General features: G+C 54.0%; 1 protein-coding gene across 1 annotated transcript; it reads left to right on the plus strand.

Annotated features, from left to right (window-relative positions):
• The first annotated feature begins 44,557 nt into the window (after nucleotides 1-44,557).
• On the plus strand, nucleotides 44,558-121,661 carry JAKMIP3 (Janus kinase and microtubule interacting protein 3). The gene is given in 26 exon segments (XM_065521625.2): nucleotides 44,558-44,796; nucleotides 61,972-62,469; nucleotides 78,832-79,047; nucleotides 80,555-80,674; nucleotides 81,354-81,500; nucleotides 82,436-82,567; nucleotides 82,671-82,706; nucleotides 83,534-83,593; nucleotides 86,549-86,677; nucleotides 87,988-88,116; nucleotides 91,140-91,223; nucleotides 91,571-91,633; nucleotides 94,504-94,602; nucleotides 95,793-95,891; nucleotides 96,183-96,242; nucleotides 99,156-99,221; nucleotides 99,966-100,034; nucleotides 100,120-100,197; nucleotides 110,865-111,068; nucleotides 112,367-112,432; nucleotides 120,174-120,215; nucleotides 121,084-121,231; nucleotides 121,234-121,284; nucleotides 121,287-121,328; nucleotides 121,331-121,417; nucleotides 121,420-121,661. Coding segments are annotated over 26 exon segments (2,964 nt in total). The 5' UTR covers nucleotides 44,558-44,661; the 3' UTR covers nucleotides 121,524-121,661.
• The last annotated feature ends 235 nt before the right edge of the window (nucleotides 121,662-121,896 follow it).

The following is a 121,896-nucleotide window of genomic DNA, read 5'->3' on the forward strand; positions in this document are numbered from 1 at the left end:
TGCTCGCTGTTGTCCACATTCAATTGGTTTAATCGCAGGCTGTGAGCATGTACTCTGCCTTTATTTTCCATGCACAGAAATCCCTGGAAACCCAAATACCCACTAACCCCATCCAGGTCTCAGGGTCCCATCTTTTCCTACAGGGCCCTGACTTTGGTGCTGGAGACCAATTGAGGCCGTGTGTTCTGTCCCCTTTGTGACTGTGCTGCCCTTAGAGTTCCTGCGCCTGGTGTTCAGAGGCCACAGGACGCTAGGGCCTCCTTATCTGCCACCACAAGGGCCTTCGGACTTGGGCAGCGTGCCCTGGGTTGAAAGCGAGCCAGACCATGCCTGTCATTTTCTTTATGCGAGGCTACTGAAGCTGCCAGCAGAAGCCCTCTGAAGTCCTCACAGCTGCACTGACCCACGGGAGCCAAGTGGTCCCCACCTCCCTTCTGTACTTTGTCCCAGTGTAGCACCAGTGAGGCTGCTGAGTGCCAGGGCATTGCCACCCACACCTACTGCAGGGGGGCTCTCACCTGGCCTGATGGTGACTGATCCGTTTCCAGAATACCAGGCACCCGGGGGTCCAGCTCCCGCCCTGGGTTCCAGGTCCTGCCCTGGGGTTCAGATTCTACCCTGCTTCTAGGTCCTACCCAGGGGTCCAGAATCCCACCCTGGGGGTGGCTCTCAGCCTATATCCCACCAGTGCTCACCCCAAGCGGAGCTGAGACAAGGACTTGCGTGTAGCGTGTGGTGTAGGACCTGCGTGTAGCGTGTGGTACAGGACCTGTGTGTAGCGTGTGGTATAGGACCTGTGTGTAGCATGTGGTGTAGGACCTGTGTGTAGCGTGTGGTATAGGACCTGTGTGTAGTGTGTGGTATTTTAGGAAAGACTCCGGGGACAGGAATGGGGGCTGGGAAGAGTGAACCAGGGAGGGAGGAAGGCCAGCCCCAGAGCATGTGCTGGCCGCTGGTGTGGCAGCATCTGGGCGCAACCCCTGGGACCCGCAAAGGAGCCGGAGAGTGAGCCTCACTGTTGTCCAGGAGGGAAGAGGCGTGCGCTCAATCCCTGGCTGTAGACCTGCTGGCCGACATGCACTGGGTGTGAGCTCCTTGCACGCCAGGCTTTGCGTGCATGAAAGAGGCCTCATGTCCTGTGGTGCCAGCAAGCCCAGAGCCCAGCATGGGCAGGAGCACACCACTGACTGCCTTGCCACTGTATGGCCCTCAGAGGTCGGTTGCACGGCCGTGCTAAAGGAAGGATAAACGTGGGATGCTCACAGGACACACATTGCCCCGCCGGTTAGTGTCAGGACTGCATGAGACGCAGCAGAGAGTGCGTTTAGAAGGGCCCTGGCATGTGGCACAGGCCCCACGAGGCTGGCGATTCCTGTCATCACCTGAGCAGCCCTGCGCGTGTGTGTTCTCCACTCGGCCTTCTCGTCCCTATGCAGGTATCGCTGCTCTTTCCAGTGCAGCAGGGGTGTCAACCCACTGGTGCTGGGCTCTCAGGGCTGAAACGAAGGCAGCTGGGTCCTGTGTCAACCCCAGTGAGAGGGACGCTGTCTCCAGTGCTGTCCTGGACGGTGCCTCCCTCCCTCAACCCAGCATGAATGCAGTGTGTTTGCGGTAGTTTTGGATCAGATACACTAATAATGCATATAATGGCATTGTGTCCACACTGCACACTGGTGTGTACGAAGTCGGGAGAGGGTTCAGGTGATGCTCAAACATGAGAGTCTGCAGTCAGGGCCATATCCTGGGGCTGGGCAGGGCCAGATCCTCAGCCCCAGACAACTGAAGTCCAAGCGCTGCCCGCCACGTCCTTCTTGCAATTAAGGACTGGCTTGGTGTCTGGTGTTTAGTGCTGCTTGGTGGTGGGAGTGAGTCTCAGATCCTGTGAGAGCCACCGACCTATGAGAATAAGGCCGAGGTCAAGGCCTTGGGGCCCAATTTATTCCCATGGATTCAGCAGCGACTTTGGAACGAGGCTGCTTTCATCTGGTGATGGATTCGTTTAGCACCCATGGGTGGAAATACAAAGTGAGGGCCACAGAGCTGATCTCTGATGTGGTTTGTGGTTCACAGGGCTCTGGAAGTAGCCCCTGCTGCAGCCTGAGTCAGCCCTGTAGACCAGGCACAGGTGTATCCAGGCCCCAGGGGTGCAAGGTGACTGCCTCCATTGGGAAGAGGTGGTGAGGCTTTTGCTCGACTTACCTGCAGGTGAGAGGAGGAGCCTGTCCTCCCCACAACGTTTCTCCGGATGGTCCTGTGTGCTGACCCCCCCTGCTGCTGAGCAGAGAACCCCCCTCCCCAGAGGCGGCTCCCCTGGGCACACAGGTGGTGAACTTCAGCAGTGACTCATTTGCCACGTGCACCTGGTAAAGATGCTTCTTAGTATTTTTATGTCTCATTCGGGCTGCACGTGTGTGAGGATCGATAGTCAGTTACCCAGAGCAGTGGGGAGGGGACACACCAGCTGGCGGAAATCACAGGTTGTCTTGATGGGCGCCGCATCCGGATGCTTCTTGACAGACGAGGGGGTCATGTCCTGACAAATCCACCGTACGTTCAAATGATCAAAACTGCATGAAGTACCCCAGTAAACCCATCATAAGGTCGAAGCCTTGTAAGTTGGCACCGTCTGCGCTTCTGGTTCAGGATTCTGGACGGAGCTTCCTGTGCGGCTCCTTGGTTACCCTTCGTGTCGCGCCCAGGTGTGCCCGGCTGCCTGGCTCTGGCTTCTTGCCACCGAGGACTGTCCCAGGGCCACAAGCCCCAGCTGCAGTGGTTGGAGCTGTCAGATACCCGGCTTGTGTCTGTCTCTGAACGGCTGTTCACGTATGTGACAAAAGGGACCCAGGATGTTGTCTTCTGTGCATTTTCAGCTGCCGCGTCCCTAAACGAATGTTCTGTGGCTTTTGCTAAACTTCCTGCAGATGGAAAGGAGGAGCCTTTCCTCCCGCTGAGCTTCCTTCGGACAGCCTCTGGGTGCCGTCCCCACCTGCTGCTGGTGCCACGTGTGCCATGGGGCATCGTGATGAAGCAGCTTTGGGAGCCTGGGCCCTGTGCCTGCCAGGAGACGCTGTGCACTGGCCACAGGATTGTGCATTTGAAGTCTTTGATATGAGCCAATAGTTTCCATTTTATTGGAGATGAAGATGCAAGAGATTGACTTGTTCAAGTCAGAGGGAAAATGCCCACGTTTGTTTATTTCTAACTTAACAGAGCCTGGTGTGGTGACCACAGCAAGGATGACCCAGCTGCCCCGTGCAGGAGGAAGCCAGGCCCAGCCCTGAGGCTCTGTCCCTTTCTGGGGCTCTTGGGCCCCCACCATCCTGATGTCTGGGGGTGCTGAGGCCAACCCCTCAGGGCATGCAGCCTCCAGCAGTCTTCAGAGATGCCAGAGCGGCCTCAGAGGATCGCAGCAGCTGCTTAGTTGGGTGGTGGTGGCGAGGGCCCCACCCACCTACAAGAATGAGGCAGGCGAGAAATTGTCCCCAGGGAGGGGGGCCAGTGCCAGGGCATCCCAGCTCCACCCTGCCTGTCCCTTGTCACTGGCCTTGCCAATTCACAGGTGTTCAAATTCCCAGATATAAGCTGACTTTACCTTGGAGAACCAGAGGGACTGAGAGAGAAGGGGGAGGAGGGAGAGGGAGGGAGGATGGGCAGCGTTTGATCTGGGTTGCTGAAAAGGACAGAGGAGAGTGGAGCCGTGAGCCCTGGAGCCACAGCCACAGCCACAGCTGCTGGGGTGGGCAGGCCACGCTGTCCCTGGGAGCCAGAGGCTGCATCTTCATGCTCTCTTGGGAACAGGAAGAGGAGATAAAACGTTGCTGAAGGAAGCTGCTGCGAAGACCTTGGCATAGAGCTTGGACCCTCGATGCACTGTGCCCTGTGATACTGGACATAATAAAGCCACCTCAGCATCAAGAGAGGGCAGACTGTCTGTTTCCACTGACTCTGGGTAGGGGAACATTTCAGGGGACTTTGAAGAGCCAGGTCTTTGCCTCCCCAAGTTTGAGGCTGGAAATAATGCAATCGTGTGACTGCAAACCACCCGCTGGGGGCTGATAATGAGATGGGGGTCAGGCAGGTTCTGTGAGTTGGGGGTGGGGGCTGGGCAGTCACAGGGGCAGGCACAGGCAGGCTCTGAAGAGACAGGGAGAGAACAATAGGCTATTCTAGTAGATGCAGAGAAAGTGCTTGATGAATTGTAACACCCATTCAGAATTTAAAAAAAATGAACACTTAGCGAATTCGGAATACAGCCTTTAACCTGAGGTAGTGAACCTACCAAAATCCTGCAATGACCCTGGTGCATGTTTCTGTAAGACAGGAATGAGAGAGGGGTGCTGGTTGTCTCTCGTGAATGAGTTTGCCTCTCCTGAATGACTAATGATGTTTCGTGTCATGGAAACCCTACCTAGCACAAAAAGGTAGGAAAATAATGTAAAAGTATAAAGATTGGAAGGAAAAAAACAAAAATATTCACAAATGATTTTCTACATAGAAAATACAAGAGAATGGCCAGGCGCAGTGGCTCATGCCTGTAATCCCAGCACTTTGGGAGGCTGAGGTGGATGGATCACTTGAGGTCAGGAGTTTGAGACCAGCTTGGCCAACATGGTGAAACCCCGTCTCCACTAAAAACAGAAAAATTAGCTGGGCATGGTGGCAGGTACCTGTAATCCCAGCTACTTGGGAGGCAGAGGCAAGAGAATCGCCTGAACCTGGGGGGTGGGGGGAGGTTGCAATGGGCCAAGATCTCACCACTGCACTCCAGCCTATGCAACAGAGTGAGATTCCATCTCAAGGAAAAAAATACAAGAGAATATAGAAACAAACTCTTAGGACTAATAGATTTCAGCAAGTTGCTAGTATAAGGTAAACGTGAAGTCAGTAGGACTCCTGAACACCACCTTCTTGCTAGTTATGGTGAGGAAAGGTATCAATAGCACAAACACCTGCTGTGATGGCAGCACAAATATTAGGCACCAAGGAGTTAGATGTATCACAAGTTGTGCAAAACCTTTTGGGGAAAAGCTATGTAACTTCATTGAAGACATAAAAGAAGTCCTAAATAAATGGAGAACTATCCTATGTTCACAGGCAAGGTTCAATGTCAAAGAGATGTCATTTCTCTCCCGGTTAATCTATAAACTCATAATTCCCATCAAAATCGAAACCAGTTTTTGAGCTTGGTAAGTTGGCATAGGCCAAATTTGAAAATTACATCACTAAATAGAGGCACATTGGGGCAGAGCTTGACAGAGACCATCACAGTAGAGAACTTAGGGTCCCCGAAAACGGAGCAGAGCTGCCACCCAAGCTGGCATTGTCAGGTCAGGGGTAGCACTGGGCTCTCAGTGGGGAAGGGTGCACGCTTGGCCTTCCACACGGAGAAGACCCAAGGGTGAAAACCTTTAGGAGGAAGCCTGGGAAGATGTTTTCACGTATGAGACACACATTTCCTAAACAAAAACATAAAACAGAGGAAAACATGGGTAAAATGGTTCACTTGAAAGTTTCTGGAGAATGGAAGGCAACATAAAAATTGCAAAGACTAGCAGAGGCTTCACCAACACAGGACTCCTATCCAGATCGCAGAACAGCCTCCTTTAAAGCCACGGATGATGAGCCACAGAGAGAGAGGGGAAGAGGGGCTGGGCGAGCCCAGATGCAGAAACCTGGGCAGCCAGTGAGTGGCTGATCATTAGTACTCAGGAAATACACGTTAAATTCAACAGGGAGAAATCTTCTCCACCCCTCACACTGTCCATCAGGCTTGGGAGGTGTCGGGAGACGGGCGCTCATCCTGGTCGTTGCTTTGGGTAGCAGCCTGCGGTGCTGAGACAGTCAAAGATGGCTGTCCCTCAGCCCCACCACCTCCCATTCAAGCGCCTGCTCTGAAGGCTCCTGAGCAGATGGGCCTGAGACACAGGCAGGGGCGCTCATGGCAACACCATGTACAAAGATGAGAAAAGAGAAGCCGCCTGACTCCCCATCAGCCAGGAGGAGGTGGGAAACCAACACAACACACGGTTACTTCATACGTGGGGATACAGCGAAGACGGATGAAGATCTACACGCACCAGTGTGGATGGCCCTCAAGGACATGATTTTGAGTGAAAAAAGAAAATTGCGAAAGGATATGTATGGTATGATGCCAATTATGCTGTTTTTCCAAAACACAAAAAGCAGTGGTGATGAATTCATAGTTACGTAGTAAAAATACAGAGCCATGCATGGGAATAAAAACAGGTCTGTCATGAGAGGGAGGGACCGAGGATGGGGCTCCCGGGGGCAGTCCTGGCGGGACTCCAGGAGGAGGTAGCTTTGCATGACAGGAGCTGGGTTGGTGGTGGGTCCAACAGCTGTGTGCAGGGCCTGGAGGCGCAGGCCTGTCTGGGAGGAGAGGAGAAAGGGAAGGCAGCCATGTTTTGCTTGGATAATAACTGGTGAATGGCTGTGTCAGGACCTGCAATATAATAGGAAGAGTGAAGTTTGGGGTGGGGCAGGTTATTTTTGGACCCGCCGGGTCTGAGAGGCCCCCGAGGAATAGTATGGAGATACGAGCCGGCAGGAGGACGGGTGGGTCTGGGAATCAGCAGTGGAGCAGCAGAGCCTGGATTTGGGAGTGATTGTGGGGAGTGACCAAGCTCCCCCAGAAAGGACAAGTGGCAACTGCCTGTGGGTGGGAAAGGGAAGCCAGGGATGGGCTGTGGGATTGGACCTGGGCCTCATGGTGCCTGGCGAGGCAGCCATGGGAGACGTAGAGACCCTCTGGAGGTCGCGGTTATCCCAGACCCTGTCTGTGACACAAGTGAGCCCTGCTGTTTAAGCCTCCTTTCCTCGGAACACGTCCTGGGGGTGCCGGCTCTGTCCCGGGTGCTGAGGCTCAGTTTCCGGGATCTGGAAGAATTAGGGTGGAGCTGGCAATGTGGCTGGGAGGCCCTGCTCAAGCTCATCTTCTCACAGACTAGCAAGGATAGTTTTCTTATTCATCTATTCCTTTATTTTCCAAATCCTCTACAATGAGCACATTTCACTTTTACAACTAGAAAAATTGATGCCATTTAAAGAACAGGCTACTCCCTGAGCTTGAACGTCAGGCCCCAGCACCTGCCCGCTCCCCGCCTCGGCCAACGTGGGGATTCGGGAGAGGCAGTGTCTCCCTCTGGGCTTGGTGTAAGGACTGAGCATCTGCAAAGGCCATGCTTACTGCAGGAATCAAAAGCACATACATGCATGTGCATCAGTTCGAAAATGAAAACAGATTTTTTTTTCTGATTCTAAAAATATTGTTTCCGATTCTAAAAAAAAAAAAAAAAAAACCCATACAATTCAGAAAGATACAAAACAAAAATATGAAGTCACCTGAGATCCTATCATCTAGAGATACAGCCACTTTAGAGCTCAGTATCGACACTTTCGGGCTTTATTTTTTTCGAGTGCAACACACAGAGGCACGCATTTTTAAAAACAAATGTGATCATACTATACACGCTTTTTTATAGCTGGCTTTAAAAAACTTAACACGTTGTTTACATCTTTCTGTTAAGCTTGGACTGGGGACATTTTTTTTTTTTTTTTTTTTTTTTTTTTTTTTTTTTTTTTGAGACGGAGTCTCACGCTGTTGCCCAGGCTGGAGTGCAGTGGCGCGATCTCGGCTCACTGTAAGCTCCGCCTCCTGGGTTCACGCCATTCTCCTGCCTCAGCCTCCTGAGTAGCTGGGACTACAGGCGCCCGCCACCGCGCCCGGCTAATTTTTTGTATTTTTAGTAGAGACGGGGTTTCACTGTGGTCTCGATCTCCTGACCTTGTGATCCGCCCGCCTCGGCCTCCCAAAGTGCTGGGATTACAGGCTTGAGCCACCGCGCCCGGCCTAAACTGGGGACATTTTTAAATGGCCCCATTGTATTTGGATGTATGTGCGTTTCCCATCGCTTGTTAAATCGCTTCTCTGTTGTTGGACGTCTAGGACGTTTCCAATTATTCACTGTTATATTATGGACAACACTGCCATAATCATCCCTGAGTTATATTTAAAGTCTTACAACAGTGCCTGGCACGGGGTAGGTGCTATAAAGTATTTGGACTAAAGTCAAATCTGTGCACACACCATCCTTGTGTTGTTTCTGCAGGATCGACTCCAGCAGGAGGACAGCTGGGCTGAGTGGGCACTGCCCGTGTCGGGAAGGTTGTCCCCGTGGCCTGCCTGGGCTGAGTGGGCACTGCCCGTGTCCGGAAGGTTGTCCCTGTGGCCTGCCTGGGCTGAGGAGGAAACACCCACAGGGATGGGCGTGGACCCCGAGCCACCGGTGTGGGAACCCTCTTTGCTTCGGGGCGATATGGGAGGGGTTTGGATCTCGGACCCACCGTCCTGGGTCTGAATCCAGCTCCAGGACCTGACAGGGATGTGATTGTGAGGCAGCTGCATGGCCTCCCGGCTCCAGCCTCCTCCCCTATGACAGAGGCAGCGATGGTTGGTAACCAGGGACAGTGGGCAGCTCTGTCACACGAGTCAGGACGCGTGACCCTCGGAGGGTTGTTGCACCCTGTATGTTTGGCCAGACGTGTGGCCATGGTTGTAATCAGGACAATTTTATTGCTTGTTCTAACTTACGAGGGTAGCCAGATCTAGACAGACAGCAGATACAACCGGAAGTCCTGGCCTGCCCCGTGTCATCCTCTGACATGCTGTCATCGGCGTTCACTCTGGGCTCCTCTCGGGGTGGTGCCGGCCGGTCTCAGCTTTGGGGTGAAGTGACATTTGGCCTTGACTAGAAGAGGTTGAGAGGGCAGGCAGGGTGCAGGAGAGGGAACTGAGGCAGAGTGGGCTGGGAACAAAGGGGATGTAGGGTCCTCCCGCGCTGACCACCAGAACCTGGGCCTGCAGGCCTGCTCTGGGGTCCAGGCTCCGATGCAGCCTCAGCGCAGGCCCTGGTGGCTGGAGACAGGGCAGGGCAGGAGCTTCAGGCCACCCGCACCAGCAGCCCTCAAGGCTCCTTTGATGGAATCGGACCCAGATGGACTCCAAAAGCCCTCCTGCTTGGAAACCCTGTCGGACCCTGCGTTTTCTACGGAGCAGCTTCAGTTACACGGCTTTTCCAGAGGGTGGTTATGGACTGCATCTGGGACTGATGGGCCAGGAGAGCTCATGTGCTTGTCCTTCACACAGGAATGCTGCTGGTCTCGTGTGTCTGGTTCCCGTCTGCATTTTCATTCCTCCCAGTTGAGTGGGTGCGAATCCCTCCTATCACCTGACATTTAAAATAGATACCCTCAGAGTGGAAATTCGTTCCCATTGTTGACCCGCTCGCTCTGCAATCCTGAAGGGGGTTCTCCAAGCAGGAGGGAAAGCCGGCCAGAACCGGGTCCTGGAGCAACCAGGAAGCCAAGGGAGCAGCGCGGGCAGGGATGGCCCAGCCGTGGCCTCTGCCACTCGCTGATTTTCACGTGAGACTGCCGCCGGGCCAACCCGGAGCCCAGGCCACCTCTGCATCTGAATAGAACCAAGCTGCTGCCAGGATCTCACCTGTGTGCCTGTGCCTTTGGCCAGCCATGCAGAGCTGCAGGCCCCTTCCCCACCGAGAAGCCTGAAGCGTCTGTTTGCACCCTGCAGGGAGCTGGGCTGGGGGCTCAGAGGGTGCCTCTGTGCTTGGCCTTCACTGTGCACAGGGAGCGCTTGGGCGATCTGGCTCACGGGCTCTGCTCGGAAACAGCTCGGGGAAATGGTTCCTCCCCCTGGATGTAGTCACAGCGTGGTAAATTCCATCTGAAAAATAAAAGCCGAGCTCTTTGCTGAGTCATAGAAGCTTGGAGCTGATTTGCGCAAAAGCCGGACTGAGTCTTGGACGAGCTGGGAAAGATTCTCACAGTCGAGCGATGGGAGAGAGGAGCCGACAGGGAGCTTTGGAATGTGAGTGTTTATTTTCTGAATGCTGCAGAGGCTTTGTGGGTTTCGTTTCGGGCTGTCTTCTGTGCAGGCTCTTTCCACCTGGGTGCTCTTCTGTATTTAACGCGCACACGTATGTGGCTGGGAAGTTGACAGGTTGGGGTCTGTCCTCTGAGGGTGCAGGGACGATCATAGAGGAAGACGCTTCATTTGTCCGTTTTCACGTTCGTGCTCATGCACACATTTGGAGGAGGCTTGGGCCTGCGTTCCGAGTAGTAGGTTTCTCCTTTAAAGCATGGGTGTGTGTTTCATCCCATATGTAAAGCGGATGCTTGTTCACACGGCAGCCGTGGTGGGGTGCGGTGGGGAGGCCAGGCTGAGTCTGTGTATTGCCGGCTGTGGCGAGAATCCCACGGACACAGCACAGAGAGCTGTCTGCACAGCCTGGGAGGCCTGCAGCGGCCGGGTGCTTCCTGGCTACGTGGGGTAACCGGCTGGAGTTTTTTGCTCCTTGTTTTCCTTTTAAAGAATAGGTCATCTTTATGGCTTGAGGCCTCACCACCTACCTGTGCGTTGATTGGATGGTGTCTTCTCTTTAAAACTTAATCAAGAATCACACATCGCTCATTGATATAACTTCTTATGCAAGGAACTCCGGGTTCTTGGGAAACGACAGCTTATTAAGTTGCTAATTCACTCTTCTTTGAAGTTATTGCATCATGCCTCAGTTTCTACAGTTGTTCAAAGAAAATCCACTGCTGACGGGGGCTGGCAGGGCTGTGGTGGAAAGGGTATCACAGGTAATTTGGCGATACATTGTCGTACTGATGTTTGCGGAGATGTAGATGAGACTGGCCGGGAAACTATGCAAGCACCTGGGGATGTAAATGCTTGCTGCTGCCATTGATTTTGTTTTTCACAGTGTGGGAGAGCCAGTCACAAAACGGTTTTCTCGTTCTAAACCAAGCCTGGAGTTGTAGATTTGAGAGTTCTCTCAGCGGATCCAGGCCTTTGAGCAGGTCTGTGGTAAAACGCCACCTCAGTTCCCGAGAAGAGAGCAGAAGAGGAAAGTGAGCTGGGCCAAGGCAGGACCCTCAGTTTACCTTCACAGCATTACCGGCAAAAGGCCGGCGTTTGGGTGAGGTTCCCTAAGAATCCCACAAAGTGGGTCATTCTGTGCTTGTAGAAGACAAGACTCCTGCCACATGCACGTTCCTTCTTAAGGCTGAGGGTTGGGTGGAGCACACTGGCAAGCCTGTTATTCCCGAGGTTTCCCTGCCTGTCCTGTGAGTTGAGGGCACCCCTGTCAAACCCAAGGGCATGCTGTGGCAGAGAACACGCACGGAGCTCCTGTTTATCTCCCGACAGCCCTAGGAAGACCTTACTGCTTTAGGTCCTAACTGATGATATCCAAATGACCAGGTGGTGGTCGCACAGCAAGGGAGCTACCAGAGTCAGCTGTGCCTCAGTCCCCGTATTTTGGATCCAGCTGCTCTAAGAGAAGTAAATGTCCTATACACGCTCTTGGAAGGTTGATCTTAACTGTGGGCTTCTGTGTGGACTGTGGACTTCCATGTGGACTGTGGGCTTCTGCGTGGACTGTGGGTTTCCGTGTGGACTGTGGGCTTCCGTGTGGACTGTGGGCTTCCGTGTGGACTCTGAGCTTCCATGTGGACTGTGGACTTCTGTGTGGACTCTGGGCTTCCATGTGGACTGTGGGCTTCTGTGTGGACTGTGGACTTCCATGTGGACTGTGGACTTCTGTGTGGACTCTGGGCTTCCATGTGGACTGTGGGCTTCTGTGTGGACTGTGGATTTCCATGTGGACTGTGGGCTTCTCTGTGGACTCTGGGCTTCCATGTGGACTGTGGGCTTCCGTGTGGACTGTGTTTCTGTGTGGACTGTGGGTTTCCATGTGGACTGTGGGCTTCCGTGTGGACTGTGGGCTTCCGTGTGGACTGTGGGCTTCCATGAACTGAATTCCATTCAGGACCAATGCCATATCTTTTTATTTTTCCTTGACTCCTCAGTTTCCAGACAGGCAAGCTAGGATGTGGGCTGGATGGTGGTGTTAATTTTCCACTTGGACCCTGAAACAGCCCTCTTTAATACAGGGATTGAATAAGTTCAGGACACCAGCCACCGAGATGACTCTTTTTGAAAGAGCCTATATTGGCCTCCTAGGCTTCTTCCATGAACCTCTTGGGCAGGTGTTTCTTTTTTTTTTAATTTTTTTTTTGAGACGGAGTCTCGCTCTGTCGCCCAGGCTGGAGTGCAGTGGCCGGATCTCAGCTCACTGCAAGCTCCGCCTCCCGGGTTTACGCCATTCTCCTGCCTCAGCCTCCTGAGTAGCTGGGACTACAGGCGCCCGCCACCTCGCCCGGCTAGTTTTTTGTATTTTTTAGTAGAGACGGGGTTTCACCGTGTTAGCCAGGATGGTCTCGATCTCCTGACCTTGCGATCCACCCGTCTCGGCCTCCCAAAGTGCTGGGATTACAGGCTTGAGCCACCGTGCCCGGCCGGGCAGGTGTTTCTTATTTCAACATGGCCCTGTTGGTCTGGCACCCCAAGCTGAGCTCTGAGTGATGTGAGCTAGACGTGCTTTGGGAGTCGGAGACCGGAGGTGTCTCCTGTCCTGTCCTACACCTCAGCCCCAGGAGCTGCCGGGGCTGCTTTCTTTGCAGACGACTTGTATTTATCAGACACCGGTCTGCTGCAGGCAGGGGCCATGCTTGCTTTCCTTTGGGGTCCCTCTGGAAGGCTCTCAGGAGCTGAGTTCTTGATTGCCTGGGGTTGATGGCCCCAGGACGTGGCATCAGGAATGTCCTGTGGTCGCCAGTTTCCAAGCAAGCACAGCGGGCAGGGGCATCATGGAAAACCCCCTCCTTGGCACAGAGAATTGGTCTCCAGAAAAACAGGGCCTCAAAGTGAAGCTGAATTCAAACCTAGGGAAAGTGACTCGGGCCAGCTGAGGATGAAGGATGTGACTGGAGGGGAAGGTCGCGAATGTGCTGGATCAGGAGGCTTGGCAGACCTTGCTGGCCTGAGTGCTCGGCCTGTGGCTGAGTTTGAGGTTGAGCGTCTTTAGCTGGACTGATCCAATGTGTTTAATTGGGTAAGGAGGAATCCTGCTCCGGCGCCATTCTTCCTGGGCAGGAAGCTGATTAAAATTATTAAAACTTGCCCCAGCTGTTGCTCTTCCCAGGATCCATCCTGCCTGGTGGGTGGTTGACCCAGGACCACTTTGACTTTGAAGGACCCCAGGTCTTCCTGCCTGGGGAGGACTCTGAGCACCCATCCAGGGGTGGGAGGCCAGAGGAGGGATCTGGAGGCCTCGGGTTTTCATCCGAAGGGACGCTGGGTCTGTGTTATGCCCCTGAGGACACCTTTTCCCAGGTCCACACTGACCTATTTTGCGTTGAGCTGAGATCCAGTACCATCCTGATGATGGTGGGGTGGGTCTGAGCAGGAAGGGGCTTGGAATCCATCCCATCTTCACCAGGGTCCCCCAGACGACCTTCTCAAGGTGGCTGTGGGTGTTTTGGTAATGAGCTCCGATGGGGAGGAGTTAGGACTTGGGCTGAAGCTCTGCTGTTTGCAGTGGTCTGACGTGTAGGTCTGGCATCCCCCTCTGCGTGCAGGTCTCTGGTCAGTCTCCTGTTGTGGCCAGTGGCCATGCCCATTTCAGAGTTTTATTAAAGAGCACAATTGGCAGGTGCGTAGCACCTGGTAGCCTGCACCACGGCTCTGGTCTCAGAGTGGGAAGAACAGGTAACTATGGACAGAAGGACCTGCCAGTGACACTTAGCAAAAAGAAGCAAAGTGTGGTGGTTATGTTGGGTTGGAAATGCGGGGGCTTCCTGAGCCCACCCTTGCTGCTTATCCATTCCACCAACATTCAGTGGCACCAGCACCCTGTGTGTGGGCACTGATGGCATAGGGCACAATGGGAGCACAGATGGGGCTCCGTCCCCAGTAGAGTGTGACCCACATGGGGAGTTCTGCAGCCTACCCCATACCTTAGAGAGTGACACGGGGCTGGCAGGTAGCCGGTGGCATCAGGAGCGGTGAGAGGTGTGGCTGCTGGTATACCGCCCTGCGGGGGCTTCAGGCACCAACTCCCAGTGAGTGTCTCCACCTGATCCACCTCTGTCTAAACAGTACTGTCTTCCCCCCTTTTTTTTTAATTGCGTTTTTATTTTTTGAGATGGAGTTTGGCTCTTGTTGCCCAGGCTGGAGTGCAGTGGCGTGATCTTGGCTCACTGCAACCTCCGCCTCCTTGGGTTCAAGCAATTCTCCCCCCTCAGCCTCCCAAGTAGTTGGAATTACAGGTGTCTGCCACCACACCCGGCTAAATTTTGTATTTTTAGTAGAGATGGGGTTTCGCCATGTTGGTCTGGCTGGTCTTGAACTCCTGATATCAGGTGATCCGCCTGCCTCTGCCTCCCAAAGTGCAGGGATTACAGGGATGAACCACCACGCCTCACCTGTCCTCCCTTTAACAGCGCTTCTTACACTCTGCTGCTTTTTGATGTCTTCAGATCATTAATCCCCACGCATGATCTTTGCTCTGTGAAGCAGCGGTGCTCCCAGAAGGCCTTTTGACCCTCTTCCTTTTATGTAGATGCTTTTGTCTACTTACTCCTGAAGTCCAAAGGGGAGCGGGGTCCAGCTTCTGAAACAGACCTTGGTACCTCCCCTTTCAGTTTTCACAGATGCTTGTGTACTTTAAGAAGAGCTTGGTCTTTATGGCTTTTAAAAGAGCCCCCAAAGGCCCTATGATCTGGGCATGGTGGCACATGTCATAGTTTTGGGGCAGCTGCAGCGCTGGCTGGAGCCAACTCAGGAAGAGAGGAGATGGTTTCTTCTCCAGCTGATGGCCACACTCAGAAGCACAAGCGCTAGGCTCGCAGCTCCCATCCATGCATAAGGATCTCGATTATTTCTATTTTGCTTACTTTGCATTATTTTTCTTTTTTCTGTGTTCTTAAGATGAAAGCATAAACTAGGATTAGATTATGATTGAAGACCTTTCCTCTGTTTCAATATAAGCCTTTATTGCCGTAAGTTTTTCTCTTTATACCACTTTAGCTGTGTCCTGCAACTTCTGATATGTTGTGCTTGTATTTTCATTCAGTTCAAAATATTTTTATAACTTCATTATGATTTCTTCTTTCACCTATGGGTCATTTAAAAGTGTGTGTGTGTGTGTGTTTTAATCCAGATGTTTCATTTTTTTCTTGATATCTTTCTATTACATATTTCTCGTTCAATTTGTTTTTGGTCAAAGAACATACTTTGATAATTTCAATTATTTTAACTTTGTTGAGATTTGTTTTATTACCCAGCAAATAGTCTATTTTGATGAATGTTTTATGTGCACATCAAAATACTACATATTGTTACTGTTGGGTGGTATATCCTACAGATGTCAATTTGATCAACTTGGTTGATGGTAGTGGTGAAATCTTCTATGTCCTTACAAATATTTTCTTGCTTCTTTTTCAATCCTAGGAAGTGAATATCCTTACCAATTTTCTCTGCACTGCTTTTATCTCTTACTGAGAGATGAGTGTTGGAGTCTCCAATATGACTGTGAATATCCCTGTTTCTACTTCTGTTTCTATTAGTTTTTGTTTTATGTATTTTGGGTACATATAGATTTAAGATTGGCATGTCTTCTCAATGTATTGGCTGCTGTATCATTATGTATATCCTTTGTTATCCCTATATAACTTTTTGCATTTCGTTTTATATCTTTAAATTAATTTATTTTTTTTGAGATGGAGTCTTGCTCTGTCACCCAGGCTGGAGTGCAGTGGCGCAATCTCGGCTCACTGCAAGCTCTGCCTCCCGGGTTCACGCCGTTCTCCTGCCTCAGCCTCCCAAGCAGCTGGGACTACAGGCGCCTGCCACCACGCCCAGCTAATTTTTTTGGTATTTGTTAGTAGAGACGAGGTTTCACCGTGTTAGCCAGGATGGTCTCGATCTCCTGACCTCGTGATCCGCCTGCCTCGGCCTCCCAAAGTGCTGGGATTACAGGCGTGAGCCACCGCGCCCAGCCTGCATTTTATTTTTAACCTGTCTATGCCTTTATATTTAAAGTGGGTTTCTCTCTTTTTTTTTTTTTTTTTTTTTTTTGAGACCGAGTTTTACTTCTGTCGCCCAGGCTGGAGTGCAATGGCACGATCTCGGCTCACTGCAAACTCCACCTCCCAGTTCAAGTGATTCTCCTGCCTCAGCCTCTCGAGTAGCTGAAATTACAGGCATGCACCACTATCCCTGGCTAATTTTTATATTTTAAGTAGAAACAGGGTTCCGCCTGCCTCAGCCTCCCAAAGTGCTGGGATTACAGGCATGAACCACCACACCTGGCCTAAAATGGGTTTCTTGCAGAGAGCACAAAGTAGATTCTGGCCTTTTTAAGTTTAGGCTGGGTGCTGTGGCTCATACCTGTAATCCCAGCACTTTGGGAGGCTGCAGTGGGAGGATCACTTGAGCTCAGGAATTTGAGACCAGCCTGGGTGACATAGTGAAACCCTGTATCTGCAAAAAATTAAAAAATTAACTGTAGTGTGGTATATTCCCAGCTACTTCAGAGGCTGAGGCTGGAGGATCACTTGATCCCAGGAGTTCAAGGCTGCAGTGAGCCGTGATCGCACCACAGCACTCCAGCCTGGTTGATAGATCAACAGCCTGTCTCAAATAAATAAATAAATAAATAAATAAAACTTTAATCTGAAAATATCTGCCTTTCAACTATGCTGTTTAGTCCATTTACATTTAATATTTAGTGATGTGGTTGGATTTAGATGTAGCTTTCTGCTCTTTATTTTCTATTGGTATTATCTCTTCTTTTCTTGCCTTCTTTGGATTAAGTATTTCTTATGATCCTATTTTATCTCCATTACTGGCCTCTATTCATTATACCTCTCTTTTTAAAATTTTTATTTTTATATATTTAGGGTACACATGTAGATTTCTTATGTATGTATGTTGTGCAGTGGTGATAGCTGGGCTTTCAGTGTCCCCATTACCTGAACAGTGAACACTGTATCCAATAGCTAATTTTTCAACCCTCACCCCTCCCACCCTTCCACCTTTTATAGTCTCCAGTGTATGTTCCACTCTGTGTGTCCATGTGTTCCCATCGTTTAGTTCCCACTTGTGAGAACATGTATTTATTTGACTTTCCGTTTCTGAGTTATTTCATTCAGGATAATAGCCTCTAGTTCTATTCATGTTTCTACAAAAGACATGATTTCATTCTTTTTTGTGGTTGAGTAGTAGTCCGTGTGTGTGTGTGTGTATGTGTATGTGTATGTGTATGTAGGGCACAATTTCTTTAATCTTCCACTGAAGGACACTTTGATTTTCTATCTTTACTAATTTTTTTTTTTTTTTGAGACAGGGTCTTGCTCTGTTGCCCAGGCAGGAGTGCAGTGACACAGTCTCAGCTCACTTCAGCCTTGACCTCCTGGGCTCAGTGATTCTCCCACCTTAGCCTTCTAAGTAGCTTGGACTATAGGTGTGCACCACCACAATTGGCTATTCTTTTTTTTGTCTCTTTTGTAGAGACTGGGTTTTACCATATTGCCGAGGCTGGTCTCAAACTCCTGGGCTCAAGCAATCCACTTGCCTTGGCCTTCCAAAGTGCGAGGATTACAGGTGTGAGCCACCACCCCTGGCCTATCTTTACTATTGTGAATAGTGCTGCAAGAAGCATATGAGAGCTGATATCTTTTTTTATAATGATTTCTTTCCCATTGGGTAGATACCCAATGTTGAGATTACTGGATCAAATGGCAGTTCTATTTTTAGTCCTTTGAGAAATCTCCATACGGTTTTCCATAGAGGTTGTACTAATTTACATTCCCACCAGCAGTGTATAAGAGTTCCCTTTTGTCTGCATCTTCACCAACATCTATTTTTTGACTTTTTGTTTGTTTGTTTGTTTTTGAGACAGTCTGGCTCTGCTACTCAGGCTGGAGTGCGGTGGCGCGATCTCAGCTCATTGCAACCTCTGCCTCCCGGGTTCAAGCAATTCTCCTGCCTCAGCCTCCTGAATAGCTAGGATTACAGGCATGTGCCACCATGCCCAGCTAATTTTTATATTTTTAGTGGAGATGGGGTTTTACTATGTTGGTCAGGCTGGTTCGAGACCTGGCCTCAAGTGATCCATCCACCTCGGCCTCCCAAAGTGCTGGGATTACAGGCACAAGCCATGGCACCTGGCCCCATTTTTTGACTTTTTAATAATAGCCATTCCGACTGGTGTGAGATGGTATCTCGTGGTTTTGATTTGCATTTCTCTGATGATTACTGATGTTGAACATTTTTTCATATGTTTATTGGCCGTTTGTCTTTTGAATAATGTGTTTATATCTATCCTTTGCCCACTTTTTAATGGGGTTTTCTTCTGGTTGAGTTCTTGGGGTTCCTTGTAGATTCTGGATATTAGCCTTTGTTGCATACATAGTTTGCAGATATTTTCTCCAATCCTTTAGATTGTCTGTCTACTCTGTTGTTTCTTTTGCTGTGCAGAAACATTTTAGTTTAAGTCCCATTTTTCTATTTTTGTTTTCATTAAGTTTGCTTTTGCAGACTTAGTTGTGAATTCTTTGCCTAGGCCAATGTCCAGAAGAGTTTTTCCTAGGTTTTCTTCTAGGATTTTTATAGTTTTAGGTCTTTCTTTTAGGTCTTTAATCTATCTTGAGTTAATTTTTGCATATGGTGAGAGGTATGGGTCCAGTTTCATTCTTCCAAATTATGGCTATCCATTTTTCCCAGCACCATTTATTGAAAAGGGTGTAATTTCCCCAGTGCATATTTTTGTTGACTTTGTTGAAGATCAGCTGGTTGTAGGTGTGTGGCTTTATTTCTAGATTCTCCATTCTGTTCCATTGATCTATGTGTCTATTTTATACTAGTACCATGCTGTTTTGGTTAGTATAGCTTTGCAGTATAATTTGAAATCAGGTAGTATGATACCTCCAGCTTTGTTCTTTTTGCTTAGGATTCCCTTGGCCATTTGAGCTCCATATTAATTTTAGGGTTGTTTTTTCTAATTTTGTGAAAAATGATGTTGGTAATTTGATAGAGGGGATTGAATCTGTAGATTGCTTTGGGTAGTATGGATTACACCTCTCTTTTAACTGAATTTTTAGTGTTTGCTTTAGGGTTTTCAAATGAATTTACAGCTTTTCACAGTCCTTCATTTTTTTTTTTTTTTTGAGACGGAGTCTCGCTCTGTTGCCCAGGCTGGAGTGCAGTGGCACAATCTCGGCTCACTGCAAGCTCCGCCTCCCGGGTTCACGCCATTCTCCTGCCTCAGCCTCCCGAGTAGCTGGGACTACAGGCGCCCGCCCCTGCGCCCGGCTAATTTTTTCTATTTTTAGTAGAGACGGGGTTTCACCATGGTCTCCATCTCCTGACCTTGTGATCCGCCCACCTCGGCCTCCCAAAGTGCTGGGATTACAGGCGTGAGCACCACGCCCGGCCATTCACAGTCCTTCTTAAAGAAATAATGCTCCCTTTAAGTTTTTCTTTTTCTTTTTCTTTTTTTTTTTTTTTTGGCTATTGTTTTCTTTTTTTTTTTTTTTTTTTGAGACGGAGTCTCGCTCTGTTGCCCAGGCTGGAGTGCAGTGGCGCGATCTCGGCTCACTGCAAGCTCCGCCTCCCGGGTTCACGCCATTCTCCTGCCTCAGCCTCCCGAGTAGCTGGGACTACAGGCGCCCACAACCGCGCCCGGCTAATTTTTTGTATTTTTAATAGAGACGGGGTTTCACCGTGGTCTCGATCTCCTGACCTGGTGATCCGCCCGCCTCGGCCTCCCAAAGTGCTGGGATTACAGGCGTGAGCCACCGCGCCCGGCCCTGGCTATTGTTTTCATATACTTCACTATTTTTTTTTTTTTTTTAAAGGCAGCCTCACTCTGTCACCCAGGCTGGAGTGCAGTGGTGTGATCTTGGCTCACTGCAAACTCTGCCTCCTGGGTTCAGGTGATCCTTCTATCTCAGCCTCCAGAGTAGCTGGGATTACAGGCATGCACCACCACACCGGGCTAATTTATGTATTTTTAGTAGAGACAGGGTTTTGCCACATTGGCCAGGCTGGTCTTGAACTCCTGACCTCAGGTGATCTGCCCACCTTGGCCTGCCAAAGTGCTCGTACCTGTAATCTACTGCGCCCTGCCTCAAATACTTCTATATATGTTAGGAACCCTCCAATGCCTTGTTGCTAGTTTTTCTGTGCATAATCTCTTATCCTTCCAAATGAATAAAAATAAAAAAGTCTTTTTATATACCCTCAATTTTACTGTTTTGAGAATGCTTCATTTCTTTATGTAAATTCAGTTTCCATTTGACAACATCTCATCCCCTGAAGAACTTCCTTAACAGTTTTTGTAATGTAGGTCTGTGGGCCACAACTCCTTTCAACTTGTGTCTGTCTGGAAATGTTTACTTCTCCTTTTTTGTTTTTTTTTGGTAACAGTTTTAATAAAATATAACTCACATACCACAGAGTTTGTCCACTCAAGTGTGCATTCATAGGATTTTAGTGCATTTACAGAGTTGCACAACCATCACCACAAACGCAGAACATTTCCATCGCCCCCAGAAGGAACTCCGGACCCTTGAGCAGTCACTCCCCACCCTCCCTGCCCCCAGTCCCTGGCAGCCACGCATCTCCCTTCTTCCTCTGTAAATTTGCCTCTTCTGGGCACGTCACATAAATGGAATAATACACTCTGTGGCCTTTTGTGTCCGGCTGCCTTCACTTAGCGTGGGGTTTTCTGAGTTCATCCATGTTGTCGTGTGCGTCAGGGTTTCATTCCTTTTCATGGCTGGAATAATATCCTATCGCGTGGATAGACCGCATTTTGTTTACCCGTTCACGAGTTGACTAATGTTTGGGTCATTTCCACTTTTTGGCCAGTTGTGAATCACGTTGCCGTGAATGTACCTGTGTGTGTTTTTGTGTGGCCTTGTGTTTCCGTTCTCTTTGGTTTACACCTGTGGTGGATGGTTGGACCACGGTGGCCCCAGGTCCAATGGCGTGAGGGCTGGCCTGTGGGGCCCCAGGTCTGATGGCATGGCGACAGGCCTGCGCAACCCTGGGTCTGACCGCATGAGGACTGGCCTGCGGTGTCCCCGGGTCTGACAGCAGTGTGAGAGCTGGCCTGCGGTGACCCTGGGTCTGACAGCGTGAGGGCTGGCCTGCGGTGTCCCCGGGTCTGACAGATTGAGTGCTGGCCTGTGGTGGCCCCGGATCTGACAGCAGTGTGAGAGCTGGCCTGCAGTGTCCCCGGGTCTGACGGATTGAGTGCTGGCCTGCGGTGTCCTCGGGTCTGACAGCAGTGTGAGTGCTGGCCTGCGGTGACCCCGGGTCTGACAGCGTGAGGGCTGGCCTGTGGTGTCCCCGGGTCTGACAGCAGTGTGAGAGCTGGCCTGTTGTGGCCCCGGGTCTGACGGCGTGAGGGCTGGCCTGTGGTGGCCCCCGGTCTGTGGTGGCCACGTCGTCTTCAGACAGCTGCTCCACCTTCCGCCTCCACCCCAGCACGTGAGAGTTTTCTGCTCTTCCCCAAGCGGCGACCAACTTCTGCCCACGTGGCTTCCTCTCCGTGCTCAGGAGGAAAAGGTTTTGCTTCCATGCTTAGCCTAGAGGAGGCAGATCCAGGAAGAAGGGCGCCTCTGCTTCCTCCCCTCCTGGTGACCTGGGGAGAGAGCTTGCTGTGCTTCCCCCATTGGCTTTGTCCGAAAGAGGGTTCTGGGCAGCGGGTGTCCGGTACCTGCACCTGGGGCCGCTTCCTGTCTTCTGTCCTCTCTCAGCCTTTCTTGTGGGTGCCTGGTGCCATCCCCTCTCTGGGAACTTGGTCGCAGCTCTTCTGAAGGGCACACCGGGCCACAGGGGGCCCGAAGAGTCCTCGCCCACTGTCTCCTGTGCCCGGCCGACGTGGGGATCCTGGGCCATTTGAGGGTTTGTCACCATTTGGAATTCAGCCCCTCGGGGGGCCCGGAGCTCATCAATGACTCCAGGAAGACATGATTCTGTAGATGGGGTGGTTTTGTTTGTTTCCAGGATGGGAGCAACATTCTCTTGTGATTTTCTACATCTTAAGCGAAGGTGGTTTTCTCGTTTTTATTTATTTATTTTTTGAGACGGAGTTTCACCCTTGTTGCCCCGGCTGGAGTGCAATAGCACAATCTCAGCTCACTGCAACCTCCACCTCCTGGGTTCAAGCGATTCTCCTGCTTCAGCCTCCAGAGTAGCTGGGATTACAGGTGCCCGCAACAATGCCCAGCTAATATTTTTTTTTTTTTTTTTGAGGTGGAGTCTCACTCTGTCACCCAGGCTGAAGTACAATGGCATGGTCTCGGCTCACTGCAACCTCCACCTCCCAGGTTCAAGAGATTCTCCTGCCTCAGCCTCCTGAGTAGCTGAGACTACAGTCGTGTGCCACCACACTTGGCTGATTTTTATATTTTTAGTAGAGACGGGGTTTCGCTATGTTGGCCAGGCTGGTCTCAAACTCCTGGCCTCAGGTGATCTGCCTGTCTTGGCCTCCCAAAGTGCTAGGATTACAGGTGTGAGCCACCTCACCCAGCCTCTTGTGTTTTTATAAAAACACTTTTGTTACCTTGTTTGTAAATTACCTCTTTTGATAGTTACCAGTTTATCTAGGGAGATCTTATTGGTTTTGTTATCAAATTTCACAACCTCCTGATATAGTAAAGATACTTTTTGTTGTATTTACTGCAAAGGTTATTTGGACTGGTTTCTAGTCTCTCAGTTGCATCACACGTTTATAATAAAGATGTGGAAGTATTTCATTTGGTGGAATTGATGTGTTTTTCCTTTTGTATATTCCTTTTATCTTTTTTAAGCCTAGAAAGGCCTCTCCTCTCCAGAGATTTGAAAAATGCTCACTTTTGCTTTTTCCCAGTGGTTTTAATGCTTTGACTTTTTTCACCTTTAATTCCCTTTAATCCATTTAGAATTTTAAGGTAGAAAGGCGGTGATCCATAGATTCATTTTTCCTCACAGTCAGCAGCCCAGCAGCCCATTCCCTGCATGTAACACGCCCCCTCTCCCGCCGAGCACAAGGGCTTTCTCCGCGTGGGGTGTCCTGTCTCTGGCCATGTGCCCCTCCTGCTCAATCATCTGGTCACTCATGAGGTTTTGGGATTTCTTTTTTTTTTTTTTTTTTTTGAGACGGAGTCTTGCTCTGTCGCCCAGGCTGGGGTGCAGTGGCCGGATCTCAGCTCACTGCAAGCTCCGCCTCCCAGGTTTACGCCATTCTCCTACCTCAGCCTCCCGAGTAGCTGGGACTACAGGCGCCCGCCAACCCGCCCGGCTAGTTTTTTTGCATTTTTTAGTAGAGACGGGGTTTCACCGTGTTAGCGAGGATGGTCTCGATCTCCTGACCTTGTGATCCGCCCGTCTCGGCCTCCCAAAGTGCTGGGATTACAGGCTTGAGCCACCGCGCCCGGCCGGGATTTCTTTTCCAGTTGGGTAAAAACCACATTATTTGGACTAGAGAATTGTTTTTCTGTTTGAAACAGAGTTTGTCGCTTTCTCCCCAGGCCCATTTGAAGCTGCTGCCTTGGCCTGGCAGCCAGAGCCTCCCGGAGTGTGCTCCTCTTCTGTCGTGCTGCCACTGTGCCGGCTGCCAGGCCTAGGAGGGGCTGGAAGATTGGCCGTGGCTGCCTTGCGTCCTGAGCTGCCCGTCACGAGCCGGTGTTGTCTGACTGCACAGGCCATGGCGTTCAGCAGGCACAGGGCTGGGTGGCCCTGAAGGGTCAGCAGCACGTGGGAGTGACCTGAATGTCCACTCCTGCGCTGACACCCTCCTGGCACCTGCGGCTTTCAGGAGACCCCACAGCCAGCTGCTGAGGCAGAGGAGGCCTGGGCCTGGCTCATGGTGGCCCCCACAACGTGGACGCCTGGCCTGGAAGTGGACAGCCCAGCCCCACAGTGCAGGGGTCTGTGGACCCCGGTAGCCCCGCTTCTGGTAGTGGGATCTGCATTTGTTTTCTCTTGCTGCCATGACAAATTTGCATAGAGTTCCCCTCATTAGACGGGTCCCTTTGCTGCCTCTTGCTGTTCTCTCTGAAGTCTGGGATGGGGCTCATTCCAGGCGCTGGCCCCACTGCCTTTCCTGGGTCTCAGCTCTTGCACTTTGGGTTGTTAGCAGAATTCAGCTGTAGCACTGGAGTGCATGCATTTTCGTTTTTGTTTTTTTTCTTTTGAGGATTAAAAGTTGTTTGTTTACACACACATGCCAGCAGTTGGCTGCAGGGATACCAAAATGGAAATGAGCCAGGAGCGTTGACACTGTTTACATATAAAAGAATCAAGATTGGGACATGAAACATGATTATGCCACCAGTTTTTAAATTTTAACTGTGGTAAAAGAGACATGACATAATTTTTACCATCTTAGCCATTTTTAAGCGTACACTTCAGTAGTGTTACGTATATTCACATTATTGTGAAACCAATGTCCAGAACTTTTTCATCTTGTAAAACTGAAACTCTGTCCCCATTAAACAGCTCCTCACGGCCGGGCGCGGTGGCTCAAGCCTGTAATCCCAGCACTTTGGGAGGCCGAGGTTGGGTGGATCACGAGGTCAGGAGGTCGAGACCATCCTGGCTAACACGGTGAAACCCCGTCTCTACTAAAAATACAAAAAAACTAGCCGGGCGAGGCGGCGGGCGCCTGTAGTCCCAGCTACTCGGGAGGCTGAGGCAGGAGAATGGCGTGAACCCGGGAGGTGGAGCTTGCCGTGAGCTGAGATCCGGCCACTGCACTCCAGCCTAGGCGACAGAGCGAGACTCCGTCTAAAAAAAAAAAAAAAAAAAACAGCTCCTCACTTCCCCTCCTCCAGCCCTGGCGGCCACCTTCCGTCTTCCGTTTCTATGAGTTTGTTCCAAAGACCTCGTGCCTCCGTGTTGTGGCACATATCAGAATTTTCTTCCTTCTTCAGGCTGAATCATGCTCCATCTTGTGTGTAGACCACATCTTGCTTATCCATTCATCTGTCAAAGGACATTTGGGTGGGTGGTGTCTGCCTCTAGGCCATGGTGAATACTGCTGTTGTGAACACGGGTGGACAACTGTCTCTTCCACACCCTGTTTTCAATTCCGTTTTTAATATTTTGAGGGCATGGTGGCTCACACCTGTAATCCCAGCTACTCAGGAGGCTGATGCAGGAGAAGTGCTTGAGCCCAGGAGTTGGAGGCTGCAGTGAGCTATGATCACCACTGCACTCCAGCCTGTGCAACAGTGTGAGACCCCACTCAAAAAGATTGTTTTTGAGGATCCATCATACTGTTTTCCACAGTGGCTGCACCATTTGACATTTGTGCCAACAGTGAACCAGGGTTCCAGTTTCTGTACACCCTTACTAATACTTACTGTTTTTTGGTTTTTGATCATAGCCAGCCTAATGGGTGTGAGGTGGTATGCATAGTGGTTTTGATTTGCGCTTTCCTGACAATTTGTGATGTTGAACACCTTTTTATGTGCTTATTGGCCATTTGTATATCTTCTTTGGAGAAATGTGTATTCAAATCCTTTCCTAATTTTAAGATCAGATTATTTATTTTCTTGCTATCAAGTTATAGGATTTTTTTTTTATTTTTATTTTTTTAAAGATAGAGGCTCTCTCTGTCGCCCCAGGCTGGAGTGCAGTGATACAATCTGGCTCACTGCAACCGCTGCCTCCCGAGTTCAAGCAATTCTCCTGTCTCAGCCTTCTGAGTAGCGGGGACTACAGGCATATGCCACCATGCCCAACTCATTTTTTTTTTCCTAGTAGTGACAAGTTTCACCATGTTGGCCAGGCTGGTCTCAAACTCCCAACCTCAAGCAGTCTGCCCACCTCAGCCTCCCAAAGTGCTGGGATTACAGGCAAGAGCCACTGTGCCTGGCCAAGTTATAGAAATTCTTTATCCTGGCCACGAACCCCTTATGAGATATGATTTGCAAATATTTTCTCCCATCCCACAGGTTGTCCTTTCAGCCTGTTGATTATGCCCTATGATGCACAAAAGTTTTAAATTTTGCCATAGTCCAATTTATCTATTTTTACTCTTATTGCCTCTGCACTGATGTCATACTCAAGTGATCATCCTTAAAATGTCGTGAAGCTTTTGCCTTAATTGTTTTTTCTCGAGTTTTGTACTTTAAGGTCTTACGTTTAGGTCTTTGATCCATTTTAAGTTAACTTTTGCATAGGGTGTAAGGTAAGAGTCCAACTTCATTCTTTTGCATGTGGGCATCCAGTTTTCCCATTGAGTAGTCTTAGTACCCTTGTCAAAAATCATTTTATATGTGAACTCACACTTATTTGTAAACCCAGGATTTATTTCTCCTATGTTTGCTTCTATAAGATTATTGTTTTACCTTTCACATTGTTATCTGCAATCCATTGGAAAATGATTTTTTTTTTTTTTGAGACAGAGTCTCGCTCTGTCGCCCAGGCTGGAGTGCAGTGGCCGGATCTCAGCTCACTGCAAGCTCTGCCTCCCAGGTTCACACCATTCTGCCTCAGCCTCCCGAGTAGCTGGGATTACAGGCGCCCGCCACCTCGCCCGGCTAATTTTTTTTGTATTTTTAGTAGAGACGGGGTTTCACCATGTTAGCCAGGATGGTCTCGATCTCCTGACCTCGTGATCTGCCCGTCTCGGCCTCCCAAAGTGCTGGGATTATAGGCTTGAGCCACCGCACCCGGCCGGAAAATGATTTTTTGTCTATGGTAGGAGCAAGCTATATTTTTCCGTGTGAATGTCCAGTTAACTCAGCACCATTGAGAAAAAAGACTGCCTTTGCCCGGTGCCTCACAGTATTACCTGCATCACAGACCAGCGACTGCTCACGTGTCGGTCGGCTCCTGAGCTCTGGAGTGAATCCTCTGAGTCTTGTCTGTTCTTGTCCCAGTGCCTGCATCTTTACTAAAGTGCCGTTGAAGAGGTCCGGGTATGGGTAGTGTGAGGCCCCTGGTTCTGCCTTCGTCGTCACAGTTGCCTCGGTTATTCTTGGCCTCCTGTTCTTTTATGTGCAGCACAGGTCTAGCTGCAGCGATGAGCAAGCCCCACTGCTTGGGTTTGTGGTTCTGCTGAGCCAACCAGCCTTTCTGAGGAGTCTCGGGGAAACACGACCCTTTCCTGAGGTACAGGAGCAGCAGTACACAGAGAACCACACGTCGCTTCCCTACAGAGCAGTCCTCATCGGCCTGCTTGATTTGGGTCTTTTAAAATCTTTGCATGTCTCTTCTTAATTGGCCACTGTCTTCCTCTGCTTTCCTGCACACAGGGATTTTACTTATCTGGCTGTTTTCCTGTCTCTGCCTACGAATTCTGTCATCTGTATCACGTCTGCGTTTGTCTCTGTGGGTCAGGTTTACCCTCCTCATCGTGAGTCCCAGGTCTCTGCTCATTGCATGCTTGGCAATGTTTTAAATTTAATTTTTATTATTTTGCTTCCCATTGACCAAACCCAACCTGGCCATTCTTGATTAGATGCCAGACATTGGGCATTGTTTGTTGTGTGTGTGTGGGGGGGGGGGGGGCACTGAATTTTATTTTTTTGCTTCTCTTTAAATAATTTTTAAATTATTATGTTTTAAATTTTTTATTTCCAAAGGTTATTGGGGAACAGGTGGTGTTTGATTACATGGGTAAGTTCTTTAGTGGTGATTTGTGAGACTTTTGGTACACCCATCACTCGAACAGTATACACTGCACCTAATTTGTAGTCTTTTATCCCTCACCCACTTCCCACCCTTTCCCCCTGAGTCCCCAAAGTCCATTGTGTCATTCTTATGCCTCCTTGTAGCTTAGCTCCACCTACGAGTGAGAACATACAGTGTTTGGTTTTCCATTCCTAAGTTACTTCATTTGGAATAATAGTCTCCAATCTCCTCCAGGTTGCTGCGAATGCCATTAATTCATTCCTTTTTATGGCTGAGTAGTATTCCATCATATATATATATACACCACAGTTTCTTTATTCACTTGTTGATTGATGGGCATTTGGGCTGGTTCCACATTTTTGCAATTGCGAATTGTGCTGCTATAAACCTACATGTACACGTATCTTTTTTGTATACTGACTTCTTTTCCTCTGGGTCGATGCCCAGTAGTGGGATTGCTGGATCAAATGGTAGATCTAGTTCTTTAAGGCATCTCCACACTGTTTTCCATAGTGGTTGTACTGGTTTACATTCCCACCAGCAGCGCAGAAGTGTTCCCTGTTCACTGTATCCACGCCAACATCTACTCTTTTCTGATTTTTTTATGATGGCTGTTCTTGCAGGAGTAAGGGGGTATCGCATTGTGGTTTTGATTTGCATTTCCCTGATCATTAGTGATGCTGAGCATTTTTCATATGTTTGTTGACCATTTTGTATATCTTCAAGAATTGTCTATTCATGTTCTTAGCCCACTCTTTGGTGGGATTGTGTTTTTTTTCTTGCTAATTTGTTTGAGTTCATTGTAGATTCTGGATATTAGTCCTTTGTCAGATGTATAAATTGTGAAGATTTTTCTCCCATTCTCTGAGTTGTCTCTTCAGTCTACTGACTATTCCTTTTGCTGTGCAAAAACTCTTTAGTTTAATTAAGTCCCCACTATTTATCTTTGTTTTTATTGCATTTGCTTTTGGGTTCTTGGTCATGAAATTCTTGCCTAAGCCAATGTCGAGAAGAGTTTTTCTGATGTTATCTTCTAGAATTCTTATAGTTTCAGGTCTTAGATTTAAGTCCTTAATCCATCTTGAGTTGATCTTTATATAGGGTAAGAGAATGAGGATCCAATTTCATTCTCTTACATGTGGTTACCCAGGTATCCCAGCACCATTTGTTAAAAGGGTGTCCTTTCCCCACTTTGTTTTTGCTTGCTTTGTCAAAGATCAGTTGGCTGTAAGTATTTGGGTTTATTTGAACCCAAAGTTCTCTATTCTGTTCTCTATTCTGTTCCACTGGTCTACATGCCTATTTTTATACCAGTACCATGCTGTTTTGGTGACTATGGCCTTATAGTATAGCTTGAAATCAGATAATGTGATTCTTCCAGATTTGTTCTTTTTGCTTAGTTTTGCTTGGCTGTGCGGGCTCTTTTTTGATTTCATGTGAATTTTAGGATTGTTTTCTCTAGTTCTGTGAAGAATGATGGTAGTATTTTGATGGGAGTTCCATTGAATTTGTAGATTGCTTTTGGCAGTATGGGCATTTTCACAATATTGATTCTACCCATCCACCAGCATGGGATGTGTTTCCGCTCATTTGTGTTATCTATGGTTTCTTTCAGCAGTGTTTTATGGTCTTCCTTGTAGAGGTCTTTCACCTCCTTGGTTAGGTGTATTCCTAAGTATTTTATTTATTTTGCAGCTATTGTAAAAGGGGTTTGGTTCTTGATTTGATTCTCAGCTTGGTTGCTATTGGTGTATAAGGAGCACTACTGATTTGTGTGCTTTAATTTTGTATCCGGGAATTTTGCTGAATTCTTTTATCAGTTCTAGCAGCTTTTTGGAGGAGTCTTTAGGGTTCTCTAGGTATACAATCAGATCATCAGCAAACAGCGACAATTTGACTTCCTCTTTACTGATTTTGGTGCCCTTTATTTCCTTCTCTTGTCTGATTGCTCTGGCTGGGACTTCCAGTACTATGTTGAAGAGAAGTGGTGAGAGTAGGTATCCTTGTCTTGTTCCAGTTCTCAGAGGGAATGCTTTCAGCTTTTCCCCATTCAGTATGATGTTGGCTGTGGGTTTGTTATAGATGGCTTTTATTACATTGAGTTATGTCCCTTGTATGCCAGTCTTGCTGAGAGTTTTAATTATAAAGGGATGCTGGATTTTGTCGAATACTTTTTCTGCATCTATTAAAATGATCACGTGATTTTTGTTTTTAATTCTGTTTATGTGGTGTATCACATTTATTGACCTGCATATGTTAAACCATCCCTGCATTCCTGGTATGAAACCCACTTGATCATGGTGGACTATCTTTTTGATATGTTGTTGAATTCAGTTAGCTATTATTTTTGTTTTTGTTTTTTGTTTTGTTTTTGTTTTGAGATGGAGTCTCACTCTGTCACCTGAGCTGGAGTGCAGTGGCCGGATCTCAGCTCACTGCAAGCTCCACCTCCCGGGTTTATGCCATTCCCCTGCCTCAGCCTCCTGAGTAGCTGGGGCTACAGGCACCCACCACCTCGCCTGGCTAGTTTTTTGTATTTTTTAGTAGAGACGGGGTTTCACTGTGTTAGCCAGGATGGTCTCGATCTCCTGACCTCGTGATCCGCCCATCTCAGCCTCCCAAAGTGCTGGGATTACAGGCTTGAGCCACCGCGCCCAGCCAGCTAGTATTTTGTTAAGGTTTTTAGCATCTATGTTCATCAAGGATATTGGTCTAGTTTTCTTTTTTGGTTATGTCTTTTCCTTGTTTTGGTGTTAGGGTGATATTGGCTTCATGGAATGATTTAGAGAGGATTCCCTCTTTCTCTATCTTGTGGAATAGTGTCAATAGGATTGGTACCAATTTTTCTTTGAATGTCTGGTAGAATTCAGCTGTGAATCCATCTGGTCCTGGATTTTTTGGTTGTTAATTATTTTATTACCATTTCAGTCTCGCTGCTTGTTATTGGTCTGTTCAGAGTATCTAGTTCTTCCTGATTTAAGCAGGAGGGTTGTGTCTTTCCAGGAATTTATCTGTCTCTGCTAGGTTTTCTAGTTTGTGCACGTAAGGGTGTTTTTAGTAGCACGTAAGGATTACAGGTGTGAGCCACCGTGCCCAGCCTTATTTCTCTTTTCAAACAACCAGCTTTTCATTTCATTTATCCTTTGTATTTATTTTTTGTTTCAATTTCATTTAGTTCTGCTCTGATCTTGGTTATTTCCTTTCTTCTGCTGGGTTTGGGTTTGGTTTGTTCTTGTTTCACTAGCTTCTTGAGGTGTGACCTTAGATTGTTTGTGCTCTTGCAGATTTTTTGATGTAAGTGTTTAGGGCTATGAACTTTCCTTTTAGCACTGCCTTTGCTGTATCCCAGAGGTTTTTATAGATCACTATTGTTGTTCAGTTTGAAGAATTTTTTAATTTTCATTTTGGTTTCATTGTTGATGCAGTGATCATTCAGGAGCAGGTTATTTAATTTCCATGTATTTGCATGGTTTTGAAGGTTCCTTTTGGAGTTGATTTCCAGTTTTATTCCACTGTGGTCTGAAAGAATGCTTAATATAATTTTAGTTTTCTTAAATTTATTGAGACTTGTTTTGTGGCCAATCATATGGTCCATCTTGGAGAAAGTTCCACGTGCTGTTGAATGGAATGTGTATCCTGCAGTTGTGGGTAGAATGTTCTGTAAATATCCATTAAGTCCATTTGTTCCAGGGTATAGTTTAAATCCATTGTTTCTTTGTTGACTTTCTGTCTTGATTACCTGTCTAGTGCCATCGGTGGAGTATTGAAGTTCCCCACTATTATTGTGTTGCTGTCTATTTCTTTTTTTAGGTCTAGTAGTAATTGTTTTATAAATTTGGGAGCTCCAGTGTTAGGTGCATATATAATTAGGATTGTGACATTTTCCTGTTGGACAAGGCCTTTTATCATTATATAATGTCCCGTTTTGCCTTTTTAAATTGCTGTTGCTTTAAAGTTTGTTTTGTCTGATATAATAATAACCACTCCTTCTCCCTTTTGGGGTCCATTTCCATGGAATGCCTTTTTCCACCCCTTTACCTTAAGTTTATGTGAGTCCTTGTGTGTTAGGTGGGTCTCTTGAAAGCAGCAGATACTTGGTGAATTCTTATCCATTCTGCAATTCCATATCTTTTAAGTGAAGCCTTTAGGCCATTTACATTCAATATTAGTATTGAGATGCGAGGTGCTGTTTCATTCAGCATGCTATTTGTTGCATGTATAACTTGACTTTTTTTTTTTTTAAATTGTGTTTTTGTTTTATAGGTCCTGTGAGATTATGCTTTAAAGAGGTTCTGTTTTGATGTTTTTCCAGGATTTGTTTCAAGATTTAGAGCTCTTTTTAGCAGTTCTTGTAGTGCTGGCTTGGTAGTGGCAAATTCTCTCAGCATTTGTTTGGAAAAGACGTATCTTTCTTTCATTTATGAAGCTTAGTTTCACTGGATACGAAATTCTTGGCTGGTAATTGTTTTGTTTAAGGAGGCTGACGATAGGGCCCCAATCCCTTCTAGCTTGTAGGGTTTCTGCTGAGAAATCTTCTGTTAATCTGATAGGTTTTCCTTTATAGGTTACCTGGTGCTTTTGCCTCATAGCTCTTAAGATTCTTTTCTTCATCTTAACTTTGGATAACCTGATGACAATGTGCCTAGGCAATGATCTTTTGGGGATGAATCTCCCAGGTGTTCTTTGAGCTTCTTGTATCTGGATGTCTAGGTCTCTAGCAAGGCTGGGGAAGTTTTCCTTGATTGTTCCCCCAAATATGTTTTCCAAACTTTTAGATTTCTCTTCTTCATCAGGAATGCCAATTATTCTTAGGTTTGGCCATTTAACATAATCCCAGACTTCTTGGAGGCTTTGTTCATATTATCTTGTTCTTTTTTCTTTGTCTTGGTTGGATTGGGTTAATTCGAAAACCTTGTCTTCAGGCTCTGAAGTTCTTTCTTCTGCTTGTTTGATTCTATTGCTGAGACTTTCCAGAGCATTTTGCATTTCTATAAGTGCGTCCATTGTTTCCTGAAGTCTTGAGTGTTTTTTATTCAATTTCACTGAATATTTCTCCCCTCACTTCTTTTATTTTTTTATTTTTTTATTTTTTTGAGATGGAGTCTTACTCTGTCACCCAGGCTGGAGTGCAGTGGTGTGATCTCAGCTCACTGCAACCTCTGCCTCCCAGGTTCAAACAATTCTCTTGCCTCAGCCTCCCAAGTTGCTGTGACTACAGGCGCCTGCCACCATGCCCAGCTAATTTTTATATTTTTAGTAGGTTCACCATGGGGTTCACATGGGGTTCACCATGTTGCCCAGGCTGGTCTTGAACTCCTGACTTGTATCATTTTCTTGATTTCCTTAAATTGGGCTTTGCCTTTCTCTGGTACCTCCTTGGTTAACTTAATAATTGACCTTCTGAATTCTTTTTTAGGTTTATCAGGGATTTCTGCTTGGTTTGGATCCATTGTGGGTGAGCTAGTGTGATTTTGGTGGGGGGTGTTAAAGAACCTTATTTTGTCATATTTCCAGAGTTGGTTTTCTGGTTCGCTCTCATTTGGGTAGGTTCTGTCAGAGGGTGAGTTTCGGGCTGAAGGCTGTTGTTCAGATTCTTTTGTCCCATGGGGTGTTCCCATGATGTAGTGCGCTGCCCCTTTTCCTATGGATGTGGCTTCCCAAGAGGTGAGCTGTAATGATTGTTATCTCTCTTCTGGGTCCAGCCACCCAGCAAGTCTACCAGGCTCCGGGCTGGTACTGGCAGTTGTCTGCCCAGAGAGCTGTGATGTGAACCATCTGTGGGCCTCTCAGCCATGGATACCAGCACCTATTCTGGTGGAGGTGTCAGGGGATGCCATGGCCTTAGCTTTGGTGGTCTAATGCTGTATTTTTGTGCTGGTTGGCCTTCTGCTGGGAGGTGGAGCTTTCCAGAGAGCATCCGCTGTGGCAGCATGGAGAGGATCCCATGGTGAGTGGGGCCCTAGAACTCCTAAGAGTATGTACCCTTTGTCTTCAGCTACCAGGCTGGATGGGGAGGGACCATCAGGTTGGGGCGGGACTAGTGTCTGAGCTCAGACTCTCTTGGGCAGGTCTTGCTGCGGCTGCTGTGGGGCATGGGGATGAGATTCCCAGGTTAATGGAGTTGTGTACCTAGGAGAATTATGGCTGCCTCTGCTGAGTCATGCAGGTTGTCAAGGAAGTGGGGGCAAGCCGGCAGCACAGGCCAGGCCTCACCCAGCTCCCACACAAATCAAAGGGCGGGTCTCACTCCCACTGTGCCCCCACAGCAGCCTCGAGTCTGTTTCCAGGCAGTGGGCGAGCAGGGCTGAGAACTTGCCCCTGGCTACCTGCCTCCCAGCTGTGAAAGCGGAACTTTCATTCTTCCTCCACCTGCGGAGTCTGTACACTGGATTCACGCCCTCCCCCAAGTTCTGGCCAGGAGGCTTCTCCTTAGGTTGGAATTGTTACAAAGTTCAGCTGGAGGTTTCCTTCTCCCTGTGGCCTTTCCCCAGTGCCTCTGGCTGCCCTCCCCAAGGACCCCTCTGAGGTAAGGCAGAAATGGCTTCCTAGGAAACCCAGAGAGCCAACAGGCTTTTCCCGCTGCTTCCTCTGCCCCTGTATTTCGCTCGGCTCAGCTCCAGGTGAGCTCAGAATCTTCTGCCGTGATCTAGATCTTCAGGTTCCGCAGTGGGGGTGTGTGTTTGGGGGTGAACGGTCCCCCTTTTCCACTTCCATAGCTTGGGCACTCACAGTATTTGGGGTGTCTCCCAGGTCCTGCAGGAGCAATCCGCTTCCTTCCCTTCCCTTCCCTTCTTTCCTTCCTTCCTTCTTTTTCTCTTTCTTTTTCTTTCTTCTTTTTCTTTTTTTTTCTTGGAGACAAGGTCTTCCTCTGTTGTCCAGGTTGGAGTACAGTGACATGGTCACAGCTCACTGCAGCCTTGACGTCCCAGGCCCAAGAGATCCTCCCACCTTAGCCTCCCAGGGAGCTGGGACCACAGGCGCCCACCTGGCTAATTTATTTGTTGCAGAGATGGGGTCTCCCTCTGTTGTCTAGGCTGGTCTCAGACTCCTGGTTTCAAGTGATCCTCCCGCCTTGGCCTCCTAAAGTGCTGGGATTACAGGCCTCAGCCACTGTGCCCGGCCAAGATCACCTGTCGATAAAAAGTGAAATGTGCTAGATTCAGTTCTGCAGATGAGGACTGATGGCTCACTGTCACCGTCTAAACATTTATTGATAAAAATGTGAACGTGTTGAAGTCAATGCAGAGAGTTTGTCGATGATCCCATGCTTCTCTTCAGAAAGTCCCTCATGGCACTTCCAGAGGACTATGTGGGTTGTTGTGGGATGAAACAGCCTCTTCTCCATCTTGAAGCATCTTTAGCATCCATCGGAGTGGCCAATGCAGATCAGAGTGTGGACGTCCCATAAGGGCCCTTCTAGGTATCACAGCGAGGCCAGCTGAGTGGCGTTGCTCTTCTCCTGGGTGCTGAGTGACTGCCAGAGCCCCCGGAACCCCCACTGGGCTTCTCCCACCCTGGGTGTAGCCTTCACCGTGATCTCCGGCCACACCAGGGGTGTTTGCAGTGAGGAAGGGGGCTCTCGACCACAGCGCTCCTCTCTCAGAGCTGGATTTGCGTCACCGGTCTTGTGATCAGGAGCTGCGGGTGAAGTCCTGGGCACTTTGTCCTCCTGGAGAGACAGGCCATACTCAGTAAATCTCCTCAGGGTGTTCTTATACTCAGCTGGGTTTGGGAACCATTTAAAAAAATACCTCCCAGCCAGGCACGGTGGCTCACGCCTGTAATCCCAGCACTTTGGGAGGCTGAGGTGGGCGGGTCAGCTGAGGTCAGGAGTTCGAGACCAGCCTGGCCAACATGTTGAAACACCGTCTCTACTAAAAATACTAAAATCAGCTGGGCGTGGTGGTGGGTGCCTGTAATTCCAGCTTCTCAGGAGCCTGAGCAGGAGAATCGCTTGAACCTGGGAGGTGGAGGTTGCAGTGAGCTGAGATCGTGCCATTGCACTCCAGACTGGGTGACAGTGAGACTCTGTCTCAAAATAAATAGATGAATAAAAATTAAAAAATATAATAAATAAATAAAAACCTCCAAAGGGCTGTCTGCCTCGCAGCAGGGCACTGTGAGCCAGGGAGAGAAAGAGGGAGTTCCCGGTTCCCCTTAAATCCTAACTCCCCCCACTCTGCAGGGGCCAGACTCAGTGACGCTTTTATTTATCTGAAAGCATCTTTTCATTCCCTCCCTCCCCACCAAATTCCACTACTAACAACTTCAAATCTGTTTCCTGAGAATGATTAGGGTTTGTACAAGATCAACATAAATCAACTTCACTGAAAAACATACAGTTAGAAACAAAGGTTCTAAACCAAGTCCTTAATAATTCTCAATCTGTCTTTTAGGAGATTTAGTGAAAATCACGGTGGGTTTCTAAGCTTGTGGTCCATTTACCCCAAGGCAAGCCTTCTCTATTTGGTTTGGAGCCACATGTCTTGTTGATTGCTGTAGTGAAAGGAAAGCACCTGGGCAGAGCCCCTCAGTCTCGATGGTTTCAGCCTCCAAATGGAATTCTGCCATTCTCGGCAAGAAATGCTTCGAAAGTCAGTGGTGTGCCAACGCAGTTCTTCCTTCGAAAGTCAGCGGTGTGCCAAGGCCGTTCTTCCCTGGAACGTGCAGAAAGATTCCATTCTCAAACCGAGGGGTCCGTTTGGAAAGCAGAGCCATTGGGAAGCCAGGAGGAAGGTGGGCCATCCCGTGATACTGGGCGGTACCACCAGGAAGGCAGGAGGAAGGCGGGCCGTCCCTGTGACACCAGGCGTGACCACATGAGATTTGGGGCCCCGTCTTAGGGTTGGGGAGAAATTCCCGCAGCCCATGCCCCAGGCCGGCCCGTGGGCAGCTCCCAGCGGGTGGGGCAGTTTTTCTCCAAGTCAGGAGTAGGGGATCCAGCCCAGGCAGACTGAAGCCTGGTGGCTGAGGTGAGGGCTCGTGAGGAAGACCTGGTCCTGAAGGCCTGGCCTGTGTGTTGCCACCTGTCTGGTCCCTTCTGAGCAGCTGTCCCCTCGCAGAGGCCAGGTTGTCAGGGCCGGGCAGTGGCCACCCCAACGCCTGCGAGGCCACCTAGTGTCCCCAAGAGTGGCTCAGAGGAGAAGGGGCTCCTGCTTTTACTCAGAGCCACAGAATCAGGACAGAAACAAGATGAGAGTGGCTAACGCCTTCCACAGCCTCGAACAGAAGCCTGGTGGGGGCTCCAGCTCTGGGTCCGTCCTGCAGACCTGGGCGCTGCTCCCCGCCCTGGCATCCCCTGTGCATCTGCCTGTGTGGCTGCCCATTTTCCCCCATCTCTGTCTCCAGCGTCTGGAAACACATCCAACTTTGCTCTGGCCTCACCTTCACCCAATCCCTTCTCTGACCCACTGGCTCTCTCGGGTGACACCAGCGTCCTTAGTCTGGGTGGAAGGCCCATGTGCTGCGTCTTTGTTTGAGGCTGTTTTCTGGGACCGAGGGTGGACGTGGGCCAGCAGAGTGCGGGGCTGCCCCTGGGCCTTGGGGCCTGGCACACCTGGCTGGACCCCGGACTGACCCTGAGTCGACGCTTGTGTTCTTCACGTGCGTTGGGTCTGACTCTGCCTCTGAAAGGGGCCCTGTGCCGTGCCTTGAGCATGATGGAAGCACTAACCTGGGCCATGCGTGGGGGGTACCCTACCTGGAGCCCAGCCAGCAGCTTGACCACGTGCCGTGTGAGGGACATGGCCTGGTGGCCTTGGGTCAGGCAGAGCTGGGTCACCTGATCATGTGACCCCAGACGGTGTTTCTGCGTCTGATTCTTCAACTGTGAACTGGACTCGGTGACATTCTCTGTCCCAGGGCTGATGTTTATGGGTGACTAAAGTCTCACCACACCTGCGATTTTCCACAGCAGTGGTCGGGGTGACAGCTGGCCGCCAGGCCTGTGGGGGACGGGCAGTCCCTGGGCTGAGCCTCCGGGATTCCAGAGGTCCGTGGTGCTGGGCCTCCCTCCGGCCTCTGTTGGGTCTTTTACCTGGAGTGGTTGGTTGATCTTGGGTGACATCCACCCCCTGAGTCACCCTCCCCCAGCCCCTACTGCCCCTCCAGCCACTAGAGCCCATGTGCCCTGGCCCCCAGGCCCCGGATCTTCCGCTCTGGAAACTCCCTGCACCACCCGAGTGAGGTCTCGCTCCAGAAACGCCCCGCACCACCCGAGTGAAGTTCCTCTTTCCCGGCGTTTTCCAGGTGTGGCTCCCGTTCTCTAACCAATGACATTGACACCCAGGCACGAAGGGCCAGCTCATGTCCCCCTCTGAGTGCTATTTGTCTTTAATGGGTGATGTGCATCTCTGCAGGGTCACCTGGAGGCTCATGCCCCGTCTGCCCCAGGGGAGAAGACCCTGTGGCCCTGACCTTTCCCTCAGCCCCTGCCAGCAGCTCAGCCTGCCAGGATCACTGCGAGAGGCCCCCTGCCAGCAGCTCAGCCTGCCAGGATCACTGCGAGAGGCCCCCTGCCAGCAGCTCAGCCTGCCAGGATCACTGCGAGAGGCCCTCTGCCAGCAGCTCAGCCCGCCAGGATCACTGCGAGAGGCCCCCTGCCAGCAGCTCAGCCCGCCAGGATCACTGCGAGAGGCCCCCTGCCAGCAGCTCAGCCCGCCAGGATCACTGCGAGAGGCCCCCTGCCAGCAGCTCAGCCCGCCAGGATCACTGCGAGAGGCCCCCTGCCAGCAGCTCAGCCCGCCAGGATCACTGCGAGAGGCCCCCTGCCAGCAGCTCAGCCCGCCAGGATCACTGCGAGAGGCCCCCTGCCAGCAGCTCAGCCTGCCAGGATCACTGCGAGAGGCCCCCTGCCAGCAGCTCAGCCTGCCAGGATCACTGCGAGAGGCCCAGCGGGTAGGGGAGGCCCCGGGGCCTGCGTCTTCATCCTTTCTCCTCCCCACACAGCCTGGGCATCTGTCAGACATGACCCGCGGGGAGCTGCAGCCTGGACCTGGTGGGTCCATGTGTCCCCTCCCTGTGGGGTCTGACAGGGGTCTCTGACCCTCCTCCACCCCCTCCTCACCCTACACATTGGATTTCTGTGGAAAGGAATCATCAGATCCATCCTTTCTTCTCCGTAACCATTTAGCCCAGAAAGAATGCAATTTAAATGCTCACGGCCTTGTGAGGTCACGGGAGCTGCAGAGACATGGACTGTCTCACCCCAGGGCGCCCCGAATCACAGGAGGTGGCTCTGAAGACTGCTCGAGTCTTCCTGATTTCTCGGTGTCCTCTGCATCGCATGGAGGTATTGAAGCCCAGATCCAGAGGCTCAACGCTGAGTAAACAGCCCGACAGGGACAGAGTGGAGCAAAGCCCTGACCAGGCCAGGGTGACACTGAGGTTCACTGTGGTGATTCGCCAGAGGTGGAAGGACATCTGTCAGCCGTAAAGCTCTGTCTTCCACACGGAAACCTCCTGCCGTAAAATGACTTACCAGAGGTCAACCCAAAGCACTTCTGCAGCCTTCAGATGATGACTGGGAAATAAATTGTCTTTATTACCTCCTCAGAGACCCCAAAATAAAAGATAGGCAATCTGTGCTGTTAATGTAATGACTTCCCCGAGGAAACGATGAAGGTACAGTCCCGCTCTGCAATTGACAGCAAAGCCCACTGCAGCACCCTGTGCAGCAGAGGAAACACTCTCTCCACGGGGGTCTGGGGAGGCCTTGGCTGCAAACTCAACCTCTCTCAGATGTGCCGTGGGTTTTCCCCAACTAGCAGGCTCAGGACTGGTATTTTTCCTGGTCAAATGCAGCTCTGCAGGTGTGTAAGATGCCCAGTGCTTTAATGCATGTCCTGATTGTGTCAATGCACAACTCATGGGTGCATTCATGAGTCCTCATTGGGCCGGTCCCCTGGTCACCGCCTGCCCTGTGCCTTGTGGCTCACGTGCATGTCACAGATGGCACATTCCTCGGCACCCCAAACCCCTTGCTGCACTGCCGTGCTGTCCGTCTGCAGCTCCCGTGCTCGCCCTGGTGATGGTCAGCATGAGCAGAGTCCACAGTGTCTGGAGGGCTCGTCCGCATCTGAGATTCACGCTGCGTTACTGTGATTCCCAGTGAAGGGACAGCCCTGACCCCAGCTGTCCTGTGACCTTATCGTGGTGAGGGGCTGGTACAGTGATGTAGGGGGTGTCTGCTCTGAGCTTGCACCCACCCTGACCCCTCCTGGCTCCTGCCCTGGGGCTGATCCAGGCTCCCCAGGGCAGATGCAGCTGTGACTGGACCGCCTCATGAGCGTCTCACAATGTGCTGCCCTCACAGACCCCCACACAGGCCCCTCAGACCCACTCCCACCCTGTCAGGGAACTGTGGGTCTCCTCGAGCCAGGACGCCGTGGTCTGGGACTCAGTGCTGAGTGTGCCACGTGGGGCCCAGCCCTTGTCATGAGCCGGCTGGACCTCCTACATGGCTGAAGCCCCTGGCACGCCCAAGGTGGGGGCGTCTGGGCTGCCACCAGCTAGATCTCCTACTCTCGCAGCTTTTGGGTCTCTCTCTAGTCACCCTGTCTGCCTCCCGAGTGTCAGGAAGGCTGTGAGAAGACGTATTGACCAGAACAACCTTACACCAGAGTGTCAGGAAGGCCGTGAGAAGACATACTGACCAGAACAACCTTACACACATGCTTGAGACTGGATGATTCTCTACACCCCTGGTTCCTTATGAGAGATGGGGGGTGGACAGAAGAGCTCATGAAACCCAGCAGCCACCCCAGGGCTGGAGCACAGGCCACAGCCCCCCAGCAGCTATGAGCTCTGTTTCCTGCCAACAGCAGCAGTATCCTTGTGGGGAAAGGAGATGCCTCCGTTTACCAAGGCTATGATCATCCAAGGTGCGGAGCCTCCCAGCCACCCCAATATCATTTCACTTTAGGATGTGAGGCGACACTTGAAAGCCCTGTTCTCTCTGCATGAGGAACCCCAGCCATGCGCCCCGTTCTCTCTGCGTGAGGAACCCCAGCCGTGCACCCCGTTCTCTCTGCATGAGGAACCCTAACTGTGCTCCTGGGCGGGAAGGAAGAAGGAAGATGCAAATCAGTGGGAAACTAGCTTTGGCACCTCCGGAGCATCAACTGTTTCACAGCCTAGCTGACCAGCCACGGAAATGATCAGCCACGGAAACAACCAGCCACGGAAACGACCAGCCACGGAAACGGCTGCCTGGAGAGGCCGTGATCAGTCCATCCCTGCAGGGGGAAGATGAGCTTGTGCAGGCCACTGGCTAACACAGTTCATCCCATGCCTCCTACATACCAAGCACTGTGCCAGGTGCTTTTCACTTCTGGGGTGCCCGAGCCTCAGCACTTGGGGGAGATTCACACCATCCCTGCTCATTTCATAAGGAATAAACTCAACTTAGTTACCGTATCAGTTCCCAGATTGGTGCTAGAGAAAAATAGCAACTCTGCCTCTAGGGAGATGCCGATGAAAGCTCTCAGACCAGGGTAGCCAGTGCGGGACCCAGAGTGAGCTTGAAGCCGTTCGGAGGAGCTGGGCAGTCCCAGGCCTGGGACGGGAGGAGGGAGGCCAGTCTGGGGAGTTTTTCTGCAATGTAGACAAGATTTTAACTTTCTACACTTTCGCACTTTCCCTCCTCCAAATTGGAAATCCATCCATGGGAGGCTGAGGCGGGAGGATTGCTTGAGCCCAGGATGTTGAGGTTACAGCGAGCCGTGATTGCACTGCTGCTCTCCAGCCTGGGCGACAGAGCAAGGACCCCCTCCCCCAGCCCCACCGCTGAAGTCTCCCCAAAACAAAATTAACTAAATGCTACAAACAGTGGGTTAATCAGAAATTAGCTCCTGGGATGGGTCTAGATATCAACCCTTGTGTATTAGCATCCACGACCCTTTACAGTGGATTCTCTTTCAAAAACTGCTTCATCTATTTTCAATAGCAAATCTATGGGAATGACAACTGTCTGGCAGCCAGATTTTATTTTCCCTTTTCCTCAAATGCTCAATGCCCTATGACAGCGGATGGGAGCGAGTTTCTGCCGCTGTCAGTGAGCACTGCACAGAGTGGTGCTGCAGCCAGGAGAGGGCAGTGGTGGCCCGGGGCTGGGTCCTGGAAAGGAGCTGCCGCCCAGAGGAAGCCGGAGCCCTGTCTAAGAGGACTTGAATGGAGGTGGGAATGTGTTATTGGAGGTGGGAAGTTTACCAGAACAGTCACCTGTGGTGGCAGAGAACCCGAGTGCACAGGACAGGACCCGGCCCTTCCCCAGTGGGGTCTTCATCCCCCTGGAGGGTCCCCAGGGAGGACAGTGGGAGGTGGGCCCACAGTTCTGGAGTCCACAGGAGCCCACCTGACGCTCATGGGGTTGGGGCCAGGAGTCACTAAAACACTTAAGGATCAGCTGGTGTCTCTCTTTAGAGCAGCTTGTTATCAAGAGACAGCAAAACACCTTCAGAACCTCCTATCCCATCTCTAGGAGTCCGTGCCCACCCGATGTTCTCTCATGCTCCAGCAGCAAGGCCAGCCAAGCCCCCTTTCCTCCTCCTCCTCAAGCCCCTCTTCTTGCACGCTTCTCAGGCCTTTCCCAAGCTGCCTGGGGTTTTGTCCTCAGGACGGAGCTGGAAAGGGGAGAGAGGCAGCGTGCTGGGCCCGGTGAGCACCCTCTCCTTTGTAAATGAAGATGCCTCTGGTGACGTCCGCGGGGCGACGTGGGCACAGCCTCAGCCCCGTCCATGGGTCCATCCCCTCGGTCTGGAGTGGCATCCTGAGGGCACCTTCCTCCCTCTGTACCCCATGACAGCTTCCAGCTTTGCCATCTGCCCGAGCCTGGTCTCTTCAGCCCCCGCCTCACATGTGCAGGGCTGACATCCACCCTGCTGGGCCCTTCTCCCCGTCCAGGTGGAGGCCGGTGGCCCTGCAGGGTGAGACATGCCCAGCATCTTCCCAGTTCACCTTTCAGCCACTCAGGCTCCTCGTGGTTCCTTGGTGTCTGCATCGCCTCCCGGTGGGTCGCCTCCGACCCGCCTTTCACTCTCCCTCTGTGAGGCCATCTTCGCTTGCCCCTGGAAGCCCACCTGGCTGCCCTGTGGCCCTCCCACCTGGCTGCCCTGTGGCCCTCCCACCTGCCCGTCCTGCCACCGCCGCTGGTCTCTGAGCCCCACACCCACACAGCTTGGCCTTCATCAAACTGCAGGACCCATATCCAAGTCTCCCTCCCATGGTCCTCTGAACTGATAAATAGGAGGCTGGAGACAGACACAGGAGTAGGGGGAGGGCTGTGTTCACCAGGCTGGAGAGGAGATGCAGGAGTGATGGTGGCCCGTGTTCACCAGGAGAGGAGACACGGGAGTGGGGTGGGGGAAAGTGTTCACTGGGAGAGGAGATGCGGGTGTGGGGTGGGCCTGTGATCATCAGGAAATGGGAGCAGGAGTTGGGGGGATGGGGGCTGTGTTCACTGGGAAAGATCCCATGTTTGATCTGCCTGCTTCTCCCTTCCATCCTGGCTGCCTTCACTGCCCTATAACAGGTGACAAGAGCAGAAGGTAAACAAGGATAAGAGGGAAAGCTGGTCATGGTGGAGATGGAGGCCCCAGGAGCAGGAGGGCCACAGAGGAGCCCAGTGGACCTGTTAGGAACACCAGGGGTCCTTGCCCCTCTAGGCAGCCAAGAGGAACATCTGGGGTAGGAGCTGGGGTAGAGAAGCAGCTGCCAGAGAGGAACATCAGAGGGAGAAAGGAGCGGCTGGAGGGGAGGAGCAACTGGAGGAGAGGAGTAGCTTGTGGGGGCGGGGGAGCCTCTGAGAGAGAGGAACAGCTGGGGAAGGTGCCTGGCAGCACAGAAGGAAATTGCGAGGATCCCACTAGCCTCGTCCAGTCACCCCTTCTTAGACAGTGAGAAGCTTCCCTGGGGTTGAACCTGGAGGACTTGCTGTGACCAGTGGAGATCACTGGTTGCCTACACCAGGTCCCTGGTGCCTGGCCATGGATCAGTACCTGTCCGTGGCCTGTTCGAAGCTGGGCCACACAGCAGGAGGCAAGTAGCGGGCAAGGGAGTGAAGCTTCCTGTGTATTTACAGCCACTCCTCTTGATGGGACACAGAGCCAGACCCTATCTCCAAAAACAGAAAGAAAATCCATCTCCATTAAACAGTAGCTCCCGTTCCCTCTCCTGGCAGCCCCTGGCAGCCACCATTCTACTTTGTTCCCGGGTTTGCTGACTAGAGATCCTGAATATATATGTGAAATCATGCGGGGTTTATCCTTCTGTGACCGGCTCATTTCACCCAGCCTAATCTCTTCGGGGATCCTGCTGTTGTAGCGTGTGTCCGAATCTCCCTCCTGGTTACAGCTGGATCATATTCTATTACGTGGATATTCCGCGTTTTGTGTAGCCACTCATCCGTTGATGGACGCCGGTTGCCTCCACTGTGCGGCTCCCTGGATTGTGCTGCTGTGAGCTGGGCATGCGCTTCTGTTCCAGTTCCTGCTTTCAGTACTGCTGGGCATTTCCTGGGTGCAGCTTTCGGGTCTCTGGAGGAGCCCGGTCACAGGGTCCCTCTGCTGTTGGAGAACTCATGGTTTATACTCACTATTGCCGCAGTGTGGCCTCACAGTCACGTACAGAATTCCGAGTTCGAAGCTGGGTGCCCACTCCCTCTCTGATTCCGAAGGGGAAAAGAATCCGCCTGTGCTGAGTGTTCATCCCATGCCAGGCACAGGGCTGTGCTCTTACATGTGGGGTCGCTGTTTGGGGGCACCATATGGCGGGCCGATGGGCTCTGCTGTCTGGGGCTTGTTCCCTGGCCTGCGCAGTGCAGGTGGCATCCTCAGCGCTGGGATGAGGGCAGGTAGGGGGTCCGTGTGCCCCCCTCGCACACGAGCCCCTGAGCTCCAGGCCGAGGCTCCGGAGGGGCTGCTCACCCGGTGTGCTTTCCCTCCAGGTGAATGAGAAGATGTAGCACAGCGGCAGCCCGGGTGACACCTGCTGGGAGCTTGCGTGGACACCCCAGCCACCCCCAGCCCAGCCCAGCCAGAGCACCCTGCCCCTGGGCATCCCCCCGGCCATCCAGCCTCATCATGTCCAAGAGAGGCATGGGCAGCCGGGCCAAGGGGGACAAGGCGGAGGCCCTCGCGGCGCTGCAGGCGGCCAACGAGGAGCTTCGAGCCAAGCTCACAGACATCCAGATCGAGCTGCAGCAGGAGAAGAGCAAGGTGGGCTCCCCCCAGACCCCCCCCTTGAATGCCCCTCCCTCCCGCCTCCCCCGGGGCCCCAGAGGCTCTTCCTAGAGTGGGTTTGGCCAGGTCCCTGTGGAAACCCCCACCCAGTCCTAGAGGCAGCCTGGGACAGACCACGTGGTTGGGGGTGGGGGCGGCAGGCAGTGGGAGACCGGATGAGGGCTCTGTAGGCAGAGGTGCTATGGTGGTTACCGCAAACCACGGTGAGCTCACAGAAAATATCCTCTGCTGTGCGGGGACAGCCCTCCCATCTGGGGCCGCAGGGCCTTGAGGGTCTGTGCCTAGTGGGGCCGTCCCTGGAAAGGACGCTGACTTTCCCACTGCAGCATCCGTGGTGGAACTGACCTGAAACAGAGTGGGCAGGTATGGCTCTCGCATGGGAATAAAGGAAAAAGACGGGCTGTCGGTTTAGAGCTTCCAGGTTCGGAGGAACAGCGCCTGTGACCAAACGCGGAGATGCAGGGCAAGCCCAGGGGAATAGGGAGGCCCACGATGGCCTCTGGCTGGATGACCAGCACTTTGGGGCTCTTGAAGCCTCGGGAAAGATTGGCCTGTGCTGAGCTGTGCTGGCAGCCAAGGTGGGGGGAGTCTGCAGCGGGGGTAGGGGCTGACCAGAGGACAGGCCAAGCCCTAGGGTGGGCCACCCTTGCCTGAACCTCTTTCCACCTCCAGCATTACCTTTGCCCCCTCCTTTCCATCTCCTGGTCCCCAGGAGCCATTAAGAAGTGTGCCCGGGCTCCTGGAAGAAGAAGGCAAAGGAGAGAGCATCTGGAGAGAAGGCAGCACCAGGAAGGGGCTGGGCACGAAGGCAGGTGCCTGCCGCAGGCTTGGAAGAGCCTGGGTCACTCGTGGATGGTGTCCCCGCTCTGGGCCCTAGTTCTCTTCCTCCCCGCTTCTTCCCCAGCAAAGGCATCTCTCTCGGGGGTGCATGGTCTGCTGGTGGAGGGGAATCGGGTTATTTGGGGCTGGTTGCTTAACCTCTGACTTATTCAACCTCCTGTGATTTCACCTCCTTGTTATATCAAAAGAAGAATGTTGCGTGATACGTGATAATCATGTGTAGTTCAGATTTTGGTGCCCACACCACAAGGAAAGTTGTATTAGAACATGAGTCATCCCAGCACATTAGGAGGCCAAGGCGGGAGGATCGCTTGAGCCCAGGAGTGCGAGACCAGCCTGGGCAACATACGGAGACCTCATCTCTGCAAAAAAAAAAAAAAGGACAAATTAGCCGAGTGCAGTGGTGTGCTCCTGTGGGCTCAGCTGCTCAGGAGGCTGAGGCGAGACAATTACTTGAGTCTGGGAGGTTGAGGCTACAGTAAGCTATGATTGTGCCACTGTACTCTAGCCTGGGTGACAGAGCGAGACCCTGTCTCTCAAGAAATAAAAATGATTAAAAAAAAAACCCACAGCTGCACCTGCTCATTTGCATATTATCCTTGGAGTTGACCCACAAAACCTAAAATATTTACCATCTGGCCCCACCCCCATTCCTCCCCCTCCTGCCGTGAGTTCCCTCCTCTGTAGGATGGGGATGAACGCAGCGCCCACTGCCTGTGGCCTGGAGGAGGGAGTGCTGCTGAGGCTCCCGGGCACAGCTGGGGGAGAGTCTCGCTTCTAGGATACCAGAAGGCCGATGGCACGGGGACATGGTCAGTAAATGTGCGTCCAGCACCTGCTCTGTGCCAGGTGCCCATAAATCGCAAACGGCAATGCCCAGAGGCCCAGACTTGCTGCAGGAGCACAAGGTCAGGGTGCTAATGTCCCCCACCCCCGAAAATGGGGAGTTGCCCCAAATGGAGAGACCAGGCTGTACGGCGAGCCTCAGACGTGGCTGTCGTCCTCCCTCTCCCCGTTTTGCTGGTGGAAGAAGAGATGACTCGTCCAGAGCCCAGGGAGAATGAAACCCTTTGTTTTATTGAGTAAAAGTATAACAATTATCTTTTTTTAAAAAAACAGTCTGTCACTCTGTCACCCTGTCTGGAGTGCAGTGGTGCGATCTCGGCTCACTACAGCCTCGACCTCCTGGGCTCAAGCAGTCCTCTCACCTCAACCCCCCAAGTAACTGAGACCACAGGTGTGCACCACCATGCCCAGCTACTTTTTTTTTTTTTTTTTTTTTTTTTTTACTTTTTTGTAGAGACTGGGTCTCGCCATGTTGCCCAGGCTGGTCTCAAACTCCTGGACTCAAGCGATCTTCCTGCCTCAGCCTCCCAGTGTGCTGGGATTACAGGGCTGAGCCACTGCCCCCGGCCAATAATTATCTTCTTAACACAAACACCACATGTGGACATCCCAGCTTTAGTGCCTGGTTCTCTGTCCACCCAATTACAGCAGCATCATGTGACGTTTTGTGCAGTTTTGCCAAAGCACATCCATCTGCGATGCCCCGAGGGACACACGCTCCTTGATGGTCAACAGGCCAGGTTTGCGGGCTCCCCAGGTGCCGGCAGGAGTTCCAGGGCCAGTGTCTGATGGCTGCAACCCAGACTCGCTGGGCACCTTGCGGGGTGTGTTTAGTTGTACCTGGAGGAGAGGATGTTCCCTCTTGGCACAACGTGCAGAAGGCACCAGAGGAAAGGAACAGAGAAGAGGCCTGTTTGCCTCAGAGCTCCTCGTCCTGGACACCCTCACCAGAGAGTTCATGTCATGGTTTCCTGCATAAGTGATCTGAGCCCCGCCTCCTCAAGCATAACTGACAGCTGGACGCACAGGCGGCAACTCCCGTCTGCCAAGTGACCACAGCGCCTCTTGGAGTCAGTTCCACGTGGAACAGTGCAGCTGGCACAAGCTCGTCCATGGTATTCACGTGCCCCACCGTGTTGGGCCTGTTGACAGCATCCAGGCTGATTCGATTTTCGGCTGATACCGCAGTCCTATATGTGGGTCTTGGACCACATGCAAAAGAATTCCTGTAGGAGACGTTCTTGCAAGCCAAATTGGGCCAGAACGTGTCTGTTTGCAGTTTGACGGTGACGTTCCCAGGGCCCGTGGAGAACAGAGAGGGCCCTTCAGGGAGGTCCAGCTGGCTCCCAAGGGCAGCTCCAGGAGCCAGGTCGGGGCAGAGTCCTTGCCGCTGGCTCACACCGGTGGGAAGGTGCTGGCTGCTCTGGGACCACTGGGGTTCAAGATCGTGACTTGGTGCTACTCCTTCCTGCAGACCTAGTTATCCGGGCTTAACCAAGGACTCTGAAATATTCTCGTCTCTGCCAGGGGGTTCTTTCTAGGCTAGGGTTTTCACACCTCACTATGCAGTAGAGCCAGGACCTTGGTCCTGCTGGAGCAGAAGCTGCCGGGAGGCATGGGGAGGCATCTGCATCATGGACTTGCCCTCCCACACCAGCTCCTCTGGTCAGCTCCCTCCCTCTGCCGGCCCTTTCATCCTGCCAGTCCCAGGGGGCAGTGGATTTCCAACATTAAAGGAGCTTCCAGGAGATGCAGAAAATTATTCTTTGTCTCCTCAACTTCCAGGGTCTACAGCTAACTAAAGCAGGGGGCTGGAGAGGAAAAACGATGGGTGGGATACAGATGGCGCGTTGGACAAGAGAGAGCCCCCGGGCCACCAAGACCCCAGAGCATTCTCTGACCCTGCTCCTAACTCATTAACTCCTCCCTCCCCTGCCTCCTTGGCCCGACCCTCCCCCACCTCATTCACCTGCTCTTCTCCTACCTGGTCCTGTCTCCTACTGGTGCCTCCAACCCAAACCTGGACCTTCCCAGCCAAGCGTCATTTAAAACATTCAAGGCCGGGTACAGTGGTTCACACCTGTAGTCCCAGCACTTTGGAAGACCGAGGCGGGAGAATCACTTGAGCCCAGGAGTTCGAGACCAGCCTGGGCAACTTGGCAAAACCTGGTCTCCACCAAAAAAAAAAAAAAAAAAAAATACATTTATACACACGCACACACACATATGTATATGTTATATGTGTGTGTGTATGTGTATATATATACACGTGTGTGTATATATTATACACATGTATATGTAAGACACGCATATATATATATTTAAAAAACTGGGCATGGTGGCACTCACCTGTAGTCCCAGCTACGTGGGAAGATGACTTGAGCCCAGGAGGTTGAGGGTACAGTGAGCCATGATTGTGCCACTGCACTCTAGCCTGGGTGACAGAGCAAGACTGTCTCAAAAAACAAAACTTTTTAAAATTAAAAACATTTGAGGTTAAAAAAGATCGTGTGCACACAGAAAATAATATGGCAGACAGGCAGATAGGCACCACCCACAATTAACAAATTACCTCATTTGGGTTCAAATACAAGCAAACTAGAAGCTCTCCGCCTGGCTGCCTGCCCTTGTTCCTGCGCGCCCGCCGAGAGGTCTGGGTCCCCCTGTGCCCGGGCATCTTCCTGGCCTGACAATGACAGCAAGGGTCTCACCGACGGTAATGAGACTTCAGCTCATTGCACCTGAGGGCCCTGAGGACCTGGAGCCTCCAGCCCCTTTTCTTCCAGCTCCCACCTGGGCTTTCTCTTCTCCCTACTCCATTCCATAAATGGACTATCCCATCTGAGTCGACCTTTGGGTCTTCCTGAGCTGGGAAGGGCTCGAGGCTGTAGCTTCTGCGTGGTTAGAAACAGGACCATGGGAAGCCTTCAGGGGCCCCTGGGCTCTTGCAGCTCACACAGCATCTTGGCCTTTACCACAAACATGGGGATTCTTGATCTGCAAAACACTTGCATAAGTCATGGCCAAGCAGGGAAGAGAAAATAGGAATTCAGTCATTACAATGGTCAGCATCAATGCTTCTGAAGTCTTTACTGTGTCCATGCCAAAAGTAATATCGTCATTACAACCCCAGGACAGGAATCTGTAACTAGACCTGCAGCTGTGGAACCGGAGCCTCCTATCTAATTTCCAGCAGATCCAGATACCTCAGAAGCACCCATTGGGGAGAATCCAGTTCTGGACCTCAAGAGAGAAATCAGTGACCGGCCAGAGGAGCCATTCCCAGAACAGACCGACCTGCTCCACTGGCCTCCTGCAGCCTGGAGGGGACAGGCAGCCCCCAAGCCAGTCTGGAATCCAGCGGTGCCCTGGAAGCTCCCACAGCCCACTGGTGGCCAAGGCGGCATCTGGCAGCCTCTACCAGCTCAGGCATGGGCAGGTGCTCCTGGGCTGCCGGTGCCTCCAGCAGGGCCTGAGCCTTCGCAGCTCCCAAGGCCGGATCCCAGCATGGGCCCACCGATAGATGGGCCCTGCCTTCTGTGCAGTTTCCCTGCGGTTGTGGGAAGGTGTGCTCTCCTCTCACGTGGTGATTAAATCCGTTTACATTGAGCAACTGAGGGAGGGGGTGCTGCTTGTTCCTCTGCCATGGTCTTGGGCTGCCATGCACTGGGGAGCTCATCTCTTTATCAGGAATCATTAGAATTCCGCAACTGCATCATCAGATTTTGCAGGCTGCAATTTTCAGGGTAAGGAAGGTTCCTGTGAGTTCTGGAAAAAGCATTTCGGATTTCAGTCCGATGGTTAATCGATCAGCGAGGAAGACTTGAACAGACTGAGATTTGACAAGTCAAAAATAAAATGTTTTAAATAAAAGCTGACCCTTCTCCAGGTGCCAGCCCTCTGGGAGAGTGAGACGGACGCTTCCCAGTAAGGAAGGGGAGGGGCTCACAGGAAGGGCTCTCGTGGGAACTGCAGGGATGTGAACTCGGCCTTATCTTGAGCTTGTCTTGAGGAAGGTGCAGTGTGTGCTCCTTTAAAGCGGGGAAGAGCCGTACATGTCGTGAGGATGTAAGTCACCGTGTTTTTGTCATGGACACGAAGGCTGCAGCTCTGGCCTGGGCACAACAGGGCCCCTGATGCCTGTTCCAGGGTTTGGCCACTGCCCACCCTCCTGCAGGCTGAGCCCCGCCTCTTGGAACTGCTTGATGAGGAACCAGTGCAGGGAGCAGAGAAAATCCACGGCAGTCACACCTTTCAGAGGTGCCTGGAAAGTCCTACAAGATCCCGGCTCTAACTGGGGGGCCTGCTTAGAGGTGGGAGACCCCGTGGAAGCTCCAGCCTCCTGCCCCCACAGGAAATGTGTCCTGGGCAGCTGTGCCCCTGCAGGCCTGTGGAGGGAGGTGGCAGTGATGGGGACAGGGGCCGAGGCAAGGGGTGGCAGAGCCAGCAGACACAGTGGGTGGTGCTGGGGTCACTGCTGAGGAAGTGGCTTTGGAGCAGAGAGCCCCCATGAGCACAGGAAGGCTCCGGGTGGGGCTAGAGCCCAGGTATAAATGGGGTGAATGGGCATGGGTGTGACCTGGAGACCAGGAAGGCCAGGGCAGGTGCAGCCATCATGGGGAGGGTGCAGGAGAGGTCGGTAAAGGTGGCCATGGGCCCCGGGTCCGTGCAGGTGTGGGGCAGGAGGGGGCCTAGTAATGTATGGTCCACATGGGGACACTCTGGAGGGAGAAAGGGGGTTACTGATCACTATGCTGGAACAACAAGGAAAGCCAGCCTCCCCGGACTGCTGGGCATCCCACCGTGGCAAGGCAGGGAGCTTGGGCTGTGCTCCAGGCACGGCCAACAGCCTCTGGGAGCCTTAAAGCTGGACATGACCTGACTTCTATTTGCATATTATATATTGTAAATACGTTTATTTAAAATATTTCGACGTTTTAAACATACCCTCTGGCTGCTGTGGGAGGGGCTGAGGGGAGCAGAGAGCAGTGGGAGGCGGCTGCTCATGCCGTGGCTGAGGGTGGCAGCTGTGGAGGGGCATAGGGCAGAGACACCAGGATATGTGGGCAGGCAGGGGTAGAGTCTGTGGGTGGACGGTGTGTGGAACGGCTCTGGGACACGGGAGAGGAGCCAGGAGGTGTGGGCAGGTGTGGGGGTAGAGTCTGTGGGTGGACGGTGTGTGGAATGGCTCTGGGACACGAGGGAGAGGGGCCAGGAGGTGTGGGCAGGTGGGGGTAGAGTGTGCACGTGGACGGTGATTGGGATGCTCCAGGCTCGGGTCTGAGCAGCAGTGGCCGGGCTGCCCTTTGCTGAGGTGGCATCTGGGCAGGATAATGGGCACTGGGGGCCGGAGAACATCAAGGATTCTGCATGGGACAGGGCACCATGGAGCCTCACACCAACATCCAGGTGGGGGCTGCCATGTTGGCGGTGAGCATAGGTGGCCACCGTCCCGCGGGGCACACGGGTCTCAGGTGTGGGAACAGGGTCTCCGGGTGGTGGGAGATGCTGCCCGGAGAACAGCGCGAGGGGAGACGGGGCTGGGACCCGCCCTGGGCACTCGGCTCGTCAGCTGGGAAGCCCAGAGAGGGCAGCGAGGAGGCCATGCTCTTGGCCTTCTCCCTCCTCACATCTGCTTCCAGAACATTCCATCCCGCCTCGGTTCTTTTGGGCTGTTAGGTTTTAAGAAGGGTCTCTTTTCCTGGTTCCTTATTTTGTTCAATTGTCTTCTTTTCTTCAGTGTTTTTGTCTACAAAGTCCCACGTGGCTCTTTTGATTTACATGAATGTCTTGCATTTAAAAAAGGTCTCTGCCTGCCCCTGGGGACCGTCTGCTTATTACTGTGGGTACCTGAATGTTCTGAGCCTTTAGGAGTGGGGAAATAGTTCCCATAAAGAGTCTGGGATTCAGATTCTCCTTGTCCACAGCCACGTGTTTCCTGGGACAGAGCAGCTCTCCACCTCCCCTCCGACACCGGCTCACATGGAGGATGCATCCGACTACCCGGCTGCCGCTTCTTGGTCAGCCTCCCGCTGCCTGGCTGCGAATCCCCTCTCCCCACTCCCTCTGTCCTTCCCTTCTGCCCCCTTTGGCTGCTCCATTCTTTCCTACTCCTCAGAAAGAAACAGACAGTTCTCATCAGAGAACATGCACAGCTAGGGTTTGAAAGACTGTGACCTTCCCACTTTCTAAAGCGTGACTTACTGAAATGTACAAGAAATACACCTACCTAGTGACCAGGACGCTGTATATCCCTGGTCTGAAAGCAGTTGTCACCTCAGTCCTGGGCTTACTAGCCACTCTTGGCCTGCTTTAGGGGATTCAACTTGCACCTCCCAGGATTCTGTGATAAAGTTCAGGAGGTAGATCTGTGAATGGCCAAAAGCATTAGCGGTATTATTTAAGGACATGCAAATCAAAACAAAGTCAAAGCACCCAGTTGCTTTTTACATGGCAGATCCCTGGGGTCGCTGATTGGGTGGAGAAGTGATGCTCTGAGAAGCCGCTGGAAGCTTCTCTGCAGGTGCCTTGGCCACCAGTGCACGGCCCTGAGATGCTGCCAGGCTTCTGTGGCAGTGACTCCGCTGTTAGGAAAAGCGGAATCCGGCAGATACACAGGTTGTTGGTTTTAGCTCTGCTAATGAGAAGGAACAAAGTGGCCACCTGGCTGTCCCGACCTGAGGAAACTGCTAAGGATGTTACGTTGTGTTTACGCAGCAGACTGCCCTGCAGCCATTGGAATCTCATTGAGGAAGAATGTTTGCTAATAGAGGAACTCCCCATTGTCAGGCTAAGAAAAGCCTGGGAAAGGGACAGCAGGGCTTTGTGGAGTTTTCCTGTTGAGGAAAATCTTCACCTGTATCAGGTCATGGAGACACTTTCCTATGTTTTCTTCTAGAAGCTGTGGTGTTTTACCTCTCAATTTTAAATTGGAAACCCAGCAGGGATTGATTTTGGCACATGACGTGAGTAGGATATGATTGTGGATATAAGACGGACCTGGCACCTTTCCCGTGAAAAAGGCTTTACCCGCTGCACTTGCAGCTTCACTTTTCCAATAAAGCCGTGGCCATGCGTGTGAGCCTGTGACATAGTCAGCGTTACCAGCCAGTCCTTCGCCTCTTCTGGGTGTGAGCCTGTGTCATAGCATTACCGGCCAGTCCTTCGCCTCTTCCGGGAGGATGCCTGTGCCGTGCGACTTTGCAGAGCTTTGCTTTGTTCTGGTCAGTGCAGCAGTGACCTGGGCCAGGCCCAAGCGCAGCCCTCTGTCTCCCCTGCTTACTCCTTCACCTCTGTCCTCCTGTGTCTAGACCAGTGGCCAGTCCCAGGAAAAGTGCCATGTGGTACCCACTGAGCCCAGCCTAGGCCACCTGACTCCAGCTGACTACTAGACTCATGAGAAAAAAACGAATGGTTGTTGCTTCTGTGTAGTATGGCGAAAGTTTACTTATTATTTTTGAGACAGAGTCTCACTCTGTCACCCAGGATGGAGTGCAGTGGTGCGATCATAGCTCACTGCAGCCTCTACCCCCTGGCTCAAGCAATCCTCCCACTTCATCCTCCCAAGTAGCTGGGACTACAGGCATGCATCACTGCACCTGGCTAATTTTTTAATTTAGTTTTTTGTACAGACGGGATCTCACTGTGTTGCCCAGGCTGGTCTTGAACTCCTCAAGCCACCCTCCTGCGTCTGCCTTGCACAGTGCTGGGATTACAGGATGAGCCACTGGGCCCGAACAGCAAGAGTTGGCTGTTAGTCACGGAAGCTCCCTGATAGCCTGTTTTGGATTCTATTCTCTCTCGGTTCTTTGCATTTCCATCTACATTTTAGAATCCCTTTGGAGATTTGCATCTTTATAACAGCTTCTATACATTGAATTGCATTGAATCTACAGATCAATTTGAGGAAAATAAACATGTTTATAATGTCGAGTCTTTGGATTCACGAGTACGAGATATTCTTCCATTTATTTAAATGCTTTTAAATTTCTGTCTAACACTTGGTACTTTTCAGCACAGAGGTCTTGGGCATGTTTTCCAACACGTATTCAAAAGTGTTGGATTTTTTGGATACCATTATAAATGGTACGTTTGATATTTTCATTCCTAATTTTTTGCTGATGATGTATAGAAATCCAGTGATTTAAAAAATATTTGAATTGAGCGTTCCTCAATGAATTCATTTCTTCATTCAACCAATCTAATGAATACATATTTTTCCATGACATGGGAAAAGCGTGGTGAGTGGCTGCATGATCCGGGCGAGGGTGAGTTATGCATGAAGTGTTAGCTGGTGCGGCTCCGATTCCATAAACACTTCCCCGAGCTGCCAAATGCCAAAAAATCTGCTCAAATTAGCGCTGAGCACCGTTCATATACCCGCTCTGCCGCCAGCTCCAGCCCTGGCGGGTCACCGCGATCGCGGCCGGGGTCACCCTGGCGGGTCACGGAGATCGCGGCCGGGGTCACCCTGGCGGGTCACCGAGATCGCGGCCGGGGTCACCCTGGCGGGTCACTGCGATGGCGGCCGGGGTCACCCTGGCGGGTCACTGCGATGGCGGCCGGGGTCACCCTGGCGGGTCACTGCGATGGCGGCCGGGGTCACCCTGGCGGGTCACTGCGATCGCGGCTGGGGTCATGCCAGTGGTACACTTCTGTGATCAGAGGGGCACTCTGGGCCCCCTGCTACCGATGGGCTGGGATCCCACCAGCGGCCCAGAGGAGGTCTCCGCACAGCCGCTTGTCAGCCCGGCTGCACTCATCTGGGCCCTTCCAGGCGCCACAGCCCTGATCTTGAACTCTAGTTTTCTGCGTTATCCTGGAGTCATCTCAGGGGACGTTACGGCTGGTTTAAAATAGAGATGTTGACCTGTGACTCGGTGACAGCAGGACAGGCCTGGTAGAGGAGGTTGGTGTGTTCCCCTTCAGTGTTTGTCATTTGCATAAAGGAAATAGTCCTTAAATAGTTGTCTCCAAAGAGGACCCCAAATTCTAGAGCAATTGTTGGAGGTTAGCGGAAGATACTTTCTCTGGAAATAAGACTGTAGGGAAAAATGTTGTTTCTAGTAGAAATGTGGTTTGACTAAAAGTTACTGGTGAAAAAAATGGAAAGGACCTTTGTCCATTTCATTTAAGATTCTATCAACCTTGGAGCAGCCCTGAGGGCTCAGCAGTCCTCCAGCTCCCACTGGAGCCGTGAATATTTGGCGACATCATAAATGAGTATGGCCATGTCCGGCCATAAGCGGGCATTGGGCCGGATGTGCTGGAAACTCCTCGGAGTGGGAGCGCAAGGCCCTTGGCAGCAGAACCTGGTCCGTGGTGGGCAGGGGCTCTCAGCACTGTGGTCCGAATGTAGGACCCCCACAGCATGTCCTCCCCCAACCCCAGACAGGGCCCTTGCTGGGCTATTTTGTTGCTTGTTAGAAGAAGTGCCTTTTCTCCACGGTTTAAAACAGTAACAATCTCAACTCCTGGAATGTATTTTTGATTCAGATGCCAACAATTCTCATGAATAACAACGGATAAAACCTTTCAGCGCATTGCAGATTCCAGTGGGTGACCTCAGGTTTGCCTGAACGGCACCTGCTGCTCAGGTGTTCAGGGTGTTGCAGATTCTGGTGGGTGACCTCAGGTTTGCCTGAATGGTACCTCTGCTCAGGTGTCCCTCAGGACCTTCCCCAGGTGCGGCCTGGTCAGAACTGTGCGTTGTGGCCACCTGTCCTGGGAGCGCCGGCTTTGTGCCACTTTGTGCTGGTCATTGGATCTCACCCGAACGAGTGGGGAATGGTCCATCCTCGTGGCATCCAGGTCTGGCCTGAGGGTTGAAGCCGATCTTGACCCAGGGAGGGGGCATAGTGGCGCCTGTTGCTGCTGAAATACAGGTCTGCAGGCGACGTGGGTGACCTTGTTTCTAGGCGTAGGACAGAAGCATCTGGGTGGCCAGGCTGGGCTGGGCTCGCTGCACTGGGGCCTTGTCCACATGTGGGCCTCGGGGCCTGGCCAGTGTCCACACTTCCAGCTCTTGTCCACCCTTCAGGGTCTGTCCTGATGCTGTCCGGACTCTACCCCTGAAGGGTGGGCAGGCCTGTGGCTACCTGCTGGTTTCTGGCTTGGTTTCTCCCCAGGTCACCCCTGCTTCGCCCCTACTTCACCCCCACTTCACCCCTGCAGCTGGACAGGGCCACGCCAGTGTGGCTGCCCAAGCCCGTTGGTTAAGGGAGGGATGGGGCATCTGTCAGAAACACGCACAAACACCTGGTGTCCCATAGATGAGGGTGGTGCTTGTTTTGAACTGGTGGAAAAGCACATTGGGGCTCACAAAATGTGACCCATTCTGGGCAGGCGTGAGAGGAAGGAGACGTCATCCTCGACTCTTTCAGAAGTAGGTTTAGTGGATGTTTCAGAAATGACTTTAGTTAAATGCCTCATTCACACATGTCATAGCCCCCGATGGCCTAAACTGCAAAGTTTCCAAGCCCCATTAGGTGTGTGTGCATGCATCTCTGCCTGTGCATGTATGTGTGTGTGTGTGTGTCTGTGCATGCATGTGGAGGGGGCATGTGTGTTTTGTGTGCATGTGTGTGCACAAGTGTGTGGTGTGTGTGCACATGTGTGTATGTGGGGGCATGTGTGTGGTGTGTGCCTCTGTGCCTGTGTGTGCATGTGTGTGGTGTGTGCATGTGTGTGGTGTGTGCATGTGTGTGGTGTCTGGTGTCTGGTGTGTGCATGTATGTGGTGTGTGTGCATGTGTGTGGTGTGAGGTGTGTGATGTGTGGTTTGTGCATGTGGGTGGTGTGTGCATGTGGGTGGTGTGTGGTGTGTGGTGCTTGCATGTGTGTGGTGTGTGCGTGTGTGTGCTGTGTGCCTGTGCGTGCATGTGTGTGGTCTGCACATGAGTAGGGTGAGGGGAACAGGATGGGTGAGGCTTGAGCAATCAGCAGGCTTCATGGGTCTCCCCTGCGTCCCCTGGGACCTCGTAGCTCCATGCCAGCTCTCCCTAACCCCTTAGACTTCTAAGGGTGGAGCCTCAGATGTTAATGGTTCAGACTCTAGGCGCCCTATTTAAACAGTGACTCTCTACCCTGGCCCTATGTTACAATCCCCTGTGGAGTGAGAGATGAAGAACAGCCCAGCACCCAATTGCCCCCACCCTGTGCCTCTGCCCAGAGGTCCCTTTCACCCCACAAGGCGTCTCCTGCTTTAGGCCTGTCCCCAACCCCCTGGGCAGATTTACCAGTCTCTGGTTGCCTGTGGTTGTTAACTCAGATGGCAGTAAATAGCAGTGCCGTGGCTCCTGGGGGATGCTGGGGAGATGACTGCAGCTCACCTGGGGGTCAGTGGGGAGATGGCCACAACTCACCGACATCTGGCCCACCTGTGGATCCCAGGAGAGGTGTGAGAATAGACACCAGAACTCACTGTGTGGAATTACAAGTGATTACATGACACAGAACCCAGTTAGATATTTCAGGGAAATTCAGGAAGACTGAAATAACAGAAGTGAACAACAGGAAAATAAATCTCATCAAGTTACTATAACAAAAAGAAATAAGAAGTAGAAAAACGTTCCTACAGACAATGAAACCATACCGGACAAATGCTCCAAAACAGATGGAAGCTATGATGGGCTGTTTCAAAAGGAACTAAAGGACATCAATAAAATGATATAAGGGGCTGGTGGGGTGGCTCACGCCTGTAATCCCAGCACTTTCGGAGGTGGAGGCAGGCGGATCTCCTGAGCCCAGGAGTTTGAGACCAGACTCGGCACCATTGACCCCATCTCTGTGGCACATGCTGCGTAATTTCTTTTCTGTTTTTTTTTTTTTGAGACGGAGTCTCGCGCTGTCACCCAGGCTGGAGTGCAGTGGCCGAATCTCAGCTCACTGCAAGCTCCGCCTCCCGGGTTCACGCCATTCTCCTGCCTCAGCCTCCCGAGTAGCTGGGACTACAGGCGCCCACCACCTCGCCCGGCTAGTTTTTTGTATTTTTAGTAGAGACGGGGTTTCACTGTGTTAGCCAGGATGGTCTCGATCTCCTGACCTCGTGATCCGCCCGTCTCGGCCTCCCAAAGTGCTGGGATTACAGGCTTGAGCCACCGCGCCCGGCCTTATAATTTCTTTTCTCTCCTGATTCCCATTCAAGTTTTCATGAAGGTGAAATTATTGCCTGGTTGGAGGAGGGGCAAGCTGGGCTCTGGGCACAGTGTGGGCATCAGTTCTGGCTCTGCCATGCCTCGCACAGGACCTGCTGTCCCCAAGCCGCAGCCCCACAAGCACGGTGAGCAGAACAGCCTCCCCAGCCTCCTTCCCCTACACACCACGCACGTTCCGGAGCCCGAGTGAAGGGGATTTGGCACGGGACGAGAGGACTCACTAGTCCCCACCCACAAGTGGTATAGAAACGCCCTGGAAAATCTCACTTTTTTACCATTGAACTCAGTGTGAGCTAGAAAAGCAGGAGGTCCCACCTTAAGTGGAAGCCAAAGTAAGGACCGTGTCTGCTCACTCCGGCCTCTTGGGAGTCAGCAGAACTCACACGGCTGGACCAACGACGCTCGCTGGGCCCCGTGTGCAGTTGTGGAATCTCTGGGCCTCGAGCAAGGTTTGGAGAGAGCGTGGTGGCTGGGATTTCTCTGTACTGTGGGGTCTGGGTGGACCAAAAGGAAGGCTCAGGGTTGAGCCCTGCAGGACACGAGGACTGCCAGCCAGGTAGCAGCAGAGTGAGTCAGTGCCACATGTCCTGATGGGGAAATAGCAGCCACCTGTCCCCCAGCAACCCCTCCCCCAGCAACCCCAGAAAGCCTCCGGAAGGGAGGGAGACAAGACAGTCACAAAGAGAGAAATAAGCACTTTTACGGAGTGATCACCGCTGTGCAGAAAGTGAAAAAAAGTAACAAAATCGGCGTGCCTGGGAGGGCAGGGACAGAAGCCCCAGTGTGGGGACGGACGGTGCTGGGCCAGGAGGAGATGACACCAGGAACCTTCAGAGGCCACGCCACGTGCTGCAGGAGGGCTTCCGGCTGGGGAGGAGTCGGGGGTCCAGGTTTTGTGGGATCAGAATTCCTACAGCTATGGGTGAAGAAAACAAAATGCCAAGTTCAGAGTTGCCAAGAAAACAAAATGCCAAGTTCAGGGCGTGGGTGAGGGCATGGGCGTGGGTAAGGGTGTGGGCATGGGTTAGAGCGTGGGTGAGGGTGTGGATGTGGATGAGGGTATGGATGTGGGTGAGGGCGTGGGAGAGGGTGTGGGCATGGGTGTGGGGGCTGGAACCTGCGTTTCATTCTCTGTGGTGCCCTTTCCATGGGGTATGAGATCCTGTGGCTCCTGCAAGGACCTTGCTTATATTCTAAGTGCGCCTGAGGGTCCCAAGGGGGCTGAAGCGTTGAGCTTTATGTTCCAAGGGACCCCTTTTCTGTGGGATTGTGGCACAGCGGGGGGAGGTGGGTTGGAAGAGGACGTGGCCCTGGGCAGGAGAGCAGGTAGCAGGCTTGGGGGTACCCACAGCGGGAGCTGACAGGTTTGCCGATGGCTGGGAGTGGGACGTCAGGAAGGATGGGAGCCAAGAGCAGAGGCTCCGGCTGAGGGGCCATTTCCTGGGACCAGGGCTGCGGCGGAATTCTGCTTGGACAGATGAGACGTGAGATGTCCCTTGCGTGGCTGTATATTCCTCAGGTCCTGGCAGGAAGCAGATGATGCCCAGGGCATGGCCAAGAGGTTACCCAGGGGCTGTTTCTCTGAGTAGATGGGGGAGGTGGAAGAGCCGGGGCCAGTGGGGACACAGCTGACTCCATCCTGCGTCTGTAGGGACAAGGGGGGCGTCTGTTATGAGAGATGCGGCCTGGGGAGCAGGGCCACCTCCCAACAGAAGTGGGGGCCGCAGACGGACCTCCTGGGCCTGCTAATGGTGCCTCTGTGGTCATGTTCCCTGTGTCCTGTTGGGGCTACCCACTGGCCGGACCCAAGAGGGGTCAGAGAGTGGGGGTCCCGGAGAGGCAGCCTCGCAGGCTAGCCCCCCGCATGCAGGCCACAGGACCCTCACAGTCACCAAGGCCTGGCCCCCAGAGTTCCAGAGAGGGGGCTGGGCCAGTGATGAGAGCTTGGGGTCCAGCAGCATGCGATGGTCTTGGAGGCCCAGGAAGGAACAGAGGGAAGAGGGCAGGGCTGTGGGTGCACCCCAGAGTCATCAGGCCAGAAGATGGGGGCCGTGGGTGCACCCCCAGAGTCATCAGGCCAGAAGATGGGGGCTGTGGGTGTACCCCAGAGTTGTGAGGGCAGATGATGGGGGCTGTGGGTACACTCCAGAGTCATAAGGCCAGAAGGTGGGGGCTGTGGGTACACCCCAGAGTCATAAGGCCAGAAGGTGGGGGCTGTGGGTGCACCCCAGAGTCATAAAGTCAGAAGGTGGGGGCTGTGGGTGCACCCCAGAGTCATAAGGTCAGAAGGTGGGGGCTGTGGGTGCACCCTAGAGTCATGAGGCCAGAAGATGGGGGCTGTGGGTGCACCCCAGAGTCGTGAGGCCAGATGATGGGGGCTGTGGGGAGCGTGGGCAGCCAGGTGAGCAGGAGCCCTGAGTCACAAGAGCTATCTCCCAGGGGCTCAAACGCTATGAAGTGGGCAGGAGTCCACCACGGGCCTAACCGTTCAGCTGGGTAGGGGCACCAGAGTCCCGAAATGGCAGGGAAGGGGGCCAGGGTGCCGCTGGAGATCCAGGGCAAATCTGGATTTCAGCCACTTTTTCATCCCATAAATGGACTTTGAGCACCCACTGCCGGTTTGTGGATGGTTGACAGCGTGGACAAGGGTTTGAGCACCTGGATGAAAACACATGGCCCAGAGTCAAAAATCCCAGGGTTCCCCTTAGACACCACCCAGATGGCGCAGTGGCTCAGATTTATTTCCAGGTTTGCCGAGAACATCATGGGACACAAGCGCAGCTCCTGCCATGTGGGTGAGAATGCAGGGAACGGAGCGGGAGCTGCCTGGGGACACTGCAGGTACAGCCCCGTCCCAACTCAGGGCAGCCCCTGCCCGCTCCTCGCTGGGCCGTGTCCGAGGGGAAGAGTCCCACCCTTTTCCTGGTGGATTCACCTGGGAGGTGACCATGGTCTTGCCTCCCCTGTATAACCTGATCCTGGATTAGGTGCACAGACTTCCGTGGACTGAGTGTGTCCGCGGTCTCATGTTCCAGGCTGGAGTGTCCCCTCTGAGGGTTCTCCTGTGGATGCTATGAGTGCACATTCCTGCCCTCCACCAATCAGGTTTGATTCCAGGTTTTCGTAGCCATGTTTGTTAAGGGGTAATTCCAGAATGGAAGATAACCCCCAAGTTTCAAAAAAATCCTCCCCAAATGCACATTCAGGTGTGTGAGTGTGCATCATGGAAGCTCCTCCCAAATACATATTCAGGCGTGAGTGTGTACACGGCCGGAGCTCCTGCCACAGTCGGTCTCGCTGTTGTCTTTCAGGTCAGCAAAGTGGAACGCGAGAAAAACCAGGAGCTGCGGCAGGTGCGCGAGCATGAGCAGCACAAGACTGCAGTCTTGCTCACAGAGCTCAAGACAAAGCTGCACGAGGAGAAGATGAAGGAGCTACAGGCCGTGCGTGAGACGCTGCTGCGGCAGCATGAGGCCGAGCTGCTCAGGGTCATCAAGATCAAGGACAACGAGAACCAGCGGCTGCAGGCACTGCTCAGTGCCCTGCGTGATGGTGGCCCTGACAAGGTCAAGACCGTGCTGCTGTCCGAGGCCAAGGAGGAGGCCAAGAAGGGGTTCGAGGTGGAGAAGGTCAAGATGCAGCAGGAGATCACCGAGCTCAAGGGCGCCAAGAGGCAGGTGGAGGAGGCGCTGACGCTGGTGATTCAGGCGGACAAGATCAAGGCCGCGGAGATCCGCAGTGTGTACCACCTACACCAGGAGGAGATCACCCGCATCAAGAAGGAGTGTGAGCGGGAGATCCGCAGGCTGGTACGTGGGCGGGCAGGGGCGGGCATGGGCGAGAGCACAGGTGTGGGCTCCGGGAGCACGCAGGTAGCACCTGGGCGGCTCTGGCTTCACCCCCCATGACATTCTCAGCACAGGCTCCTCATGCCACCCCTGTTGGTTTTGAGGACCCTAGAGTCATGACACCACTAGAAAAGGTTCAGACCCACAGTCAGGCCCCTACAGGGCAGGCCAGACTCTCACCTCCCCTTCTGCACAAACACCAGCTCTACTTCCTTTCTTAACTTGGGCCAGAGCAAGAAACCTAGAAATCGGCACTGCCCATTCCCACAGCAGGGTTCACGGACACCTCTTTTTAGTGTCCCGGGTTATACCTGATGCCAGGCAGGGCTCAGTGTTTTGCGGCAGGAGTCCCACACGTCTTCATGGGGGGACTCAGAGGGAATTATCCAGTGATTCTCCAGTTGAACTCACTGGATCGAGAGAGACCAGGAGGCCCCGGGGGGTGCGATGGCCTCCAGCTGCCCTGAGGTCCCCGTCTCTGCGAAACCATTGCACTTGGGCTGGACCAGATGAGCTGCCGGATTTGTGGGTCAATGAGGTCTAATGTTGGCACCTATACCTGGAGCATCCTAATAACTCCAGAGACTCGGGCACCCATAGTAGGCACCAGTAGAGTCGATGTTCTCAAAGGCCTAGGGTTCAGCTGACGAGAATGTCCAGGGATTGCAAGGGACTGATTGCACCCGATGCCCCGATGCCCCTTGTCCTTTGGAGAGGAGACTGTCCTGTGATTAGAGGTGCGTGCCCCAGCCCTGTGCCTCTTCAGGACCCCGAGCCCTGGGCACCTTGATGGGTTGCAGTGATCTTTCCATGTGGTGTGACCGTGCACCTGGGGCAGCTTTCCTCTGCCTGCTTCCTGGGGCCTCTGGTCTCCAGGGATGGCCTCCAGGCTGGGCCAGCGTGTGGAACTCCCAGAGAGGGGCAGCCACTCTCCACACCTACAGCCAGGAGGGGAGAACCAGCCACTGTGGAGTAAATGTGACCTTGCCATGGCATACACATGCCATGTTTGGGTGGCATGTGTATGCCCCAAACATGCCTAACCTGGGTGATCCCCTTCCTTTCCAAAGTGGTCCCTGTTCCAACCTCCCCTACAACTCTTCGCCCTCCCGAGCCATATATCGATGTCACCTTAGCAACCCAAGGACCTGGCCCAAGCCAGCACTCGTAAGAACTGGGTGCTTTCCTCGCATGACGCGGAGCTTGCTTTTCTGTGCAGGGAAGGAAGGAAGCATTGCCACTGTCCTGGGAAGGTGGGAGGGACAGGCGGCTGCCTCTGCCCAGTGCCACACGACCCTTTCATTTGTCGTGGTTGGATTCGATGCTCTCAGTAGAGGAAGACGGCTTTTTCCTTAAGTAAAAGGCTCGTAACAGAAACCAGCAGTTCCCTGCCATCCCCTCTCACCGTACTAGAGCAGCTACTCGTAACTCCTCTGGCTGATTCTTCTGGATTTTATTTCAAATTTTTGAAAGCATGCTCCAACCTGTGTCTTCACTCTCCATCCTCGCCAGATCTCCCCCTCCACACAGGCTTCTCTGCAGGCAGGGGCAGGCTGATCCTAAAACCTACCCCAAAGTGCAGGTGTGTTACCTGTTCTGTGTATTATCTTTTCCCCGTGCTCAGCAGCATCGTGTTATGATCTAAGGTCTTACATTTTAAAGTAAAACAGTCTAATTTGTTTATCTTCCCCTTTAGGATTGGCACTCACTTTGTCTTGTTTAGGAAATCTTTTGATCCCAAAGTTTGGAAGCCTCATCTTTTGAACATGTTATAGTTCCATCTTCCATACTTATGTCTGTAGCAGCCCTTGCTTAAAAGACCGTCTCTCGGCTTGCCACAGCGCCTCTGCCAGCTCGCACCTGTTCTCACAAGAGTGGACTTTCTGCTGTGTCTCATCGTCAGTCCCTCCTCCACCCTACTTTGTAGTAGTTATTCTAGCTTTATAAAAAGGCTTCATTTCTGGAGTAGCACGTTCTCCCACTTTGTTCGCCTTAAAGAGTAACCTGCCTTGTCTTCTTGGCCGTCTAGAATTCCATATAAATTTCAGAATCATCTTTGCTCTAAATAAAAAAACTGTTGGAATTTTGGGATTTTAACCAAACTGTTCAAGGATAAATTTTAACAGAAGGTATAATCATGACTCTCATACAAACAGTGAACACATGTCAAAGATTTTATTAACTCATTACTTTCAACCAATGCAAATGAGGACTTGACCCACAGAGATTCACGTTCCCTGCCTGACAAAAACCATTTGCGTTCCGATGCACAGGAATCGTGTCCGTCTGTGCCCAGGAAATGAGCACTTTGCCCACACCCTTCTCAGAGTTTGACTGTTCTTTCCGTGGAGTCGTAGAACAGCCTAATCAGAGACGAAGGCACACCCTCCTGGGGTCAGGTCATCCCCAGGGGCTCTGGCATTCCAGTACAAGGACAATCAGAAATCTTCTCTTGCCTATTTCAAAGTCTTATATGATCTTTTCCTATAGAATCTGTAGATTTGGGACATCCCCTTTATTTATTGTTTCGATGCTTAAACACATATACACCCTGTCAGTGGGAAGACGGTGCTGCCCGTGAGAGGCCCCCACCACCACCATCCAGGAACTCTGGGTCTGCTTGGGTCCTGTGGAGGAGGGACTGGCTGGGGGCTCACATCCCATCCACAGCGTGATTCGCACTTTCCCCCAGGGGTGGCTGTTGGAGCCCAGCCCAGTCCGCACAGCTGTTGGGATGCACTTCCTTCTTCTAGTCCTGACCACAGCTGCCCAGGCCTCATCAGGGACACACCTCCCATCAGTTCATCCTCAGCCCCGTTCCCAGAGCCCAGCTATCTCTCTGTCTATATCCTGGTTTTGTGCAATTTAAATAAAATAATGAAAAACCCAGGGAGTACTTGGCTCCATGCCCAGAGCACAAGAGGTGCCCTGAGGGCATCAGCTGTGGTGATGGAGCTTCTGATGGCACCAGGAATCCAGCCACCGGGACACTTTCTTTCTGGGGACCCTGTCCCAGTGGGGCCCACTTGCCTAACTGACAAGGGCCCCAGGACCTCAGATCTTCTCCTTTAAGGCCATCATTTATGAGAACATCCCGTCCTCTAAAACCCAGTGATGACGTGCAGGGCTGCTCCCCAGGCCCAGCTGTGAGGGAATGTGTGGAGTTAAATCTAGGTGTGAGGTGGAGGGGCTGGGAGAGCCGGGCAGGTGTGAGGTGGAGGGGCTGGGAGAGCCGGGCAGGTGTGAGGTGGAGGGGCTGGGAGAGCCGGGCAGGTGTGAGGTGGGGGGGCTGGGAGAGCCGGGCAGGTGTGAGGTGGGGGGGCTGGGAGAGCCGGGCAGGTGTGAGGTGGGGGGGGGCTGGGAGAGCTGAGCAGGTGTGAGGTGGGGGGGCTGGGAGAGCCGGGCGGGTGTGAGGTGGGGGGGGGCTGGGAGAGCTGAGCAGGTGTGAGGTGGGGGGGCTGGGAGAGCCGGGCGGGTGTGAGGTGGAGGGGCTGGGAGAGCCGAGCAGGTGTGAGGTGGGGGGGGGCTGGGAGAGCTGAGCAGGAGTGCGGCCTCTCCAGCTGTGGGGGCTGAGGCACAGTGCAGTGTCCAGCCTGGGGATAAGGGGCAGCTTCGTGAGGATGGGGAAGTCTGGGATGGAAGCTGCTCAGAGAGGGACTCAGAGCAGGGCTGGGGTAGAAAAGTGGGAGGAAGGTGGCCCAGAGGTGGCCCAGCCCCAGGGGACTGGGGGTGGTCAGAGAAGAGGCAGGCTGGGGTGAGGGTGGGGTTCAGAGGCAGGGCCCTGCCCTGAGAGTCAGCAGAGCCAGTAGAGCTGGGGGTGCAAAGCGCTGCTGGGCCTTTGAGCCTGGGGCAGGACAGTGGCCTCCCAGGCCTGGCAGGAGCTGCAGGCAGAAGGAACAGCCGCCGACCCAGCTCTCAAGGCCCCAGCAAGGCCAGGTGGGTGACAGAGGCCTCGGGTTCTCCCAACAAGAGACCTCAGCTACTATTACAGCTGAAAATATCGCACAACCTTGGTTCCTTACATCAGCCAAACATTTTGCTGTTTTTGTGGCCATAGCACAGGCTGGCACCTGAGTCCCAGAACATTCTGGTGTGGGATGCTCGGCCTCGCCAGGCCCTGAGTGAGGACACAGTGGGTCAGGGATGGATCTCTGCTGCAGGGAGCACCAGCCTCTGGCAGGAATCGATCTTTGCTCACAGTCAGACATGCTCCTTTGAGAGCCGTCCCGTGTTGGCCCCCACCCCCCGGGTGTGGGCACATAGCCGTGGCCCTGGGAGGGTGATATCTGAGTCTGGGGACGGACAGGCCTGGGGATGGAGCACTGTGGATGAGGCCGGCCTGACTGGGACCCTGTGGGAGCTGGGGGTTTCTGTGCCTCCCTCGTCTACTTAGCACCACACGCGTGGCCACAACCCCAGCAAGAACGTGCTGTCTGAGGGCGCTGCTCCCATGGGGTGAACCTGTCCCACCAAGGTCCACCCTGAGGACAGTCACGTCTGGCAGGGCTGGTGGAGGAGGGAGGGTCTGAGAGAGTCCTGGGTGTTCAGCACACACTCAGGACCATCATCTGCTCTTCCCAAAATGGACCCCGTGATTCGAGGTTCTGCCTCCCTAACTCTGGCCAGCAAAGCCTGCTGTCTTTACTTTGGGTCCGTTTTGTTCACTACTCAGCCCCTAGCACCTAGGGTAGGTGTTCAATAAATATTTGTTGAATGGATTTCATCAAGTGGTGGCCCATTTGCAAAGAGCACAGCACCCCCATCCTCCCAAAGGCCCAGAGTCAGAGGCCTCCCAGCCCCCCTGGTCGGCTCCCTGGCTTTTGGGACTCTGCCTGCCACCTGCTCCAGCACCCCAGCCTTGGCCCAGACACCAGCCTGACCGTGGGTCTTCTGGGCCGAGGCTCCTGGGTGGCAAGGGCCCATCTCAGGGGCCCACTGGGCACCTCGGCTAGCCCTGGATGGGGAGAGACTGGAGGGGCCACACAGCAGGGCAGGGACTGGGCAGGGGCAGAAGCCCAGCCAGGCAGGGCCACACCTGCTCTCGGAGCATGGAGGCTTAACAGGCAAGCCCCCTGTCTTGTCCTGGGACCCTAAGTGCAGGCCTGGAAGTGTGGCACCTGGTGGGGGCTCAGGGTCTCAGAGAGGAAGCCAGGTGGAGGGGAGAGAGGAGAGGCCTGCAGGGTGGGGATGTAGGGGCCAACAGACACCCCAGACAAGCACAGGCGCTGCTGCCAGGGCAGGGCTGGGCACAGCAGGGCTGCAAGGCTGCACTCAGGGCTGGGCTGCTAGAGAAGCTGCTAGAGAACCCACGTTATCCAGCGGGTCAGGAACGCCCTCTCCCTGCCCAGAAGGTTGTGGTGGGTGGCACTGGGGTCAGAGCTGCCTCTGTGCTGGACACATCAGAATGCCTTGGCTAGGGAGCTCAGGAATCACCCACCGGCCCAGGGCCCATCATCTTCAGGCCCTAATGATTCCACTGTGCAGACCCCTTGATTTTACAGCAGGGGACCCTGGAGCCTCAGAAGGCTCCAGAGCCAAATCCTCGTCTGTAAGTGACCCACTCCATGCTCCAGGAGAGGCTGGGCTCCAGGAGAAGCTGGTGCTCCGGGAGAAGCTGGGCTCCCAGCGGCTTTCTTGGCCAAATTTCTGCTAAAGTCAGACGTGGAAGGCGTGAGGCACTTCCCACCCACAGGTATGCGATGACCATGCCAATGCCCCGTCCCCTGCACATCTGGCTGGTGACAGGCTCTGAGGACAGGGCCGAGCTAGGGCCCCAGGAGCAGCCATGTGGCAGATCTGTGCCATGTCATCACGGAGCCTGAGAGAGCTGTCTGGGTGCACGCAGCTACTGCACGCTCAGCACGTTTGCTAAAATACAAGCTCAGACTGTTGTTAAAGACTATAAATTCAAAGAATTACAGGCAAAAGCCAGTTTCTCCTTTCCCATAAAGATCTGTGATTTATAATACGGGTTCCTCCTCCCCCAGTTGTCTAGACAGCTAGTTAAAGTGGAATGCTAATGTACAGCAGTGATTAAAACCCCACACAAATATGGCTGTAAAAATGAGGTCAGTTTCTCCCCAAGTGCTATTTTGGGGGTGGGAGTGGGAGGAGTAGCCTGTCCTTGCTTTTCGCCTGGAGACCGGCGTCAGGTAAGTGGCCGAGAGCTTGTGCCAGGCCCTTGCTCTCTCATGGTGTTGCGCAGAGTCTGGGCATCAGTGTGTCTTCAAAACTGGCGTTGCCGAACGCAGCAGCAGCAGCTTCCTTTGAGCCCCAAGCCTGGCTCCCACACAATGCTTTGGTTTTGCTGAAAACCCCAGATTGTGATTTCCAGCCATCCACAGCCAGATGCAGCATCGGCTTCTGGGGCCATAGCCTCACCGCACAGGCGCTTGCCTTGCAAACGATGAGGGAGTCCTTGAGGTAAGGCCCCACCCTTGAGTAGCTGCCCACAGTCCTGGCTGTGGATGTCCAGAGACACCTGCTTGGGACGAGTTTGGGAATATTAAGAGCTTTTACAGTCTCAGGGCACAGCTGTGCCCACAGCAAAACTAACCCAGAACTTCCGGAGGGTGACGCCTGGCATCAAGGTTCGCTTTTCTTTCCATGTTGTGGATGTTGAGGAAACGTCTACAGAGAACAGGCTCAAATCTGAAGGAAATGCGTGATGCTCTGGGGGGGTGTGTCCACCGTGACCCAGCACTGGGGTGGAGGCCCAGCAGGGCTGCCCGTCCCAGCAGCATGCGTCCTGCTGCTGCTGCTGCTTTGCCCACCCCAGCGTGTCACAGCCGAGCCGGCCATGTCGCCTACATCCATTGCCACACTGTCATCTGTCCAACCCTGGCACATCACAGCCGAGCCGGCCGGCCGCACTGCACACATCCATTGCCATGTGGATCACACGTCCCACCCTGGCAGATCATAGCCGAGCTGGCCGGCTGCGCCATACACGTCCATTGCCATGTGATCACACGTCCCACCCTGGCAGATCGTAGCCGAGCCGGCCGGCCGCACTGCACACATCCATTGCCATGTGATCATCCATCCCACCCTGGCACATCACAGCCGAGCCGGCCGGCCGCGCCATACACGTCCATTGCCATGTGATCACATGTCCCACCCTGGCACATCGCAGCCGAGCCGGCCGGCTGCGCCATACACATCCATTGCCATGTGATCACACGTCCCACCCTGGCACATCACAGCCGAGCCAGCCGCGCCGCACATGTCCATTGCCACACGGTCACCCGTCCTGTGAGAGGCATTGGAGTCGTGTCCCACACGTGGCCGTCATATGAGCACTGGTCACATCCTGGGTGGCCACGTACATGCCTTTCTCTTGTGCATTCACGGGGCGAAGAGGGGAATTGCGGGGTGATGAGTTGAGCAGACGCTTTACCTCAAGACAGAAAAGCCACTCGGCTGGTGGGCAGAGCCCCACTTCACTCCACACCCTCGTCAGGGACAGTATCGCCACTTCTTTAGGAAAGCGGCAAGAGAGAGAGAGCTGGCCGTTCCGGTGCCCATCCGCATATCACCTTTCATAAGACACCGGCTCATGTCTTCCCCACCTCTAAGCCGGAGTAGTATTCTTCTCCCCGCTGACGGCTTCTCTCAGTTTGTGGCGGACCCAGTCATCTTCCTCATGCTGGTGTTGGATGAAAGAAGTTTGGCATTTTAAGGAAGCCCAATTTGTTGGTTTCTTTTGTGTGCTGTGTGTGTCCGGTTTGGACATCCTCGGCCCCTCCGAGGGCATGAAGGTGCCCCGTCTGTGTCGCTCAGATGCCTTATTGTTTTTCTCAACATTTAATTCTATAATTCATCCGAGTTCAGTTTTTGTGAATAGTATGAGATGGGGACATGTTCCCTGCTTGCCGTGTGGATATCCAACTATTCCAGGATCATTTTTCGAAGACTGTCCTCCTCCCCCGTGCTGCAATAGCACCTCGGTCATGTATCAAGTGAGCCCACAGCTGTGGGCTCTTTCCAGGCCCCTTTGCATTCTGCTGGTCTGTTACTCTGCCCTGCGTCATTAGTACCATGTCTTAGTTCTGACACTTTAAAGTACATCCTGACATCTAGTCGTCTAAGTTCTACAACTTCTTTCTTTCTCTTCTTCAAGATTGTTATTGCTTTTCTGTATGAAACTTAAATGAGCTTGTCAGTTTCCACAGAAAAACTGGCACCTTGAACCTTAAGGAACCTGGTGTATTTACTGTTACATTTTCTCTTCTGCCAGCCATGTTTTGTAAATTTCAGTGTAGAGGTTTTATGTATCATTGTATCCTTGCTAAAATTATTCCTAAATATTTAATGCTTCATGCTGTTATAAATGGTCAGCTTTTCAAATTTTAAAATATTATTTTCCAATTTTTTGCTGCTATACAGAAATACAATTGATTTTTATATCTATCTATCCTGCAGCCTTGCTAAATGCACTTATTAATTCTAACAACTTGTTTGTATATTTGAAAAATATTTTCCATGTACACATAATCATGTTGTATGTGAACAAAGACAGTTTGGGGGGTTGTTTTTTTGAGAGATAGGTTCTCATGATCGTATCTCACTGCAGCTGTAAACTCATGGGCGCACGCGGTCCTCCCGCCTCACCTCCCAAAGTGCTGGGACGACAGGAGTGGCCACCATACGTCATCCCAAAGACAGTTTAAGTCTTCCTTTCCAAGCTCACACCTTTTGCTTTTTTCTTTGCCTTGATGCACTGTGAAGGCCTGCAGTGTAACTGTGAACAGAAGTGTTGAGAGTGACCACCCACCCGTCCTAATTCCCAGCTGCTGGTGAAAGTATCAGATATTCATTTCACCAAGTGTGATGTTAGTTGCAGGTTGGTTGGTTGGTTTTGCTTTTGTTTTTGTTGGGTTCTTTGGCAATACTTTTTTTGTTGTTTTTTCTGGACACAGTCTTGCTCTGTCACCCAGCATGTGGAGTGCAGTGGTATGATCACAGCTCACTGCAGCCTTGGCCTCCCAGGCTCAAGTGATCCTCCCACCTCAGCCTCCTGAGTAGTTGGCACTACAGGCACATGCCACCATACCTGGCTAAGTTTTAATTTTTTTGTAGAGACAGGGTCTCGCCTTGTTGCCCAGGCTGGTCTTGGACTCCTGGGGTCAACTGATACTCCTAAAGTGCTATGATTACAGGTGTGAGCCACTGCACTCTCCTGAAGTGCTGTGATTGCAGGTGTGAGCCATTGTACCCTCTTGAAGTGCTGTGATTAGAGGTGTGAGCCATTGTGCTCTCCTGAAGTGCTGTGACTACAGGTGTGAGCCATTGCACTCTCCTGAAGTGCTGTGATTAGAGGTGTGAGCCATTGCGCTCTCCTGAAGTGCTGTGACTACAGGTGTGAGCCATTGCACTCTCCTAACGTGCTGTGATTACAGGTGTGAGCCATTGCACTCTCCTGAAGTGCTGTGATTAGAGGTGTGAGCCATTGCACTCTCCTGAAGTGCTGTGACTACAGGTGTGAGCCATTGCACTCTCCTGAAGTGCTGTGATTGCAGGTGTGAGCCTTTGCACTCTCCTGAAGTGCTGTGATTACAGGTGTGAGCCATTGCACTCTCCTGAAGTGCTGTGATTGCAGGTGTGAGCCTTTGCACTCTCCTGAAGTGCTGTGATTGCAGGTGTGAGCCATTGCACTCTCCTGAAGTGCTGTGATTGCAGGTGTGAGCCTTTGCACTCTCCTGAAGTGCTGTGATTGCAGGTGTGAGCCTTTGCACTCTCCTGAAGTGCTGTGATTACAGGTGTGAGCCATTGCACTCTCCTGAACTGCTGTGATTGCAGGTGTGAGCCATTGCACTCTCCTGAAGTGCTGTGATTACAGGTGTGAGCCATTGCGCTCTCCTGAAGTGCTGTGATTGCAGGTGTGAGCCTTTGCACTCTCCTGAAGTGCTGTGATTGCAGGTGTGAGCCTTTGCACTCTCCTGAAGTGCTGTGATTAGAGGTGTGAGCCATTGCACTCTCCTGAAGTGCTGTGATTAGAGGTGTGAGCCACTGCACTCCCCTGAACTGCTGTGATTGCAGGTGTGAGCCTTTGCACTCTCCTGAAGTGCTGTGATTGCAGGTGTGAGCCATTGTACTCTCCTGAAGTGCTGTGATTACAGGTGTGAGCCATTGTACTCTCCTGAAGTGCTGTGACTACAGGTGTGAGCCACTGCACTCTCCTGAACTGCTGTGATTACAGGTGTGAGCCATTGCACTCTTCTAAAGTGCTGTGATCACAGGTGTGAGCCACTGTGTCCAGCCAACATACTCTTCATCAGATTAAGAAAATTCCCTTGTATTCCTACTTTGCTAAGCATTTTTTTCGTGAATGGCTATGGAATTCTGTCAAATGCTTTTTATGCATAAATCAAAATGATCATTATTTTTTCTTTATTCTGTTGATCAGATGACACGTTAATCGGCTTTTAAGTATAAAATAAGCATTGTATTTTTGGAATAAATTTTACTGGGCCATGTTGTCCATTTTATATATAAGTATACACTGGATTTAGGATTTTTTTTCCCACTTTTTATAATGTCCTTGCCAAGTTATGGTATCTAGATTTGGCTGGCCTCATAAAATGATTTTGGAAGTATTTTGCTTTTTCTATTCTCTCAGTGAGTTTGTTCAATGTAAGTATATTTCTTCCTTAAGCGTTTGGAAAATTCACCAAAGAAGCTATTTGGGTCAGGAGTTTTGTGACATATTTTTAAATTATGAATTAAATGTATTTAATAAATATAAACTTCAGATTTTATATTTATTTTTATGTTAAGTTTGGTAAAATAGATTCTTCAAGGAGTATGTTCAGTTCATACACATCTTCCCACTTGTTGACATTAGACTTTTCTTTTCCCCCCCCGCCCCGAGACAGAATCTCACTCTGTTGCCCAGGCTGGAGTACAGTGGTGCCATCTTGGCTCACCGCAACCTCCACCTCCTGGGTTCAAGCAATTCTCCTGCCTCAGCCTCCCAAGTAGCTGGGATTACAGGTGTGTGCCACCATGCCTGGCTAATTTGTGTGTGTGTGCGTGGGTTTTTTTAGTAGAGACAGGGTTTCACCATGTTGGCCAGGCTGGTCTTGAACTCCTGACCTCAGGTGATCTACCTGCCTCAGCCTCCCAAAGTGCTGGGATTACAGGTGTAAGCCACCGCGCCTGACTGCTCGCTAGACTTTTAATGAGAGCTGCTTGTTATCTATTCACTGTCTCTTGTTTCATTCCTGATGCTAGGAATTTGTGTTCTTTTCTCTCTGTTTTTTACTCTCGTCCCCCTGTTCCTTTTTTTTTTCCTCCCTCCCTCCCTCCTCCTCCCTCTCTCTACTCCTTGCCTTGGATGAGGTTATCCCATGGGGTTATCCAACCATTGTATGGGATTATCTCCTTTTGGTCAACATTTAGTGTTATTCCATTAGTAGTTACAGAGAAATATTAATATGTATCCTTAACTACATTCTATCATAAATTAGTAATTTTGCCATATACCCAAAATACAAGTACCTTATAAGGCAATAGGTCAACCCCATTTACCCACTTCTCCTATTATTGTCATATATTTTACTTTGACACATGTCATAAGCCCCCAAAGAAATGGCTTTTACTGTTGCCATAAGCAGCCAATGGTCTTTTATATTTATATCTTCACAAGTTCTCATCTGCAGTCTTTTCCCTTCAGCCTGAAAGATTCCCTTTAGAATTATTTGCATTGTGGGTGTATTAACAAAGGATGCTCTCCACTTTTGTCTAAGGGCATCTTGACTTGCCTTCATTTTCCAAGGATGTATTCATTGAGCCTGGAACTCTCACATTGTCAGGCATTTTTCTTAGCACTCAAAAAATGTCCTGCCAGTGTCCTCTGATTTTGTTAGTTTCCTTTGAAAAGCCAGCCGTCGCTCTTAGAGGTGTTGCTTCAGGCAATGTGTCTTTTTTCCTGTCTACTTTTAAGATATTCTCTTTAACTCTGGTTTTCATCAATTTCCCTATGATGTGTCTAGGTGTGTTTTTGTAATTAAAAAAAAAAATACTGCTTGGGGACAGCTGAGCTTCTTGAATCTGAAGTGATGTCTTTCCCCAGATACAGAACATTCTTGACCATTATTTAGTCAAACATTACTTCTCCTCCTTTCTCTTTCTGGGATTCCAATCACATGTATATTAGACACTTTGACTATAGCTTACAGTTTTCTTGAGCTCTATTCTGTTTTATTTTTCTGTTTTTCCTTTTGTGCCTTGGTTGGATATTTTCTATCATTTTATCTTGGGTTTGTGATTTTACTGTGTCCAGTCTGCTTTGAAACCTTTGTAATGAATTTCTAATTTTAGACCTTGTATGTAGGATTTGAGTGCCTACTTAATTCTTTTTAAGAATAGATCCTGATTCTCATTTGAATTACTGTATTTTAGTCATTTTATTATCTCTGTTAGAAAAATATAATGTGTTAATTACATTAGTTTTAGTGAGTTAATTACAACGATTTAAAAAGTTCTTATCTGCTTACTTCAATACCCTCACCATCTCTGGGTCTGTTTCTATCAATCACAATTATTTTTTAAGTTCTTATTGACTAGTCATCTTTTGATTTGTTGCCATAGAGTTAGCTTCATTATTGGTTATTTTTCCCTGCTTCTTCATGTGTCTAATGATTTTCATTAAATTTTTGGCACTGTGGGTGCACATGTCTAATGATGCTCGTTATATTCTTGGCACTGTGGGTGATGTGTTGTGAGGCTGAGCATTATTATTGTTGTCTTAAGAATGTTGAGTTTTGTTCAAGCAGACAGGTACTGACCAGCAGATTACCTGGATCCTTTTGAGGTGTGGTTTCAGGCTTTGTTAGGTAAGGTCTATTTAGTTTTCTCTTAATATGAAGTTTTTACTCCTAGGACATTGTCCTGCCCCTGGGAGTGTAACCTTTGCAGGGTCTAGAGAAATCACTATGATCTTCTATTCTGTCTGAGCTTGAATTGCAATGTCTCCACAGCCATGTGCAACCACTTACATTTCTACTAACCGTTCAGATTCTCAGGAACTGTTTCCTGCAAGGCTTCTGGGAGTCCTGCCTTGCACATGTACAGCTTAGCAGGGGACCAAGGACCTAAGGGAATCCTTAGTCAGATCTTTGTCATTCCTTTTCTGCCATTCCCTCCTCCACTCTCCAAATCCCAGCTGCTGTAGTAGCCCCAACCAAATTCTAATCTTGGTTTCCTGCAACAAAAGAGGCCTCTGCGGCTTGGGGCTCTGTTTCCCAGGAGAGAGGTTGCGAGAACACCCTCAGGGAAAACGTTAGGGGAGGTGGGGCCCTGTGATGAGAGGCACTGATCTACAGGCTCAGGGATCTGCCTGTGAACAGCGGCCACAGGGGCTGTGACGCTGTGTGTCCGGGGCCCTGTGCTGACAAGCACTGATTTCCTTGTCTCCTTCTCCTGCCCCTGTGTTGTGTATCCTGTTCAGCTTCTAGAGTTGTTCACCGCAGAAGGGTAAGTCTAATGCCAACTACCCCATCATGTCTGGAACCAGAAGTTTCTGGGCATCAGTCTTTTTTTTTTTTTTTTTAAGAGAAAGCTTCTTAGGTGATTCCAGCACGAGACCACCAGGCTTGGGAACCACCTTCTCATGGTGCTGGCAGATTATCCCATGATTGAGGGGGACCTGGACATTCTGTCTAGAGAAAAATTCCCAAGGGTTAATTCCCAGACATGCAGTAAGTTCTGGTGTCTCTGGGACACCAAGGGGCTTGGGCTCCTAAAATGTCACATTTCCCTCATCTTACAAGCTCTCCTACCCCACCAGAGGCTGAGGGAGGCTTGGCTGCCTCTTCTAGCACCTCCAACCGCCCCCCTGCCTCCCCCCACCATCCAGGTCTCTGCTTTCTCACAGGGAATCACAGGATCAGGCTCTGTATCTCATCTGTGTATTTTTTCCCATCTCCCCCACCCATTCTAAGCTCTTGGGAGCTGGGTGATGGAGGTCCTTCCTTCTCTCATCAACACCCTCTGTGCTAGGAAAACAAGCCCCAGCTAGGACAAGGCACATCTTCTTCCTTATCTCTAGCACATCCACTGGGAGCAGCAGCCTTTTCTGTCTCACAAGGCGCATTCGTATGCTCAAGTCACCACCCACGGAACCAAGAGTCGATGAGGAGGGAGGGCTCCCCTGAGGCGCAGACCCCTCTGGAGAAAGAGGTGATATGAGTGGCACCCGTCAGACATGAGGGCTCCCTGCACAGGCCCAGTCTTTGGAAGGAGTCCTGGCTCCATGGGCCCGGGGTCAGGAGACCTGCTGGGGGGTCGCAGGTACTCTGCCAACACCTTAGGCAGTCACCTGTCTGCAGCACTGAGGCATGGTCAGCCCAGTTGGGAGCAGCCACAGCTGCCAGTGACTATGCTGGGGATGACGACGTGCCCTGTGTAGTGAGCGTGCTTCATGGGCGTGGCGGGACACACGCATGCAGGGGCCTCAGCACTGTGGGGCAGTGGTGAGATCATGTCTGTGGGCTTCACAGTCAGCAGGGAGGCTTGTAAAATGCAGCTTCCCAGGCTCCACCCTAGAGGTTCTAACTGCACATCTGGGGGACTCAGGGACCTGGCCATGGACAGCTGTCACAGGTGGCTGTGATGCTGCGTGTCGGGGCCCCGTGCTGAGACACACTGCGGGGCATACCTGGGGGCAGGCGGGTCAGGGGCAGGCAGAGTGGAGGGGTATCGTCTCTCCTCCAGCCCCAGCATCGGCCTGCACACCCCCTGCCCTGGAGACCACTATCCCAAGGGCTTCTCTCCAGTTTCCAGGCATCCTCTGCAGCTGGGAGTGAGGGGGTCCTGGTAAAAGAAAATCTTGTTTGAGTCTGAGAGTGTGAGCACCAGGCCGCAGGCACAGCTGCTGATGGACATGCTCTTATTTCACCAGCCGCCTTCCCACTGACTGACTGTGTTGCCTCTTTCAGTGTCGCTGCGTGCAGAGAAGATGGGGATTTAGCAATTAAGGATTTCTTTTCTTCTGTTCAGCTCATCACTTGCTCCATCTGGGCTAATTAGACGTCTCCTTTCTTTGTTTCCAAGCTAACTTCAGCAATAGCAGATTTATTAGCTTGTTTAAACCTCAAACAATGAGTAAAGCAGCAAGATATCCCATTCTGCTCTGTTGTTCGAAAATATATTTCAAACTGAGCTGTTCATCCCCGAAGACCTTGTCTTCTTGTAAATCTAGTGCCGTGGATAATGACGTCCAAAGTGCCGAGCGTGTCTGTCTGAAGAGTGGGGGGCCGTCGGGTCGGCTGTGCTGCGTTCTGGCTGGCGCATCCCTGCCCGGAAGCAGGCGGGGGCTTGCAGGCTGCGGCTGCTGTATCCCTGGAAGCAGGTGGGGGCTTGCAGGCTACGGCTGCTGTATCCCCGGAAGGAATGGCTTCTTCCCTTTGTGGGTTGAGCACAAAGCGTTGCGTTGTAGGGAGGGTGGGGAGGGCTGCCGACCCCTCACAGCCACTGGCGGGCAGACGTCCTGCACACCCCTGGGCTGCCGTCTCAACCCGAAAGCCCCGGCTCGCAGCCAGATTAATGAGCAATGTGGTGCTGCCTGAAGACAGCTGTGTGGGGTCCCAGCCTTTTAGTCATGCCCAGAAGCATGGAGGGGCGGTGTCCAAAGACCACAGTGATGCCCCCACATTGCACAACCTTCCCCTGGGGGTGGGCCCGGGCTGGGGAAGGAGTAGCGCTGGCTTTCAGGCCAGGGTTTCTGTTCCCCAGGGTTTCCCCTGCCTGTTTAGAGAAGAATCTTGCCCATGGCACCTTCCTATTGGCAAAGTGTGGGTAACTTGGGTGTCCTCCTCTCTGTCCAACCTACGGCAGAGGCAGGAGCTGGAAGTGGCTTCCGCCGACTCTGCTAGACAACACCACCCCCATGTGCACCCAGGGCCCCAGCGGGACAGCACCGAATGGGGTGCCGTGCCAGAGCACACAGAGTCTGGGGACCATCAGGAAGGAGTCCCCTGCTGGCAGCAGCTCTGTGTAGCCGGCTGAGCCAGGGCCTGATGGGAGCCGAGGTGTCGTGCCTCAGCCCAGGGCCGGGGCTCCTGCTCTCCGTCCGGGGCCGGGGCTCCTGCTCTCCGTCGTGCCTCAGCCCAGGGCCGGGGCTCCTGCTCTCCGTCCGGGGCTGGGGCTCCTGCTCTCCGTCGTGCCTCAGCCCAGGGCCGGGGCTCCTGCTCTCCGTCCAGGACACTCCGCTCTTGCTTCCGGTCTCAGAGCCCAGCCTGGCAGGGCTGCGCTGGTTTCTATGGTAACTGCAGATCCATGTCCTGCCGCCTGTGTGATTGTGTTCTGTTCTCCTTGTAGATGGAGGAGATAAAATTTAAAGACAGAGCAGTCTTCGTGCTGGAGAGAGAGTTAGGGGTTCAAGCCGGGCATGCTCAGAGACTGCAGCTCCAAAAAGAGGCTCTAGATGAGCAGCTGTCCCAGGTCCGAGAGGCCGACCGGCACCCGGGCAGCCCCAGACGGGAACTTCCTCATGCAGCCGGTGCAGGAGACGCTTCAGACCACTCGGGAAGCCCTGTAAGCACCTCCCAGGCCCGCTGGCCCACCCCGTGTCACAGACCCAGCCACGTGGCTGCATGGCCCTGCATGGGCCACTCCCCCAGGAGACCAGAGCCCGAGTCGAGCCAGCACCCTCCTGCCTGGGCACCTCCCCACCCAGCCTGGCCCTAGGTGCTCAGCTTCTCTGGCTCTGGCCCGGAGGGCTGGTGGATTTATCTCCTTCCTTCCTGTCAGCATAGCATCGGCCCCAGCCCTGTCACCCTCCCGTGGGCCCCGGCCTCAGGCTTCTGCTGCAGTCCATGGCACTTGCTGGCCCAGGGTCTGGCCCTGGGTTGGTGGGAGGAGGCTGTGCTGGGTATGCGCTGCCGCCATCTCCAAGCACACGGCCTCTGCCTCTGGCCCGGGAAGGCTGGCGCACCGGCTCCCTGCCCACCGTGTGCCCAGCTGGCCCCTCGAGGGTGATTTCTGGCACTCGCATCACCAGTCACCCTCCCACCCGCTTCTCATGTGATCATGCCACTCTCTGCTCCTCCCTGGGCCGCTCTGCTGTGTGGGGTCTGCCGACCACCCCCGGCTGAGCTCCACCCGCTTCCTCGCTGCTGCTCTGCACTCACATCCTTGTCGTGGTTCTGGGACACCCTGGGGTATCTGAAGTCCAGGGACCCTCCAGCTGGTCCTTCTGGGTCTTTGACCCCGAGCCTCTCCTGCACCTGTTGAATGAGGAACTCGAGTCGGGCCCAGGACCATCCTGGATGCTGCTTGTTCGCTTTGAGGACAAAACTGTGTGTGAGCTGAGCCGGTCCTAGGACAGCGATATCTCAAGAATAGAAAATATTATTTTAAGATCTCATTCAGACGGCTTCGTTGAATGAGATCCAGCCCCTCCTGCTGGTGTGTGGTAGACTACGGCATTCACTCCAGAGAGATTTGAAACTGGATTCAAACGTTTCCACCGATTTTTGAGTGAAGTTCCAGGGGTCCCAAAAGTGGCCCTTTAGAAGTCCCATTGAGGGAGATCACCTCTTTTGAAAGTCTCCAACAAGTGTCTTTCCTGTGCTCATGTCATCGTACCAGAGAAATCCCGCCCCTCCGGGCAGGGGACACACCCTCCTGAAGGGGCAGCAGCGGGGGCCAGGCAGAGGACTGGGAGCTGGCCGGCGTCTTTCTGGCATCACCTACACTCGCGGTTTCTGCATTTGCACGTCCCCGCCCTCTCCATCTGCATACTTGTAGACATGTCTGCTCCTTTTCGTTATTTTACTTTATGTTATCTTAAAATAGTTGTTGTGTTTGAGGCAGGGTCTCTTGCTCTGCCCGTCGGTTCTGTCACCTCACGCAGTTGCAGTGACCACGGTGCTAGGCTGGGTGCCTTTCCCCTGGGGGATCCGAACCTTCGCGGCAGCCTTGTGGAGGCAAAGGCGCTCGTCCCGCGGCAGGGTTTTGGTTCCTGTAGCGTGCTGGGATTTGCAAAGGCTTCCCAGGCCTGTGTGTAGGAACAGTTATTTGCAGTTGATTTTTGTTTTAGGAACAGCAGTTGGATGAAAAAGATGCCCGGCGCTTCCAGCTTAAAATTGCAGAGTTAAGTGCGATTATCCGCAAACTGGAGGACCGCAACGCCTTGCTGTCAGAAGAGAGGAATGAGCTGGTGAGTGGGGGCGGGGGCTTCTGGCTCCCGGGGGTTTGTGACTGCGGAGGTAGGGACCTGGGGGGAGTTCACTTTCAAAATTCCTTGTGAAAAGGAGTGGTGGTTGCAGGGATCGGCCTTGCATCTAAGTCTCCTGTGTTCCAGTTGAACTTTATTAGCAAAAACAGATAGGGGCCACATTTACCCCTCAAGGGCTGGTTGACTAACCCCTGCCCTGCGTTACTGGGGACGGAAGCCTTCTCTGTTCTGTAGATGATCTAGGATGTGCAGACACGGCCCCTCAGGGGGTTGTCACCATTGGTCCTTATAGCCACTGAGATTTCAGGGTAACTCGAGATCCTGGAGGGTGCGTGAGCTGTCACGTGTCTGCAAGGGTCCAGTGGGCTGGGCAGTTTTACCACAGCCCTTCTTGGCAAAACAAAGCACTGGCTCCGGACTGCTGGTCTTCATCTTCATCCCCATCTGTCAATGGGACGGGACTCACCCGCCCCGGACGCCGAGCCCAGCCCTGAGCTTGGGTTCACCTGGGCGCTGGGCGAGTGGGCGCCACTTGGAGGCATGGACTTGCCAAATAGTGGGCTGGGAACTGCGTTGTTGCAGCCCAGGCTCTGGTCAGTCTGCAGACTCTGTGTGGAGACCTGCCACTTAAAGAACAATCGTAATTAATTTTGTCTTTCAGTTAAAGCGTGTAAGAGAAGCCGAGAGTCAGTACAAGCCACTGCTGGATAAAAACAAGCGCCTCAGTCGGAAGAATGAGGATTTGTCTCATGCTTTACGCCGAATGGAAAACAAGTTAAAATTCGTCACCCAGGAGAACATAGAAATGGTGAGGGGGTCGGGGGCTCCGTGGGGCCACGGCCGCACGCGCGCTCCAGGCAGCAGCCCCTCCCTTCTCCATGCGAGATTTAGCGTGACAGCTAGTCCCAGGCGGACGATCAGGCCTTCTGCTGGAGTCTGGCCTCACGCATGTTTGAGGGCGAGCAACCGCCAAGCCCAGCCCTGGGGAGGGGAGGCTTGAAGGAGGCCCTGACTGTGCAAAGGGCGCGGCTGTGGGGCATCCCCTCCCCAGGCCCGTTTGCCCACGTCTCACTTGAGGGCCTGGAACAGGCCGCCTCCAATTCGGAAAATCCCAGGCGAAGGTAGTAAGAAGCTGCAGGGTCCCAGCTGTTGGGGAGGAGAAGAGGCCTGGCACATAGCACCGAGCAGGAGTCAGGGGTGGGAGGTCTCTGCTCTGCCAAGGCCACGAGCCAGGAGTGGGGGGCCGTCAGCCAGTGTCACTGCGTTTCCCTGCCCTGAAGACCCTGAAGGCCATGAAGCCAGAGTTTACCCAACGAGTAATTCAGCAGGACGTGGAGGAGAGGCGCCCTCCATACCCCTCTCTACGGAAGCCCCCTTCTTTTCACACTGAGTTAAAGTCCGGAGGGATTTGGGAGCGGTGGCCAGGTGGGAAATGGGCACAGACAACCCAGTGTCAGCTTCAGGGCTCTGAGCGATCCCCTCCAGCCATGCGTTCTGGGAGACCAGCAGGGCCCATCTGTGTCCGTTCGGGCTGCACACACCTGCTCTTGCTGCGGGACTGGGCCTACGCGTGGCCTCCTTTCCCCAGGGCCTCGCAGCTGGGCTGTGCTGAGGCCTGAGCAGAGACCACCAGCCGGGCAGCTGAGAGTGGGCAGCGCGGGTTGAGGGAGGACCCCCTGCCCACTGTACTCAGCCAGACCCCTTCACCCCCCAACTTGTGGTGTGGGCTGCTTGGCGTTTCAGAGACAGAGAGCCGGAATCATAAGGAGACCCAGCTCCTTGAACGACCTTGATCAAAGTCAGGATGAGAGAGAAGTCGATTTCTTGAAGCTTCAGATTGTGGAGCAGCAAAACCTCATAGATGAACTATCTAAGGTACCTGGCGGGCTGTGTGCCGCGGCACCATCCTCTGGCTCCCAAGGGGCTTGGCTAACAGGGGCCCTTAGCAGTTCTGTAACGTGCTGTCTTCCTTTCCTAGACCCTTGAGACCGCCGGCTATGTGAAGAGCGTGTTAGTAAGTACGGTCAGCGCCCGCCTCCCCCGCCCCCGCTCTCCACCCAATCACCCGTGGGACCCGTTCTGTGCCCAGGGCTCCTCACAGACCAGACAGAAGCGGCCGCGGCAGCCTTTCGGGTGGATTTTGTTGTTGCAGTGCTACCTGGCCAAGGCCGTGCACGGGTGGCTGATGCCCTTCCGAGTGGGTCAGACAGGAGCTAGGGATGCCCACTGATGCCCCAGTTGAGATGGCACCAGCTTGGGACGATCGTGTTTCTGAGTTAATGGCCAGGGTCAGATGGCTGCCCTTCTCTGGCTGCTCACCCCACCATGCATTTCTCCCTGGCCAGCACAGACAGGCAGCCGCAGCCCAAGAGGTTCACCATCACGGCCATGAAACCACAGCATGGGTTCCCTGGAGAGCAGCAGGACCCCAGTCTCCTTAGTATTTTGAGGGCGTCAGTCCCCACACAGATGTGGATGCCACCCCTGCAGGGTCCAGAGGGGCCGTGGTCCTAAGTCCCTTCCAGCTTCCCACAAATCTGTGACCCTCAAGTCATCTGCCCCGTGTGGCCCCCAGATGCATTCAGAAGGAGGGGCTGGTGGACGATTGAGCAAAACAAGCTCAGAGCCCGCCTCACTGGGGAGCTGCCCATGTCACCCTGGAGACATGAGCTCCCCAAGCAGCAGAGCTGGAGCTAGGGCCTCCCACTGTGGTGTGGGGACAGCCAGCCCGGACACCATCTTCCCTGTTATCCAAATGATGGGACGGGGGCAGTAAACTGTGGACTGAAACTGATGGAGCTCTTCCACCACTTACACAACCTCTTCAACTGACTTCTGCAGGAGCGGGACAAGCTGTTAAGATTCCGGAAGCAAAGAAAGAAAATGGCAAAACTTCCCAAGGTAAGGAACAGCTCACCAGCACGTGTGGAGAGTATGCCAGGTGTGTGTGCAGAGGACTGAGCCCGCGTGTGTGGAGAGCGCGGGTGTGTGTGGAGAGGACACCCAGAGGGTGTGCAGAGGACCGTGCCTGCGTGTGTAGAGTACGCTAGTACACTGGGTGTGTGTGCAGAGGACCACACCCGCGTGTGTGGAGAGCGCTGGTGTGTGTGTGCAGAGGACCGTGCCCGCGTGTGTGGAGAGCGCTGTTGTGTGTGTGCAGAGGACCGTGCCCGCGTGTGTGGAGAGCGCTGTTGTGTGTGTGCAGAGGACCGTGCCCGCGTGTGTGGAGAGTGCCGGTGTGTGTGCAGAGTACGCCGGTGTGTGTGTGCAGAGGATGGTGCCCGCGTGTGTGCAGAGTATGCTGGTGTGTGTGCAGAGGACCGCGCCTGTGTGTGTGGAGAGTACACCAGGTGTGTGTGCAGAGGATGGTGCCCGCGTGTGTGGAAAGTACGCCGGGTGTGTGTGTGTGGAGAGTACACCGGGTGTGTGTGCAGAGGATGGTGCCCGCGTGTGTGGAAAGTACGCCGGGTGTGTGTGTGTGGAGAGTACACCGGGTGTGTGTGCAGAGGATGGTGCCCGCGTGTGTGGAAAGTACGCCGGGTGTGTGTGTGTGGAGAGTACACCGGGTGTGTGTGCAGAGGACTGCGCCTGCGTGTGTGGAGAGTGCTGATGTGTGTGGAGAGTACACCGGGTGTGTGTGTGTGGAGAGTACACCGGGTGTGTGTGTGTGGAGAGTACACCGGGTGTGTGTGCAGAGGACTGCGCCTGCGTGTGTGGAGAGTGCTGATGTGTGTGGAGAGTACACCGGGTGTGTGTGTGTGGAGAGTACACCGGGTGTGTGTGTGTGGAGAGTACACCGGGTGTGTGTGCAGAGGACTGCGCCTGCGTGTGTGGAGAGTGCTGATGTGTGTGGAGAGCGTGCTGGTGCGTGCTTAATAGGAGTCAGTCTTTGGAGATGAAAAGAAAATTTTTATTATTTCTAAAAATTGTTACTGTGAAATGACCAAAATAAGACCCAAAGTAAATATTCTGTTCATCAGTTTTAGTAAACTTGTTTCTTTCAATTTCCAAGAGAAGATAGGAATTGGTAACAAACGTACCAGCAACACTAGCAATGAAGAGGTGGCAGCTCTGGCGTCCTCACTGCCCGTGTAGGTCCGAGTCCCCACGACCCGTGATGCATGGCTCTGAGGACGGGCGGCTGTGGCGGCTCACACTCACCCATCCTGGCTGTGGCACACACCCCACACTCGCCTGTCCTGCCGTTCACCATCCTCGGCCACTCCTACACGCTGCAGCAGCCTCATCCACAGGCCCCACAGGGCAGACCCACGTCCCCAGGAAATGTGAACGCCTGTCATTTCTCTACAGTAGAATCCTTTGTGATAAACCTATGTGTTTTATTAAGGGAGCCTTTGGAGCAGCTGCCCAAGCACCTAACTCATCTCCTGCTTTATGTTGAGTGTGTTTGTGTGTATGTGTGTGTGTGTGCATTTATGTATATGTATGTGTGTTTATGTGTGTATGTATGTGTCTATGAGTGTGTAGATGTGAATGTGTGTCTGCATATGTGTGTGTGTGAGAGTATGAGTGTGTGTGTGTGAGAGAGATTGTGAGAGTGTGTGTGTATGTGAGTATAAGTGTGTGTGAGAGTGAGAGTATGTGTGTGTGTGTGTGAGTGTGTATGAGTGTGTGTGAGTGTGTGTGAGAGTATGTGTGTGTATGAGTGTGTGAGAGTGTGTGTGTGACAGTATGTGAGTGTGTGTGTATGTGAGAGAGTGTGTGTGTGTGAGTATAAGTGTGTGTGAGAGTGAGAGTATGTGTGTGTGTGTGTGAGTGTGTGTGAGTGTGTGTGAGAGTATGTGTGTGTATGAGTGTGTGAGAGTGTGTGTGTGAGAGTGTGAGAGTATGAGTGTGTGTGTATGTGAGAGTGTGTGTGTGAGAGTGTGAGAGTATGTGAGTGTGTGTGTATGAGAGAGTGTGTGTGTGTGTGTGTTGCTTTTCTGCAGTCAGCAGTGTTTGCTGTTAGGTTGTTAGATGCTCCTTGGTCACAAACACTTGCCCTCTGAAAGGTGGGGAGGAGGAGCTGTCCCGGCCCTCCCTGCTCGGGGCCCCTCTGGGATGTGGACGTGTCCAGCAGATGCCTTGGCCCTGCGAAGGGAGGACACAGGGTGTGGGGAGGCACACAGGACAGGGGCCAGCGGTTGGCAGGGGGTAGGAGAAGCCGGTGGCCTTGGGGTCCCAGAGGGAGTTTTGCTGGAAAGTTCTGGCAGAAGAACTGGGAGGAGACCTGGAGGCCACCGTGGCTACGGCGGAAGGGACTGAGAAGATGGCAGGCTTTGCGTTTTGTAACACTTCTAAACCCAGATGAGGAATCTTGTGATTCTCGAAAGCAGGGGTGAGGGGACCCTAAGGATGCAGACATCAGGGTGAACCTGGGGGGTCCCCGAAGGCAGGGCCTCTCACACCAGCTGGCGGAGGATCCTGTTTTTGTTTTTATTCCAATCAGTCAAGGGCTGAAACTTTAAAAAATAGAACAGAAATGCATCACTGGGAATGAGATCACACAGAGAAGGCACCCACCATCAATTCCATTATCCTGGGCACCACCCTCAGGAAAGTGCAGGGACGGCGCCCCCTGAAGGGCCTCATTCCCCACCACTGAGAGCAGGTCCAGGACCTGCTTGCCCACGGGGCTCCAGGCCCCTCTCCCACCTGCCCCGCCAGCCTTGCCATAGAGCCCCCTCACACCCAGGCCACCTCCTCGGCCTGCACCAAGACGGCCGGGGACAGAGATGGGAGTGTGTTGCAGGGCGGGGCTGTGGCCCCCACCGTTGGGCAGCAGGAGGAGGAGGCGGGTGAAGGCAGCTGTGCCTGGGTCTGGTTTGAACTGACATGTTGCCTTTCGGTCACAAGCCGGTTGTTGTGGAGACCTTCTTTGGATACGATGAAGAGGCCTCCCTGGAATCCGACGGTTCCTCCATCTCTTACCAAACAGACAGGACGGACCAGACCCCGTGCACCCCGGATGACGACTTGGAGGAGGTAACGAGGGTCTCCTGCTGGGTCCTGGGCTTGGAGGAGGTAATGAGGGTCTCCTGCTGGGTCCTGGGCTTGGCTGGGCGTGGGCTGCCAGCTTTTCACAGGGAAGCCCTTGGCAGCCCTCACTGGCACTGACCCGCTGATAGCTGGCTTGGACGTGGTGAGAAGCTCCGATGACGTGGCTCGGGGTGTGGGCTGAGGCCCGCTTCTGGCTCCCATGAAGGCCAAACCTTGCCTCCTCCTGCCATTGAGCCTCCACCCCTTCTGCACAGGGGTACGGTGAGCTCTCCCTTCTTAAGGGGCCTCCCCAAGAGGGTCCGAACCACTCTTCAGGGAGTTTGGTCCCAGTGCCAAAAGCACATTAGGGTGAGAGGGGTGTTGAGCAGGAGTTTTCTTTCTGATAACAGCACAGGCGTTTCTGCCCACCAGCCCCTTCTTCCGGAAGGACGGCTACCCTCAGGTCCAGGCAGCCATTTCAGCACCACGTCGGAAGCTAGGACTTGGCGTTGTGGGACGCAGGCCCTGTGGCCGTGGGACAAGGAGTGGGGTCCGCAGCCAATGGCACAGCCATGGATTGGGCCTCCCTTGGCAGACCCTGGAGGGCGGCCCAGTGGCCACAGACCTGTTGAGGGACCTGAGACGTTCTCGCACAGCCTCAGGTGCAGGGTGGGGCAGGGGAACTGGGCCAGGCCAAGGTTTCTGGGCTCAGTCACTCCTGGACATGGCCAAGCCTTTCAGCCCCGGGGGCCCACTGGGACCCTTTGAAGGCCAGGCTCACCTGTCTTCTCCCTGGGGTGGTGGGGGGCACTGCAGCTAGCAGGGCGAGCCTGCAGGAGTGTGCCTGGGAGGAGACGTGCTGCCTGGGGTACTTTACACCCTTTACAAAGCCCAGCTTTCTTCCCAGGACGCATTTCAGCAGAGCAGAGCGTATGCAGGCCTGGTTGGTAACGGAGAGTCTGCTGGGTCAGGGCAGCCTGGCTGGCAAGCAGGAGCCCCAGCTGAGCCCCTGGCCATGGCCACCAGCCCAGCAGTCTCACCCTGGCCTCGGCCGTGCAGCCGGCTCAGCTCCCACTGCAGGGCTCGGTGCTCCCCTCTCCAGGGAAAACCTTTCTCCAAACAGCACTGCGTCCCCAGGCAGCCGCCCCTCCCTGCACACTGGAGTGGGTCCCCTCCCTCACACTGCTAGAGAGACGCCCCCCACACACACACCATTTGATGTCTGGGGAGAAGGGAAGCCCCGGGGCCCCGCCGTCGGAGGAGGTGCTGGCCGCTGACGCTGCGTCTCTGTGGGTGTGGCATCCGTGTCTCTCCAGGGCATGGCCAAGGAGGAGACGGAGCTGAGGTTCCGGCAGCTGACCATGGAGTACCAGGCCCTGCAGCGCGCCTACGCCTTGTTGCAGGAGCAGGTCGGAGGGACGCTGGATGCAGAGCGAGAAGTTAAGGTCTACATGACTTCCACCGCGCGCGTTCCGGGCCCCCTTGTGCCTTCCTGCTTGACCCCATGGCCCGGGCTGGGACACCTCTCTCGCCATCCCTCCTGGGTCTGAGCCCCTGCTCTCCTGTCTTTGCCTCCGGTCCTGATGGTGCCCATGAAGGCCAATTAAAACCAGGGATTGGGGAGTCCGGTGCTGGGAACTGGCCCAGGTGGGAGGGTGGCCCAGAGCAGTGCCAGGCACAGGTGTGAGTGTCCTGGGGGATGGTGGTGGTGGCAGGGGCCCACAACGCCCAGGATGGGTCTCCTTCCAGACTTCCTCTCCCGCTCTTGGCAGGATGGCAGTGACCCATGGCAGCATCGAGGTCAGTGTTGAAACTTGCGGAGGTCATTCATGCTCACGCAGGCTGTGCCTGCCCTGGCCCTGGACCCTCTCCCTGGGCCTCCCCACTGGGCAGGATCCCAGCGGCCGTGTCCCTCCACCTGCTTCCCTGGCTCACCTTAGCATCGTCCCCCAGGAAAGGCCCCAGTGTGGCTGGCGGGTGCCCTCTGCGGGCCGCGGGGGGTAGTGCAGGCACCAGGCGTTGTGGGGAGAGCATGGGTCATAGGTCGGGGGTCCTCTCGCCACCCCCCCTCACTTCCTGAGGCTTGGAAGGGAAACCGCTGAAGGACCTGCACCTGGTGCCCCTCACAGCGAGACGGGCTGCTTTCTGGGGGAGCTGAGGGGTTCTCCAGAGCGGGCAGCTGTGGGGTGTGGGGTTCCCATCAGCCTCCCCCACCCCACAACCACCCTGCAGGGCCAGAGACGCCAGTGTCCAGCAATTCTGCAACTTAGGGTGGCTGAGCTGGGTGGGGAATGGACCTCTTGGGGCGAGGGGAGAGTGTGCACAGAGCACCCCTAGTGTGGTCCACACTAGTGCCCCCAGGGAGCCGCCGGCCTCACCCTCTGTCCACCTAGACCACCCTGGTGACATGGCTGGTTTCCCTCCTGCCTTCCTGGCACCGCACTGGGGATGTCTGTTGTGAAAATTAAGGGAGTGCTCTGCCCCTCCGTGCCCCTCCTCCTGTCCTGAGTGGGGAGGCCTGACTCCCCCTCCTGAGGCTCAGAGAGATTTGTCTGCGTAACTGGGGACTTTAAATATCGCTGCTTTCACTTTGACTTAATTTTTTCATGACCCTTGGAGAAAGGAAAAAGTCAAAGCCTTGGCTCAGAGCATCATAAAGCACGGCAGTCCCGAGACGGCCCAGAGCCTCACGGGCCCAGCCTTTCCCCCCACAGCAGGGGCGGGGCAGCAGCCGCATCCTCCTGGCCAAGCTCGCCAGGAGCTGGGGGAGCTGGAGGAAACGTCCTGTCTTCCCTTTTTCCTGTCAGCTGCCAGAGAAACATTTGCTCGGGGGCCACATGAAAACACAGAACTCAGAAGCTTTGCTTAGAGAGTGAAAATGTCCAAATTGCATGTAAAAATTTTTTAATGTCATTTAGAATCAGAGGAAAATCTGACGCCAAGAGGGGCTGCATGGTTATTTTAGAAATTGGAAGATACAGAAAAGATTAATGAAGAAAATAGACTAGCCGGCATCCCGCAGTCTGATTCTGTATTATAATTGGAAATGTCGCTCCTCACTGTGGAAGTCGAGGAAGCCTCAGGATAAGGAAGGGGGTGGGAGAGGACAAGCGTCTGAAGACATGGACGTGGGCCCATCCCTGCCACGGTCCTGAGGCTGCGGGGGGCCCACAGCCCTCTGTGGGCTCCGTTTCCCTGTCTGGAAGCAGGGTCAGGACTCACTAGAATTCCCTCTGCTGAGGATTCTCCAACCCAAGGGCTCACACCCACGATTGTGACCCCTTAAGGGAGGGAAGAGGCCAGGGTGGTGGCAGGAGCCCAGGAGGGCCTGGGGGCAGGGAGCTGGGACCTAGCACTCGGGGGGCACCACAGGCCACACCTTCGCCCATCCCCCACCCCGGCTGGATCCTCTGACCCTGTGGTCCCGAAACGCACCCCTCCCTTGGAAGCTATCCCCAGGAGAGCAGGAGCCACCGTGGGGTGAAATGCCCCATGGTTCGGAGCCACCAGAGCAAACTGAATTAAGGGAGGGTGGCTCAGACCTTGGCTAGAAGCATTGGTGGCGTTCGGGAGGGACTTCACAAACCAGGATGCTGACAGGGAAAGCACCAGGACTTTTCTTGCAGACGTGCGGCGGGCTCTGGGAGTCAGTTAAGGAACACAAAATTCAGGAAGGCAGCGAGCCCTGGGCCGAGGCAGCTCCTGCACAGGCAGCCGCATTACCTGGGGCTTCCAGCAGAGCAGCTCCAGTATAGGCAGCCACACCAGCTGGGGCTTCCAGCGGGTCCGTGTGGAGAGTCCTTCGAACAAAGCCCTCTGGCCGGCACCTGGCAGGGCTGAGCACACACTAGGCATCAGTCATCCTCATCAGCTGTGCCATCCTGTAAACAAAGATTTCTCTTAACAAGTCCTCAAAATTAACCTGCAGAATTTCCCCTTGGAATCTAAGTGAGATCTCTTGCTTCAAATAAGCCTTAAAGTTCTCCCTCCAGGGCTGGGCATAGTGGCTCACTCCCGTAATCCCAGCACTTTGGGAGGCAGAGGCAGGCAGATTGTTTGAACTTGGGAGTTTGAGACCAGCCTGGGCAACATGGTGAAACCCCGTCTCTACAAAAAATACAAAAATTAGCAGGGTGTGGTGGTGCACGCCTATGGTCCCAGCTGCTCGGGAGGGTGAGATGGGAGGATCACTTGAGCTCAGGAGGCAGAGGTTACAGGGAGGCAAGATTGTGCCACTGAGCTCCAGCCTGGATGACAGAGCCAGACCTTGTCTCAAACAAACAAACAAAAAACAACAACAGAAAACAGTTCTCCCTCTCTTAGAAAGCATCTCTTCCAAAGGAAGGGTGAACAGCCACTTCTCAATGAACTGAACCAAAAGACAGACCCTTCTGATATCTCGCGAGTGTGTGTGCTGTCTCTCTGGCTTTTAGAGAAAATTTGATGTATTTTTCCTCCCATCTTACAGACCCGTGAGCAGCTACAAGCCGAAGTGCAGAGGGCACAGGCACGGATCGAGGACCTGGAGAAGGCCCTGGCAGAGCAAGGGCAGGTGAGCCTGCAGCCATCTGTGCGGGCGTAGGGGGCACACGTGGGTGGGAAGTATTTGGCTGCACTTGAAGACAAGCTTCAGTGGTGCGATCATAACTTTCTACAACCTCGACCTCGACCCCTGGGCTCAAGCCATCCTCCCACCTCATCCTCCCACCTCATCCTCCCAAGTAGCTGGGACCACAGGCATGTGCCACCACGCACGGCTAATTTTTGTATTTTTTTGTAGAGATGGGGCTTTGCCACATTGACCAGACTGGTCTTTGGTGTTCTGCCACATCACGATTTAAACGTTAGTTTATGAGTTCCTCTCTCCATGTCTTTATTTCTTTCAATTCAATTTTCAAGGATATGAAATGGATTGAAGAAAAGCAGGCGCTGTACCGGAGAAATCAAGAGCTTGTGGAAAAGGTGAGCCCCGAACCCCTGGAGACCCTGGCAGGACTTGCTCTATACTCCTGGGGGCTGCAGTGGTCCCTGCGAAGGGTGGAGCAAGGGCTGAGGCTTCTGAATGGCTCTGCCCCAGGCCCCTTCTGCTCTGCTCCCTCCTGCGGGACCCTGTCAGGAGCCCTGGGGAGGAGGACAGCCTGGACAGAGGGAGCTGGGGCCTGTTCTCCGGGGTCCGGGCAGGCCCGTCTGCAGCAGCATCTCCATTCGTGTCCTGTTGTGCTGATGGTTCTGTGGGTCGGCTGGTTAGCGCATCGTGACAGAGGTGCCCTTTTGAGACCACTGGGATTATCCCCCTGGGAAGCCTGGCTGGGTCAGGGAAGTCTCCTTCCAGCAACGCCTGTGGGGAAGCTGGAGGGTCGTCAGGGAAGAGCCCACGGACCAGCCTGGTTGAGCGAGTGCGTGTTTGAGACTTTGCCAGGGCGTCACCTGGCAGACCCAGGTCCAGGCTGTCTTGGCCCCGGATGACAAGAGGCTCCCAAAGTGATGCCCCACCCCCGCCCCCACCCCCACCCTGGCCCGGGCTTTGTGGGCTGGAAGACTTTCTCAGACGAAAAACAGATCAGAACATGCGACGTGCGGCCAGGCTGCTCTCGGTGGCCTTAGCTTCTGCCTGGGGTGCAGGGAAGGGAGTGTAGGTTTCTCTCAGGGCACCTCCCCACCACATCAGGCCCACCTGGCTCAGTTGCTCCATGCACTGGGTTAAAGAGGGGGTCACAGCACCAAGGGCCCTAGACTTAGGTCTGGGCAATCCAGAGCCATCCCAAGAGGGGTGCACCCCGCAACTGTGGGAGCAGGTGATGTGGCCCGAGTCTGGGGCGGGACTGGCTACGGGTCCAGGGGCAGGAGGGCCAGCAGGGCTGTCATTACCACGCACGGGTGAGGGGTGCTCCGTGTTGTGACCCCTGCCCCACTTGTCCATGGGCAGGGACAGGTGTCCTGAGGAGGCAGCAGTATCTCACACTGGCAGGTGCGGCCCTCTGGGGAGAAGCCAGGGTAGCCTGGCTGACGAGTCTGACGTGTGCCAGCAGGACAGAGCTTCAGACAAACGGAGACGTCCACCACAGCCCCTGCACTGCTGTCAGACCATGGCCGGTCATGCCCTCTGGGGGTCCTGCTTTAGGCTTGGTTCACATCTTGAATGGCGAACGACACCCCCATGTTTCCTGTGGACACATGGAACATCTCTTAAATTACAAGAGCTGTTTCCACAGGGCTCAGCACAATGCTGTGTGTGCCAAGTAAATACTGGCACAGGCAGAGATTCACATGCACTTAAGGGCACACACTTAAACACCCACACACAGAAATGTTTGCATGCGCACTTGAACACATGCACACACAGAAATGCCTGCATGCACACTTGAACACATGCACACAGAAATGCCTGCATGCACACTTGAACACGGCACACACAGAAATGTTTGCATGCGCACTTGAACACATGCACACACAGAAATGCCTGCATGCACACTTGAACACATGCACACAGAAATGCCTGCATGCACACTTGAACACGGCACACACAGAAATGTTTGCATGCGCACTTGAACACGGCACACACAGAAATGTTTGCATGCGCACTTGAACACAGCACACACAGAAATGTTTGCATGTGCACTTGAACACATGCACACACAGAAATGCCTGCATGCACACTTGAACACGGCACACACAGAAATGTTTGCGCACACACAGAAATGCCTGCATGCACACTTGAACACGGCACACACAGAAATGTTTGCATGCGCACTTGAACACATGCACACAGAAATGCTGGCACACACACAGAAATGCTTGTGCACATACACACGTGCCCATGTGCACACCTGGAGCCATGCTTTTCTCTGGCTACATGGGAGTGGCTCACGTTCCTGGCCCTGCAGGTTTTCCACGGTAGGCCCACTGTGCAGCGGCACACAGCTGGCCCTGCGGGAGGGTCCAGCTCCCCCTGAGCCGGCTCACTCTGAGGATGCTCCTGAGTTTATCTTGGTCCCCTGAGCACTGGAGCAGCTCCCTCAGTCCCCCAAGCTCAGCTGCAGGGGATGGACACAGCCGTCTGCCCCTGGTGGACCCTGTCCATACACACAGCCGTCTGCCCCTGGTGGACCCTGTCCATACACACAGCTGTCTGCCCCTGGTGGACCCTGTCCATACACACAGCTGTCTGCCCCGGTGGACCCTGCCCCCATGAGGCTGCTGAGGACCCGTGCCATGGGCCATGTCATTTACCCTTTGGAAGGCATGGGGGACTCTTGCATCCGGTTTACTCCCAACTGGTTCCGCTTAAACAACCCCTTAATTAGCCAAGTGAATTCTGGTGGCCAGGTGACCACGGTACCCACTCCTTCCATTGGGAACAGCCTGGGCTCCAAGGGGCACCAGGGAGGGGAGCTACTTGGGACATTTATCCTCCACAACCTCCCTTCCTCATCCTAGCTCAGAGCCCCACTAAGGCCCCCAGGCTCCTGGCTTGCGGTGCACAGCCCCTGTTGGAGACGTTTATCCTTGACGCCTCCCTTCCCCCTCCCTGCCCAGGGGCCACCGAGGCTCAGGGCCCCACTATGACCTCCAGGCTCCTGGCTTGTGGTATGCGGTGCTGCCTGCCCAGCCCCACCCACCACCGGATGGCTGGGCCGTCTCACTAGGACAGACCCAAACATACCCAGGGCTGTGAGGAGCTTCCAGGGCTGGGCACCTGGCCAGCCAACTGGCCTCCCCGACAGCCAGCAGCTGTCCAGTTAGCCGCTGTCCAGTCAGCCTGGAGTTGTCCTTCCAAGACCTCTGGTGGGAGAGAACCAGACCCCTCACCTCATGCATCTTTTATGTTATAGATCAAACAAATGGAGACGGAAGAGGCTCGGCTTAGACACGAGGTGCAGGATGCCAGAGACCAAAATGAGCTGCTGGAGTTCAGGATCCTGGAGCTTGAGGTAGCTGGGCCAATGGCCGGCACTGTGGCCTGTGGCCATGGCCTGTGGCTGTGTCAGGGATCCAGTCCTCAGCCTTCCTAACCCACATAAACCCCTGAACATGAACCCAAAAGGCTGGCTCAGGGAGGAAAGAGGCAAATGGCTGTAAATCGCCACCTCTTCATACCGGCCACCCAAAGCATGTGTCAATGGGGAACATGGGCCATGGAGCTCAGTGTCATTCAGGGAAACAAAACAAAAGCACGACGGGTGACAGTGCAGCATCTCCTCCAGATCTGTGGGCCGAAGAGCCGGCATGTCCGTCCTCCATCCACCCCCGTGGCCCTGCTGCAGCTGGTGTGCGGCCATGCCCAGGCCTCGGTGGTCGGCAGACATTTGTTTCTTGCCCCTGAGTGAGGGCAGTGGGGGCCACGCGGCGACTGGCAGCCCTTTGCCTGTGCCCTGCTGTCCCTGGCCCTGTGTCCTCTGCCATGACCTGCACAGGAGGAGGGAGGAGGGGGATCCCACCAGGGAGCTTAGGCCGGGTGTGAGCAGCCACATCCCTGTGATTGTTTCAGGATAAGGGCAGTCCACCTGTGGGGCTGGGAGGAAGTGGCCCACACAGGGGCCGTCCCTGCCGAGCACCACACACACCGCGAGGCCTCCGTCTGGGGCCAGCACCTGAGGCCTCGGAGTCCAGCTAGAGCCCCTCTTAGAGCCCTCCCGTCCACCGCCGGAGGACAGGGCAGCTGTGTGGTCACGCCATGTGTGGATGACCTCGGCCACGTGGGCTTGCCTGTGGGGACAGTGGCAGCAGCACTGGCCTGTGTCCTCCAGAGACTCTTCTGGTTAGGCCTGCAGGGGATGCGACCTGCAGCCCCTCCCCTGGTCCTCCCCATAGCCCCTGGGATTCACCGAGGGATGTGCCGTGGGTTCAGGGTGGGGACTGCCCAGGCCACGTGACTGGAGTGTGATCAACTCTGCCCGGCCCATCTGGGGTCGGCGAATACACAGGGGCGCGGTCCTCGTGGGCCGGTCCAGGTCCAGTGCAAGTTCTGCCACCACGGCTGCTGCTGCGGTTTGGTTTTCATAAATGCTGTGTTGATCCTTGGTTCCATGGTCTTGGCCCATGTTCCTCAGGCCCCAGCACAGCCCTCTTGGAGGGAAGGGATGGGAAGGAAGCGGCTCACCCTTCTGCCCCTCTGTCCTAGGAGAGGGAGAGGAAGTCACCCGCCATCAACTTCCACCACACGCCCTTCGTGGATGGGAAGAGCCCCCTCCAGGTGTACTGCGAGGCCGAAGGCGTGACTGTGAGCCCCGCCCCGCCCCTTCCGCCCCACCCCTCCCCTTCCGCCCCGCCCCATGTCCTGTCCCGCCCCACCCCGCCCCTTCCGCCCCTTCCGCCCCTTCCGCCCCACCCCGCCCCTTCCGCCCCGCCCCATGCCCTGTTCCGCCCCGCCCCCTCTACCCCGCCCCATGCCCTGTTCCGCCCCGCCCCTTCTGCCACGCCCCCTCTACCCCGCCCCATGCCCTGTCCCGCCCTGCCTCGCCCTCTCTGCCCACCCGAGGCCGCTCACCCCTGCCTGTCCTCTGTGCCTTAGGACATTGTGGTCGCGGAGCTGATGAAGAAGCTGGACATCCTGGGCGATAACGCCGTAAGTGTATGTCGCTCTCCTGGCTTGTGCATGCCCCTCACACCCACAACCCCCAGCCCAGCCCTGCCCCTCTGGGGTCCAGGAGTCCTACCAGCCTCCCACAGCCCTGCCATGGGCCACGCTGCCTGAGACCCTTCCCGCGGCCCAGAGCCTGCTTAGAATCGGAGGCTTCCTCACACTGCTCCAGGGCCCAGTGGGACCTCTGCTGTGCACACCTGGTTCTTCCAGCTGACGGCACTTCCCGTCACACTGCCCAGCTTCTGGGGTCTCTCTCTCAGCCCTTCCAGACTTGCCGTGAGGATGGGGGGGCTGTTGCTCTTAGACAAGCCAAGACCCTTAGGGATTCCACTTCCTTGGCTTGGGGGAAGAAGCATACTCTATAGATAACCCCTAAATTTCATTGGGGCAGAGTTCCAATTTCTATAGCAAACTCCTTGAAAGGATGTTAATTACTGAGTGGGCAAAGTAAACGCACCCTTTCATCCCACTTTTCATTCGTCCATCACTAATCCTGCGCTCTCCATCCATTTATTCCCCATCAATGCATTATCTACCTAGCCCTTCATTCATGCTCTGTCTTATATCTATCCATCCATCTATCCTGTGTAATCCATCCATCCATCCCCCATAATCCATCTATCCGTCCTCCATCCTTCATCTATCCTTCATCCATCATCCTTAATCCATGAATTTATCTATCATCCACAATATGTCCATCCATCCTCCATCCATCCATCATCCATCATCACTAATCCATCCATTCTCCATCCTCCATCTGTCCTCTATCCACAATCCTCCATCCATTCCTTCTCCATCTACCATATTCTACCCATTAATCTTTCACCCATCCATCCATCTCCCATTCATCCTCCATAATCCATCCTTCATAATCCATCTATTCATTCTCCATCCATCCTTCATCCTTTATCCTCCATTCATTCATCCATTCTCCAGAATCCATCTATCAATCCATCCACCCTCCATAATTTATCCATGCATCCTCCATCCACCATTCATCCATCCATCCTCCATAAGCTATTTATCCATCTTTCCATCCTTCATCCTTTATCCTTCCATCCATCCACAGCCCCTCCCTCCCTCCATCCATCCATCCATCATCCTACCTTCATTGATCTACTCCCTCCATCCAGGGTCCTGCATCAGAGGACTCCCTTCTCCCCTTGCCTGCCCAGCCCCTGGGGAGCAGTGAGGCACAAGGCAGGGGTGCTTTCAGCAGGGAGGCTCTGGGTATGGGTCTGCTTCTTTCAGACCTGGGGCTCCATTGTGGTCACAGGTGGCTGAAGAGTCACAGCAGGGTGGCCGTGGACCTGACATGCTCTGGGGTCCAGTCCTGGGTATCAGCCCCCTCATGAGGTCTTGGGAACTGTATTGGGCAACTCTCTGATTCACAGTTGGAGAGGCTGAGTCCCCAGAGGTACTGCCCAGGGTCACAGAGCTGATGTAGTGGCAGAGTTGGGGACATCCAGCCACGCCCAGGCCTATTTCAGGGTTCCTGCCCAGCCCCATAGCTGTCCACCAAGAGTGCCACTGAGTGTGATGGCCCTGCAGTCATCATGCAGCCTCTGAGGCCATCGTCACAGAGCCCAGGGATGGAGGAAGTTGGGGACTGGAGGACTCATGGCCAGGCTTAAGCTCAGGGGACCTGTGGAGATGCTGGGGAGCTCCTGACGACAGGCTGACTGCATCCCTTCAAGCCTGTCTGTGCAGTCAGTGTTGAGCAAGCTTCACATGCACCTTGTGGTTTAACCACATCGGGTAGATTCCCTCCATCACCCTGAAGCCAACTGCTCAGCCTCCCCAACTTAAAGTGTTGGGAGAAGTCTGTGGCCTGCCTAGCCCTGCCCAGCCCTGCCATGGGAGAAGGGAACAGGGCAGGAGAGATGAGGGCACCCAGCCCCAGCCGTGCAGGATGAGGTTCTTGCCTGAGTCAGGAGTGCAGCTGGCCCCCACCATGGACTACAGACTGAGCCTGACTCCCCTCTGTGGGAGACCCGTGAGGACGTTGTTGGGGGGGAGACCCATGAGGACTTTGGCGGGGGGGAGACCTGTGAGGATGTTGTGGGGAGGAGACCCGTGAGGACGTTGGGGGTGGGGGAGACCCGTGAGGATGTTGGGGGGGGGTACAGTAAGAGTTGCCTGCCATTAGGGAGCTTGCACTCTAGGGAGAGAACGGCATGGACAGGGCTTTTGGAGTGATCTGGCATGAATCAGAGAGGCTCTGGGGAGAGGAGCAAGGGCCTCCCTTCCCCGCAGGGACCGGGCACCCAGCCCCAGCCAACTCGTGAGCTAGAGCGGGGAAGCCCTGGTCTGGATGCAGGCTGCAGCGGGGTCTGAGAGTGTGAGGTGCCCACATCCAAAGCCGTAATCATTTTACCCAGAAGGGCCACCCAGGGTCCCCTCAGGTGGGGAGGAAGGATGAATAAAACATGCGTAAAAAGACAAAACCTTCCAGGGATTCAGCCATTTCACAGCCGTGAACGTGTGGTCTCTCCTCCACTGTTCCAAGTGGTGTTTTCGTAACCACAGGTGCACATGCAGAGGCTGGCTTTAGACACAGAAGGGGACAAGCTGGGCAGAGTAGCAGCTGCTGCTGGGGATGTCGTGGCAGCCTCTGCCTGCACTGAGCAGTGCATCTGTATCTGCCTCAGCTGGTTACCTAGACCTGGTGGTTACCAGCAGAGGGAGGACGAGAGAAAACAAAATCGACAGCACCTGGAGGGAACAAGCTTGAGAGTCGAGGGTGTCAGAGATGCTGGGAGGGAGATGTCAGTCAAAGCGCTTTTTAGCTGTGACCCGGCACCCAGGCGTCCCCAGTCAGCCTCCCCATGCATCCGTCACTCACCCTCACCCCCAAAGGCACTGCTTCTGACCACACCTGTGTTCTGCTTTTGGATGCAGAACCTGACCAATGAGGAGCAGGTGGTTGTCATACAAGCCAGGACAGTCCTGACCTTGGCCGAAAAGGTAAGAGCAGCTGTGTGGACACTCGGGAGAGGGCCCGGCTCCTGGGGTCTCCTGCCCTGCTCAGCTCAGAGAAGGTGATCTTCTTGGGAGGACCTTGGTGGCCTGCAGGACCGGGTTTGGGGGGTCCACTAAACCCTGTCTGCCCTGGGAGATCTGGCATACTCAGGTCAGACAGCACCCACTGTGCATGTTTGCAAAGGACAGATTCAGCTCCACTTTGCTCTGACAGCAACCCTGTCTGGGTTTCTTCCTAAAGGCGGGAAGGTATGGTGAGTCTGCAGGCAGCATTCTCTGTTCAACTTATCCTGACCCCCTTCTGGGGCCACCCAGCCCACCACTTGCTCCTAGTCCCACCCCTGGCCCTGACCTGCCTGGTGGGCTGGGCCTCCCACAGCAAGGAGAAGGGGTGCTCCTGGCACATAGGGGTTTGGAGAAACAGGCCACCCCTCCCCGCCCTTGGTGGCAGAGCTCTGCAGATGTGTCTCTCCCACAGTGCCCCAAGCCAGCGTCTCTTCTCTCCTGGAGGTAGTATCAGGGGCAGACTTCCTGGACACCTGAAGGGTGGGAGGGGCAGGGCCATGATTCCAGCGCAGCCCCAACTCCCTGGAGAGGGCTGGGCTCTCCCCTCCCTAAGGAGAAGAGGAAGGAAGACCCAGGCTGCCCTGGCTTCTCTCTCAGCTGTCTCCGCAAGCCGGGGTGGGGGACCCTAGGGGTCATTGTCCTGCTTGTTCTGTTTGTGCCCAGTGGCTCCAGCAGATTGAGGAGACAGAGGCGGCACTGCAGCGGAAGATGGTGGATCTGGAGAGTGAGAAGGTTGGTGGCACCTTCCCTGAGGTTCTGCGGCTCGGCGCTGCAGGTGGGACATCCGAGACAGAGGCATGGTCCTCCTGTGTTTCAGGAGCTGTTCAGTAAGCAGAAGGGCTACCTGGACGAGGAGCTGGACTACCGGAAACAGGCCTTGGACCAGGCCCACAAGGTGAGAGGCACAAGGCTGCTGGAACCCTGGGGAGGGGCATTGGGGTGAAAACAGCCACGTGGCTCAGGTGCCCAGCGGTGCCTCAGATGCCTATGCGAATCAGGTTACAGGGCCCCTAACAGCCCCTAATGACACCTGCACAGCAGGCCCTGGCTCTCCAGAGCTGCCTGATGGGGTCTTCACTTGGAGCTTCATAAACAGAGCAGGATTAGTTGAGGGGGCCTAAACCCACACTGTGCCATGAGAACGTTCTACAGTCTTTGTGCAGGTCACTCGGGCTCACAAACACACCCCGATTCCTAAAGGCTGTCCAGGCATTGGTGTGGGCTGGTGTCTACCTCCCACCCCTCCCCTGAGAAACCGGTGGCTGCTCACTAGTGGAAGGCGTGGTCTTGTTTTATTTCATCTGCTGTGGCTGGGAGGAGCATAGGACATTTCTAGGTTGAAAACTAGGCTTCAGAACTGGGTTCTCCTGCTGGGAGCTACTTCCCCCGTGACTGCACAAGCAATCATCTGTCCCTGCTGGACTCCTATCATGTGACGGAAGGTACGACCGGGAGGATATTCAGGTCGTGTTGTGGAAAGACAAGTGTCACCACCAAGAGGTTCACCTTGGGACCCAGCCCAGCAGGCAGGATCTTGACTGTCATGGTGGGCTGGGATGAAAATGCTCATTCCTGGGGCCAAGTCAGCCTGGGAACTCTCAGAGTGATGGTGATGATGATCATGATGATGATGGTGATGATGACAATGGTGGTGGTGATGATTCTGCTGGCAGTGATAATGGTGATGGTGGTAGTGGTGGTGGTGGTGATGGTGGTAATGGTGGTGGTGATGATGATCATGATGATGGTGGTGGTAGTGGTGATGGTGATGATGGTGATTATGATGGTGATAATGGTTATCATGATGCTGGTGGTAGTGATGATGGTGATCTTGATGGTGATGATGGTGATCATGGTGGTGATAATGGTTATGGTGATGGCGGTGGTAGTGATGGTGATAATGGTGATGATAGTGGCGATGATCATGATGGTGGTAGTGGTGATGGTAATAATGGTTATGGTGATGATGGTGATGGTAGTGGTGATGGTGATGATGGTGGTGATGATCATGATGATGGCAGTGGTGATGGTGATGACGGTGATTATGATGGTGATAATGGTTATCATGATGCTGGTGGTAGTGATGATGGTGATTATGATGGTCATCATGGTTATGGTGATGACGGTGGTGGAGATGGTGATGATGGTGGTGATGTAGTGGCGATGATGATCATGATGATGGTAGTAGTGGTCATGATGATGGTGATGATCATGGCGATGATCATGATGATGGTGGTAGTAGTGATGATGGTGATAATAGTGATGATGATGCTGGTAGTGATGGTGGTGATCATGATGGTGATAATAGTTATGGTGATGATGGCAATGATCATGATGACGGTGGTGGTAGTAGTGGTAATGGTGATGATAGGTGATGATGCTGGTGGTGATGATGATGATCATGATGATGGTGGTGTTAGTGATGGTGGTGATATGGTGGTGATGATCATGACAGTGGTGGTAGTGGTGGTGATGATGGCGATCATGATGGTGATGATGGTGATTGATGGTGGCGATCATGGTGACAATGGTGATTGATGATGATGGTGATAGTGATGATGGTGGTGGTGATGATGAGGATGATAATGATAGTATTATAATGACAGCCTACTCAAGAGGCTTTCCCATGTGGCAGGCAGTGATCTGGCCAGCCAGGCACAGAAGCTGGTGACCTGCCCAAGGACACACAGTCAGAATGAAGGCAGGAGTCGAATCTCAGCATTCTTCCCCTGCACCCACAGCCATGACTGCTGCACTAGGCATCTCTCCTTCCCGCACTTGTGGATTCAAGTTCCTCACATAGAGGGGCCAGGGCTCAAAAGCAGAACGCTACAGAGCAAAGAGCAGTCACACCAGGCACCTGGCATCCTGGGCAGGGGTGCAAGGCCCATGTCAGTTGCTGTGGAAGCCAGTGTGGGAGCCATGGGAGGCTTTGGAAGCAGATGACCTGTGTTTGAGGCCCAACTCAGCCAGTAACCACTAGGGATTGGGAGTTCCTGTAAGATGCTGGGCATGGAGGCTAGTCCTGGCTAAACTGGTAATGACCCTCCTGTTTCTATGGTTAGTTTCACTATTGCTGACCAGCACGTGTGCACATGCCTGCGTGGGAGCAGCTCACAGGTTGCTGGCTATCCTTCCCGGGGGTCCACTGTCCTCATGGCCTCTGGGTACTGAGAGCCAGTCCTGGGTGAGCTGGCCCCAGCAGTGGTGAGACCTGCGTCCCTCCAGGTGGCCAGGGACCTGCGCAGCACGCAGCATGTCTGTCCACCCTGCTCATGGGGCGGCCCCCAGGCGCAGGCTGCTGCAGGATTAGCTTCCTGGGCAGTCCTCTGGGTCTTGCCTGCTTTGGTCAGAAGGAAAAAGGCTGGAAGTGGGTGGTTGCTTGATGTAAAAAGCAGAGGCCCCTCAGTGCCCTAGGCCATCCATGCCGCAGCCAGCTGATACTCCTCTGCTCACGCCTTCTGGGATGCCTGGCTGCCCTTACTGGAGAGACTTTCTTGGCGAGGCGACAGGTCCTGCAGGCTCTAGGCTCCCGCCTCCCCCCCTCAGCTCAGTCTCTGTCCCCCGAAGCCCCTTGGCTCTCCAGCCTCCTCATACCCCCTCATTTTCCTCATCCTGTTCATGCTGATTGCTGGCATAGACAGGTTCCTCTCTGGTGGATGAGGAAGAACCCTCTAGAACAGTGATCTCCCATGAGCACCAAGGCCCACGTCGCTTCCTGGGTGGAGAGGCAGCTGGGATCCAGCTAGGGATCAGCCTACTTGGTAGGCATCTCCACTGCTATGCAGCCACCACCACCACAGGCCAGGAGACGGAGGACCCCACCCAGCCTTCGCTGATGCTGTTCCGTCCTTCTGGGGCTCCCTCCCTTTCCTTCTCCTGCCCATCCCTGACTGACACTGCAAGCCTCAGTTTAGTACCTCATCTCCTCTAGGAAACCTTCCCTGACTCCCAGTGAGGTGGCCCTGACATGCCCCACTCGTGGAAATGGGTCTGCCTTTCTATGGGGCAAGCAGGGATCGTGTGCATCTGCTACCATCTGGTCTCCTAGACCAGCACAAGGCCTGGCAGGCAGCAGGTGCTTTGTGGGTGATGCATAGGTGAAGAGGAAAAGAGCTAAGGATTGTGCAAAGGTTTTTAAATCCATCCCACCTTGAGACAGGAAAGGGAAGAGAAGGGCATGCATTTTTTTTAATATTGCATTTTTTTTCCTGAATGAAAAAAGAATCAATGTACAGTTCTAATTTACAACACAGAAAAATCCAAGAAAAAATTCACCATGTACCCAGCACACAGAGAAAGACTGTGGGCATTCTGGTTTCTCTCCCGGTGGTCTCTTGGCAGGATGGGGATATGCATAGTATTTTTGCAAAAGTGGGGTCCCCATGCTTATCTAAGGCTTGCTGTCTGAAATCTTCTGAGAGATGGTCATCACGCCAATGGTAGGAAATGTTCACAGTAGGAAAGGACATTTTCTTCCCGTTCCTGTTCTCTGGACTCCAGATGCCACCAACAAAGGGGACCCACTTGCTGGTTCTCTTTTCCTTCCTGGATTACACCCCACGTGTGTGCATGTACGTTTTCATGGATAGCCTGAGAACCCCAACGAGCTGCAGCATGCTTCCCTTTCACCTGACCGTGCACAGCCAGGGCGCTTCCCACCAGCCCAAGGGGCGACTTGGTGTGAGCGTATCATGGACTGTTTGTCCCCAGTAGTGGACTTAGGTAGTGTCCATGCATTAGCTGTCACCAGCAAAATAGCAATTCCTATCCATTTCTGACATCCCAACACACAAATAGAAATTATCTGCAGGAAATAGTCTTTGGATCGACCAAAGGGTTATGCACACTTGCATTGTTAGGAACTGTCGAATATTTCTCCCCGTAGTAGGTACAACTTGCACCCCAAACTTCCACCGCATGGTGTGCAGCTGCCTGGTGCAGTCCTAGCAGGCGTGTCTCCTGGTGAGCTCAAAGTTTAACATGTTTCTATGCAACTCCACGCCACGTCTGTTTGTGACCTTTCCCATCTCTCTCTCATGCTATCTACCTTTTGGTCAGAGTTCTTGATAAAAGAAGGCAACCAGCCCTTTGCCATCCATTGCAAATATTTCCTTTATTTCCTCACTCAGAAGAATGGTACATTGCAAATATTTCACCCAGCTTGTCAGTTGCTCTTTGATGTCAAACACTGTTTTGAGGGCCTGGAAGAATTTGGGTAATTTTTATGAGGGTGATGGCCTCCAGGTTTTATGGCATAATTTCAAATTTGTCCTTCATACAAAAAAAAGAAAAAGATTGTACAAAAATATTCCAATGTTTTCTTTCAGCATTACTTTGAGGTGTGTGTGAGGCACGTGTAAAGAGGAAAAGGAAATGTATGCACCTCCAGGATGGCAGCCCCCCACCCCGCCCCCCAGGCAGCATTTGTCTACTCAGCCATCCACCTTTTCCACCCTAATGTCACAGATAATTCCCCTTTGTAAGATCGTGTCTGGAGTGATGCCTCAGGCCCAGAATCCCTCCACTGGGTCGGGAGAGTTGTCCCATGACTGGAGAAGTAGCCTGTGGGCCCCCTTGTCCTGACCAGAATGCGGAATCTGAGCACAGAAAGCTCCAGGAGTGGGGCCCTGGCCTAGAGCAACTGCCACCGTGGTCCCTGTGATCAGACATCCTGTGGACAGGAGTGGGGGCCTGGCCTAGAGCAACTGCCACCATGGTCCCTGTGATCAGACATCCTGTGGACACCCCATGGGATTAGAGATGTGGGTCTCTGCACACATTTCCAGAAGATCAAATCAGCACTGCTTCAGCTTTCTGTGAGGCCACCTCTCTCTGCACCTCCACAGTAGCTGTGTTCTCAGGCCTCAGATGGGGCCAACTGCTCAGCGGATCATTCAGCCCCAAAGTCCAGTCAGGGGGGGCACATGGTTGCTGGCTGGACCAGGATTAATGCCCCCTACTCTGGAGGGGACTGGGGGCACCTTCCTGTGAGACGCCGTGGGAGGGGCAGCTTCCTGTGAGACGCCGTGGGAGGGCGTCTTCCTGTGAGACGCCGTGGGAGGGGCAGGTTCCTGTGAGACGCCGTGGGAGGGGCACCTTCCTGTGAGACGCCGTGGGAGGGGCAGGTTCCTGTGAGACGCCGTGGGAGGGGCAGGTTCCTGTGAGACGCCGTGGGAGGGGCGTCTTCCTGTGAGACGCCGTGGGAGGGCGTCTTCCTGTGAGACGCCGTGGGAGGGCGTCTTCCTGTGAGACGCCGTGGGAGGGGCAGGTTCCTGTGAGACGCCGTGGGAGGGGCGTCTTCCTGTGAGACGCCGTGGGAGGGCGTCTTCCTGTGAGACGCCGTGGGAGGGGCAGGTTCCTGTGAGACGCCGTGGGAGGGGCAGGTTCCTGTGAGACGCCGTGGGAGGGGCGTCTTCCTGTGAGACGCCGTGGGAGGGCGTCTTCCTGTGAGACGCCGTGGGAGGGTCGTCTTCCTGTGAGACGCCGTGGGAGGGTCGTCTTCCTGTGAGACGCCGTGGGAGGGGCGTCTTCCTGTGAGACGCCGTGGGAGGGTCGTCTTCCTGTGAGACGCCGTGGGAGGGGCGTCTTCCTGTGAGACGCCGTGGGAGGGGCAGGTTCCTGTGAGACGCCGTGGGAGGGGCAGGTTCCTGTGAGACGCCGTGGGAGGGGCGTCTTCCTGTGAGACGCCGTGGGAGGGGCGTCTTCCTGTGAGACGCCGTGGGAGGGTCGTCTTCCTGTGAGACGCCGTGGGAGGGGCAGGTTCCTGTGAGACGCCGTGGGAGGGCGTCTTCCTGTGAGACGCCGTGGGAGGGGCGTCTTCCTGTGAGACGCCGTGGGAGGGGCAGGTTCCTGTGAGACGCCGTTGGGAGGGGCACCTTCCTGTGAGACGCCGTGGTAGGGGCAGGTTCCTGTGAGACGCCGTGGGAGGGGCAGGTTCCTGTGAGACGCCGTGGGAGGGGCAGGTTCCTGTGAGACGCCGTGGGAGGGGCAGGTTCCTGTGAGACGCCGTGGGAGGGTGTCTTCCTGTGAGACGCCGTGGGAGGGGCAGGTTCCTGTGAGACGCCGTTGGGAGGGGCAGGTTCCTGTGAGACGCCGTGGGAGGGGCGTCTTCCTGTGAGACGCCGTGGGAGGGGCAGGTTCCTGTGAGACGCCGTGGGAGGGGCGTCTTCCTGTGAGACGCCGTGGGAGGGGCGTCTTCCTGTGAGACGCCGTGGGAGGGTCGTCTTCCTGTGAGACGCCGTGGGAGGGGCAGGTTCCTGTGAGACGCCGTTGGGAGGGGCAGGTTCCTGTGAGACGCCGTGGGAGGGGCGTCTTCCTGTGAGACGCCGTGGGAGGGGCAGGTTCCTGTGAGACGCCGTGGGAGGGGCGTCTTCCTGTGAGACGCCGTGGGAGGGGCGTCTTCCTGTGAGACGCCGTGGGAGGGTCGTCTTCCTGTGAGACGCCGTGGGAGGGGCAGGTTCCTGTGAGACGCCGTTGGGAGGGGCACCTTCCTGTGAGACGCCGTGGGAGGGGCAGGTTCCTGTGAGACGCCGTGGGAGGGGCAGGTTCCTGTGAGACGCCGTGGGAGGGGCGTCTTCCTGTGAGACGCCGTGGGAGGGGCAGGTTCCTGTGAGACGCCGTTGGGAGGGGCAGGTTCCTGTGAGACGCCGTGGGAGGGGCAGGTTCCTGTGAGACGCCGTGGGAGGGGCAGGTTCCTGTGAGACGCCGTGGGAGGGGCGTCTTCCTGTGAGACGCCGTGGGAGGGGCAGGTTCCTGTGAGACGCCGTTGGGAGGGGCAGGTTCCTGTGAGACGCCGTGGGAGGGGCAGGTTCCTGTGAGACGCCGTGGGAGGGGCAGGTTCCTGTGAGACGCCGTGGGAGGGGCAGGTTCCTGTGAGACGCCGTGGGAGGGGCAGGTTCCTGTGAGACGCCGTGGGAGGGGCGTCTTCCTGTGAGACGCCGTGGGAGGGGCGTCTTCCTGTGAGACGCCGTGGGAGGGGCAGGTTCCTGTGAGACGCCGTGGGAGGGGCGTCTTCCTGTGAGACGCCGTGGGAGGGGCAGGTTCCTGTGAGACGCCGTGGGAGGGTCGTCTTCCTGTGAGATGCCGTGGGAGGGGCAGGTTCCTGTGAGACGCCGTGGGAGGGGCGTCTTCCTGTGAGACGCCGTGGGAGGGGCAGGTTCCTGTGAGACGCCGTGGGAGGGGCAGGTTCCTGTGAGACGCCGTGGGAGGGGTGTCTTCCTGTGAGACGCCGTGGGAGGGGCACGTTCCTGTGAGATACTGGGCAGGGGGGTCTCTTCCTGTGATGCTGGGGGGGGGTCTCTCCCTGTGTGATGCTGGGGGGGGGTCTCTCCCTGTGTGATGCTGGGGGGGGGTCTCTCCCTGTGTGATGCTGGGGGGGGTCTCCCTGTGTGATGCTGGGGGGGGTTCTCTCCCTGTGTGATGTTGGGGGTCTCTTCCTGTGTGATGTTGGGGGGGTCTCTCCCTGTGTGATGTTGGGGGGGTCTCCCTGTGTGATGCTGGGGGGGGTCTCTTCCTGTGTGATGTTGGGGGTCTCTTCCTGTGTGATGTTGGGGGGGTCTCTCCTTGTGTGATGTTGGGGGGGTCTCTCCCTGTGTGATGCTGGGGGGGGTCTCTTCCTGTGTGATGTTGGGGGTCTCTTCCTGTGTGATGCTGGGGGGGGTCTCTTCCTGTGTGATGTTGGGGGTCTCTTCCTGTGTGATGCTGGGGGGGGGTCTCTTCCTGTGTGATGCTGGGGGGTCTCTTCCTGTGTGATGCTGGGGGGGTCTCTTCCTGTGTGATGCTGGGGGGGTCTCTCCCTGTGTGATGCTGGGGGGGTCTCTTCCTGTGTGATGCTGGGGGGGGTTCTCTCCCTGTGTGATGCTGGGGGGGGGTCTCTCCCTGTGTGATGCTGGGGGGGGGTCTCTCCCTGTGTGATGTTGGGGGGGTCTCTCCCTGTGTGATGTTGGGGGGGTCTCTTCCTGTGTGATGCTGGGGGGGGTCTCCTTGTGTGATGCTGGGGGGGGTCTCTTCCTGTGTGATGCTGGGGGGGGTCTCCTTGTGTGATGCTGGCGGGGGGTCTCTCCCTGTGTGATGCTGGGGGGGGGGTCTCTCCCTGTGTGATGCTGGGGGGGGTCTCTCCCTGTGTGATGTTGGGGGGGTCTCTCCCTGTGTGATGTTGGGGGGGTCTCTCCCTGTGTGATGCTGGGGGGGTCTCTCCCTGTGTGATGTTGGGGGGGTCTCTCCCTGTGTGATGTTGGGGGGGTCTCTCCCTGTGTGATGCTGGGGGGGGTCTCTCCCTGTGTGATGTTGGGGGGGTCTCTTCCTGTGTGATGCTGGGGGGGGTCTCTCCCTGTGTGATGCTGGGGGGGGTCTCTCCCTGTGTGATGTTGGGGGGGTCTCTTCCTGTGTGATGCTGGGGGGGGGGTCTCCTTGTGTGATGCTGGGGGGGGGTCTCTTCCTGTGTGATGCTGGGGGGGGGTCTCCTTGTGTGATGCTGGGGGGGGTCTCTCCCTGTGTGATGCTGGGGGGGGTCTCTCCCTGTGTGATGCTGGGGGGGGTCTCTCCCTGTGTGATGTTGGGGGGGTCTCTCCCTGTGTGATGCTGGGGGGGTCTCTCCCTGTGTGATGCTGGGGGGGGTCTCTCCCTGTGTGATGCTGGGGGGGGGTCTCTCCCTGTGTGATGCTGGGGGGGGTCTCTCCCTGTGTGATGCTGGGGGGGGTCTCTTCCTGTGTGATGCTGGGGGGGGTTTCTTCCTGTGTGATGCTGGGGGGGGTCTCTCCCTGTGTGATGCTGGGGGGGGGTTTCTTCCTGTGTGATGCTGGGGGGGGTCTCTCCCTGTGTGATGCTGGGGGGGGTCTCTTCCTGTGTGATGCTGGGGGGGGTCTCTCCCTGTGTGATGCTGGGGGGTCTCTCCCTGTGTGATGTTGGGGGGGTCTCTTCCTGTGTGATGCTGGGGGGGGTCTCTTCCTGTGTGATGTTGGGGGGGGTTCTCTCCCTGTGTGATGCTGGGGGGGGTCTCTCCCTGTGTGATGTTGGGGGGGTCTCTTCCTGTGTGATGCTGGGGGGGGGTCTCCTTGTGTGATGCTGGGGGGGGGTCTCTCCCTGTGTGATGCTGGGGGGGGGTCTCTCCCTGTGTGATGTTGGGGGGGTCTCTTCCTGTGTGATGCTGGGGGGGGTCTCCTTGTGTGATGCTGGGGGGGGGGTCTCTCTCTGTGTGATGCTGGGGGGGGTCTTCCTGTGTGATGTTGGGGGGGGTCTCTTCTTGGGTGCTGCTGGTGGGTCCGCTTCCTGTGTGATATTTGGGGGGCCTCTTTCTCCACTTCCAACAGGAAGGCCCCCTCATTTGGGATGCTCCGAGTTTCCTGAGTTCACTGTTGATTTCCTTCCCTTTCCCTGCACACTTGCCTGGTTCTCTCCTGTGTCATTCACGGTGTGGCTCTCGGTCACTCAGGTGCCCTCAGGTGACCCACAGGCCTGTGAGCACTGAGGTTTTTTTCTGCACTTCCTGCTCTGCTTCTGGGAGACAGTGGAGCAAGGAGGGGAGGAGCTGGTTCCTCCTGGGGCAATGATGGCTCTTTACAGCAGGGGCTGGTGCCGACTTTGCCTCTCTGGACATGGGTGTGGTAGACCGTGGTCTGTGTGGCTGCCAAAGGCAGGGAGGCTCATCCAGGCAGCCCACAGTTCATGTCACCACGGAGGTCCTGGTGAGCACCCCCCACCACCAGGTGCACATGAAGCCACTGTGAGGTTAGTTCCAAGTCAGCAGTCGGCCAGGTTTATTTTTAGAAGCTGGAGCTCATCTTAAAGGCACTGAGCTCTTTTTCTCTAAGAAGTGGAGGTTGATGTGCGAGCTGGTTGTGACAGCTGGGGACAGTTTATTTTGTGGCCGTCAAGAACAATAAAGTGTAACTGAGGCCCAAAAGTATTTTTTTTCCATTTCCTAATACTTCTGCTGTCTCTGAAGATGTTACATTTGGTTGGGAAGAAAGCCTCTGTAGTGTGAGAATTTGTTTTTTACAAAGATCGTGTCAATAAAATTTGCCTAAGAAAAGCTTTGAAATATGCAGAGCAAACTGCCAAACCCCAGGAATTTATGAAAAGGTGTGTACTTTGGCTGCTGGGTTATTATGTATTTTGGCTGTGGGGTTATTATGTATTTTGGCTGCTGGTTATAGCACTGGGATCGGGTTACATGGGTCTATGAATTGGATTTAGGGAGGCAGCAGGTGACCCCACGCTCAGCTCCCTCCCACCTTGCTGTGTCCCCACAGGCCACCTGCAGCCCCTCCACCTCCCACTCAGCTTCCCCACTTCATAGCTCAGTCCTCCCCCACCCTGGGGCTCAGGGTCCTGGCTTCTGCTGGCCTGGTCAGCGTCTCTGCTTCTAGGGTCTTCTCACAGACTGGGGAGGTCCGTGGGGCCCCAGTCCTTCTGCAGAGGCCACAGCACTGGGTTCCTGTCTGTTGCACATCCTCCTGGCCCCGCTCCCAGGCGGAGGGTGGCCCGGCCTCCGTTGCCCTTCCTGAAAGGTTTGTTCTGGGGAGAAGGCAAGGACTAAGGCATCTCCCCTTCCGTCCCCAGCACATCCTGGAGCTGGAAGCCATGCTGTATGACGCCCTGCAGCAGGAGGCCGGGGCCAAGGTGGCTGAGCTGCTGTCGGAGGAGGAGCGCGAGAAGCTCAAGGTGGCCGTGGAGCAGTGGAAACGCCAGGTTATGAGTGAGCTGCGCGAGCGGGATGCCCAGATCCTGCGGGAGCGCATGGAGCTGCTGCAGCTGGCTCAGCAGGTGCATGGCAGGCGGGAGTGGGACTGGGGTAAAGACCTGGCCCCGGGCCTGCACAGAGCCAGGCGGGACGTCCTGTGGCCACATCTCCGACGACTATGCCTCTGTGGCCCCACCCTCCGGTGGCCACACCCCTCATAACACATATTCTGATGGCTACACCCTGGTAGCCGTGCCCCTAATGGCCATGCCCCCGATGGCCGTGCCCCCCAATTGTCATGCCTTCCACACACAGAGCCTTGGATGGCCACACTTTCTGATGATCGTGCCCTAGAATGGCCATGCCCCCTGTTGGCCACGCCCTCTTGTGGTCACACCCCTGATGGCCATGCCCCTGATGGCCATGCCTGTCAATGGCAGGCACTCGGGCCAGACTGCCTCCCTCACCAGCCTAGTGTCCTGGGCATGTTGCAGAGGCCTCTGGGTGGCAGTTCTCTTTTGGACCCCGGCTACCGTGTCTTTTCCATGACACCGTTTCCTGATGGCAAGGGTGTTCTCTGGGGACAGCAGCCCTGGCGTGCCTTGGCCTCAGGGCACTGTGGGACCTCAGGCCTGTTGGGTCAGTTCTGCTGTAATGGGAGGTGAGGAGCCTCGCAGACTGGACGACCCAGATGTGTAGGACACAGCCCAGCTCCTCCATGAACCAGGTTGGCTGGGAGGCGGCTTTATGGATGTTTTCCTTGTGAAGACCACCCCTAGCGAAGGCTTAATTGAAATTCACATAAACAAGTGCCCTGTGTGCCAACTGGCCGTGGGCATCGCTGGGCTAATGTTGGACGTGCTCTGCTGGCTCCTCGTTAGCCTCCTGGGCCCCTTTGGCCTCTGGGGGCTCAGGGTGAGGACAGTCACCTGCAGCCCCTTTGTTGCCTCAGAGGGGCTGTGGTTGGAGCTCAGATGCTTGGGGGACCCCAGGCACTGGCATCCCCCTCACCAGGAGATTCTGTGCCCAGCTCTCCTGTGACCCTCTGGCGGCCCCTTACTCTGCTGCAGTGGCATTTGGGGGGACCGGGAATGCGTTCCTACCGTTTCCCTGGATGTCTGGCGTCGTGCTTTCTGAGTTGAAGTTGCAGGAATCGGACGCATACTGTTCCCACCACAGGGAGCGTGACATGGGGAAGGCCCTCTGCTCTCCTGCTGGAACAACGCAGCAAAGGCTGGTGTCCTCGTCAGGAGCCACAGCCCATGGCCATGCCAGTTGCTCTGCCACCATTTGTTACCAAGGAAATGCATGAAAATCTTGAAGGATTTGGGTTTCCCAAATACTGTGACTGTTGAAGATTTTTTTCCTTTTAACCTTGCAGAGAATTAAAGAGTTAGAAGAAAGAATAGAAGCTCAGAAGAGACAAATAAAAGAACTGGAGGAAAAGGTAAAACAAATGCAGTTTTGGGGTTTTTGCTTGTTAAGATCAAGGGAGAGGGCCACTCCCACTGAGTCACTCGGCTCCAGGCCGCTGGGGCGGCAGACTTAGCTCCCAGCAGCGGCAGGCGGCGGCCACCTGAAGACTGGGTGGAGCTGAGCAGAAAAAGCCTTCAGGGTGGTGGCTGCTGCAAGGGCTCTGGACCGGGAGACAGGAGCCCTGCGGTCTAGGAATGCCCCTGCCAGCGCCCAGCCATGCGACCTCAGAGGAGCCACTCCTCTTGTGGCCTCAGTTTCCCCATCTGGAGCCAACGGCCTCGGGTTCCTCTCATCATGGAAGCCTAGACTGTGTGGAAGCCTTTGATCCCTGCAGGTTCACCTTGCGCTGGTCTAAGAATCAAGTTCCCAGATCAGAAGCACCCATTGAAGTGCAGTTAGGTTGAGGCCACACGCCAGGGCTGGGGAGGGCTGTCTGGCTCTTTCTCAGGGTCCTGGCTCCATGAGGTATGGGGTCAGGGGTGCTCTGTCCATGCACATAACAGGCTTGGTGCTCCCCAAGTCAGGGTGAGGGGAGCACAGCAGAGTCCCAGCCCTCCCGGGGATGCCTGCAGGTGTTCAGGGCAGGGCTTGTTCTCCCGTGTGGGGCTGGTTCAGTGATGTCTGGGGGTGAGTGTTCACTCCGTTGTGATTGGTCCTGGGGGCCTGGCTCCCCACCCCCAGCCCAGAGTGAGACTTTGTGCTAAGTCTGTGGGGTGGAGCTCCCTGAAGTGACCGACTCCCACTGGGGGCTGAATGAAGTGGCCAGTGGCCCCACCTTCAGCCTCGTCCTTCCGGAGAACACAGGAGGCTGGCATTAGGATGCCCCTCTGGTTGGCATGTGCTGGTCCCGGCCTGAGGAAGAGCCCACAGATGCTCTGCACTTGCCAGGAGAGAGCAGGTCCCTCTGGACAGCAGTCACCTTCGAGGGGCCATGTGTCATCCCACATCCCACCCTAGGCCTACCCTGCCCCTCATAGGCAGTGACACCCAAGCCCTTCTGCTGGGCGCTCACTGCCGCCTGTGAGAATCATCATACTGAAGAACGAGTTACTCAGGGCACAGCCTTTGAGGCCCCAGTGGACACCAGGCCACGTGGGGAAGCATCCACTAGCACACCAGAGCGCCCAGCAATGCCGGAGGGGACACAGTGTTCTTGGGGCTTGAGCCTCAGAGGTCTCTCCCCCAAACCAGATGTCTCCCACCAAACCAAATGTCTCTTCCCCAAACCAAATGTCTCTCCCCCAAACCAAATGTCTCTCCCCAAACCAACTGTCTCCCCCCAAACCAACTGTCTCCCCCCAAAACCAACTGTCTCCCCCCCAAACCAACTCTCTCCCCCCCAAACCAACTGTCTCCCCCCCAAACCAACTCTCTCCCCCCCAAACCAACTGTCTCCCCCCCAAACCAACTCTCTCCCCCCCAAACCAACTGTCTCCCCCCCAAACCAACTGTCTCCCCCCCAAACCAACTCTCTCCCCCAAACCAACTGTCTCCCCCCCAAACCAAATGTCTCCCCCCAAACCAAATGTCTCTCCCCCAAACCAAATGTCTCCCCCCCAAACCAACTGTCTCTCCCCAAACCAACTGTCTCCCCACAAACCAAATGTCTCTCCTCCAAACCAACTCTCTCCCCCCCAAACCAACTCTCTCCCCCAAACCAACTGTCTCTCCCCCAAACCAACTGTCTCCCCACAAACCAACTGTCTCTCCCCAAACCAAATGTCTCTCCCCCAAACCAAATGTCTCCCCCCCAAACCAACTGTCTCTCCCCAAACCAAATGTCTCTCCCCAAACCAACTGTCTCCCCCCCAAACCAAATGTCTCCCCCCCAAACCAACTGTCTCCCCCCAAACCAAATGTCTCTCCCCAAACCAAATGTCTCTCCCCCAAACCAAATGTCTCTCCCCCAAACCAACTGTCTCCCCACAAACCAACTGTCTCCCCCCCAAACCAAATGTCTCTCCCCCAAACCAACTGTCTCCCCCCCAAACCAACTGTCTCCCCACCAAACCACATGTCTCCCCCCCAAACCAACTGTCTCCCCCCCAAACCAACTCTCTCCCCCCCAAACCAACTCTCTCCCCCCAAACCAACTGTCTCCCCCAAACCAACTGTCTCCCCCCCAAACCAACTGTCTCCCCCCCAAACCAACTGTCTCCCCCCGAAAACAACTCTCTCCCCCAAACCAACTGTCTCCCCCCCAAACCAACTCTCTCTCCCCCAAACCAAATGTCTCTCCCCCAAACCAACTGTCTCCCCCACAAACCAACTGTCTCCCCCCAAACCAACTCTCTCCCCCCCAAACCAACTGTCTCTCCCCCAAACCAACTGTCTCCCCCCCAAACCAACTGTCTCCCCCCCAAACCAACTGTCTCCCCCCCAAACCAACTGTCTCCCCCCCAAATCAACTGTCTCCCCCCCAAACCAACTGTCTCTCCCCCAAACCAACTGTCTCTCCCCCAAACCAACTGTCTCCCCCCCAAACCAAATGTCTCTCCCCCAAACCAACTCTCTCCCCCCCAAACCAACTCCCTCCCTCAAACCAACTGTCTCTCCCCCAAACCAACTGTCTCCCCCCCAAACCAACTCTCTCTCCCCCAAACCAACTGTCTCCCCCCCAAACCAACTGTCTCTCCCCCAAACCACATGTCTCTCCCCCAAACCAACTGTCTCCCCCCCAAACCACATGTCTCCCCCCCAAACCAACTGTCTCCCCCCCAAACCAACTCTCTCCCCCCCAAACCAACTCTCTCCCCCCCAAACCAACTGTCTCCCCCAAACCAACTGTCTCCCCCCCAAACCAACTGTCTCCCCCCCAAACCAACTGTCTCCCCCAAACCAACTGTCTCCCCCCCAAACCAACTCTCTCCCCCCGATAACAACTCTCTCCCCCAAACCAACTCTCTCCCCCCCAAACCAATTCTCTCCCCCAAACCAACTGTCTCCCCCCCAAACCAATTCTCTCCCCCAAACCAACTGTCTCCCCCCCAAACCAACTGTCTCTCTCCCAAACCAACTGTCTCCCCCCCAAACCAACTGTCTCCTCCCAAAACCAACTGTCTCTCTCCCAAACCAACTGTCTCCCCCAAACCAACTGTCTCCCCCCCAAACCAACTGTCTCCCCCCAAAACCAACTGTCTCTCCCCCAAACCAAATGTCTCCCCCAAACCAAATGTCTCTCCTCCAAACCAAATGTCTCTCCTCCAAACCAACTGTCTCCCCCCGTAACCAACTCTCTCCCCCCCAAACCAACTGTCTCCCCCCCAAACCAACTCTCTCCCCCCCAAACCAAATGTCTCCCCCCAAACCAACTGTCTCTCCCCCAAACCAACTGTCTCTCCCCCAAACCAACTGTCTCTCCCCCAAACCAACTGTCTCCCCCCCAAACCGTCCCCCCCCAAACCAAATGTCTCCCCCCAAACCAACTGTCTGTCCCCCAAACCAAATGTCTCCCCCCCAAACCAACTGTATCTCCCCCAAACCAAATGTCTACCCCCCAAACCAAATGTCTCCCCCCCAAACCAACTGTCTCTCCCCCAAACCAAATGTCTCCCCCCCAAACCAAATGTCTCCCCCCCAAACCAAATGTCTCCCCCCCAAACCAACTGTCTCTCCCCCAAACCAACTGTCTCCCCCCCAAACCGTCCCCCCCCAAACCAAATGTCTCCCCCCAAACCAACTGTCTGTCCCCCAAACCAAATGTCTCCCCCCCACACCAACTGTATCTCCCCCAAACCAAATGTCTACCCCCCAAACCAAATGTCTCCCCCCCAAACCAACTGTCTCTCCCCCAAACCAAATGTCTCCCCCCCAAACCAAATGTCTCCCCCCCAAACCAAATGTCTCCCCCCCAAACCAACTGTCTCTCCCCCAAACCAACTGTCTCCCCCCCAAACCAAATGTCTCCCCCCCAAACCAACTGTCTCCCCCCCAAACCAACTGTCTCTCCCCCAAACCAATTGTCTCTCCCCCGCAAACCAACTGTCTCCCCCCCAAACCAACTGTCTCCCCCCCAAACCAACTGTCTCTCCCCCAAACCAAATGTCTCCCCCCCAAACCAAATGTCTCTCCCCCAAACCAAATGTCTCTCCCCCAAACCAACTGTCTCCCCACAAACCAACTGTCTCCCCCCCAAACCAAATGTCTCTCCCCCAAACCAACTGTCTCCCCCCCAAACCTACTGTCTCCCCCCCAAACCACATGTCTCCCCCCCAAACCAACTGTCTCCCCCCCAAACCAACTCTCTCCCCCCCAAACCAACTCTCTCCCCCCAAACCAACTGTCTCCCCCAAACCAACTGTCTCCCCCCCAAACCAACTGTCTCCCCCCCAAACCAACTCTCTCCCCCCGAAAACAACTCTCTCCCCCAAACCAACTGTCTCCCCCCCAAACCAACTCTCTCTCCCCCAAACCAAATGTCTCTCCCCCAAACCAACTGTCTCCCCCACAAACCAACTGTCTCCCCCCCAAACCAACTCTCTCCCCCCCAAACCAACTGTCTCTCCCCCAAACCACATGTCTCTCCCCCAAACCAACTGTCTCCCCCCCAAACCAACTGTCTCCCCCCCAAACCAAATGTCTCTCCCCCAAACCAACTGTCTCTCCCCCAAACCAACTGTCTCCCCCCCAAACCAACTGTCTCCCCCCCAAACCAAATGTCTCTCCCCCAAACCAACTCTCTCCCCCCCAAACCAACTCCTCCCCCAAACCAACTGTCTCTCCCCCAAACCAACTGTCTCCCCCCCAAACCAACTCTCTCCCCCCCAAACCAACTCTCTCTCCCCCAAACCAACTGTCTCCCCCCCAAACCAACTGTCTCTCCCCCAAACCACATGTCTCTCCCCCAAACCAACTGTCTCCCCCCCAAACCACATGTCTCCCCCCCAAACCAACTGTCTCCCCCCCAAACCAACTCTCTCCCCCCCAAACCAACTCTCTCCCCCCCAAACCAACTGTCTCCCCCAAACCAACTGTCTCCCCCCCAAACCAACTGTCTCCCCCCCAAACCAACTGTCTCCCCCAAACCAACTGTCTCCCCCCCAAACCAACTCTCTCCCTCCGAAAACAACTCTCTCCCCCAAACCAGCTGTCTCCCCCCCAAACCAATTCTCTCCCCCAAACCAACTGTCTCCCCCCCAAACCAATTCTCTCCCCCAAACCAACTGTCTCCCCCCAAACCAACTGTCTCTCTCCCAAACCAACTGTCTCCCCCCCAAACCAACTGTCTCCCCCCAAAACCAACTGTCTCTCCCCCAAACCAAATGTCTCCCCCAAACCAAATGTCTCTCCTCCAAACCAAATGTCTCTCCTCCAAACCAACTGTCTCCCCCCCAAACCAACTCTCTCCCCCCCAAACCAACTGTCTCCCCCCCAAACCAACTGTCTCCCCCCAAACCAAATGTCTCCCCCCCAAACCAACTGTCTCTCCCCCAAACCAACTGTCTCTCCCCCAAACCAACTGTCTCTCCCCCAAACCAACTGTCTCCCCCCCAAACCGTCCCCCCCCAAACCAAATGTCTCCCCCCAAACCAACTGTCTGTCCCCCAAACCAAATGTCTCCCCCCCAAACCAACTGTATCTCCCCCAAACCAAATGTCTACCCCCCAAACCAAATGTCTCCCCCCCAAACCAACTGTCTCTCCCCCAAACCAAATGTCTCCCCCCCAAACCAAATGTCTCCCCCCCAAACCAAATGTCTCCCCCCCAAACCAACTGTCTCTCCCCCAAACCAACTGTCTCCCCCCCAAACCGTCCCCCCCCAAACCAAATGTCTCCCCCCAAACCAACTGTCCCCCAAACCAAATGTCTCCCCCCCAAACCAACTGTATCTCCCCCAAACCAAATGTCTACCCCCCAAACCAAATGTCTCCCCCACAAACCAACTGTCTCTCCCCCAAACCAAATGTCTCCCCCCCAAACCAAATGTCTCCCCCCCAAACCAAATGTCTCCCCCCCAAACCAACTGTCTCTCCCCCAAACCAAATGTCTCCCCCCCAAACCAAATGTCTCTCCCCCAAACCAACTCTCTCCCCCAAACCACCTGTCTCCCCCCCAAACCAACTGTCTCCCCCCCAAACCAACTGTCTCTCCCCCAAACCAACTGTCTCTCCCCCAAACCAACTGTCTCTCCCCCGCAAACCAACTGTCTCCCCCCCAAACCAACTGTCTCCCCCCCAAACCAACTGTCTCTCCCCCAAACCAAATGTCTCCCCCCCAAACCAAATGTCTCCCCCACAAACCAACTGTCTCTCCCCCAAACCAACTGTATCTCCCCCAAACCAAATGTCTCCCCCCCAAACCAACTGTCTCTCCCCCAAACCAAATGTCTCCCCCCCAAACCAAATGTCTCCCCCCCAAACCAACTGTCTCTCCCCCAAACCAAATGTCTCCCCCCCAAACCAAATGTCTCCCCCACAAACCAACTGTCTCTCCCCCAAACCAACTGTCTCCCCCCCAAACCAAATGTCTCCCCCACAAACCAACTGTCTCTCCCCCAAACCAACTGTATCTCCCCCAAACCAAATGTCTCCCCCCCAAACCAACTGTCTCTCCCCCAAACCAAATGTCTCCCCCCCAAACCAAATGTCTCCCCCCCAAACCAACTGTCTCTCCCCCAAACCAAATGTCTCTCCCCCAAACCAAATGTCTCCCCCCAAACCAAATGTCTCTCCCCCAAACCAAATGTCTGTTTCATTTTGCATCTTAACCTAAGGACGTTTGTTTGTATTAAATACTAGAAAAATGTGAGGGCTGGGCGTGGTGGCTCATGCCTGTAATTCTAGTAATTTAGGAGGCCTAGATGGGAGGATCGCTTGAGCCCAGGATTTCGAGACCAGCCTGGGCAACAAAGTGAGACCCTGTCTCTAGAAAAAAATTCTTAAAAATAGCTGGGCATGGTGGCATGTGCCTATAATCTCAGTTACTCGGGGGCTGAGGTGGGAGGATCACCTGAGCCTGGGAGGCTGAGGCTGCAGTGAGCCACGATCACATCACTGCACTCCAGACTGGGTGACCGACTGAGATCCTGTCTCCAAAGAAAAGAATAGGTCAGGTGTTATTTCTTAAATCTAGGTAAACAGCTCTTCATTTCCAAGCTATGCCCCGCTGCCCGATTTTCCCTCGTGTCCAGATGGGTCTGGCTTCCGACCCCCAGCCCAGAGTGAGGCTGTGTGTGCGTTGTCTACTCAGGGTGCTGGTTGTACTTTGCTGCCTGTGGTGGGACTGAGACCACAGTATTGTCACAGGCCCGCTTTTGTTTGCTGGGCAATTGGAATGTTTTCCAATACAACTTTCACCATTATTATTACCCCATTGGTGCTCTCGCCGAAAATTCCTGCAGCAGGTCTCAGCAATGGGTTTCACTTCAGGGAGGAGGAGTCCCCGGGAGGCTGGCCTTGTGCTGCTGGGGACACGCTGGGTGTGGGGCCCCTGACCAGTGCCCACCACCCGAGTCTGCATGGTGCGGGGGCCCTTAGCGTGTTCCTAGGGGTGGCGGCAGCACCCCTCAGCCCGGGGGATTTGGGCAGCAGCCCTCCCTCGGCCGTCCTAAATGGAGCCCTCTCCTCCCTGCCAACAGCTCTGTCTTCAGTCTGTAATCGCGTGTATTTCTTGCCAGAAGCACTACCAACTCTTTTTTCTCTTTCTTTCCTTCCGTGTCTCCATCCTCCCCTTTCCGTTTCAGTTTTTATTTTTGTTCTTATTTTTCTCCTTAGCTTTCATTCTCTGGTCATAGTCCATCTTGGCACCCTAACGTGGTGAGTATTTCATTGGCAGGGCCCGGCAGGGGTCCCGCTCTGCTTCCCGGAAGACACCTCGGCCCCCTGCCCTGCCGGGGAGCTGCCCCCCCTGCCATTTGATGAACCGGAAGGCGTGACCCAGCATCCCCAAAAGGATCGTTAGAAAGCCACCCGCGTCCTTCAACACCAGAAGTCCGTCCCTGGGGTCAGGACCGGGGTCTTCCACTGTAGAGGCTGCAAGGTGCTCACCTTTCCTGAGCGGGAAGGAGAGCAGGGTCCATCCCCCCCAACCCAGTGTAGCAGAAACGTGCAGGACCCTCTCTAGGTGGTCTTTCTGCTTCGGTGGCACTAGGCAGCAGTTCCTGGGGACAGACACGGTGGTTCTGTGATTCATCCTCATTCTTTTTTGGGTGCTGCTGAGTACGGGCTTGGCTGGTGCTGGAGATTCAGCCAGGAGGGCTGGATCTCCCTGCCAGGCTGGGGCGGCCTAGGCCGGGGTAGCTGGAGTCTGTGGGTCACGGCTGCTGCTGTTGCTACCATGGCACCCGCCAGCATAAATGTCTGCCTCCTTCCAAACTGGAAGAGGGACAAGTAGGACGTCACATCATCGTTCACCTCAGTCCTCGAGTCCCCACCCTTCATCAGGTCCCGAGAGGAGCTTCCCCTGGGGGCAGGGATCTTCCTCTCCACACAGCCCCTCATCCCTCACCCCTCAGTCTGGCCAAGCAGACACTCCGTGACATCCTCTGCACGCAGCCCCTCACCCCTCACCCCTCACCCTGGCCAAGCGGAGCCTCCCTGACATCCTCTGCACATAGCCCCTCGCCCCTCACCCCGGCTGAACGGAGCGTCGCTGACTCTGCGCTCTACATTTCTTTTCTTCCAGCCCCACGTTGAATCGGACCCTTTTCCTCCAGTGGGACCTGAGAGCAGGGACAAAACGGGACGTCGCGTCTCCATCCTGAAGACCCAGGGGGTCTTGGTCTCTGCACGCCCGTCCCGTGGAGGAAGAGTGAGAAGGGGCAGCATGTGCAGTGCAAGCTGCCGTCCTCGTGGGATGCGCCAGGACTAGAACTGGCTCTGCCGACTCTCGGGGGCTTCTCTGGGAGAAGCCCGGCCTTGGCTGCTGGACCCTGGTCCCTCCTCCTGGACGGCAGTCCCCATCCCAGTTCCAGGGATGTGCAGCATTCCCTGCCAAGCAGGGGTGAGAACTGCTTCTGTGTGAAGCACCAGCCTCGGGTCCTCTCCTCTCTCTTGGTCCTCACAGTAGTTGCCACCAGTGTCTGGAGGAAGATTTTCAGAAACGACAGAGGCGTGGCCCAGTGACAAGATGAAGGCTGTGACTGAGCCACCTGGATGGTGACCTTCATTCAAGGAGGCTCCCTGGATGGTCCTGGGAGGGCTCCCCAACACCTCAGTGGCCCCTCCAATGCTGCAATGTGTTGCTGGGGTCCTAAACACCTGCTGGCCAACAGACCCCACACCCACCCTCCTTCATCGTCATCTCTGTGGGGACAGACAAGAGCCGTGGCCGCCGTGGGCCATGGGGTGCCCTCAACCCTCTGCCTTCCTACCCAGCCTGAGACAGGAAGGCCGCCAGCTGGGAGCACCACGGCACTGATCCAAGGAAGGCGTGGGGAGTGTGGTGACAGGAGATGGGACGAGGGGGCAGAGCCAGCTGGAACATGGATGCCAGAGG

This window comes from Macaca fascicularis, chromosome 9, assembly GCF_037993035.2.
Source record: "Macaca fascicularis isolate 582-1 chromosome 9, T2T-MFA8v1.1".
In the NCBI taxonomy this organism is placed as follows: Eukaryota; Metazoa; Chordata; class Mammalia; order Primates; family Cercopithecidae; genus Macaca; species Macaca fascicularis.